Below are 144,179 nucleotides of genomic sequence, written 5' to 3'. Positions count from 1 at the left end.
GCTTGGTGGTTCCAATGTAGTAATTTCAGTTTTTTCCTGCAGATGAGGGTGTTCCACTGGTCCCTCCCTGCACAGTAGCCCCAATTTGCCCAGGTTTATATGGTGATTCAATACTTAGCATTTCAGTTCCTTCTGAAAATGTGGATACGAAACCACATGGGGAAATCGTGCTCTCAGATGGGTAGGAAATATTCCACACTCCTGTTTGAACAACAGGTGTATCCCCAGGTGGGCAGGGTGCTGTGCTCATCCTCAGGTAGATGAGGTGGGAACGATGCAGCGGGCTGGAGAAAAGCTATTGACAACTTCTTTGCTGAACACATCCCTGTAATTCTGTTTCTATGGCAACCTTCATGTGAAATGTGTTGGTAGGAAAACATTAGTTTCTATAGAAACAACTTTCCTGTAAGTGAAAGTTTACTTTGTAACACATGATGCCTAATATTAGTTTTTTTTAAGTTAAACCACCCACATGTGTGTTGAAATCAATAAACAGATCATTGTACTCAAGCCTGCAGAGCTGGAATTGTACAGAACTTTCATGTCTTCCACCAAAACCATCTGCTTGGCTTTGACCAAAACCAGGTGGACTTCTGAGTAGCAATTAAGACAATAGAAATGTTAAATTACACATGGCACAATGGACTCCGAAACAGCAGTATCTGCAACTCTGTTTGAGACCTTTAATTCTATAGGAAAATGGACCATTTTGTTCTTTGCGGGTTTCAATTTTTATATTAAAAAATAGTGCACAGATGATCTTGGTTACTGGGCAGTTCCAGTGGGACTTACCCTGATGGCCATTGGGACTTTAAAACTGAGGGAAGAATTTGGACTTTTTTTTTTTTTAATTCCTTTCAAGGATTGCTGTTCTGAAAGGAAAGCCTGAATCTGGTCCTCAGTGTTCTGCTCTGTTGTATGACGCACTGATATTGCTCCCAGCCCTAATACGGTTAACAAGAATTGACCAGTGTGCGACTTAAAGCACGTCAGGAATATTGCTGGGCTCTTTGGCTCTGCTTTGGAAATCTCCCAGATGCTTTTTGGTTTGTTACACCCACAAAGTCACTCTTGTTGGGTAAGCTGAGCTTCTCAAAGCTCTGCTGGTGAGGTGACAGCTTCTGGGTATGGAGAAGGCCATTGTTGTCTTGGAAGCACACTCTGAGTAATGAGTTGACTTCTTTGCTATGCAGTTTATTGTGTTATAAAGTGCCGACAGCAAAGCATGGTGGTAGAATTTTAAATGTCACCAAGGTAACGATCATCAGTCACCTCGTTGCAGTTTCACATATAGATTTCTCCTCTTGGAAATATGAGACTTGTTCAAAAATTATGCAGGCTTTACGATTACTTCTGAGCTTCAGAAAATTCCTCCATTATTCTCCACTGTGTACATTAGGCTGATACGTCTGAGTTACGCTGCCATGAAACTGCTGCTGGGGATTTAATGTAAAGGATTTCCTGTCTTTTGTACTCTTAATTTCTAGCTGTTTTTGCATGCTGTATTACATCTGCAGATAGTGAAACTGTATTAATGGGTTAGCAATAATAAAAGAACAATTTCCTATCATTTCTATGCTTACAGAGCTGTTAGTGAATCACTGCTTTGCAAACCATCCCCACACCTCCTCCTGTGAAATAAGTACTGTTGAATATTGTCATCACTTTTACAGTTGAGTACACCAGGTTTGAAAGAAGATGAGATGCCTGTACTGTAAAACAGCTGCAGGTACAGGAGGCTGTTACAAGTGCATGTATGCCTTGCTCAGTGTGTCTGAGGACTTAAAGAAGGTCTTCAATCCTAAAAGATTCAGAGATCTCTGGTGTGGAAAACTTTCTTCCACTCCAAAAGAGTGGTCAGGTGCTGGTGCAGGCTGCCAGGGAGGTGGTGGAGTCACTGTCCATGGAGGTGTTCAGAAAACATTTGGATGTGACACTAAGGGATGTGATTTAGTGGGCAATATTGGTGGCAGACAGATGGTTGGACTGGATGATCTTAGAAGACTTTCCCAACCTTTAGGATTCTGTGAAACCCCATCTCCTTTTATCTCCATAAACTAGCTGAAGTATGGAAAAGCTTTTTAATAATATTTAATTCTACTTTCATTTCCTGGTAAGTGATTTAGAAAACAGTCCTGGTTCAGACATTACTCACAAAACTTTTGTTTGAGGTTTGTCAACTTATTTCTAGCCTAGAAGCTTTCCATCTGGGAATGTGCTTTTAGGCCATATATTGCTTGGCTGGAGGGGTGAATTGTTCCTGAAAGAGGGATGACTGAACCAGCAACACATATTACTTTAGAGCAACTGCAGAGAGCTCACAAAGATTCAGCTTCCACAAGAACTTGATTTAATTGCTCTTTGGAGGGTTGTCCTGCTTAGGCACTCACATTTTCTTGGATTGATTTTTTACAATTTTGGTTGTTTTGTTGGCATGGGTTATGTTCTGGGGTACCTGTACCAGTGTGGTACTGCACATTTGTGAATTAAAAAATAATAATTAAACTGCTTGTTGTGTATGTGCAGATGTAAAATGAGGTGTGAAGGAAGCTCTCAGAGATCAGGTGGTATTGGAATCATAGGATCATTAAGGTTGGAAAAGACCTTTAGGATCACCAAGTCTGATTGCCAGCCCATTACCACCATGCCCACTGACCATTGCCCTAATTGCCATGTCTACATGATTTCTTGAAATCATTTCAGAAACAGCCTGTTCCTTGAGGAAGCCCTTCTCCAGGAGCTTTGTACCTCTTCACCCCGTTCTGCTACGTGTCTTTGTAAACCAAGCTGCAGATTGTTTATTATTTATCAGTTATTTTTAATTGAAGGAAACAAATGATATCAGGATGATTGTTCTCAGGTCCCTTTCCACCAGGTGACTTACACGTTCTATGAAGTTTTGGCTTTTCACATTTAGAAACCAATAAAATATTAAAGTTTATGTACTTCTACCAGCCTGATATTTTAATGTAAATGCTGCAATTGCAAAGCTTGCTGCTGCTTTTGGGTTTTCAGCTACTCCCCGTTCTATGCCAGCTGAGCTTAGTGCCACTGGCTTACACTATCAGTTCAGCTTATAGTGAGGCCCCTGGCTTTCAGAGGCAGGGGAGGCAGCAGCCCACATGGCTCTTTCCTGCAGCACAGTGGACAGTCTTCCTCCAGAGGATTTGAAGTCAAGAGGATTAGATGATTAGATTAGATTGGCCTTCTGTTTTCTGAAGGAGTATGAATCCTGGAATAGAATTGTGAACACACAAGCTGTTGTTTCTGGACTCCTATAATAGCCTTGTTCATAGTGCTGCAAGAGTTTTCCTTCAAGCACATTTGTGTGGGGCAACTGTGGCATCAAGTGATTGGCGGGATCCATCTGCCCATCCTCTGTGTGGGGCCTGGGGGACTAGATAAAAACAAGATCTGCTCATGTGGCGCATGGAAAATATAGTCTTCCTGCTGGTTCTGGTGTATTCCCAGCCCATGAGTTTAATTTAACTCCTCTATCCCTTCTCTAGCAGGACTGACCTAGGACCTACCTGCTCTGCAAAGCACAGTGTCTATGAAGAGCTGAGGAAGCTCTATAGCAGCTGGATGGGAAAGGCACTTGCTTAGTTCTCCAGAGTAAGAGAAAGGACTTCCTCTGCTTGCTCTACGAACACCACTGATCAAAGCTTCACACCACATTAGTGCTTCCTTCCACAGGAGATGTCTAGGGAGATGCAGCTGTGCTGAGGTGGAGGTGGGGAGGTACAAGGGCTCAAGGGGTGGCTTTGCAGTTAATTGTCATGGTCAGCATATGGAGGCATCAGGCCAGACCAGCAAACTGCTGCCAGGCTTCTAAAGAAGAGATGGTGAAATGAGGAAATGACTATCGGGATGAGAAGACTTACTAATCTATTGCTTTAACTCATGGATTTCTGGTTCAGCTTTCCAGATGTCCTTTCTAGAAGGTGGCTTTTACTCATGCAAAACATTTAATATCCTTGTACTGGAAAATCTGTGTTAGTTACTCCTCTGTGACACATCCTGGAGGTGAGGGCTCACACAGGCAATGATCTTGGAGCTAATTTGGTCTAATGGATGATTGCAAGGGATTTTAGGAGCGACTATTTCCAGTATTTTGTGCTATTGTTTGTTGAAAACTTGGTAAGTTCTATGCAAAGCACTAAAGATCTGAGAGTAAATTCTGGTATCGACCCATTATTATCCTTACAGAAAGGAAAGAACAAGAAGTCATCCTTTTCTGCACTAGTAACTTAAGGACAATGTTCTAATTTGGGTACCATAAATTATGCCCATGAATAAGCATGTCCTGCTTCTTCAGAGGTGCTGAACACTTCTGTTGACTTCAGTGGAAACTGGAATAAGCCCAGTGCATGCTTTGCATGAATCATGTTACATAACAGAAAATGATGGTAATTTATGTTCAGCACGATGATGAAAAGTTCTTGAACTCCTTTTCAGTTTGAAAGATGGGAGAACTGGAGAGTTGCACTGAGTCTTATAAATCAGCTGCTCTTGAAACCTTCACTGCTCTTCTCACGTGCAGCTCCACAGTGCCCAGGTGCTCCTTCCCACCTACCTCAGCATGGGCCACTTGCAGAGGATGTTGCTGCCTTGTGTGATGTGATACCAGCACAGGGAACACCTGGGACCCCCAGGAAGCTGTGGGTGAAGAACCTGCACCTTCTTGGCATGAGAGATGTTTTCCATTGCCATCTGGATACACCTTGTGCTGCTGGGAAGGTGTGTGCAGGTGGCTTTGCTTAGTGACCTTACTTAGTGCTTGCACCTGCAAAGCACAGATGTGAGCAGGTACAGGACAAGAATACAGGCTGTCACAATGTCATCTGCCCTTTATTGTACAGATCAGGGATGTTCTCTGTAGGCATTTCCTGTGTGATATCTCCTGTTCAGTCCTGTGCCTTTCATTAGGAACAGTGGCCAATGTGTGCAACAGCCGAACCTTCCCTCAGCCCGCTCCAAGCACGGCTCTGCTTTCAGCAAGGGTGAGGAGAACTCCAAGTCTGAATTAGAAACAGAAATAAAAATGAAGTGAGGAAAGCAATCAGAACACCTAAAACGTGGCACTATTTTTAGTCACGAGTAGAAAGAAATGTATCGAGTGTTGTTTGATCATAATCTAAACAGCCTAAAGAGCCCTTTGAATCTGTAAGTGACATGCAATAGGGGTATTTTTAGCTGATGTTGCTCAGATCCTGAGGGAGGATTTTGGTATGTTTCAGCTTATGACATTTCTCGCATAATAAGCTCTGGTTTTCCGCAGTAGTTTAATTTTCTGTGAGCCATTCCTGTACACAAATAACTTTTGTGTTCCTCAGTGGCAGCTTCCTTTATTCCGGGTGCTTTTTCAAGGTAAAAACTTGACCAGAGGGCAGGAACGCAGCCTCCCCATTCACAGCGTTTGTCTCACATGGACGTGGCTGCTTATCAGTTTTTGTTGTGGATTTCTCTTCTCTGAGATAATGTGGCAAAGAGGCTTTTGCTGCACTTTTGACTGTGAAGCGTTGTTCGTTTTTGCCGTACTGTAACAGAACTGCATTCAGAGGAGATTCCCTCTCCCTAATTTTTGCCAAAGAAAATCTTATTAGCACCTGAACTAAGTCACTGTTGCTGTATGGGGTGGAAGGGCTGGCAGGAGGCCATGGCTAATTTTTGAAGGTTTTACAGAAAATGGGAAATATTTCCCTTCTTCAGGGGCCAATATTCCAGATGCTTCTGCATTCATGACCCAGATGGCCAAAGGTGGAAGCACAGAAGGCCCATGTGCTGCAGAGATTTGCCATCTGAGGCGATATGGTGGGAGCAGCTGTGAGGACCGAGCATGTTTAACGGAGGTAAAAAGAAAAGGCAGGGACTGAGGAAGAGGTGATGGAGTGGAGGCAGCGCTGAGGGACAAAGGTGTGGGTCACTCTCCTCAGACCCCTCTGCTCCAGCGATGCTCCCAGCTGTGCAGCACAGTGCTGCTGTGTGCTGACCACTGCACAGCTGGGCTGCGGCAGCTCTGTGTGAGGGTGGCACTGAGCTCTGCACTCCTGGGTCTGTGCGGGCAGTGAGCGGGGCTGCAGCTTGGGCAGCTCTGACTGCTCTATTTCTCATTTAGACACACAGCTCAGAGTTGTGCCAGTGAAACAAATCTTTCTGGGTGACTGAAAGATAAATCTACAAATACAAGGAGTGAATGTGATCTCAGTGCTGCTGTGTTCCAGTGTGTGACACCAAATGACGTGCTGCAGGAAGCAGAATGGGAATCTTGTATTTGACTGATAATTAAATTCAATCAAGTATTTTAAGTCCAGCAAGCAATACTCACCATGTTGTGATCCTCCGTTGTTAATGACCAGTCCCAGCAGCAGTCTGCTGAGGTGGCACACGTTGAAGCATGGCACGTTTCACCATTCTCAGCAGTTTCTGTGTAAAATTGGAGTATGTACAGAACTGGAGATTGGTTTAATCACAGAGATGGCTGCAGTCCGGCTCCGGGCTGTTGTTTAGCACAGCACTGACTTCAGCCTGGATTTTCTTTACCTGCACACTGCTGTCCATTTGACAATTTATATAGTTGTCATAGGAACTATTTTCTAAGCTGTGTTCTGACTTGTTCCATGAGGCACTTTATTGTATTATAAAGTGTTGACAGCAAAGCACTGCAATAGACTTTTAAATGTCACCAAGGTAACTACTGGCATTCAATTACAGCTTCAGATAAAGACGAATCCTTTCTGCAAACGTGACAGTGACAGCCAAAAAACGTGCTGAGAATGAAGGTAATTTATGATACAACAAAGATCTCTCTTGTTACTTTGCAAGGTTAATTGTGCCCACTCTGATTTTAGTAACACAAATGTGTCATGGTTTATTGCTCTATTGTTGAAGAATAGCCAATGTCTTTCAAGACATTTGATCACTGGTGCTCTGTATGTTGTACTATTCTGATCCATGGATGAGCCTGTCATTTTCTGCACAACAGACCCAGGACATCTCAGACAGTATCACTGATGTAACTGCCCTAACCAGCATCTCTCTGCTTTACACAAACACCCCAGAGGTCAGAGCAGACATCGGACCTATATGCACAACTCTTAAGATCTCACCTTATCTTTCTCTTTATTTGAATTTTCACATTAAACATGAAAAGAACAGAGCACAACAATGTCATCTGAGGAAAGCAATTATATTTTAAGGTGAAGTGCTTTATGAACAGCATCCTGATTGCTTAGCAGAGCTAAAAATAGATGACTGTTTGAATAGCTTATCAGTATGTGGAGAGTAATGCATTTTTACTATTGCCTAATAATTCCTTACCTAATATTGTCCTAGCATTGGAATTTAATGGAGGGGAAGCAGGTGGCTTCTTCAAGAAAAAGTGCCTGCAATAAAGTGGGTAAAAGGAATGTATTTCTGCCCAAAACAGACTGTATGTTTTTCCTCCCTGAAATGATTAAAATAAAAGCCAAGAACCCTTATACAAAAGGGCAATATGGACAGGACTTTCCTTTAGTGCGCTTAGTTCTGTCCACTCTTACTTGGATTTCAGCCCTTCAAGGAACACTGCCCCGCAGGGATGGCCTTGCTCAGAGGTCTTCAGATCATTGTATTCTTTCCATGGGGGAAAAATAGCTAAAAATCTTTTGCTGCTGCTTCTTTTTAGGAGGTAATTGGGGATGGATGGCAGGGAGCTTCCAGCTTTCAGAATTTCCTTCACTGGGAGTGTGCCATTGGAAGAATCCTTTTGGGAGGGCAGTGCCACTGTACATCTAATGTGACGTGCTGGTACAAAGTGCAGGGACTGTGCAAACAACTGATGTAACAATACACAGCAGTTAATGCTCTTCTGCCGTTTTGTTAGGGGAAACGAACTTTATGTTGTCATGAATATGTTTTAGTGCCACAGCTCACATGTACCTGAACAAACTGCTGTAACTGGCAAACACTTGGTTAGCTCACATGGGCATTAGATCCTATGAGCTCCGTCTTAAGAAGGGCAGCTGCCTTTTTTCTTTTATCTTATTTTTCCCTTTGTAAGAGGACCGTGAGCTGCTTGCTCTTCTGGTAACAGTATGAGGTCATTGCTCGATTACGGTAAATTAGTGATTATGAGTTTTCATTTGGTCCATAGATGAGACTGATTGCACTGCATCTCAGAATGAATTCTCAGATACAACTCTATTACCCTTATTTGAAATGTTTTGTTCCAGGCAGTGTTTAGCTTTAAGGGAAACAGTATCACTGAAGGAGCGTTAAAGTGGGACTGAGCCGAGTTACAGCTTGGTAGGCTACACATCCTTGCAAAGCTGAAAGCTTTTGCATTGCTTAAATGCCTTTTTTAGTTTTAATACATTTAAAAATTTAATAATATTGTGAAATATTTCTACTGAGACAGAATGGCAGTAGCTTTATTTCTGATCTTTCTCTCTTCTGCCACTGAATAAATTCTCCTGAGGTTCTAACAGTTCCTGAAACTTAATTCAGCAGCTCTTCATGGTCCTTGCTGTTAGACATGCAGCTGGCTCTGAAATGGTTGGCTCTGGGGCAACCCAACCGGGGGCACATGATTTATTATTTAATATTTTTTCAGTGCTGAGATGATTGAGCAGCTGATTGAGTCTCAGTCAGTCATGGCAAGTCCTTGGATGTGCACCTTGGCTGTGACACTTAGATACTGCCCCACTGAGAAGCTCATTCCTGGTTTGTGCTTTTCTGCTGAAGCACATGGGGTGGAGTCCACAGTCTGTCCTGTTTGTGCCTGTGCTGAGATAGGGCAAGTTGTGAGTCTGTAAAAGAGGCCCTCCTTTATGCTCTTGTGTTGTGTACTCCTGTATGTCCCTGGCGCGCAGGAAACCCTCTGGTCTAAGAGTTCAACTTGCTTCTAAATGACTTATTTTAAATTCTAAGAAATTGCAAGTGGGCTGAAGTGAGTGCACACGCCAGGCTGATGTGAGGGGCACATCTGAAATACTGGGCTGTGTAATTTTCTCAAGGCTGCACACAGGGCTAATGACAGGCATTAGGAAGGAGTTTGTGCCTCAGGAACTGGTGAGTAGTACAGCCCTGGCAGGAACAGAATAACACGCCAGCCTCAGTGTGCTCTTTGCTCTGTGTGCCTAGTGATGGCTTTCTTGTGTGCTTGCCAGCCATCCTGCTAAGCAAGGCAGTGAGTGGGAGATGTGCGTGGTTTTGGTGCTGCAGGATGCCAGCCTGCTGCTGCTCCGCAGTGCAGGGAGGGCCTGGGCTGAAGCCACTGTGATAAAACAGGTGCTTTAGGGGAGATGCAGAGAGAGGAAAAGTGTATTTTTCTAAAGGTCGGGTAGACTTATGGAACTCTTACAGGCAGAGGAAATTATAGCTTTGGTCTCTGCAGTGGGCTTTGCAAGGGGATGAAAAGAACAAAGGCGTTACAGTGCACTCCAAAGAAAAGTCTCTTAAACACTGCTATTAGAAGCTATTAGGAGGATTTCTTCGGGTATAAATGAAAGGCAGCACTTTGGTGTGGAATGTTCCTTACTTTTAACATGTGAAATGGCTCAGTTATTATATGGGCTTGCTTGGCAGCTCCTGGAATTGCCTATTAACTCCTACAGTAACTGAAGCTGCCTACAGGTTAGATAACAAAGTTTGAATCTGTGAGTCCAGCAGAACTTGTATTTATGCAGGTGGATGATAATGAGAAAGCTGATCAGATTGCATGTTGATTAGGTGCTGGTACAGAGTTAACATCAGTGGTCAGATTTACAGTGTAAAGTTGCTGGCTTTGCAGGAAAAATGCTCCTATGGTTGTGTGCACATGTGTGTAGACCTCAGATACTGCTCTGCTGTCATTATTATACCTCCCGTTGCATTACAAGTGTTCTTGAGTGGGTTGTCTTCCTTCCATTGAGAACAGCAAGAAAGCACAGACAAGCTGAAAATATTACGGTCATCTAATAACTCTTATTAAGAATGTGGTAATTATACAGGATTTTCATTACAGAAAAAAATTATTATGGGTGGTGATCACAAAGCTCAACTAATTACATTTTACTGGAAGGGTAGAAATGAGTCTGACATGCAGCTGGGGAGGAAATTGTCTATCAGTCTTCTGTTGTAATGACTGCTCAGTGTAGTGTACAGTGGAAGGGTTTCATTGTCTTCTAGTGAGGGAAGCAAGTGTATTTTCTATTTTATAACAATTGTTAAGTTTGGAGCACCCAGAATTAAATGCTTCCAAAGGAGCGCAGGGCCTTGTTACAGCACTGAAATATTATCTTACAGCACTGAAACTGTATCTTAAAGTCTGACTTTGTCTGAGCCTTTTTGCAATGTGCAGTGAGAACTTTGTCCCTGCAGCTCTCATTGTTCCAAGTTTGATTTGGAGGTCTGTAAGTATTCAGGGGATCGTTTGAAGTACTTAGAATGTGAACAGCACTCTAGATGCCTTCAACCATCCAACTTATTTCCTTTATCACAGCTGTCAATTTCCCTGTCTCCTTCAGGGGCAATAAAGGCAGGCGTTCACTAACAATTTGTCTGGGCCAAGTGCCAGCAAGCAGTTCTAGGAACTGTGACAACAAAGTGTTGAGGCTCCTCAAGGGGAGAAAGATCTCCTGAGAATGGACAAGCTGTGTCAAGCTTTAAAAGGTGAAGAAATCTAATTGAATGCTGAGAGATCCATTATTGATGAGAACCACACCTGAGCATCAGGGCAGAGTGCTGCTGGTTGGAGCACCTGCTGCAGCATTTCCAAGGCAGAATGTCAGAGCTCTGCCTCCATTTGAAAGACACTCAGATCCTGCTTGTACGCAGCGATGTGCTGACACAGTTTGCCCTTTAACGTTCCCTTTCACTCAGATGCATTTTTCTCCAAATGTTTCTGATCATGATGTTACACAAAAATGGGCAGCTCTCATGGGATGAAAAACGGCCAATTTACTTTTTAAGAATCTTGAGGCTCACTCAAGGTTTTAGAACTAAAATAATGAAAATAGAAAGAAATCCATAAGCAAAATAAGTGGGGAGAAGGTGCTTGCTGTTAGAGGTATTTGTGCCACACTGTGTTTGTTAAAAAAAGTAAAGCATTTTCCATATTTGGACCTTATATCTGTGGTCCATGGAGTTCCAATAAAACCTGGTGCTGGTGGGTGCGAGTCTGCTTGTGAAGTGGCAGTTGTGTGTAGTTTCCTAGTAGAATAAATAGGGGGTGGGCAAGAGCAACAGGAATAATTGCAAATAGTACAGAACACCTGGGAACAGTCTTGGATACTACAAACTGGAAACAAAAGCCTTTCAATGAAGTGTCATTTGTATGCTCAGGTGAAAGGTGCTGTTGCCTTACCTAAAAGTAGCACTTACTGCACATGTAAAACTCTCTCCCTTTGTCCTTGGCTTGCAGGGGCTTTCTCGGGTGTCCATCTATGTTTGGTGTATGCTGTCTGCCCTATGAGGATCCTTTCTCTTTTGGGAAGAGTGCTGGTGGCTTGGGCTGATCTGAACACATGAATGAACCAGCAGGAGGCCTCTGTAGTTAGCAGTGCTGCAGCTGCTGGGATACTAACAGAGGGCTATGAAGATGTCACTGAAACAGGAATCCACAGTGCTAACACTGGTTTTTAGGAGCTTACAATCCTTTTTGTTCCTGAGCTTGTTTAGGGTGGGAGGTGAGATCTGTGTAGCTCTCTGCTTCTGAAACTTTAGTGGGTAAGGGAAGGAAATCCTACATTTTAATAAGGAAATGTTTCTTGCCCTTGACTTCAGGTGAAGGTTAATTGAGCCCAAATGTATACTTAAAAAAGCACAGGTCTGATGTAGTATTATTCTGATAAGCTCCTTGTGGCTAATATTTTATATCTAGGTACACTGTGCAGTATTTGAAGAGGTGATGAATAGTAGTGCAAACCCAGTGCTGCTGGAAAGCTAAGTAAATATTAAGATTATGCTTCCACGAGCATCTTCTGGCAGGAGTATTATTTCTGATTTAAGGAACCACCCCTTCCTTCTCCTACTTAAACACTTATTATATTTGGAACAAGCCTGTTTTACTACACACTGCACAAACATTTAAGAAGATACAGCTTCTTCCCTGAGCTGTTATCTTCTAATAAATAGTGTAGGTAAGTTTAGAGGAAAACATTATACATTAAATAGAACTTCTAGTCAATCCACGATCACCAGGGTAGACAGCTGTGGCACCAACAGTAACTGTTTTAATATCCCAGAAACTCACATCAAATACGGAAGACAAGGAAAGAAAGAAATCTGAATCCTCCTAAAACTCAAAGGTGTGGGGGTAGTTTAAGGTACTGGAGTAAATCATTACAGGTAATTCCCATTAAGGTTCTGCCCATTGTCAGTATTTTTCCCTCTGTGTTAAGAAGGTCACCTACCATGAAGGCTTGAAAGTCCTGTTCATTTTATGTGTAGGCTGGGGTTCAATGCAAAGTGCTCCATGAGAACAATCCCTAGTGCTGTATTTATACAGGAGTGCATGATGAGCTCCTTCTGCAGCATAGGCGATCAGTGGAGACAAGGGGATGAGAAAAGCAGTGGTGGGATTAAGGCTGGGCCGTCTGCTTTGGTTCAGCTTCTTTGTAGTGATCTTTTTGTATCCTTTTTATGCTGGAGGATCACACAGTGTAATAAAGCTCTGATCACGAGTCTGACAGCAGAGTAGCGCAATCCTTCCATATATTTATTTTCACTCAACATAAAGAAACTTCCCTTTTATGGTGCTTTAACTACATAGCTTTGTTCATTTCTCACTTTTAAGGGAAAGACGTTTCTGTCAAACATATTTCTCTTGTTCTGTTACAAAACAGAAAATCAGCCCAGGAGCTAAAGGGACTTTCTTGGTTAGGATTCCAAAACTTCTGTTTGGAAGTGTCCCAAGAATCTGGAACCTTCTCCAGGTTCCCCTTAGCAGCAGATGAGGCAAAGCATCTTCACATTTTCCAGTTGTTCAGCTGTGCTTCTCTGACAGGCCAGTAAAGCATTTCTTTCTTACATTTGTTTCTGTGCCAGCCCTCTACCCGTGAGTCGCATGTCATCTGGAAAAACACTAAACTCGAAGTGTTCTGGGTCCTTGGCAGGATCTCGGGTTGGACTCAGTTAAAGGGACAGACAAGTTAAATCTCTTCTTCCTTTACCCACATTGGCTCACCGGTCACCTTAATTTCAATCGGAGCAGATGTGCATGCACACACCTTTACCCAATGCTCAGCAGCTGCATTTGGCTGATGTGTCTTAGGGATTTTATAGCAGGAGGATTGTTGCAGGTGGCTGCAGTGCTGCCTGGTTCTGGGAAGTCATGTCCTACTCGGTGATGGCTCCTGGGCACACAGGGCATGGGGAGCCAGGCCTCCCTGAGATCTCTGCTTTGGGAGCAGCCTGCGAAGCTTTTTCTTCCTACTGACCTTCCCTGCTGAAAGATCCCCTTTTTCTCTGCCATCTTTCCCAAGAAGATCATGTGCCTTTTAAATAGAAAAGGTCTTGTTCCACTGGATGTGGAGAAATAGACACAGGTTTTTCTGAAGATTATTGTGCTTTAGTGTGTATCTGTTTATATTATGAACTTGGTATTCTCTTGTGTTAAAATTCTGTAGATTCTTTCTATTCCCTTGCTCTTGGAAGGAAGAAGGAAATGTGATGTTTGACAGACAGTGTGTGACACATCGTTTTTCTGTTCCATGTAACATATTGGATCTTTGTACACACCTCCCCTCCAGAGTGAGGTTAACCGAATTCTTATCCTATTGTGTTCTGTTTTCTACCCTCTGAGAAAAGTGCACCTGAATGTTCCAAGAAAATTGTGACTGAGATGAGTCACATTTAATTAAAAGTGGTGAAGGGATCTATGCTTATACAGTTATCTGTCCGTTTTATTGGGTACTTAAAATTGAAGTCCTCAGAGAATTGCAAGAGACTTGATTTAGGTTTTTCCTTCACAGCTTTGTAACGATTGTGACTTGGGACTTCTTGTGGCTTTTTTTTTCTTTTAATTAAGGAATGAAAATATATAGTGCCATGAAACATCTGGCATAGCCTGTCTCTGTTGCAAAGTAATATGGTCTGGTATCTTGTGTGTCTTGTCAGTCATAAATAACTGTCTCTGTAGTGTTCAGCTCTGTGAGTTTATTTGCCAAATATCACCATGTATTTGAACAGAAACTTGAATAAGATTCTTGCATTGATCTCCATAGCACTTCTTGCCTTTATTCACTGCGAGTTTGAATTGCAATGGACAGCAGCTTCAGCTGTTTCGTGTTATCCTTTCCAACAACTTGCATTCTAGGAGCAAGTTACTTGTTTTATAGGCAGTCATTTACTATTTGTTATTTTTCTCCAGAGTAGTTAATCTGTGTTGTTAAATATGAATGTCTTACATAGGACTTCCTGATGCATCTTTCCTTTGTTTCGTGCAAAGTGTCTCCATAGTACATTGTGCTTAGAAGTAGGAACAATGATATTAATTACTAACGCTTCAAATTTAGGCTTGACACTATAGAAGTAAGACTTGGAGATAATGTGAACGCGGTTAGTTCTTGATTATTTATTTTGCCTTCTTATGTTGTTAAGTAGTAGGTAGTTTTAGCAAGAGCACTGCATTCTCCCTCAGCATGTCACAATAACTGGGGATGGCTGAGTTCTTATCACTTGTTCCTCTTGCCATCAGTGTCTGCTTTCCTCCCTCTGTCTGAAGAGTTGCTCTGATGAAACAGTAGAAATACTCTGCAGTGTTCTCTGTGGCCAGGCACAAAGTGCTGGAACAAATAATGGTTGTGAATAAACCACAAGAGAAGCTGGGTGAGCACTGCTTCCTTGTTAGTCCATTTACAGAAAATGGAACATCTGGCAGAAAGACTCACAAATGAACAGAGGATTCATCAGGCAGACACCTGCAGACCGGTCAGTCAGGTTCTGCCTTCAGTCTCGTATGGATTTTCCTATGAAACTCCCTTTTTAAAAAAATAAAAAAAAAAAGAAAAAGAAAATCAATATTTTATTCACTTCCAAAAAATAGCCAAACATCTTGTGCCACACATATTCAATTGTTCCTCATTTAACTGGCAGCTAAAAGAAAGCAAATGCATTTTGTACAGTGTGAAGCTGAAACAAAATCCAAACCCACAAACAACCCATTTGAACATCCTGAGCCACCCTTCAGTGCTGTCAGAATGCAGCGAAATGGAGCTTTCATCAGTTTCTGTGGTTGTGTTCGTGGCAATGAGGGAAGTGTGCTCAGTAGCTGAACAGAAAATCATTTTATTTAATGAGATTAACACCAGCTCTACAGTTGTGCATTTAAAATAGATTCTGGCCAGGCAAATGTAGCTTCTGTGACACATTCCTGTCGCGTTTCCTGCACTAACAGACCTGCTATATGCTCAGTGCTCATTGCTGCTTTGTTTGTTGGCATCCTTGGCAGGCAGTTTGCCTGCTGCAGCCAGAGGAGTTTGTGTGGGAGAAGGCTTAACTGAGCAGGGAAATATCAAACTCAATGTGCGTGTGAGCTTCAGTAGCTACAAGGGAGCTGGATTGACAGAGGTAGTTAAAGCAGGATGTATGATGTAAAACACTTCCAGTTTAACGTGGCATGTTGGGTGGAGAAGGGGCTGCTTTGTTTTTGTCTGAATTGGTAACTTTTTTATTTAGGCTCCCACACTTTCAAGCTCACATCAGCAATTCAGTACAACATCAGTGCCAGAAAGGGCTGCTTTTCCCTCCTACAGGGATCCATTTTTACAGGTACAGAGGTGGGGCTGTACAGATGCTCTCAACCCTTTGAGCTTGGAGGGACTTCAGGGGTTTGGGATCTGATCTGTATAATGAGGTATGTAGGGTGAAGGAGGTCAGGCCTGGGTCTGCCTCTAACAGGCACTGCTGTTTGCCAGGCTTTGGGATGATGACCACGATTAAGGCTCAGTGATGTCTTTGCTTGTTTGATCATCCTCACAGCTGCAGTCCTCTCTGCAGTTCTTGCAGTGATGTCGCATGAATATAGGAAGAGAAGTGAGCCCACTGAGTTAAAATAATAAAAATAGAGAAAGGAAAGAATCCAAGGCAAACACTTACTACAAACTTAAATAGATGGAACAAAGGCAACCAGAGCAGTACAACAGCTGCTCAAATAGATTTCTTTCAGTAAAAAAGAATAAATCCAAGGGATTTTGTTTGGGAGTGGGGGAATCTGAATGCTCTCAGTTACCAGATCAGGTTTGCAGGCAGAGTTGAGTGGCTGGCTCATCTCTCAGCTTTGCTGTGCTGAGCTGCTCTGTGCTGTGTCCTGTCACGGGATGAAGGTGGCAATGGCAGAGGTTTCTAATCAGTGTCACTCCTGCAGGGATTGCAAGCAGAGACTGTGTCACCACAGCAGAGGAAATGCATTGGTTCCTGGAAAGCTCAAACCATCAGTGCTTAGTGTTTAGTCTGTGTTAATTCAGAACTGTGGGAAGAGATGGTCTTGACATTACTCTTCTTTCTAGAGAGATCTACTGAGCCAAGGAATCCAGTTTCTGTGTGCTGGAGGGCACTGGAGTAATGCTCTGATTTCCCAGTATGTCTGTGTCCTACCCAAGGTTCAGCTGCAGTAATTGCAGTGCCCCACACCATAAGATTGCTTTCGGATTTCAAGTGGCAGCAGACTGCGTTTTCTTCTCCCCTCCTGACACACACAGGCAGGCACTGATGTCTCCTGTCCATGTTGGCACTGAGCTGGGGAAGGGAGGGACCGTCTCCTTGTGGCAGTGTTCAAGTTGGCTTAATTCTCATCAGTGTGCTGTTTTTCTAAATGTTTTGCCACATCTTCATGTAGCAGAGCCAGCAGGATCGTAAATGAGCGTCTGGGAGCAGTGCTTGCAGTGCAGCAAAAGTTTGAGATGGTTTTATTTTCTTAATGTGATTAAAAACTGCTGCAAGAAATCTGATTCTGTATGCACAGCACTTCAGCTAGAAAATGTGTGACCAGAAGATACAGGTAACAGAAATGAAAAAATACTTACACTCATGCGTACTTAAGCTGGGTTGGTGTGAGCAAGTAGAGTAGAGGCACCAAAATGAGTACAAGATAGGGGAGGTTGGAGAGTGGGGGGCCCTAAGGAGGAAGCCCTGTGCAGCTCAGTACTTAGGGCCAGAGGTGATGAGAGGTGGTGGTACAGCCACGTTGCTGCTGGTAGTGAGTGTTATCAGAGCAGCAGTTGAGAGCTGTCCTTCCTTCCTGGATGGGTGGAAATCTCACCTGCCAACAATCAGCGTCCTTTAAATGTTCTGAGATTACACAACTCCCTTATTTCATCTGGGAAATGAGTGAAGGATAAAGTAGGTTTTTCCAATGCTACCCAAGTGGAATGACTGAACACTTAAAAGAATAAAACAAGTGTTCAACCTGCTTTGTCTGTTAGCGTGGATCTCAGACCTCTGAGAAGATGAAATCCTTGTGAGAAATCCTGCTGTCTTGGAAAGAGTTATTGAAGTTCCAAGGGTTTGGGTGGGGAGTTTGTGTGACAGTTAAGGGAAATCTTTTGGTGCAGGGAGATATTATTCATCTGTAAGACCTGCATGAAGTGAGTGGCAGGACTGTGAACATATTTGTCCAGGAGCTGTGACAATGACAATGGTGATGTTTGGCTGATTAGAATAATATTGCAAAACCGGAAAGATGCTCAGCTAGAAACTCAGTCAAATGGAAGGAGAGCTGCAGAGTCTCATGGAAATCTCATCTTAATGTTGGAGCAACTGCTGCTTAGGCTGAAAGTAATTGAGAATTGGGGGTGGAGGAAGCTCTGCAGATGGCTGCTGGGATTCGTGCACTGAGAATCCTGGAAGAAGATGCGAAAAACAGAAGTGTTTGGCATCAGCGAGTAGGCAAATGATGCAGGCTTTGTGCCAGGCAACTTTTTAATAGGAGCCGCTATAGATCTGGGATTGCAGGAACGAGCAGAATTAAGAGGCCTGAATTATGAGCATAAAAGCAAAATAAACCCCATAATGTAAATTGTGAATTTCTTCTAATAAGTAACTGGCTCCAGTGGATGGACATAAATGCAGGACTTGGCCTGCTGAGGAGTGTCAGGGCAGCAGAAAAAGATGTTTTGCCTACAAGTTAAATCCTGGTTTTGTTTGGCTTTAAGGCTGCCCTCGGCTGAGATGTGGCAGTGCAGCTGGCAGCCCCAGGCCTGGTGCTCCTACCGTACCAGCAGTAACTTCTAGAACTGACTGGTGAGGAACACGGAATTCTCTGCCTTTCACCAAAAGTAAACGGGATTGGTGGTTTGTTGAAATCTTTTCTAACCCGTGTCTCTGCTTTTCCATCCCAATGTTATACAGGGGCCTTTCATCTCCAGTGCTGCCTGTGAAGGGTTTTCATTGCTAATTAAAGGATGGAAAGGAAAAGAACACACTGTGGAGGGGGAAAACTTGTTCTGAAATATCTCCTCTCTCTTTCCTAGCAGGAGAATTTGGTGAGGTTTGGTTGCTGAAATATGCCAGCTAAACTGAATCAGATGAATTATTAATGCTTTGCAGACTGCTTCTCTCAATTGGCTGCAGTGAGGCAGCTTCTATGGGGCGTATGTAGCTCCAGTTCTCCACGTTAAAAATAGACCTCAGCCCTCAGAGGAATGGGAAGCTTAACAGACTATTTTTCTCAGCACAGTTTTAGTTCCATTATGTGTTCTTTTGTCAGAGCGCGCAGGGTGGATTGTTATTTTCGACGTAGTGGGTGATCTGACTGAAAACCACTTCTCTGTTTCCTTTCTATATGTCACAAGCTGCGTCAAATTTGGAGTAGAATATTTCCTTTACTGCATCCTCAATTAGGAAAAAATAAATAGAATCCGTGTGGCCATTATGCAGCCTCATCTGTCAGCTCTAGCACTCCCACTGAGCAACGTTTTCTGGTGGGAGAATTTGCCCTTCCTTAAAAACTAAAGGTCAAAAAGGCTGAAAATCGGTCTGTACTTTTATTAACCTCCCCTACTGCTGATCTGCTGTTAATTTCATTATTTGACCACACCAGCTTTACCCCAATGCACCTTCTGCTGAAGACTGCTCTCAGCAAACGTCCTGCTGCCTCGCTGCCTGGCACCACGTTTTGTTTGCAGTGCTTCTCCAGAGCTCCTGGATTGCTGCAAGCCTATTAATTATATCATCAGAGTCCAATGTAACAGTGCCCTTCTGTGCTGAGTGTTTATAAGCGTTCAAAAGACTTAAATACAGCTTTTCACTTGGGCTCTTTCCTGCATAGGTTAAGCAGTGCTTAGTGCTTATACTGCCTTTCTTTTAACTAAATTAGCTGAGGTGATGTGTATGAATTTCTGGCCTCACATCTCCCAGCTAAGGAGAGCAAGGAGAGCATGGTCTGTTGTACACTGTGTCACTTGTCCACAGATTTTATTTCATGAAGACATTCTTTACCATTCTTATTTGGTATATACAATATATTCTCCTTAAGTGGATACTTCAGACTTTCCCTTTCAACCCTATTGCTTGATGTGAAGCAAGATCTAAGCTTTCGAAGTGAGCTCAAGGGGTTTACAAAGCAAGAATCTCTGGTAAAGTTGTTGATTGCAGGATCCATATCCACATGGGAAAGGTGCTGCTGAGGTCAGTCACAGTGGAGTTGTGTCATGTTAACTGCAGAGGGCAAGTTCATACCATGCTGCTTTGAGAAGGCCTTGGTGAAACCTCTTATTTCTTGTTGAAGGATCAGCAGAAAACGTGCCTAGTTGTCTATTAGTCACCAGCGAGTAACCTGTAATTTGTTACTTTTGTCCCTGGAATGCTGTGGAGTTGCTTCAGCTCTCAAATACTGTTGTTTTTAGCAAGAAGTTTTGTTCTTTTATCAGCCTTTTCCCCAGCCAAGTTTTACCCTTTGCCCAGCTCCTGACATACTGAGGAGACAATGATCAGAAGAGAGGGAGGATCAAGGCAGGGTTCTGCAGCCCTGACACACTGCCAGGCATAGACTGCAGACGGGTCAGTGCTGAGCCATGCCCCAAGGAGCCAGAGTTCTGATTTAAAGAGGACCTCATGGCTGTGCACGTCTTTTAGAAGAACTTGCATGTTAACCCTATGTCTGAGCAGAGCATTTCAGCGCCATTCTAATGCACAGCATATTCTGCTCATACATTTTATGTCTCTTTGTATAAATGTATCATGTTTCCCCTCAGAGATGGTCTCACTTCAGACAAGAATTGAATTATTTCACATTATATATCTTGGAAAAGCTCTCTGCAGCCTTTGGGATGAAAATCTCTGAGTACATATAAAGAAGGCTTTGCTGTCTCTTTACATCCTTTCAACCCCGGTGACATCAGCAGGCTGTACAGGTGAGGCAGAGGTTACTGATAATCCTCTATGCAACTTGCAACTGCTTGAATGATGAGGGATCTGAATTTTTCATGTGTACTCATCTTCATTTCTTACATACATGTGCAATGACTTTTCATGCAATTAGTAAGAAAATCTTGGAAGAAAATAGAGCGAAACTTTGCATTACTGTGGACTTTCTGTGAGGGGTTTTTGTCTTTGACCGTCTGATGCCATTAATTATCCTTAATGGTGGAGGAAAAGGCACTGTGTTATATTTTGTAGTTTAGCCCAACAACAGTGGGATTAAAACAGCTGCAGGGATAAATAATAAGAATGTGATCAGATTCATTGCCAGCCTTATCTGCATCTTCCTTTATCTCAGTGTATTATCTGGTGTGGATGAGACACGGGTCTCTGAAGAGAGAGCAATTAATCTTATTAGATATCTTTATAATCTCAGTTAGGATGAGGGCATTAGTGGTAAGCAAAATGTTCTTGAAGGTAGAAGATAAATGTGCTCAGTAGGCCTGGATAGAACCCTAATGGGGTCAGACATGCTGTCTCTCTGTTTCAGTGCTGCCATCTGTAACATGGAGGTTGATTCTTGCCTCCAAAATAAGCCACAGGAACAGAGGACCTGGATGACCAAGAGGTGTTTCTGCGTTTATGAAAGCAAATGGGGTGGAGAAGGGCTCAATGGCACCGCTTCCCTCCCCCAGCTGAGTAATTTCAAAGAATTTTAAGATTTTTTTGTGGGATATGTTGCACAAAGGGGTTTTGAGGGTAGTACTGACTATTTTGGTGCCTGTGGAGCTGTATGTGCACATCAGAAATGGAGATGAAGGGGCTGTGGGGAGCACTAGGGCATGAGGTGTTGGGAGGTTGGAAGGCAGAGGTATTTGTATTGCTGGCAATGTCTGGTATTTGGGAGCAATAACTGACACTGAGTTGGAAGGGCCTGGAGTGCAGAGTCTGCTTCCTTTCAGGGAGCCCTGATGGCTGTGAATGGATGCAGCTATTTTGGTTGCTGGGGGAGTGCAGTTTGAAGGCACCTCACTGCTGTCACCACCAAAGTGTAAAAGCTTAAAAAGAAAAAAAACAATAGTAGTAATGTGACTGCTGTGAGAAATGTCTTTTTGTGTAAAACCTTCAGTTAGCAGAGGGTTCAGATGATGGTATTCACTGAAGGGATTGAGATAAAGATCCCCTGGATCATAGAGAAATCTGAGCAGAGCGGTTCTGTTCGTGCCAGGCAGCTGCACACATCACACAGAGTCCCCTGCTGTTTCTTGCTTGACAGATTTTCTCACCTGAGTGGTTTGAACTGTTCTGTGCATTCCTCCCACATAAGTGGGGCAGCCCCTCCTCTCTGTCCTTTCTGATACTTGAAAGAGGGGAAAGCAAAAATGGTTGGTGTATTTTCTCTAGACAGGGTTGGAAGGACTCACACAGGGCTCCAAGCTGTGCAATTAATGGAGGGGAAAAAGAAGGTCCCTCTTTGGCCAGAGCAGAAGCAGAGGAACTGAACTCCTCCCCTGGGTGTCACAAAGCTCATCCTGCCAGCTTGGGGAAAGTCAAGTCACTGTGTGCGCTTCTGATCATGGCTCTTCTATGTGCATATATATACGCTGATTAATACGTAGTTATATATTATAAATATATGCATATGTATTAATTGAAATGCATTCATTTATTATACATAGACATATATACACATCGTATATGTATATTTGAGGAGCAGGTGCATGGTAAGAAGCTGGAGCAGAATCCTCCTGCCCATGTGTGTGTTATCCTGCTGGCAGAAGATGTTCTATTTATGGACTTTTCTTATGGCTGCTATGGCAACAAGCCTGCAGCACTGGTCCCTCTTGTGGGGTGGTGCAGAAGGCGACGTGCCCCAGAGCTGCACCTCCACGTCCCTGGGGCCATAGGGGACAGCAGGGTCAGCTCTGCAGCCCGGTGCTTCAGGCAGGGCTCCTGTACAGGGACTGGCACGAGCTGCGTTTGAGTGGGGTTGCTTGAAATTTACTCTTAAGAAATAAGAACAGTAACTGTGAGCATTTCTGAGATCCTCCCTGCTGCCAGCTGTGCAGAAAGCACCTGAGGGCACTGGGTGAACTGGTCTCCATAGGGAGCAGATGCTGAGCAGAGACAGCTCTGGCACTCAGTGTGTCTGTCTGAGGGGTCTTGCTAGCATCTGCATGGGCACAAGGAGGGCAATGAGTGGCAGGTGTGAAGGGAAAGAGCCGAACCAGAAACCTTTGCACTGATCTCCTACTGCTGTTCTGAATGCAAAGAAACAAAACCCCTCTGTTGAGAAATCACTGCACCTGCTGCAGGATTAAGGGGTGGACCTTGGTTCTGCTTTTCCTTTGGATGGATTCTCATTTTAATGCTTTGGTTTTGGTCATGCACTTCATCTCTCTTTCCAAAGACCACCACATCACCCCCGGTCAGACAGACACCTCTGGCAGTTCTGGTTTTATATGCTGAGTATCTGCAAAGCTGGACAGTGCTGTTTGCACATACAAGAACTCTGAGAGAGGGAGGATTTCCCTGTCCTGTGCTCAGAGTGGTGAGGGAAGAGGATGGCAGTGTCCCTCCCCAAGAAACGAGTGTAGTCTGGGACATTTCTAGGGTGGGAATTTCCCCTTGAAGTCCTTTGCTGTGTTCATCGCAGGGATTTCTAATTGTCCTCTACATGGCTGGTAGCCGTTCATGCCAAAGAATTAAAACTTTTCAGTACTTCTTCATGCCTAATGAATGCTGTGCCCATTCTTCCTTTTCACTGCTATCTCAAGACTTGTGCAAATGTTGAATTTAGTGGTAAAGAAAAAATTAAAAACTGGATACCAGTTCTGTCTGAATTCACTGACATATGAGCTTCCCTACGCTTTTCTTTCCAAAAGCAGAAAAACTGCCTGCTCCTCCCTTTCCTCCTCCTCTCCTTGACTTGGCTGCTTTCCCTTTCCCTATTTTGGGATGATGATGGGCCTGAGTCAGAGTAAAGTTTCTAAGATTTGGAGGAAAACAACTCTCAATTGTTCGGGTCTGCTGTTGATCACTGCTGGCTAAATTGGGTTAGGGAATAGCCGGGTCAGTGTGTGGAGTGCGTATATTGTAGAAGAGCTGTCAGCGTTCAGATGTACATCAGATTTTGCTTCACGTCCAAGGTTGAATCAGAGTTTAAATTCAATAGCATCAAAATCTCATAAATCATCTTGCCCAATTTCAGGATAAGCCAGCCTGGAATCTTTTAGTGCCACCTGTCCTAATAAGATCTCTCTGTCTGTACCGATTCTGAAGATAAGTGCTGTGTGGTTCTTGGATTGCTATTGCCAACTGCAGCGTGGTTGTTTGTAGTGAAGATTGTACACAGAAATCTCGTGAGATATTCAACAAGTTTTGAAGATTTTTGCTTTGGTTCTTTGCCAGAAGTGAAAACAGGCTGTGAGGTTTCTGTCTAACATGGGCTGCTGCATGGGAGAGCCCTTGGCTCCCAGAGACCTTGTGGTTTGACTGGCAGATGTGCATGGCTGGAAGAGAGCTGCAAAGATCCTTCATAGGAGTCAGCAAAAATGCATTCAGTGCTAACAGACTGTTCCTCTCACTCGTCCTCTGAAGGAGCAGTTGAAGCCCTTTTGTTCTGCCTTTGGAGGTCCCTTGAACAGCTGAGGTGAGAGTTGCCCAACTTTCTGTGGTGCTAAGCTGATATGAGCCTCCCACTCCCACTGAACTGCTCAGCTGTGCGTGGACTTAAGCTCCTGGCAGTTCTCCCTGATGTCTGCCTTCCTCACATGTGGCTGCTGGGGAAGTTACCCTTATCTCCATACAGATGGATGCTGACAGTAATGGTTGGTGACTACTGTTCTGCTGAGCAGAAGTAGTAGAGCTTTCTAGAGGGAGATGCCTCTCGTGCAGATCTAATTCTATAGCTGTTAAATCCTTTTTTTTTTTTTTTTTTTAAAGATTGTGATGTTTTCAAGTAATAACACAAACTTCAACAAACAGATGTAATCTATTCAATATTTCCCCTGTATGGAATTTTAAAGAGCAGCTCTAGGTGTGATAATGAAACCTCTAGAGACTCATTTTAAAGAAATAATATTCACTTCATAAATATTGGCTGGAGGTGCAGACTTCAGGGCGCTTTGTATGCGATAGAGGACTACAAATATGTTGATAGAAATTCTGTGGCTCGGAGCAGTGTTGGGTCCCTGAGAGTTCAGCAGTTTTCATGAGCATCCTTTCACTGCTGGTGTTTGGCCCTGACCTGCTTCTCTTCCTATTTTACCCAATTTCAAAGTTCCATTAGTCAAACACTGATAAAATGCTGAGCTATCTTCCATCAGGTAATGGCTTTTTGCTATCTCCCCACGAATGCTTCTGACTCTCTCAGCTATTTACATTAAGTCTGGGTTTCAGTGGAAGAACTTCAGGGACAAAATCAGGGCAGTAATTACATATTGCCATTATTTATATAAAATCCATTTGAAAACATGAAAAAACCTACAAAACTTATGTATTTTACTGTGAATTGTGCTTGGACATTGACAAAACCTTTTCCGAAGGCACAGATACCTTCTAACAGCCTCTGCCTGAGCCAGTGAGGAGGAGCCTTGCTGAGCACTGTTCTTCATGTGCCCTATGCACAGTTATCAGCACGAGGAGTTAAAGGTTTTAATGATGTTTTACATTTTGCTGGTCTTGTTGCAGCTGCACGTCTTCGTTTCCTGTCAAATGGCATTAGTAATTTTCTTCTATTCATATCGGTGACTTGTCCTTATGAAAAACAATGCGTCCTTTTGGAATAACTCTCTAATTCCAGTGGTTGAAGGCTTTTCTCTTTCAGTACGTGCTGACACGTGTCACTGCTGTCACAGACTGCGTGAGATTTAATACTGGAGTTCACTTTGTTGGTGATGTTGTTGTCTAAAAGCAAACAAAGGGAAATCCAGGCCTGTGTCTCTGCAGGCTGCTCTACAGCAAGTGACAAAGTGACTTGAAATTTGGTGAATGATGGGTTTTCTCATTTAGTTTGGTTTGATCATAAATTGTGTCAGCATTTCTGTACAATTATTTCAGCATAGCCAGGATCTCACAGTTGCTGGGCTTGGTTATGAGCAAAGGTTGAATCAAAGTCTTCATCAAATGCTACAGCTGAAATGTGCCATTCGGGAAAATAAATACATCTGTTATGTCTGTGTATGAAATCCAGCCTGGCCCTTCCTATGGGAGCACCGCACTGGGATGGATGAGCACTTGCTGTTGTGCGCAGGGTCAGTCTTAATGTGGTAAAATTCCAGTGTGAGCTAATTCTGTCTGATTAATATTCTTCTGTGTCTTCTCACAGAAAAAGAAGTTATCCTTTCTGTTCTAGCATTTAAACTTTAACAGCAATGCTATTTTAGAACCTGGGCTTTGAATAGCATGCTTTGAAATATTTCAGAACAATGTCAGCAGGCTTCACCCATCTCCTAGTGCGGAAATTACCAGACCTGGGCTTAGAGAGATTCCTTCATTTAAAGGAAGAAAGTTGGGCAGGTGTAATTATCCAACAAAGCAGATGTTGTAGGTTCGCTTTGTATGAGAGGATTTTGAACAGCACCCAGAGGTTCTGGGTGTCCCTGGCACTAATTAACTAACACTAACTGCAGCTCAGGTGATGCCCAGCAGCAGGGGCTGGAATGTGCCTGCCATGGAGAGCCTTGGCTCTTGAAGGTTTGGAGCATGGTGACTTTATTCTGGACTGGGAAGATTCACCACTCAAACTGTGCTTGGATTTAGACACTGACATACAGCAGAAACGTTTGTGCTGATGTTCTCAGCTTTTCTTTTGCTCAGAACTGAAGGGAACCAAACAATTCTCTGTTTTCTGGCTAGTTTTCAGGAAAGACACTCCTAGGCCCTCTAGAGAGGTCACTTACTTCAAGCACGTTTTGTTTGCAGTACTTGCAGTATTGCATGGCTAAGAAGCTGTTCTTTTCTTTTCCAAATAGCTGCTGCCTCTCTGTTCCAGAACTTAATAATATCTCAAGCAGAGAAATAATTAAAAACCAAACAAACCTGACATTTGCGTATCAATTAAACACCATAAAGAAATGGGCAGCCTGTGTGGGAGCTCTGTGCGTTGCAGCTGTAGCCCATGCTCCCAGCCGTGCTTGTAACAGCACTGCTGTCCTCCTGAGTCCCTTTGGTGGTGCTGGGGATTACACCAGCAAAGACCACAGGCTGGAGCTGCTGGGTGACAATGCAGTCTCAGCTTGTCCCCATCTGGGACAAAGACACCAGAACTGGGTTTACGTCACCCAGGTATTTCTTTGAATCTGGCTTTTTTTTCTGTGACAGTGAGCTTTTGCAAAATTAGCTTCAGAGCTGCTGTTTTACCATCTCATGGAATGATGTATTGGAATCCTGGAAAGATCTTTCAGTGTTTTCAAAGTATTTTTTGAATTGCAAATATGGAGTACAATGTTACCAATTGATAGGAGTGTAAGCAGCAATACATAAGTGCAAGCTGTGGAAAACTGGCCTTGTCAATTTGTTCTGCAGTTTGTACTTGAGCTGTAACCCCTTAAAATTCACCCCTTTCATTTTGCAGAAGCAATTTGGTTTGGCCTTTTCTGCTTGTCTGGGAAGGGTATTAAAGCAAATATCACTGCACAGCTGTGAATGCTGCATACGTTCCCCTCATGCAGTGGGAGCAGGCTTTCGGTTCAGATGTCATCCACAGCTTGTGGCAGTGAGAGGTTATCCCTGCAGTGAGAAACAGGTGAAAGGAAAAGATTATTTTCTCCTTCTGTTGGAAGTAAGGGACATAGTGTGCACACATCCTTAGCCTTAAAACAAACAAACAAAAAACCCCAACAAGTAAACAGCTTTTCTGAAAGCCAAAGAAGTTCTTAATTCCATTCTATCAAACAGGAGATGTGATGTTCTTCATTTAAGAACCAAATTAGTGGATGGTCTTTCTGGGGCATGTCTGAATTGCTCACTTAGAACAACCCCTTCAAGCTGAGCAGAAGAAAATACCCCACTGTCAAAGGGTAAAGGTGGGTCCAGCAGAAAAAAATTGAGCAACTCAAAGATTCATTGTCAGATGGAAGAAAAAGGGGAGAAAACTGATTTGACCTCCCCAGTAGTGGCTTTCTAATGGTGGTTAGCTGTGCTGACCTTTATAAATACATTAAAATTAATCCATGTTTTACTGTGGTTCCGACTTCAAACAGCTGTCGTAGGCATGACTGTTTCTGCCAACCAACGCTGTGAATGGCAGCGGGGGTTGTGGAAGGCATCACAGAAATTAGTCTGAAGCAGATCTTAGCTATGGGAAATAGCTTGTGTACTTAGTGAACATTTGTTATTTTTTAATGCAGACTGTGTGAAATACAGAGAAAACTTCAGTGCCTGATACATTGCAATGCAGATGCCTTGCTGAGAAGTCTGACAAGTAAGATGAGAAAAACATTTAGAGATGTGCCTACACTCTTTATAGGCAGGGCCAGGCTGTAGGTAAGGTGGGTCAAATAAGGCTCGTGCTCCACTGCAGAGGTTTGTAAGATGAAATGCCTGTCAGAGGCTGGCAGTGAAATGGTCGTGGATGGGTATGAAGCGCTCATAAATCCTGCAAAGTGGTCTGGGCAAGCTGATGGAAAAGTTTCTAAATGATGAATTAAAATGTTCCCCATTTTGGAAATTGTTTTTCACAGCTGAATCTGGTGGCTCGTTGTGTGCTGGCACATACAGGGCAGAGTTTTGGGGAGATTTTGAAGCCTGTAGATTGGAATGAAAAAAGAATCTCCATTTTTCTGCTTTTGAGATATGTTGTAGATGGGAATTTATCTTGGCACCGTCCCTTCCCCATCACTGCTCCTCCGTCCTTCTGGTCTTGTATTAGATGTGGAGGCTGGTGGTCCTGCATGCAGTGGGGGGTTGGAGCTTGATGATCCTTGGGGTCCTTTCCGACCCAAACCACTCCATGATTCTGTGGTTCTGTCACAACAGCCCGAAGGAAGCGTGGAGAGAACAAACCACGTTCTGGTGCTACAGTAACAAAGCGAGACACAACAATAAATAATCACAGTCAGGATGTATCAAGGCTCTGGCAGACCGGAGTTTAGCATTGCTTGTCTAGGGCTATCTTGTATCTTGTGAATGATAACAAAGTGTGTAATGGATGGGAAGGCTCAGACCCTCTTTTGAACAAAACACAGATACCAGTCAAGTATGTGTCCTATGGTTTGTTGGTTTTGTTGTTTTGTTTTGTTTGTTTTTTAAATTCCAGAATGTAATGAAATAGGAGCAGGAACATGTAATGTGAAAGGCTGTGAAAGATCCCAGGGAGGTGCAAAGCACAGCCCACCATCAGGAATGTGTTTCTGTTGAGAGCAGAGGTTTAAAACCACAGTCACGTTCTGAAAGTTATGAGCCCAGATTGAGTATAAAAAATAATGAAAGCTTGGATGGAGTGGAGCATGGAGGTGTAAGTGGAGAGATTTGTATGAAGCATGAGAATTAAACCCAAATTATTCATGAAGTTTTAACTTTATTGGGTTTCCAAAGGGCACAGAAGCTGTTTGAGGAAACAGAAGTCTGATCATTAACAACCAAATCCTCTTTGTTAGTACTCATGTACGTGTGCAAAAAATGAGAGGCAGGCAAATAAAAGAAAATGTATCAGACCAATGCTCTTATAATGCATTTATCGAAGTCCCATCTCTGCAAACTCCATCTTTCAAGTGAAATATGGTTCTGTGGCTGCACAGTTGATCAGTATTCATCAGATAGCAGGAGAATGGTAGCTCGTGTACAGCAGAGTGCACTCAGACTCCTGAGATCATCTCAGGCAATTGCTGGACTGAGCTAAGACTTCCAGTTCCTATTTGCATTGGCATTTCTGTTTTGTGGTGCCATTGGATACCCAGGATAGAATCGCAGTCTCAAGATCTCCTTTGTGTTGAGTTGGAGGCGTGGTCGTGGACTGCAGAACGGAATGGTCTCTGGCTCCTGATGCACAATTATGTTGTGAAGTGACCTGATGCACTGCAGGAGTTGATGGAAACATCGCTCCATCTTCCCTGGCTGAAGGCACACTGTCTTTCTGGGGGGCTGAGCTGTGGGGGGCTTCTGGTACCGTGCTGAAACAGACTCTTGCTTTCCCTTTTTCCTTGATATTAAATTGCACTACATTTTAAAAAACAATTTTTGTGCAGGAGCACATGAAAGGAAAAGAGCTGAAGCAGTACAGAGAATTCCGGTAAGAGCAGCATTCGTTCCCACTCAGAATTACAATGAGGAAAGATCTATACAAATAATGAGGTACAGCAAAGAAAAATCCCATGTCTCCTCCCACCAAAACCTTCAATTACAGGCAAGGCATCCTACAGTTCTCTCTGTACCCCGAGGCATTAGCACTGCTGAGGGAAGGGATGCGGTATGGGTGGGATGGAGAACAACTCTTTTCACCCCAAGCATGTGTGTATGTGCTCCCCACAAGCTGTGGCAGCCAATAACTCAGCTTAACTTACAATAACTCACAGAGCCTCAGCTCCTGTGAAAAGTGGTGCACAGTCCTTCAGAGCCACTTGGGATCAAGTCCTTCAGCCCGGCATTGATACAGATGTAGAGTACTCTCTGTTAATGCAGTTGAAACCCTGAGGTCCTGGCAGCCCAAGAACTGGGGAGCGTGGCTTGGTGACAGCGCAGTAATGCAGGCAGTGCTCTGGGGCTCGTGGAGGCCAGGCTGCAACTCAGATAGGATGGATCAGAAAAATGCCAGCCAATAAAGCAAATCTGGTTAATTGCCAGAGTACAGACTGTAACTTGGTGTAATCTAATGCTCTCCAGGGGCTGGGCCTGAGTAGCACGAGAACTGATGACTCATGCCTTCAACTCAAACTCTGAATGAACCTAAGCATGAAATTTAAATATGAGTTTTTTTCCCCTCTACTTTAATTATTTCCACATTTCTCTGTATATTCTGATTCCTACCTGGTCTGAAAGTACAAATTCTCTTCACACAGCAGAAGCAGTGTTCCCAGTCCAGCTGGATTCACGTCCATGACCTGATTAGAAAATCTTAATTCCTCTCCATGTGTGTAGGACCTGACGTCCGTTTTCCCTATGTGACTCCATTACCATAAGATTTTCATCTCAGCATTTTGACCTCTAAAAGGATTAGGCTGTTGATGTACAAAAACTAAAACAAAAACAAAACATGTTTATTTATGTGCACGGTGCATAGCATGGCAGTGGGAATGCAGGTGGTGGGAGTTCAATGAGTGCAGACCCGTAGGGCACAGCTCACTGTGCACTGCAGCACTGAGAGATGCCTGCACAGCCCTGTGGGTGATGGCTGTTTGAAATCCAGGCTGTTCAGACATGCCTGTATCTCAGTGGATCTGAAATGAGAACGCCGGGCACTGAGGAACTTTTTGGAAGTATTTGAGATCGATGGCAGGAGGATACTGTATTGTGCACAGAAATAGATCTGTCCAATAACAGAGTGAGATCTTTCATAATGGGTACCAGAAATGTAACTGACATCGTGAAATTGATTTATGAAAGCAATAAAACATCACATTAGAGGTATTTTATCACTTCAAATCATGAATACAATGTATCAGTGCCAACATAGGATGGATTTATCATAATATTTCTTGCAGTGTTGTGTTGGAAAGTAGGTTCTGACGTACCATAAAAAGTTTTAGACAACATGAGGTTGCAGTGGGTTTTCTAAATCCCCTGAAAAATCTTTGGTAAGGACATGAAATATTTAAACTTTGCCTACAACATGTTTAATCCAGGCGCTTTTCTTTACACTTGGGAGCCTAGTGAAGGTCTTATTGATTGTGCTTGTTGCTTTGGGTCATAGAATCACAAGGTTGGAAAGGAGCTACAAGGTCCAAAGTCCAGCCATCCCCCCATCACCATTACTACCATAAGCCACTAAACCATATCATGTAGCTGCTCATCCAGACGCCTCTTGAACAGTGTCAGGGATGGTGACTCCTGTGTAGCCACTGCAGTGCCTGACCACTCTCTGAGAGAAGTTTTTCCTTATGTCTAAGGGTCTAATTAGGCATCGCGCATTTCAAGACACGTGCTGTACGCTGCTGTTGTTTTTGCTTTGTAAAGCATTGATGAGAGTGAGACAATTGTCTTGTGATGATTTCAAGACCTAAATTTATTGGTTTCTATTTCAATGGGGTTTTCAAGCCTGCTTGAGATTGACAGTTTAAGTATTTGGTGATACTGTATTTAAACTGGGTGAAGGCAGCTATTAGGAGCATGGAGATTATTATACTTGGCCTTATTAGAAGATCAGGGTTTGCCCATCATGTTTAATAATGTAGTGCTGCAAAAGTCTTCAGTCTTGTCTCAAGAGTTACTCAGGCAATAGTTCTCCTGATTTGATTGACTCTGTTTCCTTTATGAGTTTTGATTAAGGAACTTGGGGATTAACTGCAGTGATTGCAAATGTGGAAGTAATGCAGAAGTGCTCCCTGCTTTTCTGGCCTATTCCCTCTCACACCTTAATAGAGTGTGTATGTATTAATACAGCAGCTGTGATCTATCTTCTGTAATTATTTGGAATGGAGTTTGCTGTGAGAGGAAACCACCCGTGCTATTACTGAGTGCAGTGTGATCTTCAGAGACTGATCAGTCTAAAAGCAAAGTTTGACTGCCTGCCTATTTCTTTCTCTTGACTTCTTCCTTTCCTTTGCCAGCACTGCTCAAAAACTTAATGTCTCAAATTCCTCTTTGCTGTGTCCTGGATAAAGTTTTGGCAGTTCGGAAGCAGTACCAGTCAGTATGGAGAGCTCACAGCCCTGTGCACCCTTCACTCTGTCCTTTCCTTTGGAGCATGCTGCAGGCACACAGCCCCGTCCATCACTGGGTTCTCCTTTCTCCACATCTCCCCTTCCATCCCAGAGTTACTTTGTCCACAGTGGTTTTCCATACACTGCACAATTTTTGCTTGCACTCCTCTGCTCTGCAGTAAGACAAGAAACTTCTCTGCAGTTCCTGTCAAGCAGGGCTGCTTCTTTCCACTGAAATGCCTTCCTGCTTTTGATTACAGATTTCGTCTAAAAACCTTTTATTACCTGTTTCATTTCCTTTACTATTTTTTTTCCTTCCTCTCACCCTCCATTGCTACTATTATGCTGACTTCACAGATTGATTATTGAACTGTGAAGACCATTTTTGGCTGCTTTATGACAGACATTCCTTGGTGTGCCTATAGAAATGCAACTTCCAAACAAGCTTTGTAATCTTTGTGAGGCTTTATCATATACAGTGTATCTAGATTTACGTTAAGACCATGAACCTCAAAACGAACAGGAGACAGAAAGTGAAGGAAGAAAGAATAGAAATGCAGGGTTGAGCAGAAGAAAGTGGAAGTTTATAAAAAGAGCAGAACTTTTTCCCTGTGACCACATTTGTTACTACTCCCACTGCTTTGCTCAAGTTAATAAAATCTTGGAGAACTTTCAGTTCTGCACAACTCCTGATTTTTAATGAAAACCTATGAGAGAGATTAGATATCTCTGCTTGTAATCTCTTTCATAAAATGAATAGTTTTCTAAAGATCAGAAACTGCTTCTGCATAAAAATGCCCATGAAGGGAGATCTTAAAGAATCCTCCATGATGTTTACCCTTATTTTTATTGGATGTGAAATTGCTCAGTCCAATACAATCTGGACATGTTTATACTGGAAAACAGATTTCCAAAGCATCTGCCTTTACTTTCTGACTGCTGCTGACTTGCCGGGGGTGACTCACTGCCACGTCCCCTCCAGGAAAGTAGTGTGACCTCAGTGTGTGCAGCAGTCCATGCTGGGCTGTGTCACAGCCAGGGCTGCTCTGTCTGTGAGCATCTGGAGCACCACAGTCTCCCCATCGCTTGAGGCTGCAGAACAACAGGGCAGTGCTGGCTGTTCAGCAAGTCCTTGCGCATGTGCACGTGTTGGAGCTACCTGTAGGGCTGCTTTGGCTCAGCTGCTGGGCAGGAAGTTTCTATACAGGTGCCAAAAAGCAGCAGAAAGCTGCTTCTACAGCAGCTTGGGGTTAGAAACGTGTCCCGTGCAGCATTTCCAGCCTCCCTGTTTCAGTTCTGTTACTTCCGGCAGCTCCGATGCACCAAAGATGGCTGCAGTGGGAAGGTGGCTGTTTCTTGACAGTTTCCAAATACACGTTCCCTCTTTTGTGAAATCCCACTGTGGCTGTAGGCTTAAAAATATACATTGAGTCAACCAGCTCCTGCAGTGTCTCCATGGAGTACTGCTTGGGATGGGCATTGCAGCCTTGCTCTTCAGAGGGGCTTTTTTGGCCCATGAGGGTGAGATGTCAAGGTCTCACCTGGAGATAGAAGGTGATAGGATGTCCAGAGGATCCACCTCCGCTTGCTGCCGTTGTCCGTGCCCAACGTACACAGAAGGCTGGAGGTAGATTCCTGTGTTTTTTGGAGCTAAAAGGATTTCTGTCATTAACCCCATTGTCTTTTGTGAAGAAGGACTCTTAGCTGTAGTAGTAACCACAAATCATGTCACAGGCTCCAGCAGCACGATGTATCCTGATCAGCACGATGACTCCTGGAACATGGCATTACCCACAGTGAGGACAGCGGGCTGCAATCATACATTGCACCGCAGCCTGATGCTGGTGCTCACGGGTGGCCAACAAGTGTAATTGGAAGCACTTGGCACCCTCCTAAATAAAATATTAAAGCTTACAGCTGAGAGGCAGAAGCATGTAAGTGATGTATGAAAATGCTGATTGCCAATTTCCATGTTCCAGGTGTGATTCATGGGGATGCTGCCTAGGAAGCATTTATATCCAACCGTAACAAACAGAAACAGAATGACACAGTTTATTAAGCCAGAGGCAAATGTAAATGATGAAAGGCTGCTGTGTAAAACCACATTAAACATGTCCTGTTACATGATGTAAACCACATTTTGTAGCTGCGTAAACATAATGCTCCTTTCATCCCTCTAATTCCCTGGTGATTTAAATTTCTATATTTTATGAGATAGAAAAATAATAAAATCAGAATTGCAGTTGTGCCAATGCTGTTATCAGCATGAAACTAAGAGAGGGAGTCGTGTCACGTCACTGGGAAGGGAGGTAGATTTCTAAATATTTGTCTTCAGAAAGGGAGAATCAATCATTCTGCAGCCCAGGCTGGGTGAGGAAAATTCATCACGACTAACAGCTGGTGGATGGCCGGCCCACAGCCCTCGGGGTGACACACAGATGTGAACAGGGAGGGTAAAACTCCATCAGCAGAGGGTTGGGATATTGGATGGTTGAAAATAAAACCCTTGTGAGTACAGCATGGAGTTCTGCATTTAGGTGGTATCATTGCTTACAAGGAGCCTGTTACCAACAACTGGTTCAGACAGTAAGAACCATCATGCAGATCTTTTCCAAGAGATGTGCATGAGAGATGCCTCTGAACCGCTACAGATGCATTTTGTTTCAACAACGGGAAGCAATGAGCACCTTCTGTGGCCACAGCTGTTATTTTCCTGAGGGGTCTGGTTAGTCCAGTGGAGTTTTGTTTTAGATCAGTGCTTAAGTGCTTCTTTCTTAGTGCTCTTGCTCTTGAAATCCCATGGAGCTGTTGCCTTGGTGTGCTCCAGGTGACTGTCCCGTGGTGCACACCTGCAATACTGAATGCAGAGCATCGTTCTGTGTGGGCTGCTGCAGAGTCCTGCCTGGTGCTTGATGCCACAAACTCAGAAACACGAGAATGCTCAGTGCTGCTGTCATGCAGCTGCTGTGTTCCTGCTCTGCATGAGTGGAATGGCTTCGTTTGTGCCAGAGAGAGGGGCTGCTTAACTTTCCCTTCTGCATTCCTCCCTTCCTGTAGATGGTGGCTGTTTTGTCACGGGAAGGAACTGTCTTGGACCATTACCTCCTTATTTGGCACTGTGTGTGCACCTTGGAATTGCACTTATCACGGGGCGCAGAGATGAGAAAATCCTTACAGAGTGAAGGAAGTAGTTTTTCTTTCTGACTTGCTGTTTAAAATGGAGTTGGGAAAGAAACTGATTTCCATCCTCAGAAGATATTTTCATTGTGGCAGAAATGCAGCTGAGCTGTGCTTTAAGGTGGGGTTTCGAACTTCATGTGATGCAGATCTCGAAACTTCAGTGGCTGCCTGTCTGCAGCAAGGCAACTGCCAGGGCGCTGGGTGCTGCTGCAGGCTGATGTAGGGAGAAAAGGTCTGCAAGTGAGGGCTGCAGGCAGCAAACATTTCCCTCTTCTTGATTGCTCTGGAAAGTCCCCACATGTTCTACATTTTTTGAAATGAAATGTCTCTACAATTTGACACATGACTTTGTGGAGCAATCAGCATTTTCTGAGGCTTTTTTCCAGTTAGGCCAAAGATAATCACATTTTGTTGTCAAGCCAAGGAGGAGTGAGACTCGTTTTGAAGGGAAATATATGAGTTGTGCGGTGACAAGCATTCCCATTTGTTCTGCAGTATTTATTGTGCTCTTGTTTCCTGGTTCTTGTTAGTGTGTGTTCAGCGGGAGCTGGGAGCCCATTGCAGTGACAAACTGCTGATTCCCCAATGCAGGCAGTGCACAGCAGCATGAAATGGACATAATTCATAAAACCAATTAAAAATATTTCCCGTACTGTATTTCTTACATAGATTTAAAGCACAGCCTTTTCACCTTTCTGGCATTCTATTTTGCACAAATTTAATTATAATTTGCCATTCCAAAATGTGGGGCAAAGCAGCACTGTCTGGGATGTGGCAGGAGGGGCCCAGAGGCATCAGAGCTCACTGCCCCAACCCCGACCTCACCTCAGCCAATGATTCCTCTGAAGAAGAAAGATTATGTTCCACTCAGGAGTGATGGCCCCGTGTAACTGTCAGCATAGTTCTGCTTGTACAAAGTTTGGTAGGAAATGCCCAGTGTGCAAAAAATATGAGCTGTATTTGCCACTGCTTGAGGAATTCAGCAGCGTTTCCCTCTTAGTCTGCACCAGAAGTAGCTTGCAATGTGATGGTAATTGGTTTTCATCTGACTGCAGCAAAACCATGAATCAACTGCAACCCGTTTTTAATAATGAGGAAGTAAAACATAGTCAGAAATACATTCACAGTGCTGCAGCTTTCAGTGACTGTGTGCAGTAAATGGTGCCCACGGCCCCTCTGTGGGCTCAGCTTCTCTCCAGCCTTTTTTTTCCAGTTCAAGCATTAAAAAGAAATTTAGCATTTAGAGCAGCTGAGTTGGCATGAGATGGAGCAGAATGCAGGAATTGATTCTACTCCTCTCTGTGCCCCAGTGCAGCACTGTCTGTGACACAGTGCTGGAGGGCAGCCTCCCTTCCCTGCTCCCACAGTGGGCAGCACGGGCAGTGTGGGCTGTATGGGCAGTATGGGCTGTATGGGCAGTGTGGGCAGTGTGGGCTGTATGGGCTGTATGGGCAGTGTGGGCTGTATGGGCTGTATGGGCAGTACAAGCAGCCAGGCTTTGTTAAGCTGTGATGTTCCTCAGAACCACTCCTGGAAATGGTGCAGTAACCTCCAGCACTGATTGTGGGAATTTTCCCTCCCTTGACTAAAGGAAGAGATTGTGTAGTATTAACAGATGGGTAAGTTACTATGGTGATGCAGGCTATATAAATAGAAAAAAATATATGTATAGTGCCTTTCAGATGCGATCTGACAAGAAGATTGTGACCCGTTTCCATGGGACTTTATGGAGGAATGGAGTGTGTTCGTATTAATACTTTGTGAAAGTTTGATGTGACACCAAAGACCTTGTTTTGTTTCAGACAAGCGCTGCAGGAACTTTGTGTGCTAGATCCACGCCTACAGAATCCCAAATTCCTCCCGTGTTTGCCGCAGTCCTCGCACGCTCTCCCCTCTAACTGGGAGGGCCGTGGCTGTAGTATTAACAGTTTCCTCATCCTGTTTGTCCTTTGTCCATAGGTGCAGGGTTTGACTCAGGTCAGATCAGCTTAATAGGGCTCTCCAATCCGTGGTCTTCTTCCTCAGTTCTAACAAAGCTCCCCAACAGATAATGTAATTTCATTCACTCAGACTCTGCTACACAGCCTTCCTCCATGCGGGATGTGAAGCTGTCTGACTGCACGCAGAGGGATGGGCAGGGCAGGGCAGGCAGTGGGTGTCCCTGAGGCAGAGGCTTCTGCAGAAGAGGCCATGCCAAAGCCATGTGGAGAGCGGCCCTGGGCTGCAGCTGGGTTAGTGGCTGCAGCACTGCAGGCTCTCAGGTTAACTGAACAGGTAAAAAAACCACGATGAGAATAGAAGGGGGTGTGGGGAAAATGTAAAAATATACAACCTTGAATTTTTTGTTCAGAAATTGTTTCCTTGTCTGGGTGCTCAGGCTTCAGGACAGACAGAGATAATGTTCAGCCAACCCTCAGTATTGTATGGCTTTTCTCCTCTCGTATCTCTGCCTACGGGCTAAGGCAGCTTGGCCAGCTGGACTCTGAAACATCCCTTATCTTTATCTGTGGAATGCCAAAGTGAACTGCAGGAAGGATTTAGGCAGCACTGGTGGTGATGTGATGATTACTTAGATTAATTTTAAAGCCTTTTTGGCTTTCAGAATTTTGCTCATGACTCATGTCTTCACAAGATATGATTAGAGAGGTTTATTGCAGCGATGGTGTGTGAGCAGCCTTGGAGAGCCTCTTGTGTTGATTTAAAGGCAATCTCAAATGAGAAGGTGAAAAATGAAACCCCAAATGAGACATCAGGACCTGACTTTTCTACCAGCTGGTATTTGTTTGTCTGCATCTGCCATTGCTCTGAAAAAGCTGCTGCCAGCAGGAGCTGTGCTGCTTCCCTGTGCTGAATGCAGGGGAGTCTGCTCCCTGCCTTGGTTCTATGGCACTGAGAAGGTAGAAAACTTGATTTTTGTCTATAAAACAAAAAGTTATGACTCAAAGAGCAAAGTAGGAGCTGAGTAAGGCTGTTCTGATGCCAGAGCAAGATTGAATGTGGGCTGTGAAAGCCGTGAATGACTGCCATGTGTTCACAGCATGCAGACATTGTGACACACCGTGCCGGCTCTCTTGGTTTCCAGTGCTCCCCATACACAACCATGGGTTGATTTACCAGAGACGACAGTGACTGAGAGGGAGCACTTGGGATCCCAAAGCCGCTAAGCTCCATCTCAATCAAAGTCCATCACAGCACCTATGGGTGCATGTTTATCTTTGGGTATAGTCCACATCTCAGTTCCCCTCTTGGATTTTTTTGCCTTCTCAGCACTGTTCCTGCAGTGCTGTGCAACCAACTTTTCTGTGTGCTTCAACCCCAGCACTGCTGTGAGCCCTTCTGCTCTGCAGTGCAGTTGGTGGCACAGGGCTGCCTGCTGAGGGCCCTAAGCAGAGCCAGCTTTTCACATCTCACTTCCTGATGGTGTCTGGCTGTGGCAGATGCACAATTTGCACCCAGTTTCATGCAAGAATCCTGAGTGCCAGATGGGCTCCTGGCAGCCCCGTGCTGAACCTCAGCAGGCTGTTCAGTGAACTCAAGACAGGATTTTAGTACAGGGCAGAAGATGGCACCTGGCATTCAGCTCTATTTTTCAGTGGTACAAAAAGGTGTGTATTTAATGCTTTGTGTGGCTGCTGTGATCACACACATGGTCTGGTCAGCAGTCCATGTTCCGGCTGCCTTGGCCATACCAATGGACTGCTGTACTGCTGTACTGGCACTTGTTGGGCATGTGAAACAGAAGCAATTTTGCATATCCTAAATTTAGTGTACGCATCCATGTATCTATTCTGTGTGCACAATTTGGGCATGTTTTCATTTGCATTTTAACTGAAGCGGGTTTAGAAAAGCTGGTTTAGATCAATTTGAGTTGAGCAGGACCTCTAGTGGGCCACAGTCAGAACACCAGCACTTCTGTACCCTTAAGCCATCCTTGAGAGCTTGCTCAGAAGGGAAATATCTCAATATTTCCAGTTACAAAGTTACAGTAGTTGATAACATTTTTCCCTGTCACATGGAGGTTTATACATCGTGTATGATCCTACCAGCCTGAATTTGTAAACCAGCTCAATCCCTCTGCTTTACCCAGTGTGTAGCTTTTTTCAGTCCATAATATCATGTTTCCACAGTAGTTTTTTCCCATATATTCTATGAAATGTATTTACTTGATGTTAGACAAATGACATACCATACATCCACCCTGTAGCTGATCTACGCCCAGTGCATGTGGAGAGGCCCAGAGCAGTGCAGTGCTGGAGCTGCACCAGGCACAATAAATACCCAGTGCTGGGACTGCTGTGCTGCTTTTGTGGTCCCACTCCTGCCCGGACCCCAGAGGCATAAACCCGCAGTGCTGCTGCACTCTCACACCATGGGGGAATCTTCCCTCCTTACTGTAAATGCAGGAGCACCCAGGAGAGAAGGGAGCTGAGAGCAGCCACATCCTGGAGCTCTTATTTCACATTTCCATTTTTACCAATCTTTTTCTCACTTTTCTCTATTTGTTCTCTTGAAAACAGAAAACAAGCTCATAGGGTCTGGGTTTCTGCTTGTGGAAATCGATACACAAGTTCATACACATTTACTTTCCTGGAGGCGATTCAAGCAAAGGCAGAGTAACACCAGTGTTGGAGTTCATCAAGAATTTACTCCACTAAAATGAAAACTTACCTTCAGGTTTTAGTTCCAAATTGGAGCAAAGCAATTTATGTTATCACCATCGATTTTGATGCTTGTTGTGTTCTTCTGTTATCTTCCCCAATCAAAGGAACCAAGAAGCAGGCAGAGAGCTGGGAACAGGCTGGGAGTCTGGGAAGCACCACTCCATCTGAGCATAGAGGCAACAGACCTTAAAGAAAATGCTAATGAAGCTTGAAATCATATCTGCATTGCAAATAACATCATTTGTTCTGCCTTCATACAAAATTAATTTGAATTGTTTGCTGTTCTGTTCTGGTTTTACAGGTGAACGGTGCTGCCTGTTCAGGTGCCTCAGACCCCCAAGATCTCATTGAGAACCAAGCAGGGTAAGTGGAAAACATGCTGCATTGGGCAGATCTTCCCTTTGATGTCCTGGTTGGTGTTCTTTTGTCAGCTGTTCTCACATAGTAGGTGATGGGATCCCCTGTCAAGGCTGCCTGGTGGTTTCCCCAGTGTAGCAAGAGCTCTTGAAGAATGTGGTGTCAGCAACAGGCAGCCAGGACTAAGGCTAGAAACCCAGGATCAAATCTGGACCTGGTTCTTTCGCTTTCAGAACATGCTTAAGATGTTGTTCTCTGGGCTTACAGTGTTTGTGCATCTGTTTGGGTGCAGCATTTCTATGGCAGTGGTGAAATGTGCAGCTCAGGTCCTTTATGCAGCAGCCAGCTGTGCTGCAGACTGCCCATACAGCTGTAAGGGCTCAGGCAGAAGAGAACAAACTCAAGACTCCTCGCGTTAGTGATGTTAGAAGAGCTGTTGAATCAAGGGGGGATGGTTGCATTACCCTACAGTGCAGCTCTTTTGATTCATTTTCAGAGTAAGATCATTAGGCCTCTTTCCTAAATATGGTATTTTGACGAGGAATTGTCTGTTTATTCTTGTGCATTTGTAACATCTGTAGTCCACCTTTTCAATGCTGTTTTATCCTCTCAATCTCAGATATTTTTGTCCACTTGTAGCAGCAATAGCATATCCTTAGGTGGTGACTTTCCTAAACACGTGCACCTGTCCCAGCCGGCAGTTCCCATACTTTGTGAGGACATTTTTGGATGAGTGTTCAGTAGTTCAGCTTCATCCATGTACAGAAACAGAGCTTTTTTTGGTGTTCTGCAGACAGAGGCTTCAGAACTGTCACATCTACAAACTATTTAACTTTCAAAGGCTCATTAAATCCTTGGCTCCTTCTGCAGGCTGCGCAAGTGCCTCGTGCAAAATTCTGGAAGGGAGCTGGGAGGAGGAACAGGATAAAAGCTGTGTGCCCTTCCTGCCATCACACCCCACACAGCACTGCTGTCTGCCACACACTGCCACTCCTCTGAAGCAGCACCCAGGGTGTGCTGCAGTGTGTAGCAGCACAGGTCATTAAGCCCGTAACAAAGCTCAACTCGCAACAGGGCTGGCAATGCTTCATAAGTTTGTTTGCACCAGAGCAGACTGAAAGGAGGCTGATACTTGAATGCATTTCTGTGCTTCACGTGGGAAAAGCAATGAGAAATAGATGGCATCTGATTTAAACCACAATTTTCACCATCCAAATCTATTTTTTATTCCTGCTGCACAGTTTTAGCAAGAAAAGTGAGTGAAAAATTGCTGTCATAAAAGAGTCATCTGCTTCCCATTACACTGACATTTAAGGATTGCACACGCTGAAATGTTCCTGTGTGCCAGAGAGAGTGGCAGAGAAAACAGAAGGTTGAAATTCACAACACATGGGGGATTTAGTAATTTGGCTGCCCTGGAGGTGGGTGAGGAGCCGGGCACGGGGAGCCATGCAGCCTCCTGCACCTCAACCCTCCCACCTCCCGGCTGCTGTGTGCTGAGGGATTCCATTGAGGGCACAAAGGAGAAGCCTTACTCCAAGCAGCCTTTGCCCCCTGCCTCCTCCAGATGCAAAAAAGGCAACGTTGGTGTTTTCAGCCAGAAGTCAGAGGGTTGGGAGCTCTGAAGGCGGGGATTCACGGCTCTGATGGTTCCCTTCTGGTCTTTACTCCAATGCAATTGTTGACGTTCTTTGAACTGGGAAAGTTCTTTTCCCTCTGTGCAGGTTTCAGCCAGCTGATATCTTTTGGTTTCTTGCAATTTGAGCAGTGTGTTTTTTGTGAGTGAGGTCTCTAAGAATCCCGTGTGTCTCAGCAGCGAGCAGCAGGCAGCAGCTCAGTGCTCCTGGTGCAGCTGGACTGTGTCACTGTGTCTCTTTGGATGCAGCAGCACTGGCATGGAGCACAGAGGGGGTCTCACCTTGCTGAGCCTTTGGATGGCCCCACAAAGCCATGGGAAGGACTGAGAATGGTGTAGTTCTGACAGTACCTCACACCTGTGCTGGTGTTTGAGCCATACAGTGTGGCTTCAGGCCGGAGGGTCCTGAGTGCAGTGGAGTGGCTTCTATTCAGATCATCTTCTCAAAGTTTCAGTTGTTAAAATATTTTAAATCTATTTCAAAAAGTAAAAAAAAAAAAAAAAAAAAAAAAGAAAAGAAAAAAAGAAAAAAGAAAAAGAAAAAGTTAATATAGTCAGAACACTGCATTGTGGAAGAACAAAGACAAAGACGAGGCTCGTTCTCCAGCTACATCTTCTGTATCACATATATTCTATTTACAAGTCCAAAAACAGTCGTTGGTTTTCCCCTATCCGTAGGGCTCCATGCTCAGCCCTCTCCTCATGTTTGCAGCTGTTTGCTCAGTCCCATGTTAGCACTGCTGCCAGCAGGGAACCTGTGCTGAGCTCGGAGCTCCTGCTGCTGAGAGCAGAGATGTCCCTGCTCACTTACTGTGACACCACTCCTCTTCCCAAACATTAAAGCTCAGTTTGAAAGTAAACTGTATGTTTTATCTTAACAGGGAAACTGTAAAAAGAGACGCCAGTGGGTTTTACAGGATTCAGCTTGCACTGTTTTTCATGATCCTTTGAAACCCATAGCATTTTTTCTAGCTGTGTGTCCAAACCTGGACTCTGCATTTAGCAGTGACCCATCCTGCAGCTGCAGAAGGAATGTGTTTATTGCTCTGCAGCAAAGAACAAAACAGCTGAATGCCCATATTTGAATAAAAGCATTCTGCTTCTCTTAGAAATAGAGCTGTGCTTTGCATTGCCAGCTCCCAGCTCCTTCCAGAGCTGGAAATCCCAACATTGGAGCACACCGCAGTAAGGAAGGGAATTGCCTTCAGCTCTGCAGAATGAGCCCTTCAACTTATCTAGCCAGGTGGGGAAAATCAAAGAGGAAAAATCACACAGCAAAGTGTGTTAACAAAAAAAACCCAACCAATAACAAAACCCAATGTATTTTTAGTTAGGGGTGAATGCAGGTAACACGGGGTGTGTAAGGTAGTGCTTAAACTGCATGATATCAAAGGTCCTAATTCTAAGCTTGGGAGCAACGTTACTAAATTAATGTAGTGTAAAGCTAATGTGGGATGGGAGGTGTAGGTTTAGGTTATTTTGTGCTAGAAGAGGTATTTGGTGAAGGAAGTGCTACATCCACCACTTGGGAGACCACGTGCTTAGGAACCCCATCAGTCTGCAGCTCTCTCTGAAGCTGATGGCACTTTTTAAAGAAGACTGAATTAATTCAGAAATACAAAGAGAATGGAAGTGGCTACAAATAGTCCCGCCTATGCATTTAGCACCACCTCCAGCATTTGGGTGTTTATTCTTCTCTCCCCCACCCCCCTGGCAACTCGAGCTGCTGAAGTTTTATTAATAGTGAAAATGCTTCACAATTCCAATCTGCTGCTTTTTTTTTTTTCCCAGGCACAATCATTTCCCAGGTGCAGTGTATGGGTTTCTGCTCATTTCCCCACCAGTTTCACAATTTCTGTCCTCTGAATGTTGGCATTTTGATATTAAATGTTATTACAAGCCCTTGTTTTTATGGGTTTTTAGAAAGCCTCCAAATGTTTGCTGCACTGATGTTTGTTGCATTCATATCTACAGCTTCCGAGCTGCCTACCACAAACTGCATGCTTGCAAATGGTAATTAGATGCTCTATTTTATGAGCATCATGAATTCAAATGAATGTGCTTACAGCAGGCCCTGAGTCACAGAGCAGCCCGGGGATGCTGATAGCGGTGATCAATCACAGCTGGGCTACAAGCCAGCAGCAGCTCCAGGCCCAAGTTCCCTGCACAGCTCCTGGCTCTGCAGAGCCCCCGGGATTTTGATCTGGGGTTGCTATTCCTGTGCAGAATGCAAAGAAATTGCTGCTTACACACTCATCTGGGGCCCTTTGTGTTCTTATGTTCCCAAGTAAAACACTGTCCAAATATGGAGGTTTTAAAAACAGATTTAACCAGGAAAGGGATCTTCTGTTTTCCCTTTGTTTTCCTTAATCTGCCTCACAAACCAGAAGTTTGAGATCACAGTCCTTAGGAAGATGCGCTCGCTGCTGACGTCTCAAATGCTGTTCTTCCCCAGTCGGTTCTTTCATCAAACTTTAGTTCTAAATGCTTTTCCCCTTTAATTCTAGTAGGACATCTCATGCAGGTACGTTTTAATCTTTAGCATTAATTAACTTGGGAAAGTGTAAAGTAGCAGAAGCGTAGATGGCAATAGGAAAGAAAGTAATAAAAACTGATTGATGACTAAAGCCGAGGAAACAGAACTGCAGCCTCCTTGCAGATGTGGCTATTAATGAGATTTCCTCCATTTCTGCCTGAGTGGGGGTCATTTCTCACCCCCCCACTGAGCACTGTGAGAGTTTCCTGTCTCTGTGCCTGGTCCCAGTTAGGGTTGCAGACAATACTGGTAAATACAGCATGATATTGTTAGATATCCCTGTAGCACACAGACATCCTGATGCCTGTGAGTGCCTTCTGCACAGGGAGCAGAGAGGGCTAAGCGGCAGATTCCTTCTGCTAATGACTTGTGATCCTGCAGCAAACCCAATTTGTATCCACAATGAGACCTTGTAGCGTTAGTGGCAGTGTTAATATCAGTGTAATTAATAATACTATTTATACCATCTAGAGACAGTCACTAATTACACGGGGTACCTCACTAGGCAACAGCATGAGCTTGTTTTCACTCATGTAACCCATTCAGGGATGTGCTGAGAAACACTGCTGAGGGTGGGTGGGAGAACTGTGTGGGGAAGCACCCGGATCCATCACTGCAGTTCCATGGGGTGGCACAGCCTGGGGCCGGGCTGCCCATAATTAAAACTAAATATGGCTTCACTGCTAAATAAAACTCTACTGCCCTCTAAAAAGGCATCTGGCTTTCAGAAGTAACACAGTGCAAAATCACTGTCTGTGTGCAAAGCAGTTTGTTTTGTGCTGCAGTTTTCCTGGAGCTGGATCCCTCTGTTACCCCACATGCACAGCTCTTCCATCCTTCACAGGAACCACCGGTGCTGCAGCACAGAACAAACTACTGACGAGATGGGGAGCAAACCAAGTTCACCCATTCCCAGCAGAAAGGTTTCTCTCGGTCAGTTGGGTTTCACAGGGGTGAAAAGTGTGTGTGAGCCATTCTGTGCTTTCTGTCTCACTAATGTGGTGCTATTTAAAGGATCTCCCATGTTTTAACCTCTTACGCTTCTTCTCCCTCACTCTCTTTCTCATCAGACTCTTTCCATCCTGATCACTGGTAACTGGTGGGACGATGAAGTGAGGCATACTGTGCAAATAGAGCCCTGATCCATTGTGAGGAGCAGAGTCTTTTCAAACTATTTGAAGGATTCGGGGGCCTTGCTAGTTCTGCCTTAACTCAGATTTCTGACACACTCTGAGGCATAAAGATGTCTTTGTCAAAATTCATCACTTCTTCCCTTTATTCAAAGGAGAAATAAGTCTGACTCAGATGTTGATGAGTTGTATGGGAAGGTCAAGATTGATAGCAGTTGTAAGGAAGAATGAAACCACTTTTAAAGCTCATCCCTTCCTGGTGATAAAGAATATGATCTCAATTATTTCTCTCTTCTATGGACCTGTTTTAAGTGAAGATTTTTCTTGCATGTAGTTTTACATTGGCAATAGAAGCAGTTCTTTTGGGTAAGCTTTGATCCATAGACTCTGACAGCCCAGCAGTCGAGGCTGTGTTTCTCCATCCACAGCCTTGTGATTTACACAGCACAAAGGGCTGTACATGTGTAGCACACGACAAGAATGACATCCCACACCCGTGTGCTGTATAAAAATTACGTTGTGGTGAGAAGACAGCAGGGTTCCCAATGAGGAGTTGGAGCACCACCAGGACGGCTGCTGAGCAGGCTTAACTCAGAGCTGGCTTTATTAAGATTGTTTAAACTGCTTCAGTGATTTGCACTCTTCACATTTCAGCCAGTGAAAACCAGACCTCTCAGATGTTCCTCCCCCCAGGCAGCCATGGTGCGCCTTGGTTTTCAGCAACCAACCATGTATATTAAAACAGGTTTGGGCTTAGGCAGCCTGGTAGAGGCTGGGTCACCTGAAACTTCTCTGCAGCAGCTCAATTCAGAGTACTGTGGAGATGTCTGTTAGTGCTGGATCAGTGCTTGGAGCTCTGTGGATAATGGCTCTGTACAAAGGCAGTGTGATGGATGAATGTCCCATCATGCCCCTTCTGGTACTAAATGTTCTCTGGTACTTTTACTGAGCTAATCAAATGTTATGGTAACGTCACTGCTCTCTGACTTGGCAGCTCCAGGAGGGAGGGGGCTGTGGGACCAGTTGTCCTTAAACAGGGAGTTTGACTTGTGAGTAGAATACAGGGAATACAATACCCAGATAGTCAACAAGTAGGAACGGCACGTGGACACTGAACCTTTGGGATGGTGTGGAGCAGTTCTCAGCAGGACAGCACGGTCTGCTTCTGCTTCAGTGGCTCTGCTCAGGGGACGTTTGTTTTGATCTGAAGGTTTTGCTCTTAAAGGAGAACAGACTGCTCTTTTGTGGCTGCGGAGACACAGTGGTGGTGCAGGCAGTAGCAGAACACCAGGCTCATGCTGCTCTGTCTGGAGATAGAGGAACAATATCAGGGAATGTGAATGTCCAGCTGATACGCAGAAAACAAAAGACATATTTGAGCTCCAGTCTACTGATTGAATTAGTAGAACAGCATAGCTCACACTTTCCTTCCCTCTTTAATACTGACTATTTCCTACGTGTACCTGGGATCAACCTTCACCTCCCCATGCTGCCACCAGCTCCAAGCCCTGGGATGCACCTTCTGCTGGCTGCCTGGCACTGCCCATGCTCTGCTCCTGCAGCCCCACCTCAATGAGGGGGTTTGCCCTGCAGCTGGAAAGTTAGGCAGGATCCTTTGCTAAGGCTTCCTACAGTGAGAGGAGACACGTTGTTTTTTAAAGGAGGAGAATTTGCAGAGAAAAGCTGCACATCACTCGTATCTCTGGTTCCCAGCCCTGCAAGGCCGCCTCTGACCTGCACATTTGGTTTGAGCCACATCAGTCTGCTGCCATATTCATGGGATCCAGGAGGGATGCAGATGCCTAAAATAAATTGATGGCTTTCACTGTGAGGCCCTGTGAGGCTGTAGGGTTTGTCAGTGCAGCACAAGCAGCTGCGTGCAGAGCTGTAATGGTGGGCACGGCATTACAGCCAACAACTGGTGAGCTCCCGCTCTGTGGTGAGCCCACCCTCTGTGGCTGAGCATTCATCTTCGAACCGAATGACGTGGCCTTTCAGCAGAAGCCCCCGGATTCCGGTGAGCACAGCCCTGTGAATAACAGCCCTGTCAATAACAGCCCTCCGAGTAACAGCGCGGGGTTTGCTGACGCTCTCACACGATGGAAAGAAAAAAAAGAAGCTTCAGGCTTCCACATGCGCTAATTTTTCGTGTAGGAGTCCTGGAACAATGAGCCTTTAACGTGCATACGTAAATAATTAGCGCCGTTACAAGTCGGCTGGTTCCTTATTAATTGGCTGCACGTGCATGAACGGAGCCGGGCGGTGCCGTCGGGGCGGGGATGTGAGCGGAGCGCTCCGGGTCGGCTTGGGAAGGAGGAGGGACCCCCCTGGCGGCTGTGCGGGAGAACGGCTCCCGTCGGCGCGGCGTGCTGCCCCGTGCTGCCCCGTGCTGCCCCGTGCTGCCCCGTGCTGCCCTTTTACCGGCACACGATAATTAGGGTTCGGTGTCTCCCGCTATCATCCCACAATAAACCGCCCGGACGGCCGGGTTTGCTTGGGACAGAGGGCACGTTCGGGCCCGACGGATTTAGGCCATGTGAGTGATAAATAAAAGTCACAATCCAACCGATCCACCAGAAGCATTTGCTTCAAACAGCTGAGTTAAGGCTGCTTTGCTTTTGTGCTTTGTAAATGGTTTTTAGTGTTAATTTTGAAATCCTGGATGCAGGTGGCTTGTTCTGTCTTCTCCCCGAGGAACCACCTTTGGGGTCAGTGTTTGGGCTGTTCTGCAATCAGTACCTTCTACCCTGGCAAAGAAAACCAACCTAACCAATACAGCTTACAGGGTGGCTTGTTTTGTTTCCAGTTGGTGTGAAACTGCTTTTGAATAAAAGCCAAAATTTAATTTGAAAATGACAAATGCAGCAGTTTAAAATGATCAGTTAAAAGCTGCCCACCAGCCCTGCAGAGCCCTCAGAAGGAAACGTGCAGCCACGCATGTTTCATAGTCAAACTGGATGCGCTCAGGACAGGGGGAAGCTGTCAGAGCACAGAACCAATTGCTTCTCATCAGTGTGCAGCCAACGTGTCTGAGCCAGCAGCGCTCAGCTCTCACACCCATTGCTGTGCATAAGCTGAAGAAATCAAACTTCTTTGCTGCTTCAGTGCTGCAATGGGTTTTCAGTCCTCTGTGTGAATACTGCTCCATGTGGAGCTCATTGCCTTATTTCAATGTCCAGTTTGCTGGATAGTAACTGCTTGGCTCCCTTTGCAACAGCAGAGGAAAAGGGGTGTATAGGAAAAGTGCTTGTGTAGACCAAATTTTCAGAAGCTTATATTAATTTTTTATTTCAATGTAAGTTTTTATCTCAATTTACTTTTAAAATTTGGTTATTTTTAAAAAGAAACACACAAATATGTTAAATAATCTGATTTTTATTTAAATCTGTTTTATCTGCTGCAGGGAGGCTAAAATGACAGGAAATGGTCTGATGGAGGGATTTCGATGGAACCCACAAGAAAACAGTAAAGATTTGGAATTCAGGGCCAACAGCCAAAAGGAAATGGAGGGAAATGCAGCTCTGGACAAAGGCACCCTGAAATCTGAACTGTTTTTAACACAAATAGAAAGGATTTAGATTTCAGATTGAACCCTGGTGCTATTTTTATGTTATAAAGAAAGTAAAATTGGAAGAGTTTCTTTCCTGTAATGAAACCCCAAATACAAACAGTTCCTTTTTGATTTCTAAGGCAGATTTCTCTGTTGAGGAGGACTTCTGTTTTTATAACTCACGGTACCTCTCATTATGATATTAATAAGTGATGTCCACAGTGCAGTACATTCAGCCTAACGGTTTGATCAGCGCAGTAGAACCTTGCCCTTTGCATTCCTATTCTGTGGCACTAAGCCCTGCTGTGTGCCCTGTGATGAGCAGAGCTGCATTTCCCTCTCCCAGAAGACGTGGGAGTGGAACAGAGATGAAACTGCTTTGTGATTTAGAGCAAGCGCAGGAAAATTCCCAGCATCAGCTCTTGTACCAGATGAGATTATCAGTTGAGGACACGCTCTGTGTGCTCCAGCACCAACCAGCGTGACTGTGGTCAGCCAGGATCTACATGTCCCCATGGCACGATGCCTTCAAGCTCCTTTGAGCTGTGCTTGATTGCCAGGAACTGCTTCTGTATACACAAAGAGAAAACAAACGCTTCTGCCTGGCAGCTCACCAGCTGGGCAGTGCAGAATCTGCACCCCGGGAGATACAAGCATATATTTTATGAATGAAAATTGGAGCAGGCAACCTAGAACTCAGCATTCATAAATTTCAAATGCCTTGGGCTGAAAATAAAGTTAAAGAGCGGGGCCTGGGAGTTTTAAGGAATATCAGCAGGTCTGAAGGATGCAGCAGTGTCTGGGTTACACAGAGAGGAGTAAGGTTATGTCTGGGAAGAGACTTGGGGATTGACAGCCATGGAAGTGATCTGTCTGTGACCTGAAAAGGAAAATCACCACCCAGCCCTTTACCCTGTGGTTCATTCTCCCCATTACAGACAGGGCTGTGGTTCTGGATAAGCGTAAGAAAATGTAACATGTTATTGGCTTTGTCCACACTGGACCAATTCCTCTCATAAAATGATGAACCCTACAGGCTTCCTAGTGGGAAAGACCTCTCTTATGAATGAACGAGTGTGGTCTTCTGAAAGGTGGTAATGACTGGAGTGACTGTTCAGAAGTGGATGTTAAAGCTCATGTCTGAATTGGCTTCCAGCAGCACCCCAAAATCTGTGTTAAAAGCAATAACTCGGATTCTGCTCTGTACTGTGATCATTTTCAGGTATCATCCTGAAAATTTTCTAAAATTTTCTTCTTTTCTTCTATTCTTCAAGATCAAGTTTTTACCTTGATCTCCAGTGGATACGACTGACTTGATTTACTATCAAAACAAGCAACAAAGGAATTCACTTTAGGAAGGAAATCAGTACTATAAAAAATGAGTGAAAAGCCTGCAATTCTGAAGACCACAAGTTTTGGAGAACAAATGACGATGGAAGTTAATGTTGGCCTTTGGATGAAACCAACAGCCAGCTCTACTGAACCAAGCAGAGCATTCCTAACCTGACATGCTGACAGGGACACCCCTGCCTATTCCAAAAGAGAGTTTGGATGAAGCCAGATTTATCGCGTGTTCCCAACAGGGGCTGGGCTGACTCTAAAGGAAGCTATGCAGGCCAAAAGTAAACAAGATACACATGAAGTCGTTTGTGCCATCAGGAAATCTTCCAGGGGTTATGTGCAGAGGAGAAAGAAAGCCAGCAGAAATAAATGGCTTAAGCTGTCTTTCCCCTCTCCTCCTTATGCTCTGTCTCTGTATTTTCAGAGGATGTAAATGAAGGTCTCCTCCCCAGAATTCTTACCCTTATATGCACTTTCTTTACCTCTGCTCCCCCATGAAAGTAACTCTGTGTGCTGCTCCCTCCCGGCACAGCAGCTCCCTTTGTGGCAGCTGCTGGGGATGCTCAGTGGCACAGTGCTGCTCCTGCGGCTGCTGGCATTCATGCTTGGATATGGACCCCTGCAAGAGCAGGCCTGGGCTGGACAGCCGCGCTTTTCCCAGGAGCATGTGTGAATGATTTGAATTATGTAATTCTGTAAAGAAAATGTAGCCTTTTCCAGCTGCATTTACTGTGAGCAGACACGCAGCCACAGTAATTGCAAATATCGGGACAAGAAACTTTTGCATTTACATTCTGGCAAACTGGAGCCAACATTTTAATCTGCTAAGAGAGCCCAGGAGAGCTGTGCTGGTGGCACACATTGTTCACTGCTCCATGTCTGACCAGAGTCTGACTTGAACTTTGTAATTTGCTGGAGTGGAGTCACTAAATTACACACTGCTATGAGATATACAATCCCACATGAGACACAGAGCAGCTCCTTAATACGACAGCCTTCAAACAGGCATGAGCTCAAATACCACTGCAGAGAACAAAGCTTCCCAGTGTTAGATACAGCATTAGAAGTTCTACCTCGTGAAATGTTATGGACTTTATTGTCAAAGGAAATCCATATTTGTGCCCATAATAATAGTGTGCCTGGAACTCCCTGCCAAAGAAAAAGTCTGTGCAGCAACGTATAGACAAGCAACAGCGCACACAAAAAGGAAAGTTGTTGAGTGTCTGCTTTACAAATGCAGCCCTGGGGTTTCAGAAGTGCAAGATATACATATGCAGAATGGAGACAGTTATAGGCTGCTTGGCAGTGCAGACCGGCGTGTAAAATATGGGTCTCAGAAGGTTCCTTTATGGCCTGAACCGAAGATTTTGCAGCAGCCTTAATGTTCTGTTTGCTGTATTTTGGAAATCAGAACTCTGCAGTTTCAGAGATGTGTGTTGCCTTCTAACCTGCATTAACATTTGAATTTTCTGTGAATCTTCCATCATCAGAATGACAGCAGTCCGGCTCATCCAGTGTGGTGCTATTGGTAGTGATGGGGGGTTGCAGTGCTGTGGGTTGCAGTGGCTGTGAATTACCCGTGTCAGTTGCAGCAACGACTGCTTGTGCCAAAGCAAGGCACAGATAGAAAACTATTGGCACAGAAAATTGGCAAGAGATGATCAATGATTGTACATGCACATTCACCACAGTCACGCTGGCTTTAATAGCTGTAGCATGTGCTCAGCCAAGGAAGAGGTTTTCATTAGATAGATGCAGATAGATATAAATAGACATATCTGTATCTATCTAGGAATAGACAGATATGTGCATGTGTGTATAAAACACACAAAAATCACAGCTACTTGGTCTTGTCCTTTTGCCATAATGTCTGACAGAGATTTGTCCCAGTAGTAATTACACTATATTCTTTATGTGTACCAAGTTATTTACTCATTTTTATTTTAGGCATCAGGAAGGAACAAAGGCAAAAATCTGAAGCAAATCAGATCCAGATTTCAGCCTGAGAAGTGCAAAATATACGGCCAGGTCACTCCAACAGCTCCAGTGCAATCACTGCTCTCATCTGTTTGTAAATGTCCTTTGACTTGCTCTTGATCTTGGCAGCAAGCTCACAGTTTAAGCTTTGGCTCTCCATCCAAGTAGGAATATTTAGGCCAATACGGACGCTTGAATCTCTCAGTCCTCAAAGGAACTGATAAAATTATGGACAAGTTCCATTAAACAATACTGTCTTTGTGCTTATTTACTTAGAATGAGGCTGTGCATGAGGCTCTTTATCTCCAAGGGGAGTGAGAAATGTGCAGCAGGGAGCAGAGGCGCAGAGCTGGACGTGGTGTCACCACCCACCTCTCCCCAGGCCCAGACTTAGAGTTTTACCCACTTTGGCCAGCAGCAATGGAGCCTCTCCCATGGAGGGAGTGTGACTCAGAGGGGTGTCTGAATCATCAGGGCTTCCCCTGGGCGAGGCCCCTTGTGCGAACTGCCTGTCCACATGTCTGGGCGTGGGGATGGGGAGGGAGATGTGCAGTACAGGGACAGCCCTGTTAGGGACCCTACAGCTGCAGAACAGCCACAGGTGGGAAGCAGCATGGAGGTGAGGTATGGCATTGGCAAATATTGCTCCTATGACATTTTGGTGTTTGCATCCAGGGCCTGTTTTCACTTCAATGGTGCTACAACCCATGGCTGCTTCCCTGCTAAGTTAACAACGATGTGAGGACATAAATGAGGGACTGCTGCAGACGACATTGGCCTTCTGGCATTTTCGACTCTTTTCCACCCACCCTTGAAAATCATCTCAGGCCCCAAATGGATTTGTGAGCTGAACCACATGCTTGGAATGAAGTGCTAATTAAATGCTTCTACTTGATGTAGACAACATTTCTTTGAAAGGATGGTAATGTGCTGCAGATGCCATGTATTCCCATAGGGATGGAGGAAGCAAGCAGTGCTGGTAGGTCGCCCTGCTCGAGGAAAGTGGGATGTATCATGGGCGGCTCATGGCTGGCAAGGCTGCATGCTGACACTGTACTCATCTGGACCTAAGACCCTCACGTGGTCCCTCACTGTGAACATGGTGGCACAGATGCCCCATGTACTTCCATACTTTGACACCTGGGCAGTAAGTGGTGGGGCCCTAGAGTTTGAGAGGCACTCAGTGCCCAAAGTCAGGCAGGTTACAGCCGGTGGATGGTTCAGAAATAGAGATGAATCTTGCTGGGTGGAGGCCTGGCCATGCTTTTTGGGACGGCAAGTAGTTCCTGGCTTGGGCTGTCCTAGTGCAGGACACAGCTCCATAGCAAAGAAACAGAAAGGATTTTGGTCTAGCACAAGAATTGATGTCCATTCTGGCAAGAGGAGGAAGGCTGACGATCCAGTTCCAGAGCAACTGGAAGGCTCTGCTGAAATTATTGCCGTTGAAATCATGATTCATCTTTATATTTCAGGGTCAGCAGGCACCAAGAACAGAAGAGCCAGATCACCCAGGCCATATGTTTGAGTCCATTTCTAAGTCCAGACTTGCAGACGAGCAGCTTGCTGCAGGCTTGAGGCCAGCTCTTGCTCTGTCTTGGGGAATATTTTGAGCAAAATGGGTGTCTTTGTAGAGACCCAGGCTCTCCTCAGCATAATCTGGGTGCATTAGACAAAAGTGGCACTGTGCATGTTGTGTGAATCCTGAGCCTGGATCAAACCATTCTCTGCACACACTGGATGCAAATTACCAGCAGCCAACAGCCAGCCAAGTGGGCAGAGACTGTACATCATGGGGCTCATCTCCTGCACACAGCGTTTTTCTCTAGAGGACTAGACATCTGGACTGTCCTTTTTGCGAAGTCAAACCCTTGGGTATCTGAGGAGCTTTGAGCAGTGCTCGCGCCTTCCTGACCTGTGCTGTCAGGGATGGGCAGGAGAGAGGCTGCCCTGCAGGACAGGGTGTGCTTGGGGCATGTTGGCTGCAATGGTCTGAATGCAGGCCCTGCACAAAGCAAGTAGGATGGAAAAAATAAACTAGAAAATGCAATTGTCATGGAATGGTGGTTACTTCCAGGGCTGGAAAAAAATCTCAATGTGCCAGGGTAAGGATGAGAGGAAAAGAACCTGATTAGGCAGAGAGTCCAGATGGGAGGGGGAGGGCTGTGGGCCAAGATTGCCAGCTTTAATTGGTTTGTGCTAATGAGTGTTGTTAGTGATCTGCCTTGTGATACATTGATTTGCTCTTTGAGATGGATGGTCCCACCCCAGTGATGGAGCTCAAGTGACAGAGGTGTGTTGGTGCAGGTGACATAACATTCATGTTGGATGTCCAGACCCCAAATGGCATTTACCATAGTGCCAATGTTTTGAGGCCTTAGTGGTGATGTATTAGATCTTGCATTCATGCTGAATGAATGTTTGTAAGTAGACTGGAGAAGCAGCAGAGCACTGCAGTGTTAATAGGTGGGAGGGGGAGGTCCTGTTCTTTCTGTTTTGATTATGACACATTTTGCTTTGAACTGCAGCCAGTGTGAGCTGCTTCTGCCTGCTCACAGCAAATGTCTGCTTCTCACCATGCTCTCCCCTGGCCCTTCAGCTCTCCTCAGCAGAAGTGGGTGCCCATAGAACCAGAGTCTAAAGCAGAGAAATCTTTTTTCAGAGTTACAGGCCATTGAGCAGTGTTAACTTTGTCTTTAGCTGGGGCTGATAACAGTGATGGCTGGATAAGGTGGAGATAGCTTTAAAGCTGTTATCACTAGAAAAATGCAGTGTAAAGTATCTGAAAGCTGCTCTTGTAAACATCCATAGGTTACTTCCGTGTTTCTGTCAAGGGGGTTCTGCAGAGCTGTCAGTGCTTGTTGGGGTGGGTGCTCTTGGGAGAAAAACAGAGGTAGAATCCAAGATGATGGAGAAAAAAAGAAAAAGGAGAGAGGGGTGAGGGCGGCTGGCTCAGCAGAGAGACCTCTTCAGTGAGATGTTACACTCTGAGAGCAAGAATTCCATTGCCTGTTGCTATTTACCGTGACTACATATGGCTCAAAAGTACTTCGGCGTTTGAATAGTTATAGGTTCAGAAATGAGTCATGAACCAGAGCTGATATTTTATCCATGGCTGTTAGCGAATGGTTTTCTAATGCAAGGATCTTTATTCCACCCTTCCCACTTTACTGGTATTCCTGTTCTCAGATTCTTTTGCTGTAGAAGACCAGTGCTTCTGGGGCTGCCCATTATAATATCTATCCATGTATTTTTCTTAAAGCCACGCTGCCGGGCAGTATTGCAGAGATGTTCCAAGTTCCAACTCCCCAGAGAGAGATAATTAAGGCAGGGAGATACCTTCTGGCTCTGCCTCTATAGGAAACTGTGAGAACACATTGTGCTGCTGGTGGTGAGAAGCTCTGAGTCAAACCTCATTCGGTGCATTGTTGGCCAGGAGGTGACACATGGTTTGTGTGATGGGCACGGCAAGCACTGCGAGCACGGGCACAAACTGGGCAAAAACAACAAACCTGGTCAAGTTGCGTGTGGAAATGGATGTTTCTCAGTGTAATTCTCCCAGTATTTCTGGGTAGTGCAAGTTAGAATCGTCTGAGATGTGCACAATAAATGGACTCATTCACATACAATTTATTTTGATACAAAATGTTTTCTCCTGCCCCAAACACAGCCAGCCAACCCAGCAGCCTGTCTGCCCCTGAAGGAGATTGTGGTGATACAGAGAAGAGAAAAAGAGGTACTTCTCCTGCAAAGAACAGTTCAGATTGAGAGCAGGCAGCTCCTTGTCCCAGGAACGTGTTGCTGATGTGAGCTATGGACCTCAGGCAGCGGCTGGTCTGGAAGGCGCACGCTGAGGGTTGTTGCTGCTGGAGGGGGAACTGAGTCATCACATCATCAATTCTCCGCCAGCTCCACACAAAACATCTCTTATCATCGCACACTCTCTTTCTTCAGCACTCTTTCTTAAATTAAGGGACCTTCGAGCTCTGCAGCGCACTTGGTTCCAGCTGCTGTGGCAGGCTGGGCACTGCAGCCCTCCACGCACCGCCAGGGACAAACCGGGCCGTGAGTTCCTTGCCTTGTGCTTTCGCTCTTAGCACTGAGCTGCACACGTACCCTTCAGCTGTAAGAAAACTAAGCTTTCCCATCTGAGCCCTTTGGTCGTGTCTGAATCCCTCCTTTCCGTGCTGTAGAAAAGCGCTGTTCATCCCGATGGGTTGGGATGGCCGCACGAGGGCTGCGGGGCGGTCCAGGCAGTCCGGGTTTGCTCCAATACTCTGCTGAGATGTGCCAACAACGAGTGGCTGCTGGGAGAGCTGGAACTGCTGCTTTCTTCTGTCCACATCTGCATCTGATTTTCAATCAAGACTCAGCTGGTGAAAAGCCAACTAATCTACAGCGCTGGGGCTTTTAGTTTTGTTTTCAGGGGGCTGCTGGGAGCCAAGTTCAGTACCACAGAACTAGTTTCTAATAGAGCTTTTTTCCCCCTTGAATTACAAGTACTTTGGGGCACTTAAATGGATCCTGTGGGAAAATTGTTACCGGCCGTTATTTCCCTGCAGTGATGCCTCTGTGTGACTGCCACAAAGGACATGGCCATGTGTGTGTGTGTGTTTAATCGGAGGCTTTAACAGAACTCAAAAAGGACCCATCTGTGATTCAACCATCTGCATCTTGGGGGGAATTATGGCGCTAAAAAGATGAGAAACTCCTGGAGTTTTCGGGCAATATTTTCAGTGTATGACAGCTGGACTTGTGATGGCTGCGTCTGCTGGGACCCTTCTGCTGCTGCTCACCATCCTTGGTGTATGGAGGCTCGCTGTATGTGTGGCACCTGTGGTAGAACTGCCAGCTGACCATGCAGCTCCTGCTGCTGAAATGTGCTGAACTGGCAGCCCTCTGCAAGCACAGCTTCCTCCTAACCCGGGGAAATGGCTGGGGCACGGCTGGGCGAGGAAGGCAGCAAGCTGCACCTATTCACTAAGAACAGCCCCAAGGGGTACAGGCAACCAGTGTTAGGCCATGAGAGCCCTGTGAGCCTTCTCTGCACTCCTCAGTGCTGGCAGGGAGCTCATCCAGCCCGAGCAGCCCCATGTCTGCACACACTGCCATCCCTCTGCCTTCCCCAAGGCACGCTGCTATGTTTGCTGTGCATCTCACCTGGCACCAATGGGAGATGAGCAGCAGTAGATTAGTGTTGAAGTTTCTTTCCCTCCTCCATGTTTGGTCTTCTGAAAATGGGCTTTTTTTTTTTTTTTTTTTTTTTTTTTTTTTAAATTCTGGGAAGAAGGAAAAGTGCTGAACTTCTGTTTACCTCATTTTGATTGAACAGAGCCCTGTGTGTTAACCCTCCTCCACACAATGAAACTCTGTACAAGTGAAAATTGGCTGAGAGGGTCCTTATTCAGCATCATTCATCACCACGGCATGGCCCCATGCAAATATGGCAGATTTACATCAGTAAAACTGAGGAACAAAAACAAAAGGCCCACAATGTGAAGGAAGGGCTGATGTTATTTATGAAGTGCCAGGAATGTGCTGAGGATGAGATGAAGATCCAGCAGCCTGGCCCTTGGTGTGGTGGCAGGGTGACACACAACTCAGAGCCCCCAGTGGGCATCAGCTCCCCCCACCTCTGGCTGAATGTTTATGGAGACCAACTGGTGCTGGCACAGTGAGGCTGTGGTGCTGCATTTCAGCTGTGGGGACACTGACAGTAGTGACCTCCATTGGTGCAGATGTTTCTGAGTGCAGCACGAAAGCTCCTGGCCGTCACTGGTGGAAATGCGCAGCCCATGGTGATGATCATGCCCCACTCATTCACAAATTCTCAACTTCTTCATAGCAATGGCAGTGCTTGCTCAACAGCCCACTGCCCGGCCGTCAACGTGCCTCAGCCCTCTCCCCGCACCCTGGTGGTTTTTGTTAGAGGGGGAATTGCATCTCTTGGCACCATCTGAGAGGAGAGTTCTGGTTTCCGAGGCATTGCTTTTTGGTGAGTGTCTCCAGCTGCAGCACACCCCTGCAGTCAGGGCACTGACTCATCCTTTTCACCATCACTATCAGTCTGTTTTCATAAACAAAATTAAGTGCACTGTGTTTATTCATTAGGGAGATTTAGAGTCAGATGTCTCTCAGCAACCAAGGAAAATGCTTCATGGGATGAATCTCCTCTCCTTCCCCCCCCCCCTTTTCTCTTTCTACAGCAGAACAAAGCTGCTGTGGGATGCTGCCCCGATGCTATTGGCAGCTCTGTGCACACTGAGTGCTCTGCTAGGGCCCATCAGAGCCACTGCTCCAGACATGGGCACTCAGATGCACAGAGATGAGCAAGAAGAAATGGCTGTAAGCTGCTCCATGTGGGCACAGCACAGCTGAGGGCTCACAGCTCATCAGGCAGAGCAGAGCCACCCTCAGCCCATGAGTGACAAATGTAAGGTTATCTGGGTCTGCAGCTGTGGGATGAAACCTCTGTGCTGTTGTACAGGGTAAGTGCAAAGGAAAGCAGGAACCAAGAGATGATGTGAGGTGTGTGGAAGCAGAATTCAATTAAACTAATTAATAAATATGCCCCTGTAATTCATACAGGTTTTAACTCCAGCACTGATTGAGCACCTGGGGAAAGGACCCGGTCAGCCCTGGGAGCACAGGTGGAGGCAATTCAGCTTTAAGACCAGAAGGGCTGGAGCCTGGTTGCACCTGTCTTAGACCTTATTTAATGGCTGACTGCAGTGGGGAAGGGTCTTTGGCTAGAGATTCTTCCCTTGTGGAACCTTTCCTTGTGAGCTGAGATCTTTGAGACAGGTGAGCACCTTTACTCTTCCTTATGTATCTAAGCTGATCCTTTTGTTGTTACACTCCTGTATTGCCCTTCCACTGCATTAATCTTTCTGATTGTAACAAAGCTGAAGGAAATGAACTGGATCAGCATGAGCAGGTCTGTATAGGGACACATCCTGTTCACATCAGCCTGCTCATGCAGGTTTACTCCTTCATGTGTGTTGCTTGTTACCATACTTGTCAGAGTCCTGCTTTGATAGAGTACTGCTGCTCCCTTGGAAATTTGGGTTATGTTATAGAATCTAAATCAGGGACTGCAAAGCATCCTCTGTTCTGAGCTCATGCTTCCATTCAGATTGCCTTAATCCTGCAAAACAGAATCTGGTAGAAGAAGAAACCCCCAAAGCAGCAGAGAGCAGCAGCAGGTATAACATAAGCATGCTGGGAGAGGACCCTCAGCCCTTAAAGAGTGAGATCTGGGGTTGAACACTGACAAGGCCACATTATCACAGACTGGAAAACAGACCTTGAATATCTGCTCCTAACAACTTCCCCATGCTGTCTTTATTAGCGTGCAAATTTTGTACCAATTGAAGAGGAAATAAATGTGGAATTTGCTGCCTTTGCAGCAAATGTAGGAGGAGGTATTTTGGCCAGTCCTGAAATCCCACTTTCTACCACATACCACAAGTGAATACCTCTCACTTTTACTTTAGAGGGAGCTGTAAATCAGAAACAAAGGGCAGCAGAATAACAGGGTTGTGTTTCTCCTTCTCTGCACCAGACACCCGGTGCCAACAGCAACAGTGTCAATGTGAATGGTGGTTTCTGTGCCAGACCATTGTAGGGGCAGCTGCTCACCTTTCAGGTGCCTGGAGCCAGCCCACATTTGCCAGCCCTCAGTCTTCCTCTGGGACTGTTCCTCAGTACAGGATGGCTGCAGCCTACTGTAACTTTGTGAATCTGTGTGTTTGCACCCAGATTGCTGACAGAACACTGGGCTGCATTGGCAGGGGACTGGCAATGGGCAGGGAGGGATCGTCCCCTTTAGCTCTGCCCTCACTTGGTCCCATCTGGAGCACTGCATCCAGGCGTAGGCTCCAGCACAGAGAGGTGTGAGGCTGCTGGAGTGGGGCTGGATGAGGGTCTGGGGATGCTTGGAGGGCTGGAGCTCCCATGCTATGGAGGCAGGATGAGAAAGCCGGGGAGGTTCAGCCTCCAGCGAGACCTCATTGCGGCCTTCTAATGATTAAGAGGAGGGGTCTGACATTTTACAGGGGTTGATAGTGACAGGACAGCAGAGTGGCCATTGTCTGAGTCTGTCCTTCCCATGCTGATGTTCAGCAGTGCTCGGCTGAGGCTGCTGGCTGCTCCCAGTGTGGTTTACCCATCTGTGAAACGGGGCTGCACGGGAGCATGCAGTGCTGGGAAAGCCGGGATGTCACCCACTGCAGCTCTTAATCCCTATTTTATAATAGGAGAGGCATCACCCACTCTCATTACCGGCTGCACAGAACACAGCTGCAGAGCTCAGTCCTGGGAAGCTCTGTTTTCTTAGCAGGGAACCGAGCGGTGCGGGGCTGCCCGAGTTGCGTGGAGGACAGAAGAACACGGCTTTCCACGTAAGACACAGGGCACAGCCGTGACACCCTGCTGCTCTGGGCATTGCGGGAGCTGGGGAAGGAGCCGGGAGCCGCGGCTGGGCCACAGGAGCGGAGCGGAGCGTTGTCGGGGCCGCCCTGCAGGTGGCAGCGGGGCTCCGCTCTGCGCACACCGCTGTGCCGGCCCGAGCTCTGCTCGCTCGGAAGGAATAAGAAGCGCCTGAAGAGCGAATTTGGTACGGGATACGAGCAGAGCCGTTGTGAGACACGGTGTTAACGACCCCCTTCCTGTAAGGAAGAGTAGAAAATGAAAGGTATGTGGGCAGGGCTCAGTCGTGTCTATTTCTCCCATTTATTTCTTATCCTACTTTTTAAAAGTAAGTGAAGCCAAAGTGCTTTCTTGCAATGCCATGTATAGGTGGCCAGTGAGGATCCTGATTTATAGAACTGATTTAGAATTGGGAAACTGAAAAACAACAGGAAATGCACTTTGCTGCTAATGCCAGTCTGAGCTGCACAGCGGCCACTGCAACTCGGAAAGGAAAATGTGTCTCTGTGTCCCTTCTCTTCCATCCAGCAAATCCAGACATGAAAGCCAAGAAATTAAACAAGCTGCCAGCCTCAGATTTCAGCGTTTCTTCATGCTGACCCCATCACCCTCCTGGGGAGGTCTTCGTGGCCACGCAGCTTCCAGCGATGTTACAAAGAGTGACTATGATAAATTTACTAAGGTGGACAGAAACCCTTTGGACCCTTCACCTCAGCAGCTTCCATCCCCACCAGGTACCTGGGAAAAGGTCACAGTGGGGAGCTCAGTATCACCGAGTGCCAAAATGCCAAAGGGATCCCCTTGCTTTTGCCCTGCTTTTAGCTTTTCTCAAGAAGCCGACATGCTCTGACACTGAGCTTGGGCCTCTGAGTCTGCTTCATTCAGAAGCTCTGGGAGTTGTGGCCATCAGGCTGCAGTGCACAAACAGGTCGGTGTCTGTGCGTCTTTGAAGCAGGCAGGCACTGCTGTGTGCTGCCTGGCTGAGCAGGGATGGGGCAGGACAGGTGGTGGATGGGCTTCTGAGCAGCCGCCTGAAGGGGACAGTGGAGGTGCTTTTAGAAAAGGATCTGGCACGAAGCTGAAGGGCAGCTTCTAAAATTGAGTAAATTACATCTGTATTAAGGAAAAAAAAGAACTTGTAAATCACGTGTTTACACAATTGAGCACGCGAACAAGCGAGTCCTCATACAAGACCCAGATGTTCATTAGAAATGTGAGCAGGTCTTTTGCTGCTACCACAGCAGCCTGTGCTGAAGGGGCATAAAGGAGTGAGTGAAGTCTACAGAATCCAGGAAATTTCCTGTTAAGGCTAAAAATCGGGGGTACTATTGCAGTCCTTTCATTTGGACCCAAGATATAAATTAAAGCCAGAGTATCAGTTCAGGTGCTCAGGTCCTCAGCACTTAGCTGTGGAATTTCCAGGTTAAGTTACTTAAATTTTCCTGTTGCTGAACAAAGCTAAAATCCTGTGTGCTGTATATTTGCTCATCATAAAATGTTCTCCCACAGTCAGTAACAGCTTCTTTGCTGGCGAAGCCTTTCTGCTTTATGAGCTTCCCAGCCTTTGAATGGGGCACTGCGAGTTAAGAACTTCCACATGGCTCTTTCTCTGCGGCTTCTGTGAATAAGCAAGGCAGAGTGCTTGCTCCATGTCCAACAAATGCATCAAATATGGTCTGAAATCTGTTTTTAAATGCAAAGGATAATATTGATTTTGTGAAGGTAAATGTCTTTAATTGTATGCTGTATAAACCCGACTCTTACTGAGACATAATGGGCTCTGGGCATCCTTCCAGTAGTACGAAATGCATCTTTGATTGTCTCCAGTAGAAAAACACAGAATGAAGATTTGGATGAAGAAAAACTAAAGAGAGCACATCCCTGTCTCCAAAAGCCATGTAGTGCCAGGGAAGGACATTTACTCATTGTTATGAATGAATGCTGTAACAAGAGGGGAGCCCTGCAGAGTGGCTGTTGGTGGGTAATCAGGTGGGGTGGCAGTGAGGGGTGGGGAATGGCATGAGGGAAAGTGGACAATAACAGCAAATTAAGATGTTTGCTGAGGTATCACTGTACAAATCAAACTCATCTACAGAAATAGAATGAGATCTCAATTCTAAGGGAGGCCAGGCATTGCATTTCCAAGGAAGCTCTGTGTGCTCTGAGAGCCTTACACACATTGCTGTATTCTGGGGAGGACGGGGACACATGTGGGGCACTCACCCCCTTGGTATCTGTTTGTCGATGGAGAGAAAGGTGTTTAAGAATTCACCAAACACTCATGCAGCAGATGATATCCTCTCATTTATTGCTAAACTACCACAGTACAGGCAATATATAAAAATATTTTACAGACAATAGCAAAAAAAATTACATTGGAGGTTAACCATGTTGTTGTAGGAATGTAAATGATATGAACTCTTTTTCAGTTCTTAAAGTTAGAATTTTGAGCAGTTTGATTAAAAAGACATCTGCTAGAATGATCTGAGAGATGATTGCTTACTTGCATGTATTTCTGCTAACAGGGCTTTTCCTGGACACAGGGAGTGTCAGCAAGGAGACCTGGGCATCCTGAGCCAGGGGAACACATTGTCATCTTGCACTCACACACAGGTCCCAGCCAGGCCACAGCAGTTACCCCTGTGTGCATCCCCAGCTCTCACCACGCTGCTGTGTACTGGGGCTGGAGCTCTGCTACAACGGCAGCACTTCAGTCCTTGCAGCTGTGGAGGATGGGGGAACAGCTGGGGATGGCACGGAACATTATTCATTTGGTGACTCAGCCATTCTAGAACTTTCTGCCCCATCTGGCTATTTTAAAAGAGTTATTGGAAAGAAACATGAACTTTTTCCCCAGGTGACCACTTGTTTGATCTATCAGAATGTCAGCATCTTCACTTCCAATTTGCACTGTGATGTTGGTTTGGTCCCAATTTATTTATTTCTGTACACCAGGAACAAGGAAAATGGCGAAACAAATCTTAAACAGCCCAGAGGGGTGAGATACTGACTGGTTGTTAAAGAGATTCTTACTGGCTGTCACCTGCTGCTCTGATAAAAGTAGCAGACGTGAAGGACAGATGCCAGCATCCAGAAAGGTGGGTTACGCATTCTGAACTGAGATGAACAAGGGATGACAACTCCCCGTGTGTCACAGCGGGCGCCGTGTGATGCGCCACTTGCACACGTATGAAATCAGTGTGATGTAAACAATGAGGAAAACAGTCAGTTTCTGGGAAATCTGCAGTTCATGTACGTAACCAGGAGAACTGCAGGTAAACGGGAACATCAGGTGATTTCACGGGGCGTAAACTTTATGAGGATGAGAATCAACTCAAGATCTGAAAATAAGATGAGAGCCATTTTCTTGAATCCCATCTGGCAGATAATTGTTCCCTATTAAAAACCAATTTGGAAAGAAACATGGGGACAAAAAGATTGAAATATTTAGAAACATGCCTTGGAAGTGTTTAAAGCTGTCTTTGAAGTCTTTGGAAAATGGATCCAATACGACTTTTGGGGGCAATAACAATTCCACAACAATTGCATAGAAAATCAAGAAACAAAGATCCATCCTTTATAAATACCATCCTTACTCCAAAAGGCGTTGCATATTTGGCCAGACCAAAAGCACAGATGCTTTGTTTGGTAAAGATACGGTTTACAAAATACACTTTAAAAACATGCTAGCTAATTTGAGAACTGTTTTAGATACGTTATCAAGCAGCAGCATTTTATACAATAGAGAATAACATAGTGCTGTTGTTGGAAATATCCTACATTCAGAAAATGCCGTATCCCTACAGGAAGAATGGAAGTGATACATATTTACATGGATACAAATAAAGCAAGTGCAAAACCCATGGCTCTTCTACATTCTTTCTCCCAATAAAAACACGTACATTAGACACCTTCATCCCATCGCAGCTCAGATCTTCCACTTTGCTTATTCTCATGGAGAAAAACAAAAACGGGACTTTGTACTTCAATGCATCTTCACGAGCAATTCCTCTCCTGGCAAACTGTGCTTCCAACACTCACAACTGACACAGAAACATCTCCCTGGTATCTGTCCACTCCCATTCCGCTCTCAGACTGTTTACACATCATGAACGATGGTTTTATTTTACGCATTCATATATTTGATGCAGACGTTTATAGAAGCTCATCCTGTACTTGCAGCCAAAGCTCGGATGGAAAAAATGAAGGAAAAAAATGCACACACGCACAGAAAAAAAGAAAGAGATGAACTTTGAGTTCCAATGAGCCCCACGTACTTCGCATGGTATAACTTTGATGGAAAATGCATTAGAGTTGTTCACCCTGCACACAAGGAGGCCTTTGGTACAATGGCAGGAAGGCACTGTGGTGAAACATTCAGATAACTGAGGAAAGACAGAATTTCCTCATGTGCAAATATGGCTATCTTCCAGATAAAGTGAGAACAAATTGCTCACGGAATGGCATTAACTCTTCTGAGGTTAATCTAATGCTTGTACAGAAAGGGAGCGAGGTGTGTTATGCCACAAAGATTAATACTGGAGGAACACTGCTCAGCGAGAACAGGAAATAATTTAGTACTGCATATTCTGAAGTTCTTCAGCCTTGCTATATAGCTGTAACATAGCTGTTTTCTTTTGAAAAGAGGCAACGACGTGTGATGCTATGTCTGAGGATGCTCCTCTCCGGAAATAAATATGAAGTGGTTAAAAGCTGTTCTATGCAACTAACAGTTGATGTAAAAGCAGGTGAGAGTAGCACAGCCTGACCTGGCGTAGCTGTAAATAAAACCACTACAATGTAGTCTGTATTATGTACACCATACGAACCCTCGCTCCAGCAGCTGGCTCCGTGTGGCAGCAGGTCTGTGTGGCTGCAGCCAGCTGTAGGACTGGTGTGTGTGTTCAGAGAGAAGCACAGATGTGTATACATATATATATAACCATCTACACTTACGTGGTTATAGTATATAGATAGACGTGTATGTGCCCCTACAATAACACACATCCAGATTAGTATCTATGCCTTTAAAAATGAGGAGGAAATACAGCTAGTGCAAGCATGAGTAAAGCACTTGTAGCATATATTAAACGTACATATAAAATACACCCTCCTGCTCTCCAAAGCAAACTGCCCAAAAGAACACCCCAGAGCAGCACACAACCGACCCCCCGGTTCATGCTCAGGTAAGGGCACATCCTGCTCAGGAACCCTGCAGGGTTTGATTCTTAATTTGAGATCCAGCAGAAGAAAGCTTTCTGTCGGTAACCTGGGGACCCTGGTTTGCTGTCAATGGCTTTGTGCTTTTATTTTTTCATTTCTCCTACCTTACCCTCACAGGTCGGATCAGGGAAAACTAGATGGCCGCTTCTGGTACTTCCAAGCCAAGAGACCCATCTGGGCTCTTCTTTTGCTCGGCTGCAGTAAAGAATTTCTGTCAGGCAACTGTTGGCATTAGAAAGTTTTCAAATGAAAAATCCATAAAATGCATTAAAAATACACAACGGATGGCAGACTCCAGCAATACGGCACTAAGTAGCTCATCTGAGGCGTGTGAACCAGCTGTGCAGTGTAAGTGCTGTTTAACAGCCAGTCACTGAACTATGCAGAAGGCACTGCAGCCTCAGTTCTATTCCTGCAGCCCGTGGGATTGGTGCAAGCATCTTTCTTGCAGCACGGGGGAGCAAACCAGGCAGCTGCTCTGCTGGTCTTCAATATTCACACAACCCAGTGGCTGCTGTGAGCACGTGGGCACTGCTGAACTCTGCTGGGAAGCAGCTGAGAACAGGGCAGGTCTGCTGTGTTTTCTACAAAGAGCTCAGGCTCAGAGCCCTAACAGTACAGCTTTCCTCATTCACAAAACCATTGCTGCCCACAGTGCAGCAGCCTCTTACTGCAGAGATCAGCCACTCCAGGTGTGCTTTCATCCCACTGGGGTAACAGGGATGCACTGAGACATTACAAACTTGCTCGCTGTACGGCTGCAGGCTGCAGGCAGCTCTTACCATGATAAGCATTTGTCAGTACATTACAGTCAGACACACAAAGCAAAACATAACACGCTAACTCACATGGAATTTTAACCTTTCCCGAAGCTGCTGGTAGCTTTGCAGTGCTAAAGAGACAAAGGATCTATAAGTAAGCATATACATTTTCTGGAACGTACAGCTTCTGTGATATGCAATTATTCTCCTGTGCAGCTCGTGTGGTTAAACATTACAGCTGCTACATGAGACAAGGTACCAGTCAACAGCGGGTTCTATGTGAGAAGAAACAGCAGCAATTCATTAGAGAGAAAATATGTAAGATGCGCTGACACACTGCCTAAATGAGGGTGGGTCATCAAATCTTGGTGTTTACTGGGACTCCTTTGCATTCATCTCTGTTTACAGGGGTTCCATTTACCTTGAGATAGGTGTAACAGCTGCTGAACTGCTCTTTTCACTGGCCCTCTGTGAGCATCCTTCTCCATCAAATCCCTGTCCATTCTGACAAGAAAACATGGAGAAAACTCCCACATTCGGTTGAAGTCTACAGCTCGAAATACTGATACAGCTTCTGCTTCCGGAATGGACACAGGCAGAGTAAACTTCAGCTGCCTCGGTTTCCTACAACAAAACTTTTCAGAAGGGCTTTGCAACCTGGAAGGCAAGTCATTGTTAGTGAGCTGCACAGTGCTGCTGCCCTTTCACACAATATATTACTCTTTCTTCCCTCGCTTCCCACCCCACCCAAATAGAGACTAACATATAACCTCCCTTGCTCTGTGTGGCGTTCAGGAGTGCCATCTTACTTCTCCCTTACTACTGAGATAGATGCATCGATACGTAGCTAGATTTTTGCAGCAGGCTTGAAGTGTTTCCTCAGACAGATGCTCAGTTACATGAGAACAATGCGATCTTTGGACGAAAGGAAGGGTGCCCTTTTCGATGTTTACAGAGAGAGGTGGTGAGTTGCTTAGTCAAGGCTGTCAGCTTGATGCCAATACATTGTTCCTTGCATTGAACTGGTGCCTTGAGATGAACAGTTAAGGAAGCAGGAGGTTGCAGGGGCACTGGAAGGATCTAAGAGGTCAGTTATGGAAGGATTTGGTTGAAGTTGTCTCACAAATCTTCTTCTATGTCTGGTTTCTGGCAGGGAGTCCAGAAAATTCCTTCCTGATAATTTCATTAACTGTGAAATAAAAGCAAGAGGAAGAAACATTAAGAGCACTTCCAAAGTCACAAGCAGTAAAAGCAGAGTCCTCGCGCAGTCTGCCGTCAATTCAGAACATCATCTATCTGCTATTACTGCCACTTTTTGATTAAAACTAGAAAACAGTGTTGGCCAAATAATCCACACCAAGCACTTCTGGTAAGCAAGAGGGAAGGAGAGGAGAGAGGGGGCTGTGTTGGCTCGACATGCTTCAAGTGCCATGAAAACAACGGACAACCTGTTCCATGTCCCTGGCACACACTGTATCCCCTACATAACACAGCTCTTTCCCTCTTTCACAGTCAGCTCCTCCACCTGGGCAAACTGAAATCAAGCTGTGAGTACCTGAACATTTTATCACTTTTCACTAGGATGAAATGAGAACATCCTAAATAGAGAAAGGCCTGACTTGGAGGAAATAAAGCAGGTCGTGCTGACAAGACAGAGGCTGCAATTCACCTGTTGACATTTTTGTGTTTCTTTTCTTTTGAAAAACCTGACTGGTGCCTCTATTCAGTTCACGTTTTGTTATAGTTTGTTTGCAGGCTGCAGCAGAAGCAAATTTCAATGCACTGCTCTAACAGTCTGAGAGGCTGGGACAGGCTTGGCAGTAAGGCTCAACAAAAGACACTGAATCACTTCATTCTCTGTCCAGAACAACCTGAACGATAGTGCACGTTACCCACAACAGCCATCCCATCCTGCACATATGGAGGAGGGTTCCTCCATTTGGAAACCTCTTATTTTCCCTGACAAATTTGTCAAAAAAAAAAAAAAAAAAAAAAAAAGCCGAATTTTCTAAGGCTTCGGACTCCAAATCTATATATTTTTTTCCCACTGTTATTTCAAAGCTAAGGCACAGACTAATTCAAAGCACAGCAACCCCTCACCCAAGCCTGGCTGACAGGTCTGCAGCTGTAAGACTTCACAATTCTCTGAATAAACAAGAAATGTTTACAAAAAATGGTAATTTATCACGGTTACAATATCGTGCCCATCCTCTTACTATCTCTGGGAGAGCTCGTGCAATAGTTTTTAAGAGGTGTGACTATTAGTTTGAAACCTCTCTATAGGCAATGGATCTTATCCCAGAAAAAAAGAAATTACTGCTTAATGTGAGGCTCCATGTTGCTGCTGTACAGATATCTGCTGCGGTTCCTGTACTCCTCACGGACTACGAGCTGCCCTGGTCTCTGCTGCAAGCTGTGACACAAGGAAGGCACTTCCCACCCTCCGTGCTCAAAAATCCCCCTGTGAACAGCCTGGATTTCAGCTCTTCTTTCTCATTCCATCCAGGAAATGCCTGATTTCAACTAGATGGGCGCCTGCTGCAAAGCACAGTGCCAAGAACAGGTTGCTGCCAGCCTGCCCCCTCCTGCTGCACAGCTTTCTACTCCAGCCCGTGGCTGCGCATCACAGCAGTGCTCGGTGCGCTGCAGTGCAAACAAGCAACCAGAGGGAGGTGAGGTTGTTCTACTTTCAGGCCGAGCCCTCCTGCAGCTCGCTCAGAAGAGCTTCCTGTTTGCTCTACCCAGGAAATGAGAGGAGCAGGTCTTCAATGGAAATTTTTCAGCGTCTCGGCTAAAAATAGCAGTGAGGTAAAAGAAGTGGGCACCCATCTCACAGGGTCATTTCCTTTCTAAAAAAGAGTGGGCTGAGACTGCAGGGTGATCTATTTATTGACATGCCAGCGTACCAAAAATGCTGTGCGAGTTTCCCTTCTTCTAATACAGCCATGACTAATGGAAACGTCAGAGGCAACAGTCACTTTGGTCTAAGAAGGGTTAAGTATTAGATGAAGGAGCAGGCAATTAAAAGGGGCTTGCTAAGCCTTCTGTGGGGTCCCTTTTTGGTTCTGCTTCTCAGCCTGAGCATGGGGTGAAGTGAAAGCAGCAGCAGCAAACCACGAGCCCACTGAGTGTGGTCCAGCTCACAGACCCAGCTGGGACAGTGCAGTGATGGCTGACCCAGCCTGCAGGCTTCACTTTCCCTCCTGCGTGCTGCACTGGAGGTTAGCAGCAGGTTTTGTGGGCTGAGGTTATAGAGGGGCAGCAATCTCAAAAGAGCTCCAGTTGCAGTGGCCTGGTTGCAGCTGGGCAACACTGGAGCTCCAAGAGGAGGCTGTGTAAATCCAGCAATCCAGTCCTGATTTACAACCAGAGCCCCTATCTGATGACTGTGTGCATGCCTGGAGAAATGGATCCCAGTCTGCTTGGAGTCAATACCACACAGTCTGGTGGCATCACTCATCTTCAGAGTTTGGGAGCATATGGATCCAGACTAAGGTGTAATTCACTGAAATGCAAATCACTAGCAGGGCAAACAGAATGAGCAAACTGTGTTGTATCTACACTTCAGAGGAAGCTGAGATCCTGCACTGAGATCCCATAGATCTCTTTTCAGTAGCATGGTTAAAATGTCTCTCAAGAATAAAAATCACAAAATGGCTGGGATTGGAAGGGACCTTAAAGCCCACCCATCCAGTTCCAACCTCTTGCCACAGGCTGGCAGCCACTGACCAGATCAGGCTGCTTAGGGCCCCATCCAGCCTGGCCTTGAATGCCTCCAGGGATGGGGCACCCACAGCTTCTCTGGGCAGCCTGTGCCACGGCCTCACTACCCTCTGAGTAAATAATTTCCTCTTTACACATAACCTATGCCTTCTCCCTTATAGTTAAAAACCATTCCCCCTTGTCCTAGGCACTCAGCTTTGATGGGTTAGAGTCAGTCTCTCAGGCTCCAGTCCTCAGGGATGTTTAAGACTCTAATTTGCATCCTCTCAGATAGAAATCTGGAGCATATTCACTTGTGGGATGATAGTGGGTTCTATTAAATACCGAGCTTCAGCTAGTAGTCCAGAGACAGAAATCAGTCTCCAATTTTAGCTGGCAACAAATCAGGCTCCTTGTAATTGATTATAGATGCACACACACTCATATGCATGCGTGCACACACACGCATCCACACACACATTGGAATAACAGCTTTACTGTGTCATTCCACATATGTGTCTGGAATAACACCAATGGAGTCAACACTGTCGCTGCACTGTATCTGTGGCAGTCTGGGGTTTTAGGATCCTACAGCAGTGAGGGTCCCATTAGGGGCAAAGCTGAACTCCACGGGTTCCACCCTGCACCGCACTGCTGGGCAGCGATCCCAGCTATTCCACATTTACTCTGCTAATACAGCCAGGAAGCGCTTTACATGCGTGCAGCACAAGACACGTGGAGAGGGCCTGATGGCAATTCAGGGACTGGAGAGGAAAGCTGAACCCTGAGCTTTTAGTGTGCCATGAAGACATGAGCAGGCAAACCATGTCCTCGCTGCCACCTGGGAGCAGCAGGATGCTTCAGCCCCGCATGCACAGCCCCGTCTCTCCTTCCCTGCCCACCAAGGCTCAGCTAATTCAGGACAGCTCTGTGGTACGCACGTGGGGAAGATAGAGAATGAGGAAAAAAAATTAAATGAAGTGAGATTTTAAACTCTCTAAGCCAAACAAAAAGGGGCATGACTTCTTAGTTGAAAAAATACATAAATAAATAAAGGGTAAGAGAAACACACAGCTGGAGAAAAGGCAGAAAAATTCCAATTACCTTTCTTTTTGATTGCTTGGATCAAAGATCAGTCATTCTTTTTCATATAATGTTTTGTATCCAGCTAAGGTGTGTATCTATCAGCTCTGAAAAAGATTTGCAAAACCATTTTTGAGAAAAAAAGTAACCTTGGACCTACGTTGCAAGGCCAAATGCCAGCGTTCAGCTACTCTTTCATTTTGTGTTTTAACTTATTAAAAAGACATTTCACCATATACAATACATAAGGCAGAACTTAACCGCTGACCTTTCAGTTTGCTCAGATCCAGCACAAGGTTTTACCTTTTCCCCCCTCTTTTCTCAACTGATATTATCTAAAAATAAGTATGCAAAAAAAAATAAAAATAAAAAAAAATACAGACCTGCACTGGTCACACAATACAGCAGAGCAGTGCTGGCAGTTTGGCCTGAGGCCTCAGGAGTGCAGCTCCTAAGCCAGGTCAGACAGCAGTCACTGCCTTTGGCAAAGCTCACTGATGGGATCATCCCCGTGGCCCAAATAGAACGTGACACATTTATGCCAGACCAAAAGTCAGTCCCTTCTTTTACATAACAGATCTAAGCACAGATCTTAACAGATCTGTGTAAATTCGACATTGCTTCGATTGTAAAGAGCAGGAAATATGCCAGTCTTTCCTTCAAACACAAATCAAGTGATTTTTTTCTCATCAAATGGCAATATTAAAAATTCTGATGCTTTTTTCTGTCTTGTCTTTTCAGATTTCCTTCAAATTTATCATGAAAGCATTTGGCACTTCCTGCAAAACCATACGGAAACTAAAAAAAATCCAATAATAAGAAGGAAAAAATACATCTTAAGAAGTGAGCTGGTATTGAGAACGGGTCTGAGATGTGTCTTTGCTGCTGGATTTCAGGTGACTATATATAGAAGAGAAATATTTTAGTTGGCTCCCTCAGACTGTGCAGCCACGTATCAAGCACTGGAACCTACCACGCAGTACACAGCCTATTTTATACTCTGCATCCTGGAAAATCAGGCTCTGCACATGCAAGCAGAGCAACTAATTGACTGGTAAATACAAACGTAGGTGTACTGGGCATAAGGAGCCCAGATCCTAAAACTGGGGAAAAATAGGAGGGCTGGGGGGTGTCTTATAAATCACTAGCAATGAAAGGATTTTTCTGGAAAACTGGGCTGTGTTACTGCCATGGGGCGCTCAGTTGTGAGCTTTAACTTTCATTACACATCTGCCATTCTGAAGGCTTTTATTCCTTATTAAAATAACGTCAGCTGAAGCATCCTGGAACTTTTTTGTCCTCTTTGTAATCTATGAAATCTGTGTAAACTATAAACTGCTTTAGCACCAGCCAACTCAACAGCAATTGTGCCACCTCCATTACTTAAGAAGACTGAAGAAGTTGGAAGAAGTTACTGATACCAAGACAAGAGAGCTCCAAATCCATTTGAGTCCTACAATGGACGCAGGCTGCAACAGTTTCAATAGTCTCAAAACCCCTCAGCATCTTGCCATGAATTTAACATCATAAAATAAATATCTGATGGAAAACACAATCTAAATAAAATACATAATTTTATCTGATGCCTGTCCCAACTGAAATCAACAGCTAAACTTTGTGATTTGCAGGATCTAGTCTGCACTCATAACATTTGAATATCCTTCCCTTATACTTCAGTGTGGTTCCAGAGTGAGATGCTGTAGCAGAAATGCTGAGTCACAGCCTGAAGCAGTGATGGAGCACCCGGGGGGAAGGCAGGGCCAGGTATAAGCAATGTACCTGAGTGATGGAAGGGCTGGAGCCAGGATCCACCCCTTGCCAGGCCTCATTTAAGGGCTGGCAGCCCAGATGAGGGTATCTCATTGGAGATCCTTGCATGCTGGAGGCCTTCCAAAGGTAAGCAGTTTTTCTTCCTTTGTTTCTGTGTCCACAGCTGCTGCATTTGGGCTTGTTCTCATTTGCTGCAGCCCAGGGCTGTGCCACTCTGCTATTTCTGCTGTGCTTTTCACATTACAGCCTTACAGATGCAATAAGATCAGTATCTGTGATACCCAAAAACTCTAACAGGAAGTTGGGTGCGTCTGCAGAAAAAGAGCATTGAGCATTTCTGCCAAAAATAACTACCCAGTGTCCTAAATGCACATCAAAAGCATCAAGAAGGAAATACTCAGTGCACAGATCTGCCTGTCACACCATCCCTGAGATCTTATGAGTTTTCTGAGTGCTTCCACTGTACAGTTTGCTTCCAGAAAATATCAAAAGCTTTTTGCTGTGCTGCGTCTGTGTTAAAACTGAGGAGAAAGCAAGGCCTAGTGGCTTTGGAAGACTGTGATGGTCACACTTAAAACTCAAATATCCCACACCTAGCTAACAGAAAACAGCTTGAAGTGATGATGACCTGCACAGAATGAGCATACACTGAGTGCATGGACATAGTGGAGAGCATTAAAGGAAAGCTTTCCCTTTAGGTAGCTTGAATCCCAGCCTACCAAAGGCATGAGGTTCTGAGCTGTCTAACGTCCTAATAGGCACCAGTGTAAGACGCCAACATAACATCTATAAACCCATAATCATCAATCAAGATTGGAATACTCAGTATCTCTAAAAAATTAATTCCGAGTACTTGAAAGGATCATAGAACCATAGAATGGTTTGGGTTGGAAGGGACCTTTGAGATCATCTAGTTCCACCTCCCTGCTGTAGGCACGGACGTCTCCCTCTAGACCAGGTTGCTCACAGCTTGAGCTGTAGGGTGCCTGTCCTGTTCTGCCATGCTTCACTTCATCTTGTTACACAAATGGTTACAATCTTGTAAATCAGTAATAAATTGCATCTGAACCTGTAAGTGATTAGTAAGAAATCACTACACTTCCACAGCCAAAGGACTTTCACACAATTAATCAGTAAGGAGAGAAGTGGGTGTTAACGCGTTGTTGAATTCCCTGCTAGACCAGTTTATGGAGACCCCATAACAAAGGAGCTGAAACCAGGAGTGCAAAAAGTATATGTCTACACATGACACACTGTCCTGGAGGAGCAGGTGCCAAACATTGCGTTATGGTGAGCTGGAGGAAGGGACTGTAAGGCTGATCAGGTGCCCCCATGCCAATCTATTAGAAACCTGAGCTGAGCTTTCCAGGCACTGTCTCCAGGGAACGAATTATGTGATACTTGCAGGACATACGCACACATGCCCTTGTTCTGTGTTGTGAACTGGAGCAGCGAGAGAAAGGACTGATTGTGCTCCTGAGTGTGATTTCCTGTTTGCTTGATGGATTTCAGTACTTAAATATTTTTATTTTTTTTATCCAAAGATAGTAAAACCCTGTCTGCATTATGGAAGAAGAATCTGTACCAGCTGGCTGCGAGAGAAGGATACCTTCAGGTATTAAGTATGTCAAAAGGATGATAGATGCTCTGTTTAGTTACTAGGTAAACCCTTTGTCTGCTCAGTCACTACATAAGGCACCACAAGGCCTGACAGCTTTGTGCAGCTCTTCTGTGTCAATGGCCACTTTGGGTAGCGTACCTTGAAAGTGGAAAACTAGATCAGCCTGGGTGTGATGAGGAACTCCAGGCCACTGTGGGTTTAGTTTGTAGTAGCTTTCCATAACAAAGTCTTTTTTTAACTGACTTTTTTCTGCTCACATATATTTAGATATGACTTTCATTCTGCAGTACTCCAATGCCAGAGAGTTTTGGCTGAGATTGTACGGGAAGGACACGTGTTTGAGTCATGCAGTTGGCTCTTTCTAGTTGATAGTAAGTTACTGAGAAAAGATGAAGTTTGTGTTTAGTTTTAGTGAATGTGCAACGAGACCGAGCAAAATATTCCAAGCAGAAGACTCACATCATAAATAAAACACTGATATCAGAAGGAGATGGAGTTCATTTTGTTAAACAAGGTTAGTTGGCTAAATAAATACAGAAATACTGTGCTGATGGACTGAGCCTTAAGAAATACCAGGCAGAGGTCTCTGCTTTCTCACTCCTACCTCCTGAGCTCACCCTGTGGCTGCTGCAAAGCTCTGGGCTGGGCTGAGCTCACCTCTACTTCTGTCCATGCACGCCTGACCTCGTTCATTTGCTACATAACTGCTGAGGAAAGCAATGCCGCTTGGTACTAGCACACATTCCTTCTAGATTAAAAGCAGCAAAACCAAAGGAGGTTGGTGATGAATTTTTCCTACACACCTCACGGTCTGAACACTAATGAAATCAATAACAGATACCGCAGTGCCTCTAAATAGTAACTGCTGGCAGGAAAAGCAAGTGATAGCTCTGCTCATTCACATCACTCTGCAGTTTCATCATTCCCCTACATTTAACCTATTTACTGATGTGAGTCATTCAGTGAAATGTTTAAAAAAAAACAAAAAAGAATGGACGGGAGAAAGCTGTATCTTTTTCAACAGGAAGTAAATTGGGGGGGGGAGGAGGGTAGGAACTGAAGAACAGTTACAGCCTGGTCAGGATTAGCTGAAAGTAACAGGAATAGGCAGTGCTGCCGCTTTTAATATTTCTGTCACAAAGGAACTACCAGAACAAATATTTAATTGAAGGGAAACAAGCCATTTAACAAACATTTAATTGAGGGGAAACAAACCGTGTTCCCCTTCCCTTCAGGCAGTTTTGTAGGGGATGAACAGTCAATAATGTAATCTATTTTTCTCCCTTGAGCACTAGTGCTTATGTCTATTAATCCAGAGAACTATTTACTGGCTCAGATTCTCTGGCATCTTATCTTGTGGTGTGTCTTAACTTTGCAGGGCTTGTGGATTCTTACAGAATCTGCTCCTCTTCAGCAAACCAGGTTTCCCTGTGAACAAGTCTGAATGTTGAAGCTGGTTCTAAGGAGAAAATAGCAGAGAGCCACTGACCCAAGGTAGCAGGAGAAATGCCTGCATGGCCTATGAACAATTTTGAGATGCACTAAGTAACTGAAAGGAGTGCAGAGGAGTCTATGGAGCAGATACTACAACTGATTTTGCATCTCACCTCAAGAAGGCCAGGAGCCTCTGATGGGAAATAGCCTGAATGCATCAGAAAAATGTGTATGCATCATCCATAGACTTACAGCTTTCAATCTGAGTCAGCAGCACGAACCATAAAATCTTTGTTTTCAGAATGAGAAGAGAAAAAGGAGGAGCAGAGAACAGAGGGGTTATAATTTACCAGAGGTGGAACTGAGCTCCTCCACATTCAATGGCTGTTGAAGTGATTATCTTTAGTTGAAGTTCAGCCAGGTCTATTCCTATCCTCATCCCAATAATCTACATTTGTCCAGAAATAAGCCCTCAGTTATTTGCAGACCCCCATCCCAATTCTAGATCAAGATGTAGCAACAACCACCCAAAGAGACTGCCCTAGGGAATCCTTCCCAAGATCTAATGAACCATCCCAAATTTTCCTACTGTGAGGTCTCTGGGCTGTTCGCATCCCAACTCAGGCAGGATGCAATATGCTCTGTGCAATGCAGCATCTCAGGGGCATGCTGTAAGTACCTAGCAAGACTGTCCTAATCCTTCCCAAGTTCTCATCAGCTGTATGACAGCATTCTACTCTATACATGATTGTACACAGCCAGCTCACGAGCTCTGCATCTGTAGCTCATATTGAACCTATTAGCTTGTATTTAGCCATCCATTGCTACACTTCCTGGGTGAATTCCAAGCCAACAAGGAAGGCTTTGGAACCACGCTATGATAAAACACCCTCTTGCCTAAAATAAAGATAAAACTTTCTTATGTGTGATGTGATCTCATCTGACTACAGAACACATTCAAAGCAATTGGCAGGCTGTTCCTTCAGCTAGGAACACAGACTGAACGGGAACACTGTTTGTCTTGCAGTTGGGGAACTAGCCACAGACAGCTGGAAGACACAGCAGTAGCAAATTTGAAGGCCAAGATCACTGCAAGTCTTTCTGAGTGGTCTCAGAAGGAGAGTGACTGCCAACGTGAATGAAATGCCCCAGCTAATACACACACAGCATAAAGAAACCGTATGAAGCCGCTGGTATCTTCTGCAAGGCCAGATTCAGTAAGGTATTTTGGTTACTTACTCTCAATTAAATCACTGTGGATGAGACATCTGCCCAATTTAAAAAAATAATGCACAAAGACAGAAGCAGACATTGCCTCTCAGTACAACTGCAAAACCTCAGTGAGCCTGCTCTAAGGGGGACAGTCTGTGTCCGGGCCAGCGCCTTGAGGTCCTGGGGGCAGCTTCCTTATTATCCTTATGGGAATTCCATCATAACCACACCAGAGAAGAGTGGGTCAGTCAGGACCTGCACAAACAGTCATCTACAGCAAATAATATGGCAGAGAAACTGCAAATAATGCGGCAGAGAAAACATCTCAGTTGCAGCCACCTGCATCTTGATTCCAACATCAACTGCTATTTCTGAAAGTATGGCAATGCCTACACTGCGCCTTAAAGGGCAGGAGACAGCACTGGGGCTCCAAGGAAAGAACTTTTAACAGGGTTTGGATTTTACAATGATTAAGGGAGGTTAACAGATAGATAGATAGGGCTTTATTTCTTAAACCATTTGACAGCTGAATCCTAAGTCTCCAGTTCTTGTCTGCACAACTCTAATTCCATACTCAGTAAGTAAGTCAGACAAAATCATCCACAACTGAACAGCCAGACAGACAGAAACACACTCAGTGCAGCCTGTGCTGAGCAATGAGGGAAACAATAATAGGCGATTATTGACCCCGGTGAGCTTCAAAAGAACGCATAAGCTCTACAAAAGTGCATTTGTTGCAGAAGGGGCATTTAGAAGAGCCAGGGAAGGGCTTGGTGGAGGGTTTACAGCAGGAAGGGAGAATTGGGGGGGATGGAGGGGCGGGGATCCTGCACACAGCTCCTTGGCCACTCACACCCACAGGGTCTGCGAGGGGCTACAGAACTCAGCACAGTCCTGCAAACCAACGTGAGAAATACTGGGAGCAAAGAAAAAGACCAAAGTCCGTGGGGAAAAGGAGCGGACAACACTCTCTTTAGAGAATCCCAGAGTCCTGCAGATGATAAAGTGTATCACAGCTGAAGATAAACAAAGTTGCAAAGTGCACAAATATACAGTGTGGGCTGCTTGGAAGGTCACTAAACCAGACGAGAAGGGACTACTTTAATTTCCCCTTTTACCTGGAAACAAAAATAAACCAAGAAAACAAAACAACCACGCTGTCTTTTTTAAAGGGTTGGAAAAAGCCCGTCTGAGAGGGGGGGCCGGGAATGCCTTGCTGAAGGGCTGCTCTTCTCCACCCCCAGCAGCAACACCTCGTGTGTCTGTTACAGGCTGCTGGATGCATGCACAGTGTGGGAGAGGCGGGATGAGGAGTGAGAGGACGCGAAGTTTGCTGTGCTGTCCAGAAGACGAAAACACTAGTGCTGTTTATAGAGGGAAACCCAATTCGTCAGCCCAAATGAATTCCTGTGCTAATCCATGCAGGCTTCATGTTTTCCACCAGCCCTAGCCACTGTAAAGACTATCTTTAGGAGGCACAGTGTGTTTGGAAAGGAGCAGCTGGAAAGAGGGGACGCTTATGCCATCTTGGAAGGCTTTCTGGTATGGAAAAAGAGGAATGCTCTCCTGGGTCTCCCCACAAAATTAAAGCATCTTCATCCAGAGCAAAACGGTGCCAAGCACAACAAACAAAAGCGGCTTTCCCCAATTCTCCTGGGCAGCCTTGCTGCAGGATTCACAATGGTTTCCATAGAACTTGTTTTGCTATCAAAACAAATTCCATCCATCCAGGCATGATGGTTCACACTGCTTTCTGAAGACGAGAAAGTTAATTTTCTCACTTCTTTGTCTGCCAAAGCATTTCTAACTGTGTGCCACAGCCAGGGACTCCCTGGATCACTGTGCATCTGCCTGCTGGCTGAAGGCAGTGTGGGTCCTGAACAGACACATCCTCCAGAGGTTCTGGTGAGCACACACCGAGCAGAGCGACCTCTGCAGTAAGGCAGGAGCAGACACAGCCCTTGGTTAACCGTTCCCATTCCTCACTCCAGAGCCACCCGAGTGCAGCCAGCGTGGCTGTGTGTGGCAGTGGGAGGCTCCTGCCGGAGCCCAGCCATTGGCTGAACACATCTCTCACTGCATGGGAGGAAATGAATGTCTTCTTATATTGACCACAACATGACGAAACACTTGTAAATATTACAGTCTAAATGGGATTAATGGCTACCTGGTTTGCACTGCAGAGAGGATGCTGCCTATAGAGAATGCTGAATGCAGAAAGGGTTTCTTCCAACCTAGTGCACAGCCACTCGCACTCAGTGGTGGTTTTGGAAGAGCAGAGATGCTTTTCTGCATGACAGAATTGGTTAGAGGAGCACTAAAAGCTACTCCTCCAAGCCAGCCCTCCTCACAGGCAGCTCCCTTGGCTTGTCTGCTGGCTGATAGGCCCTTGGTACTCATTACAAGGAAGAAGACAGCACCCCACTCAAAGCCAATGCATATGTGTAAAGAAGAAACCAGACAAGGAAAAAATAATGTAAGTTTAAAGAAAAAAGACACACAAGACATCATGTAGTTAAAAACTATAAATCTCAGAAGTCTTCTCTGACTTGCCCTGCTCCTCACTTGATTCAAGCCATGCCAGTTTGCTCCGTGGACCTGCTCAGTGCCCACGTTTTCAGACAATTTCCAGCCTTTAGCAAACAACAGTCTGTACAAATACACAGTTACTCCATATCCAAGGACTTGAACTGAACGACACACCTAAGCCAACAGGACAGCTTCCTCGGGCAGTGTCTGCTACCTACAGAAATGCCAAACCTTATTCTGGGGTGATGGGGCAGACCTGTGACTCGTGTGTCTGAAGCTGTGCACCCACTCTGTACACACAACATCTGAGGGCAGGAACTGCTCAGCACCAGAATCTCCACAGTCACCTTCAGAGCCTGCTATAGCAATGGGAAACCCCAGGGGGCTGTGAGCATCCCCCAGGCAGTGGGAGGTATCTGACTGGACAGGAGAGCAGCGCTGGGTGCATCACTCCGCCTCCTCCAGCCATGGGGCTACTGAGCCTCCTGGAGCTGGGCTCTTACAACATCCCCAGTGCTGCATTGCTCATAATGACAGCCACTGAACCCGGGGGGGGGGGGGGAGGTAACTGTCACAATACTTTCACCATTGACTCCCCTTCTTTTGAAGTGGCTCCCCCCTCATTTAGTCATTCTCACTCTTTCCTAAGAAACTTAGAAACCACCTAAATAAATCAGCACTGATTGAGACACTGCAAATGTCATAAGAGTCATTCATGTGTCTCACTATTTGTCCTACGTTTGACTTGATTCATTCACGAATGATGAAGTCACTCATCATTAAGAAACTGCACCAAACCACACCGCCATTTGGGAATCTTTGACTAGGCTCCCCTGGCACAGATAATCAGAGGGAATGATTGCAAGTTCACACTCCTCCAATTTAGTGCTTTTGCCCTGCTCCAAATTATCCTCTGCATGTTAACAACAAAGGCTCAGCATCCTTGCACATAGGAAGAGCAAGTCAACATGAAAGCACTGGAGAAGGATGAAGCCATACAGTGTCACCTGGTTGTCCCTGCACAGCTACAAAGTACCCCTGCCATGAGGTGCACCCTGGTGCACGCCAGGTCTGCTGAGTACCTGCCCTGCCATGAGCCAAAACATGCCCAGATGGATGCTGTGCCCTGCCCTTCCCTGCCACACCTGCCAGTTATCCACGTGGGAAAATTCTCCCTCAGATGCAAACCTATCACTTGAGTGTCCATGGGCAGAAGGCAGTAATAGTCTTCCTACTGAATCTAGTTCAATGGCAATTTCATCGTAAATAAATAGTGTTTGTTCAGCTGAGGGCAGATTTTAGTCCATTTTGGAGTACAAACAGTTTCCAAATTAAAAACCCACAAAAAGACATGGCTTGATTAAAATGGGAACTGTGTGGATTAAGAGAACCTGCAGGGAGATGGAGAGTATTAGGCCAGTTTCTCACTTAGTGAATTAGTGCTGCTCCGCTGAGTCATATGGGCATCACCCCCGAAGTCCTTTGATCCTCAGTGCTTTTGCTCTAAGTTGTAGTAGCTGAAGATTTAACTCCTTTATATCTAACATAATCCACTGCTTAACTCTAACTCAGGTCCAAGTTTTCAAAGTCAATGTTATCAGACCATTAGTCATATGAATACAGAGAGGTCAGAGTTTTAATTGCCAGACTGTAGTATTTGCAGTAGACGTGCACCTACACTGAAGAACGGGACAGTTTCCAAAGCTGGGAATACTTGGATTTAGGTTTTTGCACAGACCCCTTTAGAAAGAGGCTCCATCTGTGAAATTCACAGCTGGATATACGCCCAGATTTCTGTGCTTGCAAAATTGAAGCATGGGGACTTAGAGAGATGATTCAGACACAACTGCATTGTTTACACATTCTAGGTTGGCTTTTACCTTTCTCTGGCTTCTTCTTGGCAAACACAGAAAAAGTTACATTACAAAATGAGGGACTGTGACAGTTAGCAGCTGGTTGAGAGCTCACATTAGAAGCAAGTACGCTGGGAAGGGAACTTTACGGTCCTCGAGCATTTGCTTTCTTTCCCCTATCTCTGACGTCCCTGCTGGCGTGACTACAGATATGCTGCTTGTTTTTCAAATCACAGAAGTAGTACTGACCTATTAGGTCATTTAGTGCCTCTCATAGCCAATGCATGATTGTCTTGTGCATTTGTCCAGTCTGCTTTTACAACTCCTCTAAAAGCAGACTCCATCCAAGCTACAGCGTAGAAGTCTCTTGGAACTGGTGAGTAACCAGCAATATCAAGTGACCCAGTACTGTAAGGCCACACCAGCTTCTGCTGGGCAGAAAAGTGGCTCTTGCTGCTCAGAGTTTGTGTAAGAACATCGCCTTTGACAGGAAATTCAGATGGTTTGTCCCTTTTATTTTAAATTGCTAAAGATTTATAAATAATGATATTTTAAGAAATAAAGTATGAAAAGCAAGTGGAAGAAAAAATGAATTTTAAATCATTCACCAACAAGGCTTCATTCTTGTGAGGCACAAAAAGCAAAGTGGGCCGCAGGTGCCCCAGCAATTGCTGTGCTGCCTGCCAGCAACTGCCCTCAGCTGCAACAGTGCTGCTGGTGTGAAACGTGCTGTTTCTTCTATAGCAGAAGGCTTTGTAACTGCTTTACAGTTTGCACCACAAGCAGGCTGTGTATCTTTAAGACTTTTGCCAGGCATCTTATTTCACAACAGTTAAAGTCAATGTGCAGATGTTGTCCCAACTTTCCAATGCAATGGGGCTCTACAGCTGCCTGCAAGATTTCGGAAGTACAGTTTGCAAACTGCTGGAGCTGCCTGTTCCCTGACCCACACAGCAGGACGGGAATCCTCCCACTATACCAGGCTTTCAGGGGAGAAAACATCTCTACCCTTTCCTCACTTCTGTGCATTCTTAACACTAACAGCATTTGTAACAAGTGAAACTTTGAAGAGCATCAACACCAGACACAGGTGCTGAAGGCTCGTGAGTCATGCACCTAACAACCATGAGATCGCTTTAAAACCAGGCAGTCAAACCCTGCCGCATCCTTTTTGCCCATCTGGATTCTGGAAGACCAAGACACGGTCCTAGTTTTCATGTTTTGTTGCTTTTCTTGGATTAAACTTGAAAAGATCACTGAGAGAAAAACATCTCATTCTGATGCAGCTGCCTGCACAGGGACTTTAAATCACTATCAGTATTCCAAGACTCACAATGAAATTGCAAAGAATTAGCAAAACCTTCGAGCTGCCACGTGGACGCAATGCAGATTGCTGGTTATACTGACACTCAATTGCAAAGTATTGATCTTAAAGGGCAGATAACAGGATACACCGCGAGGACAAGAGCACACCCAGCTGCTGGTGTAGCTCTCAGGGGGAAGAGTTCCCCCCTACAACACATCTTTCTAATAAATGAATCCAGCATGTTGCATCACCTTTGCAGGAAGTAATGGCACTGGGAGTCATTTTGAGGTGGTAAGCATACAAAGCTGAGCTCATACAATTATTACCCATGTGAGAATCTACTCTATGATATGGACCTCAGCTACCTCTACAAGTTCAACCAGCTGGGAGGCACCGGTGCTGCTGGTGAAACCCTCCCTGTGCAGCCATGGCTGTGCTGGTACCGAACACTTCCATGACACAGCTGGTGGTGCTTCCCTGCCTTGGTAGCAGATGTACTGATTGCAGCGGTTTTGCACCGACAGAGCTGTGTCTGTACAAGGGCTCTCACCATAATAGATGTGTTAGCAAAAGAAAAAAATCAGCCACCTCGACCAGCACAGTTACGTGTTAAGCTGCCTAAACGAGCCTTGTAAAGGCTTCCAGAAAGTACTGCTCCAGCTCAGTGCAAAATGGTAACTCCAGGAGTTAACCCCCATTCCTGCTTTGCACAGTTCTGTCAGAAGCCATTTCCTACCTTCACATTTCTCATTTTCAACAGCCTCCATTTCAAAAAAGCATTGTCCAAACAGTTATGAGTTGGACTGAACTGAAAGACTCTGTGCAGAACACTCAGTGTCACCCCTAGATGACAGGGAGACTCCGACTCTCTTTTCTCACACCCTGCACTTGATTTACAACAGCTTTGCTCTTTCTCATCTCTGCCAGTCCTCCTGTTGGTACCTGTGAGCAGTTGGTCACACCTACGCTGTACCTTCACTGTCTCATTGCTATCCCTGTGCCTGCACACAGGATGTGGCTGGGGGTCCTGGCAGCCTGGGATCCCTCAGGCCACGTGCCGTTTTAGCAGTGACATTCTGCATCACCTTGGGTAAATCACTCAGCAGCTCCATGCTCCACTCCATCCATCTGTAAGAGCAGGGGAGAAGCCCTGCCTGCTGCTTTCTGCAGTGGAATTATTTCAGCTTGTTACTGTTCCTCTGCACTGAGCGAATAGTGTCACTGGACTGAAAAATGTTATTGTTGTTATCCTTTTAAACTGAAAGTGGATAGAGCCTATTTTGGCAGATGTCTTCCAACAGATGGGTGTCTATGGTCTTCTTTATAAGAGCTGTCTGCTGTCTGTGATTCAGACCGTCTAAGGAATGCCATGAGCGTGGAGTAAATGGACAGCAAGTCTGGGAAAGGACTTTATTGTGGTTTAGAAGCTTTCAATTCCTAAATGCATGAACAAGTTCTTTTTTTCAAGTGACTCTGCCAGCATTTCAAAACTATCACTGAGAACTGCTTGATGCCTTCCGAAAACTGAGGGCTTTCTGCTGATAACTGTCCACTGGTTAAACCTTCATACAGCAGCACATCGTGTGGACCAGGCTTTATTGTCCTGGTGCATCAGTTCCTGGTGGGACTCTGCCCATCGAGGCACTAAGAGAGTGTCCACGCACCCATCCTGCACTGTCAGTTCTTGGCAGCCGTGCCCCTGGTCTCCTAATGGAGTCTGCATGTTCTTTTGAACAGGAAACGCTTTGTAACACAACTTGCCTGTGGGCACTTACTGCACCAATTACAGATTACTGAGCTCAAGAACAAAGAGGTGCCAGTGGAACTATGGTTTTAATCACTTGATTCATTTTCTTCCTTCCTCCACTGCTGATTTGAGATGTATGGGTTTTTCTTTTTCTCACTTTGTTTCCTTTTGCATGTTTTTAGGCAGCAGGACAGCCAAGAAAGGCTACTGGGAGAAGGGCAGTCTTGAAAAGGAGCTGAACTTTCAAACAGTGACACAACACAGGAGACCTGCTTCCCGATACAACCACCTTTCTACTTCCATCTTTTCGTTCTTTTTTCATATCACACCCAGCAAAGCAGGTCTCTGGCATGTGACTGCAAGACTTCAGTCCTAATGTGACACAAATAACAGCAGCAATCCAAAATGAAGCACGCAGTGAGTGGCATAAGGTCCCGGCAGAGAACAGAAAATCTGGAATAAAGTCAGAGCATCAGGGACGAGTCTGATGAACACACAGCTTTGCTGGTGTGCTTGAGCAAAATGCTTCAGAGAACAAACGTGCTTCACGTTTGGTAAAACCCTGTCCAGGCAGAAATGACCACACCTATGAAAAGCAGTTCTAATTAAAAACAGAGCATGGCTTTTTGTGATGCAAATTGCTGCCCTCATTGAGCCGCAGCTCATTTGTAACATGCAAATTCACTCCTGTCTAAAATAAAGGGAAACAGGGACATTTCCCCTCCCTGCCCTGGATCACTCTTTTTCTCTGCATTTGTCAAGTGCAGACACACGATGAAGACAACTATAAATCAAACTAAAGCACCCTCCAACAGCCCCCACCTTCTGCAAGGAGAGAGAAAAGCTGCTCAGAAAGAAGTCCTCCTGTCCGTGGAGGAGAGGAAAGAATTGCATTTGATTTCAGGCTGTGGTGGGGATGAGCACATTGCTCACAACAAAGGGGGTGAGGGTGAATTACAGGCATGCCATCGCACACAGTGCTGATCAGTTGTCTGAGAAGTTTCTTCTGCATCTGCAATTTTCTCTGGAATACTTGATTTCACAGTAAAACACCTCTGCCAATCATCAGTCTGATTGCACTGCACAAGCATCTGCCTTGCTTCTCCCCATTAAAGATTACTGGTGCACCAAAAATCACTTAAAGATGCTGTATCGCGCAGACAGTTCTGAGTGTCAGATGTGGTTAGATAGTTGCCATCTGAATAATGACAACCACTTTTCTTTGTAAAGTAAAAAGCACAGTGTGACAGCTAAAGGCAAAACGACTAAATCTGGTGCAGGCAGGTTGATAAAACAACAGCTACACGTCCATTTATTTGTATGTGGAAAGACCTAACACCATATCCACACCGAACCTCTACAAGATGCTTTCAGATCATGTGGCGTCTGAATGCTTTGACCCCAATACATTCACACTCCTCCTGCTCTTCTCACACCATCCCGGTACCTCTGTGTGACAGATGGGAGCTGTGGCAGGCAGCTGAGCAGCTTCCCAGGGCTGTGCAGGAAACCTCTGGTTCTGCAGCAGGAGCACAGCCAGTGCCCCAGGCCACAGCCACTCCTGCTCTCCATTTTGCCCTGTGCAAGTCAACACTGATGCTTTTGGGATGGAGTTGCAAATAATCAGTTGGTTTTTTTTTTTGTTGTTGTTTTTGTTTTTTAACAACTTCTACTGCAGCGGTTGGTTTTAGTGACAAGCTTTACAAAATTGAGGCCTTGGCTGAAACTCAACCTTCCTATGGTCTTCACCTGCATTTGAAACAAATTACCCAATGTGAGAACTGATGGAGCAGGGCCTGTCTGAAGGCACATAAGAAGCTCATGGCAGAGCTCAGAATAGAAGCAAAGTTCAGAACATTAAGGCTTTGTGTTAACCATGAAGGCAGAGGACAAGAGGTGGTAAGAAGAGGTCAGAGATGCAGGAGGGTTGAAAGCTGGACTGTCAGCAGAAATAGGGAGAAAGAAGAACAAAGAGGAGGGAGGAGGAAGATGGGGGAAGGGAAGGGAAGAGAAGGGAAGTGAAAGACACCAGAACAGTCTCTGCCTAACATATGAACATCAGTGATCGGGCAGTGCACTCATGCCAAGCCAGGCTGGGGAACCATCACCTCAGTATCTGTCTGTAGAAGATCACAACAAGACCTAACGGCTCACTTTATCACAGAAGAGTTTTCTGGATAAAAGGGATTTGAGGGCAAAGCCTCCATAATCCTCTGGGTTTGGTTTCTTTTAATACTATGAAGCACAAAAATAAACTTTCTAGTTAGGAAAAATATGGCTTTTGTTAAGTTCTGAGTCACTTTTCCCCAGCAGCAAACAAAGTGGCTTTTCAATTCAAGTCTTGAACATTTCAGAATCAAAAGTTTTGCAAAGTCCAAAAGTAAATCACAGTTTTCCAAGTCACACTTCTAACTGATGTAAACTCACTGAAGTCAGTAAGGAGCTGGATGTGACCAATGTCACCTTGCTTGATTTGTGCAGCAGAATTGATAAATTAATCTCTAACACTCAGGCAGAAGCCTGGAATTTCATTTCTAACTTGCTGCTTTTCTGCCTAATGGTTCCTCTTAGCACAGAGGTCAAGCACATCCCTTGTAAACTATGCTGTATTTACATGTTTCTGGTCTAATTCAAAATCCATTGAAACTCATGTTGTGGTCTGTTTTGGGAGCTCATTTAAGTGAATTTGGGCTTGACTAAAGTTTGCTGGCTTTAACTTCATCTTTCCTCCTTTCTCTTTCCTTTACAAGGTTTGTGCCAAGTATTTCTACACAGAACCCCTCAGCTAGTCATATTAAAAGTACCTTGCAACATGGCATTCATTTTTATCACCAGAAAGATTATCTTGCTTTGCTATCATGCCCCATTCTCTGAACGGGAAGTGGATTTTCTTAGCTGTTTTCATGCAGGTCTAGCAAATTTCCTAAATTAAATTCACTGTTACAGCCCAATCTGACACTTCTCTTCAGACAAGGAGATGACTGGTAAAAACTCTCTGTATTTTACTGTCATGGCACCAAAATGCTATCAATGACATTTCAAACAGAGACCAATGGAGTAAACAGCACACATTCTACCTTGTCCACAAAAGCAGCCGAACTGTGTATGTCACAACCACAGAGCACTCAGTACCTCAACCTGGGAAAAGAATTCTTTCATGGGCACCATTTTACAACTCCAGTGGGTTTCTGAAGGAGAAATCTCAAATCATGCATGCAATTACTAGATTGTAAGGATAAGACCAGTGAATACATGCAAAAATCAGGTCTTTACTTTGTAAGAACACACTATATTAGCAGCAATACACCAAGCAACCTCACTCTGCTCCAGTAAAACCAATGTGAGTAGTGCTAGTGGCCTTCATGACTGTAACAACCAGCAGCTAGTATTAACTTTGCATTGATTTCCTCTTGAAAGGAACAGTCCTACTATTTTATTAAAAGAACCAACCAACCAGTTTGCCAGTATCTGCCTACCTAAGAATAAGCAGGATATGTTCAAAGAAAGCTTTACTCCAGCTTATTTTCATTCCTAAAGGCTAAATCTGCAAAGCTCACAACAAAGAAACAGCGTTGTTTTACTTATCAATGTCCTACTGTTCATCTAGAACATCTGCAATAGTTTTGCCTGCAGCACAACCCCATTCATTACAGGCCTTGATAGACTGTTCAATGGGGGTTTTTGGTACAAAATGTACAGAAGCATTTTACAGAGTGGACTTTGCCCTGATATGAATAATAAAAAAAATAATTTAAAAGTGCGTTTTGTCTCGATTTCTCCATTTTCCAAAGTAATGCTTGGCAAATGGAAACAAAATGGCAACAGCTTGAAACCTGACAGCTCACTCCATGTCACAAAGCAAGACAGAGGGTTTCTGCTGAGCACTGCTTTTTGCATGGTAGCTGTAGTGCATTACCATCTACCAAAATGCAACCGATTAAAGACAAAAAATATACTTATATGAGCAAACAGTAAATACACACACTCATCAGGAGGAGGCCACATCATTGCTGTGCCAAGGAACAGGTGGGATTTACAAGCCTCCCCTTCCTCCAACCATCAGACCCATATAAGAAAAGAGTGGTGCTTACCGTCATCCAGGTATGCTTGGTCCAGATTCTGTTCCTGCTTAATAGTGACTCCAGCTGGTAATACTTCTTTCTGGTCGCTGACTGGTGGTCCATTTTTTGCTGCCCGTTGGCCTGAAGCTGTCTGCTGCTGGATCACAGTAGGATATGAACTCGGACTTAATCTTTGTGCTTGACTGACTTGGGGCTGGCTTGGTCTTGCAACACTGGATGTAAAATTTTCACAGCACATGATGTGCTGAAATTCTTGGTGACTTCCACACCTCAGCTGCTGGTTGGTTGGAGAGTAGTGAATCACTGGAGAAGACTGCTGGTTGCCTGGAGAGTGGTGGAGCACTGCTGAAGTTTGGCCTGGGGAACCAGCATGCACTAGCACTGACCTATGGGCATCTGAAATAGCAACAGGTGTAGCCATCAAACTGGATTGCTGGTAGCCCAGCTGGCTTGGGCTCAGGCTCTTGCTTCTTTGGTAAACTACTGCAGCTGGGTTCTGCTGATGGTATCGAGAATCAGGAGAAGAAAGGCCCGAGCGCAACTGCTGGCAGGGCGCCATAGTGGCCACAAGACAGGAAGGGGATTCGGTGACCATTGTGTGCTGTGAATAGTACGGCTGTGTTACTGTTCCCAGGCCACTGTGTACTGTATTGCAGATTAAGGTTGGATCATAGTCATCAATGGGCTCTGTTTTGATTGATGGTACTACAATAAAGCATGCAAAAGATGTTATTTGTAACAAGCTGATGAGAAACAGAGAGCTTTTCCTTGAAGTAAAAAGAGATTTAAACAATTCACAAGACCTGCATGTGCAGGCTCATATCACACAGGCATTAAACTTAACAAAACATACATATGCAATTGTAGGAGGCTCTCACTTGAAAGCACTTTGTACTAAGATGTTCCATAAAGTCTTTAATCAATTATTTAACCATAAATTTCTGAAAATTGAAAAATACAATATTTTAACTCTTATAATGATTCATTTAAGAGGCATTCTGGAACATAAGCAAAATAAGAAACAGCCACAGACAGGTGTTTCATGTCATATTTGTATCTGAAAAGAAGAGTGAATGAACAGGCATTCTGTGACAGGTACAGCACTTCATTTTTCTGCCTAACATTTAGCCCGTGACCAAAGGCAATGCTGAACTACTTCACAGCTGGCTTCCAGGTCCTTTGCTACAAGTAACATTCTCAGTACAGAAATATCATACAATGGAAACTATATGATGGTCAAGTAACAGAGTAACCTGTTTGGGAAGTACAAGATTTTCTACACCGAAGTGGTCTGCTTCAGAGGTTATGCTTAAATTGTACTTTTCAGTATTATTTAATAGGAGAACAATTTAACAACTGTTAAGTTGGAGCAGATTAAAATAAAACCAGGATGAATGTCTGCTTAGAAACCAGTCAAATTAAGACATCATTTTGAAGCTTGAAAAAAAAATCTGGTACTGTTATTTCATGCTTTCTGGTTTCCACAAGCACAATACTCTGATTTTCTCACAATGTTTTTCTCCCAGCCAAAGCTAAGAAATTCTGGGAATCTCATTAGTAATCCTGTTGTGTTTTCTGTGAGATTGCTCACCAATTCCCAAGAGTCAAAACATCACAAAAGCACTTGTATTTTTCTCAACAAGTTCCATTCTGAAGAGTATATATTACTCTTCTTCCTCCATACCAAGCCCTTGTTAATTTTCCCAGATCCAGTGTTTTCTTACTGTTGTACACGTCAGCAATGCTCACTGTTATCACAGGGTCAAATCATGTCACAAACTGAGTCTGCTCCCACTGAAGCTGTTGGCAAACTCCCATCAAGTGAAGAGGCAGAATCAGTCCAGGGCCTATATAACTGTCCCCTTAAGTCTATGGGAAACTCTAACTCTGAAATCACATGCATCCTTTAAACCAAACAGATGTTGAGCACTTATTTGCAATTAGCTGAATCAAATTAGCAAAATTTAGATCCTCATATAATGGGGAAACAACACAGTGGAAAATAAAATCTTGCTTATGAGAACTAGGCAACAACTTGCTCTGTCCTTGAGAATTACCTGGGTGATAGGTAAAATGCTGGGGTTGGCTTCTTTTTCTTTTACCATTGATGACATAGAAATTCACCTTCACAGGTGTGCGAATGTGCTTGTTCCGGTACTCCGGTATTTCTACAAAGAGCATGCTCTGAAACAGTGAAGGGTGACGGCACAGAGTTAGTAACAGGCCAAGAACAGACTGCTGCGTGCATCTCCCCCACTACGTGCCCAGGGATAAAGGAAGAGAAGCCTTCCAGTTCATCTCTATAAAGAAGAGTATGTGAGGAAGAAAGAAAAAAGAACAGATGGTGAAAAACAGGAATATTTTTGGTATTAGGAAATTGGTTTGTACGTGCTGTATCCTCTCCAGTACTTGATGTTGTCCTCAATTTGCAGAGAGAGATCTCAGATCCAAAGAAAAGACACAGAATAGGTGCTTGATAAACAAATAAGTACTGTAGATTTCCCTCTCTGTGTTAGAATAAACTGGGTTATTCTATAGGTTTCTTACTTACAGCCAGACCTTGATTCCATGGAAATTAACAGTGAGTGCCTCATTCTCTTCCGCAAGGGCAGGCATGGCCCATGGCAATGCAAGTGCCTAAATGTGCTGAGCTACTACAGTACAGTCCCAGTAGCAAAGTGAACAATGAGACTCATTCCCTTGAAAGACCAACGTTAATTTTAAATACTGTAGTGCAAATCCTGTCCTGCACAGTACAGTGCACCCAAGACTTCCACATAGGCAAAAGGAAGTCAGGACAGCCAGCATCCTGCAGAGCACTCTTTCAAAACTGGGCTGATACAATAGAGTCTTCTGCGAGAACACAAAATCTAGCAGTTATTCAATTTGCTGTGGGTTACTGCTAAATGAATAGTTTCTTTTTGCAGCACATCTACTACTGAAGCATTTGACATTTGTTCCTCAGAGCAGTCAGATAGCAGCTCTTTCTGTTGAGACACTCTTTGGAAACTACCCCCTGAATACAAGCTGCTGTCTGAGAAGCTCAAGGAGAGGACATCCAGTGTTTTTTATCCTTATCCACTGTTGCTTCCATTTCCCAGATCTGCTGCCCATCTAGAAGAACATCACAGTATTAACCTAACTGTACCTTTTTAAAATCATAAGGCTTAGAAAGAGAGAAGCAGCAAATTAAGAGCAAAGCTTTCAAAATTGACTTAATTTCAACCAAAAGGAACAGCTTTTAATTTAAATACATCATCGAACACTTCTGTCGCCAGGAAAAGACTTACATATTAAAATTAAATGTTTATATAGAAATTAAGCAAACTGAGGAATGAAATATTCCACACAGGTGCAACACCTGCTTTTTAGCAGCCTTGATTTCAGACAGCTTGACTGAGGGAGGGCACCATTAGGTCACATACCTCGTTAATGGTCACACTGGGTCAGGGGTGCAGCAAACTCTCTGCTGCTTTAAGCTAAGACCACACAGTTCCCCACCAGTGCAATAGAGACAGTGGGGGTGAGGAGGTAAAGGAAAGCCCAAGTAAAAATTCAGCTCTGGTGCACAGAGACCATAGCATGCAACTAGACACAGTGCTCCAGGTGTGGCCTCACCAGGGCAGAGTAGAGGGGAAGGATCATCTCTCTCACCCTGCTGGCCACACTCTGTGCAATGCACCCCAGGTACCATTGGCCTTTCTCACCACAAGATCACACTGCTGGCTCATGGTCAGCCTGGTGTCCAGGGCCTTCTCTGAAGAGCTCCTTATATAAGAGCTTCTTACTATATATACTTACTTCTTGCATGTGCAATATAAAACTTCAGCATGTGATAATAAGAAATACATCTCCTCTGACATAGGAACAAGTCCAGTACCCTCAAAAAAAAGAGCCTCTTATCTTTCTGAAAGTTTCATTTTAAAATGAGTAGTATTATGCTCTGAAATACTGCAGTCATGGGGCTGGCATCTGCATTAGAGAGGGAGGAATTGCAGGGTTCCCCTCCTGCGTGCCCAGGCCTGGTAGCACAGCATAAAGTCTCATAAAAACACTTCTTCTCAGAGGACTTGTTATTTTTCCTGATTCTTGGAAATGCTGCAAAAGCTGCTTTTGTCCTGTGTTATTTAAGTACTTCTGCTTCTGGCAAAAAGGGAAATGAAAGAGTATTTTTAAATGCATTTTGCATTTCTTCTCTTGCTTTCTCTTTGTTCTCCCCTCCTCAGACACTGAGCTAACAGATGTGCCCAGCTCTCAGGGTATCATCTCCTCAGGAAGGGCTCACGCTGCTGCTCTGCATCGCAGCTGCCCCACTGGTTCAGCCCCTGGGTCCCACTGTGCCCTGTGAGCCCGACAGGACCGTGACTCCTCTGCCATCCCTTACCCAGGAAACCTCAGCTACACTCTGGCCCCTGAACACTCACAAGGAGGAGGAGGGTTTCCCTGGGTGCCCAGAATGTGCCCCTTCCTCCCTTTGATCTTCACACACACACACACACACACACACACACATCACCATTGCAACGCAATGTCCAAACACCTCCCTCCAGCACCTGCCACAGCATTTTGTTGCAAGGAGGAAACACAAAATGTGTTTGGCTTCTCTTTTCAGCATTTCAAGTCTCCCCCCAGCAGGTTGGTTGTCTTCTCCACACTATCATGTGGATTAGCAATGGGTGGCAGGGAGGAGACAGTCAGAGTAAGCAGTGTAATTGGAGCAGCAAGCTCTCTCTGGCTGCTGTTAGCCCTGCTATCCCAGAGGACTGCTGTGCAGTGCAGAATGGAAAGTATTCCACTAGTTAATAACAAGCACTTGCTTTGGCCACTGGTCTGGGCTGATGCAGGTTAAATCTAAACCCCTATTAATGCAGCTAATGCTTTACAATGGCTGCAATGGTAAATACATTTGGGGAAGCGGGAGGCTGTGGGATTAATACTGCAGATACCAAATACATCGTCTGATGACAAGGCATAAATACTTAATGGGGGGATTTCCCTTTGAGGTAACTCTTGTGAAAAGAAACCATCATAGTAGGTGCTAAGGAACCTTACCACATATGCCAAAACAACTCCAAATGAATTTATGGCCCTCTGAGGAAGAGGTGGTAAAAGAAAACAGAAAGATACGAAACAGGATGTGACATAAAAGTCCTAATAGAGACATGCATCAGGAATAGTCTCAGCAATGAAATATGAAGATGTCTTGACTGCCTGCTTTCCCTCCAGGCAGTGTTTTCATCTCTGTTTCTATACTGTTAAATTCAAACAGTCTGTGCAGATGCAACTGCACTAACTCTGCATAGAAGGTAGATATCAAAAGGATTTGTCAGTCCAAAATGCAAAAAATAAAAGAGAAATAATTGTGAAAGTCATCTGCCATACTCACGAGGCCTGTGAAGCATATGTAACCGCAGTCACAGTTGACTTGATTTAGTAACCCAGCCACTGAAACTGCGCTAAAAGCTAATGAAGCCAACCATAAAAATCAAATGATGTTTAGGCTGAGTCCAAAGTCTGGGGACAATGAGACAAAGCCCAACCTAACAAGAAATAATGGTATCTAGTGTTATCATTCTAACAATGATGGATGCTTCTGTTTGCATATAATAATGCTCACAGCTTCTGAACAGGATCCTAACAAATCTGTCAGCAGTGTCAATTCCTGCTCTTTAGGCTCCAAAGCCCTGTTGAATATAAGCACTCTACAGCTCACTTGCTGACCTCCATGCTTAAATTCCAATGATATGGCTCCATCTGTCTCACGTGTCACTTCCATAGCTGTGAACGCATGAACTTTACTTCAATTTAATCAATATTCCATTTCCTTTTAACCCCTGCAGACAGGCAGATTACAACGAGCTTTTGGCAGAAGGAAACACTACAGTGCAACAGTGCAATAATTGCACTAGTGCAAAACTGCAATAGTGTGATGGCATCATTTCTGCTGAAGCATTTTCAAAAAGGCAAAGTGCAGAGCAGAGCTGTGTTGGCAGTGACACACACCATGCAGAGCACTGCAGGACGTCCTGGTACGAATATGGCCCACATGAAAGCTCAGTGTCAGCTCCACGTGTGTGGTGCATCTCAAATTCCACCTCCCCAATGGGGAATTCAATCCGCATCTCTGAATGGAGTGGTGGTTCCACTCAAGATGATAAAATACTTTTGGATGTAGACCCTGAGGTCTTACCAGCCACGGCTGCCTCATGCAATATTTTTACTGTTGTGGTTCCCTGCTCATTTAATGGTTTGTCTTAGTTGGCAAGTCTTTAACACCACAGGTCAGTGAAATGCTCAGGAAATAGAGATTTTTGTGCTGCTTCAGGGTTATGAGACGTAGCGTTAAACCCCAATGAGAGATCTGATTGTGTCAGCACTCTTTGGAGGAATGAATGAGTTGCTGGAAGAAAGTAATTCTACCCTATCTAGCTCAAGCCGTGATCATACCAAAAATCTTGCTTCAAACTTTGGGGAAAATCAAAACGTCAGTCTGCATTAGGAACACTTGGGGTGATTCTCTGCAGCCCCTTCTAAGGCTTTTTTTAACTAGCCAATTAAAGGTTTTCTGAACCAGTTACAGCATTTACACATTATTCATGATCCTTTACTCATGACTTTGGGGTCAGTAACTTGCAGAGAAACAAACTTACTGCTTTATTTGAACAAGTATGACTGATGGACTGAGAGGCTCAGGAAATTTTCTTTGCAGCTCTCTCCAGCTGCAGACTAAGCGCACTATTGTGCCGATTCTGTACGGGATCCTGCGCCTGCATGTGATTTTATGCCTGAAAATGTACATTGCTTTTCAGTCAAGCATTACACAAATTACTTAATGAACAACCTGTTACCTTTTTTCCCAGGCAGCAAACCATGCAGAAATCCAGCCTGGTACCTAGTGGGGCAGCTGCCCCCACCACGCGTTTCTGCAGCGTTCCCTTTGGGCTTGCAGTGAATTGTTCCAGCTCAACGTGCTTCTGGGAAACTCTTCCAAGAACAGCCAACAATTGCCTCTGTCAAGTTTTATCAGTACACAACAGGCAACTCTGGAAACAGGCAAGGCTTCTTAAGCCACCTCAAGAGCAAAGCGAATAACAAGGGCTTTCCAGCAAAACAGATACTTTTGGGATGTGGAAAACATGGACAAATCTCCTGCTCTTTTTGAGGACTAATTCTGCTTTTAGCAGGGAACTTACTCTGGTTCATGTTTGCTGAGCACCCAGACCTAAGCACTTGTGGCCTCCTTTTACTTCAGAACAGTTTTTAAACTTCAGAGCAAACAGCATGAATGAAATTACAGCTTGCAAAAGAAGAGCTACTGACTTTTTCACTGAGTTTGATTTCTTTTTCTTTCTGAAGCAGGGCTGCCCACTGCAGTTAACCAGGCTCTGTTTATAGAGAGCTGAGGCCAGTGCCTTCATTTCACTGAGGACGTGAGTTTGAGTCACCAAGGCCAAAGCTACAAGTCAAGGTCTGGGAGGTAAAAGGCCAACGGATTAGTCATTCGCCATCCAGCCCAGCCCCACATCTGACATTTTGCACAGTGAGAACGAGTCTAGAGGAGATTTCTCCCCAGCTATTGTTGAGGAATTCAATTCACACTAAAAAGAACCACACAGTAGTTGAGCAGTGAAAGCAGCAGAGGCAGCCTGTCATACCAGAGCTCTCCCAAATAACCCCTTATGCCAACTCATCAAAATAGATTAGTTGTTTTCTTAAAATTATGTGTGTTTGTATGTGTGCCTGTGTGTGTGTGTGTGTATAAATTATTAAACAAAAGCTCCTCTCAAAATAAAACCACTGGGAACCTCCATGTAATAAAATGAGTCACACCAGGATGCGATGACTAAGTGGGAGAATAGGGAATTCCACTCCCTGTGCCAGCTTTTTAAATGATCAATTTTCTGTCAACAGGTGATGGGAGCTCGTCTCCCTGCCATTTGTTTATTCCCAGAATTATTGCTTTTTAATTTTCTCTTCAAACAATTAAGATTCACAGCTGAATAACAAGGACCAGGCACACTGCCACTGGGCGCCCCCGTAGCAAACAGCGAGCCAGGGAATCCAGGCCAGTAGGGGCTGCCTGTGTTAATAAGGATTTACCAGCTGTAAAATTCCAAAATCTTGTGTCATACGGGGAAACCTTCCAAAACACTGGATTCCACCCTGTCTCGCTGAGCCTCTGACAGCTATGGCAACTCCATTTCTGCAGCCACACACTCCTTTGCATTTTTGTCTGTGTGATCCTTAGATTTTTTCCTGTTTTGCAGTGTTTTTCTGAGATCCCCAGCTTCATGTCTAACAGCTGTCCTGAGGGATTACAAGCACACCTGCCCCAGCAGCACATTTGGCCACACAGTAAACCTGTGCACAGAAAGATTTGCTGGGCTTTCAGCAGCTACGACCGCAAGAAACAGCAGCACATGTCCTATTTACCCCGAAACTCTCCAATCTGATAAACAAAAAAGGGCAAACTCAAATCTGCCTGATTAACACTTGTTACTCTGCAGTAACACTCATAAATGATGGTATCTGCTGGATGCCTTTCTCTTTTGCTCAGAAAGAACAAACAGAACAGAAACTCAAAGAAAACAATCCTCCCCCAACCCTCCCTAGTTCTCTTTTTGCAGCAACAGCTACCAAGCAAGTCCTGTGCTCCGCTGTGCAGCCACGTCAATACAGTGCACTGCAAGGCATAATAATGAGAGGAGATTAATCTGTAAGGTGATCACTTTCAGCTAACATCAAAATCAGATGGGTCTCCTGACACAGAGACAACAATGTAAACCCCTGGGTCATCCCATCCAGCGCTCCGCAGGTTTGCAGCTGGATATGTGAATGCAGCTTTTGATGCTAAAGTCTAGCCACAAATTGAGCAGAGCAGAAAAAGTGCTAGCAGTGCTTGCATGCTTTCTACACTATCAGGAAAAAGAGCAAGATAACAAATTTGTTTCATATACTCTTTGCAGAACTTCACATACTGTGAACAAATGGAATCATTTCAAATTCCAGTATCACTCTTAGTTTTGCCAACTCCACAGATATCCCCAGAGATTTGTACTTTCTCCCTTAGCCTTTTCCATAACAAAATAAAGAGTCATTTGTTGGTTTGTTTTCACCAGATGCTGAAATTTTGCCTCAGGTTAAGATACCTTACAAACCTACACTGTGATGGACAGTGAGCAGTGTGTGTGACTGAGTTGTGACCCAGGTTCTGCTCCTCTCAGTTCTCTTCTGCTTAAACCTATTTCAGTTCACTGCTTTAGAAATCCAGAGAGAGAGCGGAGCTTTCAGCTTGCATGAGAGCCTTAAGGTTGTCTGCTGAACTGAGATACAAAACATCTCTGTTCAATGCATATGGGGAAAAAATTGAAAGTTTCAAAATGTTTTGTGTTTCTCTTTCATCTTTGATTTGCTGAATAAGTTGCATCAATAATTTTGCATCATTCAGTTCAAAGAGAAAACTGTTGAAAGTCGTTTGCTACTTTTGGAATTCTCCAGGACATTTTTTGATCATTACCAAAACCGTCAGACAGATGACTGCCATCCAGTCCCTTGTCTGGGGTAAGGGGAGGCATTTCAGGCTGTCACAACAGAAAAGGGGAATGTTGCTCTAGACGATCTTAGAATTTCCTTTCACATCTCCCACAGAAGATGCCAGTCTTCAGCCCCAGCTCCTCACTGTTACCAATACACAAGCCAACTTCTGCTCACACTTAGTGTCATAATGCCCTCCCACCACAGCTTCCTACAGCAAACTGCACTGTCCAGCAGACTGTCTCACGTTTCAAGTTGTCTGAGTGACTGTGAGCAGATAAACATCAACTCACATAATCACAAAAAGTATCGGCTGCAAAAAGCATTTCCTGCATAGGAGAGCACTTGCAATGGTGTCAGCCAGTGCGTGCCTTGGGATTCACAGATGTGAGGCAACACTGACTCTGAACTCAGCCTCCATAGGGGCTGCAGCTCAAACAACACATCGCCCCTTGTTCAGGCTGCCCTATTCCTCCCTTTGGGGCCTGGCAGCATACAGCTGAGAGGTCACTATGCCAAAACCACTTCTTGAAGTCTCCCCATCAGCAAAGGATTTGCCCCATCTCACTGGACTCTTTGGCAGCTTTTCATAAACAAGTCCTCTGCTCTCTTGCTACAGCTGCAGACCAGAAGGGTGGAATTGTACCAAGCTATACATTCTTAGCTTATTTTTATTCAATTGTCCATTCGAACCAAAGATGTATGTAACAAATAATCACTCTTCCTATCAAGAAGTTGTGAATATAAAACCTTTCTAGGGAGCTGTGATTTCCTTTTAACTTTTGCAGGGAGTGGTGCAGGAAGATTGATAGCATCATTGGGCCCAATGTATTGTGCTTTATAAACAAGAACTTTTCTAGCAAGTAGAAATCTAAGAATCTGCTCCCTTGTGGTACAACAGCAATACTGAAAACTGAGTTTGAAAGCAAAATCCCTACAGATCCTGCCTGGTTGCTTTTAAACTCGAAAGCAGTCTGTTTCAAAGAAATGAAATTATTTTTTCAGAATTAAAACAAAGTACATGTCTACAGTAAGAGATGTACAGAAGTGCTGGAAAGAGGTACGGATAGAGGTACACAGTGCAAGTGGGACGGATACCATTAGAACAGCTAAAGTTGTTGTTCTAGTGATAGTCAAGTCATTGCAAGGGATGTAAATGTAAGATGCTGAGATAAAGCAGGAACCTGTCTGCTTCCCAATACACAACCCATTGCAGTTAGTACAGCTGGATGTGCAATGAGAGCCTGACTCCCACGGCCACCTCCCATGGACAGCAACACACAAACGTGCATGTGAGAAGCACAAAGTGCCCGGCCTTAGGACAGGCACACGCTGGAGGCCAGATGCTCACCTGAAGCTGCACATGAAGGCGTGTGCTACTTTCGTGCATGGGCATGGTGGTGACGCAATGAACTGTGAACCGTGTTCTAAATGCTTTAGTAAAGCTGTCAGATGTGCCAGAGGGGTAAAGGATGGAGCTAGAGGAGGTACAGGATAAAAAAGAGAGAGGAAAGAAGAAAGACTGACAGGACTTTCCACTCCTGCTGTTCTGAGTGCTAGCACAGGCTCTGTGGTTCGTAGCTGGGGAACAGAGCTCAGCGCCTCCCTTCACACACAGCATTACAGGCACTGCACAGAAGAAAGATTCAACTCACTGCTGTCACTAATTCCCAGGGCAGACTGGTGTGCACACTGAGCACAGCAGTCCTGTTCCTGCCCTGCAGTGAGCTCTCCTGAAAGCAGCAGATGCTCAAGATGTTCAAGTATGCTCAGATTCACCTGCTCCAGATAACAGCATCCTAAGAAACCACTGCCATAAAAATATTACTGAGACAGACACGAGGGAAAAACAAAACTAAACAACAACAACAAAAACCCTAGAACTCTATTGCTCGAATCTGGAGGCTGTTAAGATTTATTTTTGTTGAATGGACTCTGAATGTCCACGCTTCAGAGACCTGACAGCTGCATCAGTTCAGAGGGCGCAGAGAGCACCACCTCCTCTCCCTGCACTGTGTTGCTGGACTGGAAGATTTACGGTGGATCTCCTCCAAAGATGAACGCTTTCTGTTTGGGTTGTTCCTCCACCACCCACATTGTCCTAGCGATGATTCATGATGTCCGTGCGGCCACCATTAGAGTTTGGCACGGGAAAGCCAGTCCATTTGCACTTTTCTTCTGGAGAAACACGGAACTTCTCTATCACTCATAGCAGAGCAGCAGTAACCAGTATACAAATGGGAGTAAACAATGCAACCAACAGCATCTGACTTGCAAATTATGACATGATAATTAAAACAAATACAAGGGGGGATTCCCAAACTGCTACGTGTTGTTGTTTTTTTTAACTGCACTGTAAGATGTGGGCCATACCCAAACACTAACACCCCTGACCTTTAGCACACTCAAAGCCCTTGATAGCCACAGGGTTACTTTCCCAGCTCTCTCTTCCAGATCAAAATCAAAAAAATACACACTTCACAAATTTCTATCTGGGTAATCCCATCCCATAACTTCCCCTGACTTATTTTTATTCTCATAGATAGGCTCAGTTAGGTTTGTCTGAGCTCAGATCTTGAACCCAGCTCTGCTTCTGCATGTGCTGCACTGACTTCTTCTAATGCATGAACTTCCCTGCCCGACAGCAGCCAGAGATTACAATCGTTCATCAGAAAGACACAACCTTAAAATGAACTTACAACTACAATGCTTGCATGTCGGTAAACCTTAGCATTAAGAACATTAATCGTATTTAGGCATCAGCAGTTCAATCGCAAGCACTTCATCCCCTCCATCACACACAAAGCACTGAGCTCCAGCCTCTTCAGTTTGTTTCCTGCTGCCATTTCCTGTGGCAAGCCTAGAATGAGTCTTTCACAGACTTCCTGGTGGTGAGTTAATTGCACTAGTTTGTAGTTAGGATGCAAAAAGGCGGCTAATTTCATAATGAAATCCCAATGTAATTTTGGGAGTATTCTTTATTTTCCAGGTATTTCTAGGGGGAAAATGGCATCTATTGTGCTCTGTAACAGAGATGTAAAAACTATTCATTATTGTTCTCAGAAGCATTCTGTATTTTGGTCGCAGGTACAAACAGTTCCACATTTCTCTGTGTCACAATAATGAGTGAACAATTGCCCACAAAATCCAGAGGAAATTGAAGAAAGCATTAAGTATCCATCTGAAATGCAAAACCTATCTGAGCTGTGAGCCCCAAGAGCAGGCTACTCAGCCCTGTAAGACTTCAACACCAGCACCTGGCACAATACAGACACCTCCACACCCCAGGCCCCAGGTAGACCCAGGTGGTGGAACATCTATGAAACCCTGAACAGGACAGCACCTCACTGCACAGAAGTGCTTGCACAAAACCTTTTGGGAAAAGAAAAAGGAATCTTGCTACTCTAATCTTAAATCCAGGCAAACCAAAGACATCAGCAGGGTACAGCATACCATGCCAAAACCCAATAGATACTTGTCCACACTGCTGTTCTCACCCTTGCAGTTACTGGTAGAGCTAAAACTAGTAGCAAAGGTGGGAAATCAAATAGCGCTTGCTGGCACAGAGAAGACTTGTGGCTGTTAAAATGAAACTCCGAGAAAACTGTGTTTCCCCCGAGAGCTGCTGCATGTTCCTGCCTTCACAAAGGTACCATTCTTTCAGAGGCTCCCCGGGGCAGCATCATGAGCTGGGAGAGGACGCGACAGGCAGGTCATGCGAGCAGCGAGCAATCCACCCACCTTCATGTTTATTGTGGTTTAGTTTGCTGCTGAGCAGCTTATCAGAGCTCTGTGCACAGTGCTGTGCAGACAGAAGCTGCAGCAAGCAAGCTCTCTGGGGTGAGTGCAGTATCCACCTCCTTCTTCCACCCAGTAACGTTTCTAATTGAGACACTCAGTTGCAGAACCGGCCTTTTATGCTGTGTCCATGCAGCCTAACACAATGACAACTAGGCATGGCGCAGTAATAGTAATTTGAATAGTCTACAGTTCATAAAGGGAGAAGCTGAAAGTCACAGGTGAGTAAGTTCCCAACTTTCAGCCTGGCTGGGACACTCATTAATCTGTACAAGCCCTGCAGAAAGGCTTTATTCTCCATCTACTGTGTTCGGCTGAAGTCACATCAGCCCCTGCACAATTTGCACATCCAGCTCATTTTCTAAACCTTCCTCATCTTAATGTATATCTATTAAAGAAAGAAACCTTCACACTAAAAGCACTTCGGGGTGTATCTGAAAGAGTTACTGCTGAATTATAAAGCAGTGAACAGATACACAAAAAACTACCAAGCTTGTAGCAGAGCACAGAGTCCCCCGGACACACTACAAACCAGCAAACTGTGTACACACTTCTCATCCAGACAAAAGGTTTGAAATTAGGCTTCCCAGCCTCCAAACATCCCCTCTGCCAATCATTCCTCCAAAATCCAGCAGCCTGAGGTTGGCTGCAGAGGTAGCGGGGGAGCAGAGCAGGATATGGAACACCAGCATGCAAATCTCTGCTCCAGACTGAGCGCTGCTGCTGGGATCAGTCATGGCTCTCCGCTACCAGGAGGTAAAAAAAGAATTAAAAAAAAAGGAGCAGTTTCCCCAGTAGTGAAGAAAAGCTTTAGATTTAGTGCGGAAAATGTTGTTGTTCTTTTTACTTTCTAACATCTATTCCAGACAGAGCCTTCCCTACTCTCATACGGAAATAGGGGCTGGGCACTTCAGCTGTTTCCTCGAAATGGCATTAAGAGCTACCTCCTTCTTAGTGTATCATCTCCTTGAGTTACTGCACAGCATTCTTGGGACAGGTACCATCGCGGGCTGCCAAGCATGTTCCCATGCACCTTCATGATTCGCTGACATCGACGGAACAGTGGCAGCATGGAGGGAAGGAATTAATTCATGGGCTCAAAAGGAAACCAAGAGCGCCAAGAAAACTGCACTGACTGCACAGGCTCATCAGAGCCTTCACAGTTCAGAGGCCTTCTGACTTCCTTACTGAGAAACAGCATGCCTTGCAGGTGCTATGAGAAGAAATTGGGTCCCCTAAAATGCCTTTTTCCCCTCAGTTTTACCTGTGGATGCCCATATATATCAGTGCTAGGCTTGATTCTTATTTTTTGCCAAAAGCATTTCCCAATAAATCACACACATGCAACTTGCCTGGGAAATGAAATTTCTCAAACCCCTTCTTGTAAGTCACTTGAAAAAGTGCTTATGCCTTCTCTGCCATAGTTCACTGACAGGCAATGTAGGAACAGTGTGTTTTCTTAACAGCAGAGACTGCAAAGTTGACATGAAACAAACTGCTGCTTTTTAGTACTGCTAATTCCTTTGTCAGTCTGAAACCAACAAGAGTAAAGGATGGCAGAGTCTGGCCTTTCATACTGCTAAGTGCTTTTCTGTTCCCTGCCCATTGTTAACTCCTTACAGAGCACATTATTCAAAATACAAAGATCAAGCCTAAGGAAGGGTAAATTGTTTCAAGTCCAGACCATCTACAAACGAACAAATGTCACTTTGTAAAACAGCCTTAGAAAATCCAATAAAATGCAAACACTGCTTAGTGAGGTGAGATGAAATGCCTGCCAATGCATGATAGAAAAGAAACAACTCCCACTCCCAGAAAACAGGTAACTAACTACAGCTGAATGCTGGGTTTCTGCTGCCCACCTGAACTATTAGACCACACTGAGAATGCTTTCTGGGGCAAGGTATTCTTTGAGTCAGAAATGAAGTGATGCTCATTATGGCACACCATTAGGAAAACATAATAGCATGAACTTGGCAAAAGCAGTAGAGGTGATGCTAGGCAATTAAATAACTCCCAGTAACCACTCATTATTGTTATTATTTATGTTCATCCAACACCAGCCAGGGCTTGGGAGCATCTTGTACTGGCTCTGTGTAAGTCAAGCAAATAAAGAGCCAAGCCCTTCGTGGCTGCCCAAGAGCTAGCAATATTACATGAAACCTCTGGCAAAACATGATCTAAAACTTGTAGGTCTGCTGAAAACAAAATAATAATAGTATTTAAGTTCTCTCTTTGAATTGAATTTGATTTGTTTTGTTCCAGCCTGAACAAAACAGGCTTTTGAGGGTTCTTGTCCCAAGGATGAACTTGGGCCCTGCTGCACAAACCTGTGTGCAGAATGCAGCACCAGCCCGCTCAGCAGGGCAGGAGCACGGGTGTGCACAGGCTGAGATGGCTGCAGAACTTAACCCAGTGTCTCAGCACTGTTTCCCTTTACAATGGGGAAATAAACGCTTTTGTTTATGCTTAAAAGGATTCTGAGAAGTGATGCAGAAACTATTAATGTGGAAACAATCAACGTAAAAATATCTGAAAAAATATAGAAGATGAAGTGATGCACTCTTGTATCTCACTATGTGTATAAAAATATTTTGCTTTGATACTAAAATGCACACCATGCACATTTTTCCCCCATAGACATCTAAGGGCAGAAAACCCAACCTCTGACTGCAGCTCACTGCAATAAGAAATGCTCATTTCAATTATTATTTCTACAGTACTGCTCACTAAAGCACATAATGGTCATTTCATTTCTTTGATAATTGGTCCTTTTTCCACTGATCCCCAGTGTCTGCATTCTTGTGAGCCTTCCCCACGACGTGGCTTTGATTTACTTTCCAACAGTGCCTGCAAGGCCAACGATGCAGATGTTTGCTCCCAGGACTAATTTCACTCACATGGTTAACTCAAGTCAAGAGATTTGGTTTTACTTAGCGCAACCTGAAGGGGATCACTCACTAGAGAAGGGCTGAGTACTCCTGAGCACAAACCATAGGACAATACCACAAGACACAACAGTACTGCAGATTTGCCTTATCTCATTAGGGAAGTGAGGAAAAAACTGCCTTACCTGAAGTTTTCTCTGTGAACACAACCTTAGACTCTGCTGTGAAATTCTGTCCTGTCAGGATCATCTGTTGCCCTCCATAGACGAGGCAGCTGTCAATATCTTGTCTTTCAACCATCGGAAGTTCATGAGCAGACCTTTGGGCTGTGGACAAAACACAGACATGAATGAAATCAACTCTGTTTTACCAGCACTTTCCAAATCTGCCCAGAACTATCCACAGATTGATCTTGTCATCGTTACCATCTGCATGACTGCCAAAGCAGCTTCTCCAGGGTGCTAAATTTAGGTTTGAGAGGGAAAAATAAACTTACTCAAGGCATTTTATTTGGAAACATTCAGGAGCTGGCGGCAGCGTTCAGCTGTGCTGGCCTTACTCCTTGTCCTTGAAAAAGGACAGCTTGGATGAATGAGCTGGAACTTGCCCATGTCTGTTTCCAAATAAATGGCCAAATTTTCAAGTGCAGGCACTACAGCTCTGGAGCCCAAAAATTCCACCTGCAGAGAGGATTCCACTGAATAACACCAAATTCCTTCAGAAAAAAAATAAAAATAAACCTTTTCTACAAATGCCCATTGCCTCCCACAGACCAGGCCCAATGTCAGAGCTGGTTCCGCACTGTCTCCATGGGCACACACAGAGCCCACACACGGCCGGGGGTCAACCATGAAGCCGGGGGCACAGCAGCTCCGGCTTTTTTGTGCTACTCTCTATTCCCACTCAGAAAACCTAGAAAGCTCCACCTCTCCACCTGAGTTCCCCTCCTCCTGTTAAAATGGCCACATGCAGGGTCAGGAAAGCTTCCGAGGGTCCTGCTCACCTTCCTGGTGAGCTCACCTTAATACTCTGCTCACATGTAGCAGGAGCCGAAGAAAGTGAAGATGTGAGAATCATTCCCTGCAATGCAGACAGCTGGAAATCATCACGAGCTTCACTGTGAGCAGACCAGGTGGGCAGCAGTTTGGGGCTGGTGAACTGTGAGTTCGTGACCTGCACTCAAACTCCTCCAGATTCATCCACCCCAACTGGAAAGGCCTCCAGAGGATGCCGCTCATCTATTTAGCAGCTGCCTTGGCTGGATTTTAACTTTCTGTAACAAAAGTTCTGTTCCCAAGAGGCCCTGAGCACTTGTGTCTTGCCTTCACTGAACACCAGTTGCTGCTGGGACAAAATAAGGGCATGTTATCTATCCTACATGTTCGGTGCTGGGCTTCTACTCTTACATGGGCAGAGCTGTGGTGCAGGCACCCTGTTCATCCTCTTACTGCTCTGCAAACCTGCAAGAGCCGAAAACCTGACAGCTCTTGGCTGCAGAAAGAGCTGCCCAAATTCTCCCACTGCATCTAAACAGAGTTGGCATATTTGGAGGGAAAACACAAGCATTAAACCATGTCAACAGCCATAGGTGGGAGGGCAAGTTTTCTAATAAAGACAAGCTCAGCGGAAGCCCTTCTGCAATCCAACAACTTTTGTGCTTGTCAGCAATACAAATAAGTCAATACCCGTAAGTTTCTTACGCCGTTCAAAAGGCATTTTAAAAAATCTATTTAAAACAACCTTATGACTCATTGTTCCCTTCAAATATATTACAACAGCTGGGCTAAGATGCTGCCAATTAAGAATATATATTCAGATTACTTTCACAGAAGCTGCTAATTTCTTTCACATGGCTGCATGATTAATTCCAAGCCCTAAATCTTCACACTTTTGATGAGTTCATAATTGGATTTATCACAAAGGTTTGGAACCTCAAAGACTTACGAATTAATAGCAGTAACCAAGATCGTGTCTACAACACTCAAGAGAAAATGTATTTACACTGTGCCCTGAACACTGTTTATTCCTATTCAATCCATACTGTTCACTTCCTGAGCATTCCAAATCTTCAAAATTGCAGATTAATCTACATCTCCTACTGACTGCAGTGAGTCAACAGAGAGCTCTGTAACCTGTCATCCCACCGACCAGTGGTTTGCAAGGCTTTTTCGGGCTGAAGGACAAATTTTAGCCTGGAAATTACCATCTGAGTCATCTTAATTACATCTGGATCCAGGCAAGTTGGAAATGGCTGCTGAAGACCAAGACTCGGTCCAACTTCCATCCAGCACAATGTTTGTGTACACTGTGACGACCTACCAGGGAGCTGGGGAGGGCAGCAGGTACACTGAGGAACCCTCAGCCAAGCAGGGCAGCTGAGCAACACGGCCTGCAAGTCTGCAGCGTGCAGAGGAGTTCTGGGATTTCCTCATGCAGCCCCACACTGGCCAGCAGCAGGTTGGGGCAAAGCTCTGTGCAGGCACAGCTACAGCAGGCAGAGGCTATGGGCATCTCCAGAAGAGCTTTTAACCAGACCCAGAATTAGTAACTTATAGGTGCCCAAAACCCACACCTACTTTAAACGTGCAGCAGAATCACGTCATTTAGAAATCTCCCAGTTGAGTTTCACAGTGTAGATATCATGCCAAAGGGAAAGGTGGAAGAATTCATCTACCTACTGAACACCAGGCTTCCTCTTGTGTGTTTTGCCAGCACTGTTCTCCTCCCACTGGGTGGTTTGCAAACCATTTTCTAAAAAAGCAGTTTTCATTTTCCAAGATTTTACTTTTCACCCAGGCCTGCAAGAACATCTCACCCCATTCCCCGTTTTCACTAGAAGGGAGGCTCAAGGTTCAGCATGGAACTGCCTCAACAGGATTACTTTATTTTCCTCTGCAAGAAATATTAATTGCCAATAAATCCCCTTCCTCTATGGCTCATGATGGGTGGACTGTATGCAATAATTTCACACTATTCCCTCTCTTCCCCCAGGGGTTGACACTTCATAAAGTGACCTACAGCTACTGGAGTTTATGAGCTTTGAATAAACAAAACACTGTTGATTTAACCAGTTGGGGTGTTTACTTTCAATAGCAACAGTTACTGACATAAGGCAGCAAAGCAAATGCTATAGAAATACTCTCACTTGGCCTGGAGCAGTGTGCCAACCTATTAATAGGGGGCATTATTTTTCTATTTTATTTGACTGTCTGCAAATCAAGATGTCATGGATGCATGGTGCCAAGAAACACAATGCAAACAGTGACACAAAAGAGAAAGGCAGCAGCTGTCCCAGCCACTGCATCACCCCTGGGCAGCCTCAGCTGGGAGGAATGCAGCCCCTGTGCCTCCTGCCCAGCCCACAGTGCCTGGGGGTCCACATGCTGCTGTCCTGCCACACAACCTGTCCCTGTAGTCCCCCTTCCTGCGTCAGCTGGTGGAAGAAGAGTAAAGACTACCTCAGCCTCTAGGCTGGTGGGCTGCATGCTGTACATGGAATGTACGAGCTGACCATAAGCAGAGCACCAAGGCAGGGTTCTTCTTGCTTCCTCACCTCCCACAGCACCTGCAATTGGTCCTTCTTTGGCAGAGAGGCTTTTAGGTTTTTAGGAAGGGGATATTTTGAGACAATGACTACCTGGAAACATCTATTGTGGCTCCAAATTCCCCCTGGGATAGTGTTACTCATACGTGCCCCTTAGGAAATCTCAGCTTTGCCTGAGAGCCCCTCTATCCCTTTATCAGTGTGGCTCCTCCATGTATCCCCTGCACCAGCAGCTCAAGTGCTGCCCGAGCATCATGCTTCCTTCCACCGGTTTGGAGGGTTTCCAGGTGCTGCCTTGTCTTGCCCAAATGCTGACTCGTTTTATGAGAAGTCTTAACTGAAGCTAAATGTATCTTAACAGCCTCCAGAGAGGAACTGTCTAGGCAATCTCTCTTCTTCATGAGCAATGAGAGTGAGGGCTGGATCAGGAAACGTAGGCAGAATGAAAACACCAATGTGATCTGCCTCTGGGGAGTAACAGGCTTGTGAACTCCACACAGAGCACAACTGCTTGCAGGGCAGACACTCCATAGCCTTTCCATCATTGTAGTTACTCAATGCCTTATTCCACAGAGTGGCTGAAGGCTTCCATGCAAATTTCTGTCTAGTACAGGCCAAAGAATAACTGCTCTGTGCTATCTTGCTGACACTTGCCTCAACTCTGGATCCAGAGCTTAAACTGCCCTGATGTCCTTATACCTGATCCTATTGTTGAGCACAGTTCAGAAGGGATCTTATCCTGGATGATCAAAAGCAGGACTGAGGACCACCCATGACTCACTGAGGACAAAGCTGGCATTACCTCTAATTACCTGTAACTGTCACCACAAGCCACATAAACTAAAATCGAGATACTGAAAGGACTCCAGACCTGCACCTCCAGCACAGCAGATGCCCCAGGCCAAATGTCCAGGTCTCTCTTTGGGACCTCCTGCTCCCACCTCACCCCAGCCTGCAGGAAGCCCTCACTCCATGACTCACCAACCCCAACACGACTTTTCAGACCCCCAAAGGCTCTTGGCTCAAGCCACCAGTTCCTGCTGGGTTGGAGAAGGGAGAGCTGCCTGTCTGATGCTAAAAAAAACCCTCCTAAACCCTAGAAGCAACACCAGCGCCTTAGCAGCAGTGTAATTTGTTGTGGGATTAATTCTTCCAGCTCAGCGCAAATCTTAATGAGCCAAAGTAAATATCTCTTTCCTCTTGTCACACTGTGTTTACTTATTGCAAACTGCCTGCCTGTAGGAGGATTGATAGGAGCAGCACTCCTGTGCCCTCTGCTTATCCAATGCACTAATGTCCTAAGAGACTTTGATCCCATTCATCACACACCAGAGCACCCTGAGCTCTCTGGGTGGGCAAAGAGGTGAAGGCTGGGAGCTGCACTGTGGGAGCTGATTTGCCTCCTGGTAAGAGCATGGAGTGGCAGAAGGCTTAAGTGAGAACCACATAAATAAAGCAGATTTCCAACCACTGTGTTGCAAAGCCTTGAAATGTGTCAGATTCCAACTTGTTACCAGCAAGACTTAATTGCAGTTTGATCAGAGCCACCCAAGAAAAAGGTGCCAAGAATAGAGGACTTTTCCTCCTTCTCTGCACATAATTTATTTCATGATGCCCATATGAAGGAGTACAAGCACCGATGGCAGCAGTGTCAGATAAGTACGATACTTTCTATGAACTGCAGCCAGCTCAACAAACCAGCATGTGATTAATGACAGGAAAACCATGGCCTCGGTTCACTTCTCTGTCGATCATCTCTGCGGGTATGCACAGCATTTCCCTTTAATCCCTTGTGGAGGAGATCTGCTAAGCTTAAATTATGCTCAGAAATTATGCACAGAAATGCATAGTATGCTGGGTTGGTTACTTTCAGCAGCAGCAGTACTGCAAAGGCATAAAGTAAACTGGAGTTCAGCCCTGCAGCAAGGCCTGCAGCCTGCAGAAAGGGTGGGCATTCTCCTTCTAAATCAGATTTTCCAGATTAAAATCTTCTGGTTGCATACTGCAGTTAGCAAAACATGTCAGAACAGTAAAATTTTGTGCTTTAGGAGAGACAAATTTCACGTTAGGAAAAGCAGCAGTTTTTTGTGTGAGCTGCACTACATACAACTGCATGGCCATCTTGAAGTGAATGGAGGGAATTCCCTGAATTCAACTGGAACCCATGCTGCTCTCTTAATTATCACAGTTCTGGTTAAAATTGCCGACAAGTATCTCTCAGGTGCAAAGAGACCAATTGCTTCTATGTTTTTATCTCAATAAAGCAGGGCTCCTTCTTGCCTGCCATTGTGTTCCAGCCAGCACAACTCACAGCCGAGGAAAAGTGCTCCCTGCTTTGCCAGGACAGCATTCTTTTAAATGACTCGCTCTTTCCTCCGGAGTTATTAATGTGTCAAATATCATAGGCTCAGATTGTCTAATATGGGAAAATCTACTAGAAGGAGAGAAAAATAAAGGAAACTTCCAGGGAAATTGATTGAAGGGAAATAAAATATTTGACCCGATTCAGTGGAACAAAATACTGTCAATAATAGAAACTATTCTAAATTCCTTAGATGGACACACTGTTCTTTAGTAATAAGTTTTGTTTGTTTTGTTTTTACCACCGTGGAACATCTATTATAAGAACAAGGTTTTAGAATTTTTCTCTCTCTCGTGCCAAGTGTCATCATTTGCATTTTAAGGGATTCATGAGCACAGCTCAGTTTCATCAAACACAGATTATATGAAACAAGAACTGTGAGACGCTTTGGGCAGCTCTGACCATGACCCACTAGAATTAAATCTGTGACAGTGTGAATCGGACTTCTACCCTTACATTCACATCTCAGACATTTGCATTAAGCAGTTTTCCAGCAGCAGGAAGGAAACCAGGCAGTCTCTCACAGGTGCTTTTGTAGGTGCTCTGAAATGCCTTCAGTGCTGCTCCTTCTCCACCCCACGGATATCTCAGCCAAGGAGGAGAGCTACAACTCCACTGATCAACCACTCACCAAGAAACAAGCTTCAGCACAACAAAGGAAACAAATGGAACTGATATTATAGATATTGTTGGACTGGTTTGAAAATAACAACCAGGTCTGCAAACACCAAAATTCTCCAGGGGCAACTCACTGTGTGCCTTGTTGTTGTTATGGCTGCACACGAAGGGCCAAGTTAACTGCAGGACTCCTCATGGCTGAGATTTCACTCCCTTGTGTGACAACAGCTGCGTTTGCAGCTCTGTGATAGCTGCTCTGATCTCAGACGTGCTGTGGTGATGATGACAATACTGTATTTTGGCAGCAAAGGACTGTAACTGAGAAGCGCTTTGTTCCAATTATATTCTCAATACTTCAAGAGATTAGGACTCATGCTTAGGCTCAAACTTAAGGTCAGCGTGGAGCAACGATCAGAAGAGATTTTTCTCACCCTTCCAGTGCCATACCTCCAAGACAGCAGCTTTACTAATAGCCTGTTACAATTATCAGAGGGCTTTCAGATGCCTTTGCCTCCTCAGAGGCTTCAGAACAAATCAACAGGCAAAAGGATAAGACCTCTGCGAGCTGCTCAATGTGCAGGCATGTCTGGATCCGAGGTTCATTTCGAGGCATAACTGATCATTTAACAATATAGCACCTCCGTGTTCCTCCCACACAGCTGCCTGGGGAGGAACTTGCTCCGGATGGTTCTTTGAACCTGTGAAATCCCCTCCTAAAACCTGTCAAGTGCTGAATGTGACACAGATGAGGCAGAACCAAATCGCCCCCTAGAAAAGCAGATACTTCACAGTTCTTGCTTCATTGCAGCTAATGATCTGCTGACACTGGTGGGAGTTTTTGGCCAGGATTGGCTTCTGCTGAGGAGAGCACTCAGATGTTCTGTTGGTAGCAACAGCTCTCTCCAGAGAACCCCACTGCTGGGGAAACAGCAGTTATCTATCCTAAAGCTGCTACTTACTGAGGCTTTCCCGGTGAGACATCATTAACAGCTACCAGAAAGAAATAAACTTCCAGGAGAGGCCGTGGGGAGAAGGGCTCCCATGTGGCCATATGAAAAAAAACAAAAAGCAAACAGTGGTGAAAAAGAGAATCCCAGCAGCATGGAAAGGAGGAAACTGGGATGCGAGGAGGAGCCAGTGGGCTCCTACTCCTACTATACCACAGCTTGTCAGGTTATCTGTTCTTATCTGAGCAATGCGACATGAGCAGGCTGTGAGAAACTTCAGCTGCCATCTCTGGTGTGATTTAGCCCACGATAGTAGTGCTGGCTGAAACAACTCATGGTTTTAACCATCTTCCCAGAACTAGGCTGCCATCAGGAAGCGCTACTTAAATGCAAAAAGCCTGTAAATATGTAACACACACTCTAAATGGAAGAAGCTTATTTCTCCAGATCACTTCATACTCTATTTCCACGAGTTCAGGAAAACACATTTCTCATACATACTGTCTTGTCTGCCTAACTAACATTTCTTACATTCCATTTAATTATAATAGATCTATTATTTAATTATAAAAAGCCTATAAATAGGTCACTTGACTAATATCTTCACTCTTGGCTTTTTTATGCCTCTAAGACTCATCTAAGTAAGCGCATCTCAGAATGAATGCCTCGACATCGTAAACAAGCTGGTGCAAATAGTCATTGCACAGGCAAATTAGGTGTGCACATATAGTTCAGAAAATGTGATCTTACTCTGTAAACCATGACTAGATTTCTGCTTGAATGCTCATCAATGATGGACATAAATATAGTGCGTATTTGCAGAAGGGTCTTAGAACTGCCCAGCTCACTCTTAGTGAAAGTGGTGTTTGTTTTTCTGGTAGGAGAACTGGAATAACTGGGGTGTGACTGGTGAGCTCACACATAGCCCAGGGACCATCCATCTGGACCTGTGCTGTTTGTCTGCACAGCTGACAAATGTGTTATACCCACAGTTTCTCCACCTGAGCACATCCCCATAACAGGCAAAAATAGGCTATTTTCACTTGGAAAAGAAACCAAGGAAGAAACCAGGTGATCCTTCACTGCAATTCCTTTCCTGCCCACAGAATGAGCAGTTTACTGAGTGTTTCCTCTAGCAAATGGGCCTTTGTTTCCGCAGGGACACACCTGGGGCCACTATCATTTCAGGCACTTGGTCACATAGAGAATCCTGTTTCCCCTGGAGACACCTGGTAGTGACTTTCACTGCTCTCCACTCCCTTCACAGCGCCCAGAAACTTCTCTTTAATGGTAAAACACTCTGATAGTTGGTATTCTCTCATACAAATTGCCAGGAGAATGTACGTATCCATCATTGTCTCCTTAGCCTTGCTTTTTAAAATTCATTTCCACTGGTTTGTTTTTATCAGTGATTCACTAGTTACAGTTTGCCATGATTTTCCACCCAAAGTTGTCTCCTCTCCTGTTATAAGCAGCTGTTATTTAAGTAAGTCTGCACCTCAATAAATAAATAAGATGCACATGAGAAACTCTTCAATGATTTTAACATGATTTATGGCAAGACAGGTTCTGCTAAAGGGGTGAGTCATTCAGCAAAGGGAGAGGAAAACTGTTCATTTTGTATTTGTGAAATCCCCAAACCGCAAAAAAGACACCATTTACCAACAAAAAGCATCACAGGATGCATGTAAACCAGCAGAGTGGGTGGAGCCCTTCCAGAAATGACTGTGACCCTGGGGGCACCTCGCTGGAGGCCTCTCTTTCTCAGGATCCAGAACGTTAAAACAAGTGGGAGGTGCAGGTTTTCAGCTTACACACTTACAGAATATGCCCCTAGAAATCAAAACTGTGAGTTTTCTTCTGTCCCTCAGGGGAATACCAGAATAGCCTGGGCTTTCCCTGCTTCAACTGCAGCCTACCGAGCTGCACACCTCAGCAGCGCTATCACCTAGAAAAGACAACCAGGATGGACACAAGCCTCTAAACCCAATCTGCTCTCCACTTCATTTGTGCTCCCATCACAGAGCTGGAATCCAACTCAGGTCCAGATTCCAAGCCTCCAACCACCAGCTTGCACATCACAAGCTTGTTACACCTTCATTCTAAAGACCACTCCTCAGAGCACACATCCACCTGCACGAACAGCACGATGCATCTCAACCCTGTCTGCACATCCATGCTGGCTCCAGGCAGATCTCAGGGGGTACTTACAGCACTCAATGGGGTTTGATGCTGCCTGCAGAGAGATGATGCGGCCGCTGGACTCAGGGATGTGCACGCGGAAGACAAGCCGGACGCGGGTGTTCTTCCTGCCGATGTCTGTCTCACCCTTACGCAGCTCGATGTCCGCATTCCTCAGCTTCAAAATCCCCGCACAGTCAATGCTGCCAAACACACAGGCTGTTCAGATCAGGCACAACCCAGTAAAAAGGAAAACTCTTCTGCTCCTGTTCAGCACAGCCCTGCACAAAGGGAGGCTGACAAGAGCAGGAGGGGGCAGTGAGGGGACAAGGATTGCTGTACCCAGTGCTGCTGCTCAACATTGTGTGTTTATGTGCAGGCTGACTTCTAATGAGTCCTGTGTAGCATAGCAAACTAGCTGGCTTACAGCAGAGCCCAGGCAAGAGGAAGTGCCAATTCATAGTTACAGGACCTAAGCTCTTCAGCTCAGAGAGTACAGTGACTGACGGTATTAACAGCACTGCCAACATCTTTTTGCATCCATTTGAAAGATACCACACGTTCCATGTGAATGAAAATCAGATTTGGGGAGGATAAATCCAGCTCAGCTTCCTACCCCCGCACCACTGCTTATGTGCAGGGCTTTATTATTCTAGGGTTACTTGTTAGGGAGAGACAGTCATGTTCCATTAGCACTTGGCTGCTCAAATTTAAAATGCGAGCTTTTATTTACTTCTTTGGGTGCAGAGGGAAGGAGAGGCCTGGAGGAAAGGGAGAAATTAGATATATATTCTATTTAAAAAAAAGAGAAGATATATAAAGAAAGAATGTGGATTTTGCGATGACGCAGGGGGGCTTAAAAAGAAAGCCTCTGCCAAGTTCGTCAGTATCCTCTGAAGGATGGAGATACAGCTTTTCCCTCTGCAGAGCAATCACTCTCATGCAGTCTGGCACACATCCAAGCCCAAAGTTTCAGACTGGTGCCCACTTCATCCCTCTGCCTCCATAAAACTGCAAGGAATAATACAGAAAAGATGTGCCTGTACTTGCTTTTCTGGTAACCTATTACAACAGAGTGCAATTTCATGGCCAGAGCACTTGGCTGAGTTCAGGAGAGATGTTTTCTATTCCATTAACTATTGTAAAATGAAATGTATGCTTTTTCTCTGCTGCCTACTGCTCCTTGTTCACATCCCCATGGCATAAGGACTTGAGATCTGAGTCTCATTTTCCTCAGTCCACACCAAACCATTCTGACTTTGGGTACAACAGACCATCACCATACGGTTATTGCAGCAGCAATGGGGCAAACAGCAAAAACACGTGCGTGCTTAGCTGATGAATGGTAACTCTGTGAGCAGCTTTCTCCCAGGTACTTGTAACTGTCTGCTCAAATGTTAGTAATAAGGGCCTTACATTCGTGTATCATCCAAAGGCTTTGGAAAGGGGAGTCTTTCCAGGACAGACATCTTTATCCATTTAAGTTCCTGCTTTCCATGGGAGGAAGAAAATAACATCCACAACTTTGCTAATAAAAAGAAATATGCTTACGTTGCTTTCATGTTGTTTTTGGGTTCCAGCGGGATCTCTAAAACTTTGGTGTTGCCAATAATTTTTTCATAGCTGGTGGTGGTGACAGTTTTTCCTGTAATGCGATGGACTTGATAGAAAGCATGAGGTTTGAGTATCCGTTCGTCTGCTGTCCCAATGAAGATCTGAAGACCCAAAGGTTTGTTCTCCATGTAACCGTGAAGCTGGCAAGACATTAAGAGTCTGTTATCACACACATTTCCTCATTTCAGAAAACAAAGCAGAGGTACTGAGATGCTCGTGGATATGGAGATTGGAAAGTAAGCTTCTCCAAAAGTAATGCCTCGTATTTATTTCCACAGAAACTACAACAGATACAAAGAGCACAATAACACTACTTGATAGAGTAAATTCTCAGCTACAAAACACTGCATTTTCCAACTCAGTCATCATAATTAACCATGCATTTTTGCCAGCAATGAACAGGAGCCTACAAGTTGCACCCAGAAAACTCTGCACGGCCATCAGGAGTGTGGCTTGTCTGTCATGTCCCTGTCACTGCTGCTGAAATGCACCACCCACTGCCTCACTGTGCTCACATACACTGTTTGCTCACAGCACCGTATTTTCTGCCCACCAGCTTCTTCCACCAGGGAGAAGATGTTCCCTTTTAACACCTACATCTCCACCCTACAAAGCTCTCGGTCTGCAAAATTCTTAAACAGTCTTAAAAGAATATATGTTCTTGTTCTTCCACACTCACTGATGTGGGGCTGAGTCCCTGCTCACTGAAATTCATCCTTCCCCCAGCTGCTGGTTCACCTTCAGCCACTCCTTTTGCCTTCCACTAAATACTGTACAGTTAGAGATGGTCTTTTTGTTTTGTGACACAGTGAAGACTTGGCTGAGTTCGAGGCAAGGCCCTCTACAGTTCAAAGACACAAACAGACCCTTCCATAATAAATAACATGCTCCTAAACAGTATTTGCTGCAAGAGAAGCGAGAAAGCCAGAATTTCTTCGTAGACCAGAAGACAAAGAAATTTCTTCTTGTTCATTAACATTTAAAATTACAAATCAAATCATCCTAAATTTCTCACATAACCAAAAATGAAAACCAGACATTTATCTACCACATAGCTGGTGATGTAGCTGAAAGGGAACGTTGTAGTCTGAGAAGCACTAAATTTGTTTTCAATTATTCTGTCCACATACAAAAGCTCGATGAAGTTGTGCAAAGCAAACAGTCCGAGAAGATCACAAAAAAAGGAAGATTAAGCTAACAGTAATCATGGCCAAACCTTTCTCTTTTCTTTTTTTTTCTTCCTCTTCTCAGCAGTCAGCAGGAGGTATCTTTGCATAGAAGGATTAATCCCCCCCGGAAAGGGACCACATGCAGCATCAATGTGATCCTGGCAGCCTTCCTTCAGTATGGCAAATGTAAAGCGACACTCACTCTGCTAAGCTACCATTACTCATCTAGCACATATTTGCAAGGCACACAAAGATGATGTCCGTGCCCCAGAGACCTTACAACCCAAAGCTCCACTGAAGCCAACAGACTTAAGCACAGGTCATGCACAGAAGAACCTCAGAACCCAGCCCAGACACAACTCAGACAGCTACAATAACTCACTCACACAAGCACTCTGCTAAGTTATTAGGAGGGAATTTAGGATCCGAGGCTCTGTGCCAACGTGCCAGTTGGCAGCAAGGCAGAGGAGAAGCAGAGCTGGGCTCCAAGTACAAGGGTTGTTGGTACTGGAGTAGCGATACTGCCTAGAATGTGCTAAATATGATGGCAGCCATGAGGAGGTTCAGAAAGAGGCAGAGTGAGGCAAAAAGAAGACTAAAGGCAACAGAGGTCTGGATGACAGGTCTATTGGGAACAGACCTGAGTGTGCGAATCATCCCCCTGCTTACCCATAAGGAAGCCCACTAAGCCCAGGTCCTCCAGGAGCAATACTGAAATGCAGCTGAAGCATGGTACTGTCAAAATCCAGGATTTCCTGGCCTTCAGCAAAAAGCCATTGTATGAAAAAAAAGCCATTTTGTCTTTACAAGGGGAGAGGGAGAAGAGAGGAGTTTTTTAAGTACTGAGCACAGTATCATGTCTGACAGCACAATTCTTTGTGGACCCAGCTGGGATGATGAGAGGATGCCTTGGGCTGGAGAATGGCTACAGCAACAGCAACTATGAACCCCAGAGCTATCACTGGGTGACTGGAACAGAGGAAAACAGGTAATAAATACAAAAGAAAATTCACCTCAAGTGAGCACAGTCAGTAGCAGCTGCAGCAGAACTGGCTCCATACACAGGTTTTAACACTGATCACCTTGAAAACTGATTGTAAGTGGTTTTGCTCATGTATAGACCACGTTTCCAAGATAAAACTATTCCTGGTCTTCTAATAACACACATATACGTAGGAGTAGCCCTGTCTAAATGCATACACGCTTAAAAAAGGAGTCAGCTGTCTGTTCATAGGGCAAAGTTTGTGTCACCTGAGGGATGAGAGCAGTAAAACACATCATAAAAGACCTTGTCCTCTATAGGATCAGATTTAAAATAAACTGTTTCATCAACAGAAGAAAGTAAACTAATTATTTGGTAACTTATGGCCCCGCAGCACTGCTTTGGGATGACATAAATGTAAATCAAAATAGCATTTTATGAATCAAGTACAATGAAAAAAAGATAAATAAAAGATTAAGCATCCTGATTTTAAAATGCACGTCCTTATCTTGAGTTAACTGCTTATATTTTACATTTTAAAGGATTATACAGGTGATCATTTAGCACAAGCATTTCCATCTGCCACTCATACACCAAGAATAAACCAGGATGACTTAGGAACAAAACTGAGGATGGACAGCTCACAGAACTGCTGCGGGCAGGTTAAAGTCAGAGTTTCACATCCAGCTTTGCCACTAACTTACTGCATTGCTTCAGTCATGCTGTATAACCTCTCTCCATCTGCAGCAGGCAGTGGGGAGGCTAAGCCTTCTTCACAGGGACAGGAAGGAACTGATATTTTGTGCTGCCATTGTCACACACAGAAATGCATTGTGAACTAGAACCAAAGAAGACATTAAGGTTTTGTTTCAGGCACACCTTTCCTCAAAACTGAGCTGGGTGAGACTGTCAGTCTGTACTGACACTCGCCTCCTCTATGCTAGGCACCTACCTCACTATTTATCAGAAAGCTGACCTTTCCTTTGAAGGCACAAAGAGGGGCCAAAAGGGGACTCAAAGAACCTTACGGAGAAATTCTGAATAGTAATTATGAAGTTCATTTTTCCTCTCTTAGCAACAAGCTCCTCTAACACCTCAGGACTTTCAGCAGTTTCTTCTGCTCATCCCTCAAAGGGCAGAGCACAGCTGGCACTGCAGAGCTGCAGCTGCCCAGGGGCAGGGCGCAATGCTTCACTGCTGAGGTGGAGTGGGAGCACACCAGGGATGAGGGCAGAGGACCAGCCCCGCACCAAGGTGCTGCCTTACTGCCTTTGAGTTCCAGGAGAGTGGGAACTGAGAAAGATTTATGAATAGAGAACTCTGGAAGGAAACATGTTTGTGTATTATAAGGTGAGCTATTCACAATAAAACTCCCCCAAACTGTATACAGATCGAGCTGGAAAAAAACCAACTCCTTTGAGTCACATTTGCCACAAGGGGAAAGAGAAGCCAGACATGATGTGTACCTTTCCATACTCTATTTTGGGATTTTAAGATCCTATTTCTTTCAGTTGAAAGATTTTTCTTAAACTTTACTTTTGCATAACTCTTGTAATATTAACATGGCCAGACATGGGCTGGTCTGTGACCCAAGGAAATGCAAAGCACTTCGGCAGATAAACAAATAACATCATTCAGAAAACAAGGAGACTTTTCTTGTTCACTTTTGCTGTTACGATTGGATTTCTAAACAAAATGGAAATTTGTGGTATGATTAAAATCATCGGCTCACCTCTGCATAAACAAAATTCGTTCATTCTGCACCGCATCCATAGATCAATAGCAGTCAAATTTGGGAGAAGGGGGAGATAATTGCCCTTTTCAGAATGGCACATGCAACTCTACATGCAAAACACAAGCAGATGTGCCATCAGCAGCTGTGCATGGGCAGCCCAGTCACCCACTCAAACCCAGTTCCTGAGGTAGCACTGGCAGCTGCAGCCACTGAGGCCACACATTGGGCACATGAGAGAAGGCATTATTTTTCCTGAATTACTTCAAAACTCATATCTTATAAACCACGGAGGCAGACCTGAATACACAACAATCAAAGAGCAAGTTTGAAGTTCAAGCCTAAATCAGTCCCTAACTCACAGTGTGCAGATGAATCAAACCCTGCAGCTGCACAGTCTGCATAACCTGCGGTGATTTAAAAGCACAGGTTCACCTCTGCAGCACTGTGTAAATAGCAAATCTCTTTGAAAAGCAAAGCCTGCAACACTGCTCGATTACGCTATTTGGGAGCATGGAGTGACACACTGACAGCAGCAGAAAGGTGAATTCCATTAAGGTTCTGTAGGTGGTCAGCCACAGGTACAACATGTGCATACAAAGAGGGAATTCAGAGAAACCTTTGGAACTCAGATTTTTGAATACGGCACGTATTGACTTGAATTTAAATATCACTGCAGTTTATATAAATTGTATTATTGTCAGGAAGTAGGAAGAGCAGATATTCTTAAATGGGGAATCCAGAGCAGCAAGGAGCAGTGACATGCCAGGCCCTACAGGCAGTAAGCACGGTGAGAACTCATCCCTGCCACACTGTGCCTTGCTGCAGGGGCTGCCAGCCTCTCTGCAATTTGCACTATCAGCTCTCACCAGCTACAAGATCTTGGTTTCTGCTACTATTGAAAGTTTCAGCATTTGCTTTTTTAATTCTTCACGACTTCAAGTTGCACATCTACAAACCAAATGCCTGGTCTGAAACAAACAGTGATGGGCTTTACCAGACAGCAGCAGGAGCACCTGCAAGTCTTAAGGCACCTCAGGAGAGCCCTGCGTGATGCAGGCTGCGTGATACAGACACTGATGGCCTGTGAGAGTAGAAGAGAATAATTTGTTTCCCACTCATCCGAACAGAGCTTTGCTTGTCGAGAATTGAGGCCTTTCCCCCCTAGGGAATATAAATCTACACATCTTTAAAGATGATTTTGCACATCTTCCTGTCTAGACAACACAAGCTACTGCCAGAAGGAGAGTATAAAACTGGGAAATAAGGATATTGAACCTAGTGAATTAATTTGTTCAAAATAAAGCAGCTCTTCTGCTTGTTTCAGCTCACCGTAACACAAGGCTCAGTCTATTAACTGCTGCATACTACTTGCTGTCTCCTGGTGGAAGTCATTTCAGCTTCCCTCTGAAAGGGGTGTGCATGTGTGTGGCCATGGTGATTCAGAGGGGCCACCATCAGGCGTTGGTGGAAAGTGGGAAAACAGAATTCAACCAGCAGCACTTAATTAGAAGCAAATAGAAAGCCGCGTGAGAAATCGCTTCCTCCTACTGCTTCCCTTTTCCTGCTGTACAGGAGAAGATAAGAAAGCACTCTCAGGATCGCCCCTCGGCGCACACGGGGCAGCCTGCAGGCTCGGTGCCGGCTGCCGGAGGAAGGAGCCTCACTCCCCCAACTCCCACCTTCCTCCTGAAGCAGCCAGAGGCTCCAGAGCTGAACCTGTGCCCCGACGGCTCTGACACCACCAATGATTTTCCCGTTTGCACTTCATCTGCCTGCAGGCTGCCTTCCACGCCAGCAAGCATCTGAGGACAAGGTGCAGCAGAGCAGAGGAAGATGTGCTTGTCTGAACAGACCCTGCGTGCCACAGCTCTTCTGCAGTGCCTGGTCAGTTCGTTTTGTGGTTGAAGGAACTTTGTGTTTTGGATTTGATGGTTAATTCCCATCATTAAAACTCTCTGGCTGCAACACTTACAAGGATTTTTTAGGGGAGCTTTTATTCACCAATATTCTGACGAGGATGGAGAAGTGTATTGTCTCAGGGAGAGAACCATACCAATAGCTGTCAGTAATTAATAAAAGGCCTCCTCCAGACACCGCACCATGTAGTGGCTTGCATGTCTGCTTTCATTAGAGCTGACATTGAGCAATAAAGTTGAAACTTGTCACATTTCTGTTCAATTTATGTACTGGGGACATAGCAAAAGAACAGAAATCATAAGGAAATTTCCAAGAACCGAATCTCATTTGTGCTGTTCTCACCATAAATCCACCCTTGTGTTTGATGGTATATTCATTTTGAAGAGAATTTCCCAGGTTGATCTAAACCCAAGGTCTGCATTCTCAGAACTGCACATCAATCCCTGCAATAGCACATGTTACTGCAGCAAATGGATGTAAGAACCAACAGCTCGATGCTGTACAATCGCAACAGTTGTGCAAACAAGCTCAGTAATCCTGCAGGTAAATTAGGCATGAAACACACAGACAATTTGTCACACACGGTGATCTGGGGGCAGAATCTCCAAGTGACAACAGCAGCCAGGAGCCTGTGTGAGGCTTCCCTTTGCCAGAAGAAGGAAGTAAAGGCAACGAGAGAACACAGAAGCATGGCACAGCATGAGCCAGCTTTGCTGCACATGCCCAGCACAGCCTGCAGAGGCCAAATGCTACGGAAGTGCAAGCAGCAGCACCAGCTTTGTCCCAGACCTCTGACTTCCCCTTCCCTGAGCAGGGGGACAGGCAGAAAAGGCCAAACTCAACTACCTCCATGTGCCCCCAGCACAGAATCCATCCAGCCCCACTTGTGGGAGGGTAAATTACGATAGCAAGCTGTGATTTAGCTTTGAGTTTCCATCAAAGGTTCTGGTTTCACTAATAAGCAAAACAATTAGTTGACTGTTGGAAGTCACACACATTTACAAGCCAGAGCCCCACGGGAAGCCTAGGCTAGAAAACAAAGTCTTCTTTGACTTGGAAACCACAAGAAAACACACACGGCAAAATTCAAATATAAAAGGAAAGTGAACATACATTTGTTATTGTAAAGCAGCTCCTGTGTGTTCCATTAACAGCTCCACAATTACCTCTTCTTTTTAATAAATAAATAAATAAAGAGGCAGTGAAAGTCACCACAGTTTTAAAAGTGACCACCCAGGGGAAGGAGGGCTGTGCTGCTGTGCCATGCCATGCCATGCCAGCAGTGCTGCTCTGCAGGCCTGGGTAGCACCACAGCCCTGCACAAAGCTCAGCGCTCGGTAATGCCTTTCACTGTGTTGTTACAATCAAACACACACCAAAGATGTAATTGCAGCAGTGGGATGGAAGCTCATATCAGGGTTAGCCCTCCCCTCAGCTTCTGAAACAAGGCTGACATGAACATCCCTGCAGCTGAGGGCCCTGTGCCTGGTTTGCCCAGAATCTCAATAAAATAATACACCTCAGCTTCTCTATAGACTGTGGCAGATGCACAATGGAAACTGATGCCTTTTGTCACTACTCTGAGTTGCTTTAGGTGAATGCAGCAGTAAAGCACACATCTATCTGACCACCTACAAGAACCCTGCATATTTCAGAATGCAGCTATTTCTAATGAAGCAAGTACAGATCCAAGTACCCAGAGTGTGTGGATAATCACTTGCATTAATCAACTGCTCATCTTCCTTTAAAGCTTTTCATTTCCCTTTCTCTCGCCCTGAAGGAAGGACAAAGGCTCTACTTAGAGCTCCCCAAAACATCACACAATTACATGTAACTTCAGTTTAATCATGAAAAAAAGTCTGCCTTCATGCAAAGCAACAGGACAAAAACAGAACTGCTGAGCTTTCTACATTTTTATGGCTTTTAAGGGACCAGAGACTCTTCTTGTCCATGGGGAGAAGCTCATTCACATCCAGCCTTTCCTTATCAAATAGGTCATTTTGTTTTCCATCACTGTCTTTGCTGAAGAACTGAAAATCTGTCCCCCTGAAGCACAAAGGTTCTTACTGCCACATTTTCCCACATGCAAAGGAGAAACACACTTATTTCTAAGCCCTGAGCAGTCAGGTACAAAGAAGCAGCTGTCCCCAAACTTCAGTCAAAGAGATGGAAAGAAGGAAAACAATCACATCTCCTCTGCTGTTTCAGCAACTGGATGGGTCCACAAGAAGCTACGTGCGTGCAAACTTCTGCTTTGTCCCTGCTACTCCGGATTTCCTTGCTGTTCTCAGCAATACGACATCCAAGGGACACTCAGACTAGCATAATGTTGGCATTTAATCTACATCTCAAAAAGGCTTAAGTTTCACTTTAGTTGACAGCAAGCTGTAGCTTCCTTCATAGAGTGATTCAGAACTGAACTGGGAGACTTCTCCACGTGTCTAGGTGGTCTCTGAAGTTAGAGAACATTATATGAGATTAATGCTTCCTCCTTTCCTTCCCTGGGTAAACAACGCAAATGGCCTCTTCTGCTCAGCCCATCTAAATTGTCATTTTGATTGATCAGACTCTTCTCCCACCAAAGTTGGAGCATACAACTGGTGAAGAGCACGAGCTCTCAGAGCTAGACATGAAGAGGAGGAAGCAGCATCAGAAAGATAAACCACAAGATAAGGCCTGGAGGATATGAGACCTGCTGCTTTGTATCTTCAGAGCGCCCAGAAGAAGAAACTTGCATGCAAAATTAGTTTTCAAAAAAAAATAAATATTGCACACCAAGGCCAAGTTACAAAAACTAGCCTGCATTGCTTCCTCCAGAAGGCTCAGCTGTGTAATGAGCCGCACAAAGGGTTAATTTAACAGGAAATTAGGAAAAATATGTATTTTGGAAAAAGTATTCAAAACAAAGGAATAGCAGTTTGACAAAAGTGGTTGTAAAATGCAATAACACAAATGGGATATTCACTCTTTCTATGAACACCACCACCCTGGTGGGGCTCCACACTCAGGGCACATGTGGCTTCTCAGTGCTGAGGTCCAAAACTTTAAGACGGTGCTGGACTCAAGAAGGTTGGAGTGGAGGGGTCTGTGTGCTCAAAAAAAACCACCCCAACCAACCCGAGAGCGGTTGGTGTGCTCAGTAACGACATTTCAAAAGCACCCAGGCCCCAACACAAGGTCTGAAGGCCGCAGAAGAGCAGCCCTGCCATCCCCAGGCAAACACCACATTTCCGCTCCGGGGCTGAAAGCAGACACAGCCTGCTGAAAAGTAATTCAATTTCCTTGCTATCAGATGCCTGAAACTCATGCACACTTTCCACAGTGCTAGAAATCTCTTCTGCTTCATTTTGTCTGTGATATTGGAATCCGACAGGAACACCAAAGTTAAAATGCTCTGAGGGGGAAGAAGGAAAAAAGCCTTGAAGCCAAATAACTTATGACATGAAAGCTTTGGATTTTACTAGTCTTCATGACTTTCAGATGTCATAAACTGTACAGGTGCAACTATCTCACTGCTCTGTACCCATATGAACTCTGTTACATTCAAGTGAACAGAGACCCAACAAATACTTCCAGGTTTATAATAAACCTTCATAAAGAAACTGTCCATATTTCCCCCATATGGAGGCACAGCTGTGCGGAGGCACATCTGCTTGGGAGACTTTAACGGGGATCTTTGATTTCACAGTTTAAGATCCCGAAGTTTGATGGCAAATTATGATAGAACTAGGAATATCAGTTCCTATCTCCAACAGAAAATATAAATCCCTCTTTGACTGATATTGATTACAGGAAGGAAACAAAACACTTCTATTTACCCACGTGACAATAAACTCATTGGCTGCAATAAACATCCAGAGGTCAGGAACATCTTGGGAAGGTAAATGATACTGTTTGTAAGCAACTGAGAAATGAGCGAGTGCTGACTGCATATACAGTTCACGCATCCACAGAGCTGCCAACACACCATGGTGGGTTAAGAGCTTATCAGGTTTATAAATTAAAAAGAATCTCACCTATTAAGTTATGGCAAATGTGACTGCTATTTATTATCATGCTGTACCCTTAAGCATCCAGTTTACATACACAAGTCCAGCTCAACCAAAGTAAACACATTCATTGATTTAACAATTTATGGCTTGATTTTAAAAGGGGTTGAGCCTGCAGGGTAATATTTAACATATGTTTGAAGTCAAGCACAGATCAGCTCAGTGAAATTACTAGTATTGATCACATGCTTAGAACTGAGCAAAAGCCTCTGCATTTGCCTGGCCTGGGCTTCCTGTAGCAAATCACGAGTGTGATGGAACAGCTGTAAGGATGCACCCCAACTTTGATTATTGAAAGCTATAGCTGTGGCTGAGCCAGGCAGGTGCCATGCAACTACCAGCAGTATCACACCAATACCCTGCAATGCTGACCAAAAGCCTGGCTTTCCTTCCTGAGCGATACTGCCTGAAATGAGCAGGAAATGAGTGAAAAGCCTGATGTGGCCCCAAATGGCTACAGTCCAGCTGCTCAGCCATTTCTTCACCACAGACTTTGAACATTGAATAAGCCCTTCCATGGATCAGCTCATCAGCTGAGGGTCAAATTTGGTTACCCTCATCTCTCTCAGCCTGGATTTGGTTTGCTGATTTCAGCAGCATGAATTCCCTTCTCACAAGCATGGGTAGGACCAGAACCAGAGTTATACAGCACTACAAGCAAAATCTCAGAGGTAGAAAGTGTTGTACCTACAGAAATCAGCCCAATTCAGGAGGGAGCTCCTGCTTAAACTCATTCATCCTTTCTCTGTAGAGTTACAAAGCTGGTCAACACATCCTCTCTATAGCCACAGCTTTAAAAAAGGCCAAATGTTTTCTTCAATTCATCCCCATTGCTATGTAATTCTGATGCCCTCCTATCTCCTTATCACACCACAGTTACAGCTAGTACCATTTCCTATTGGTGTCAAATATCCAGGACAAAAAGAAAACAGCAAGTTACCGCAGATGAGCAAAACTATCAGTAAGTTACACATAAAACAGGTGCTAGCCTGAAACAAGTGTAACGAGTGCTTGAATCACACACAGGCGAGGTTCTCTGACCTGCATTTCATGGGAACTTGTTCTGCAGGAACCCAGGGCAACAAGGCTCAGAAATGCTCATCCACTGCAGCTAGGAGGACACGGTACTGTAGATCTAACACATTCTGCTATTGATTTCAAATCTCAGCTTGGTCAGTCACTGAGCTTGAAACCCAGGCATGATATCTTTACATCTTGAGCATCACAGAACACCCTAACCAACAGAGAGCCTGTTTTCAAGGTAAAATGGGCTCAGTTGGGATTTAAGGCATCTAGACATCTTATGACAGAGATGGATCACAGAAATTCAATGTTTAGCCCAGAAAAAGTAGCAAATACTTTTCTTCAATTCCTGAGTTTTCATAAACCAATCCAAACCAACTTCCCAAACTTCCAGAAACACCACCATCCAACTTCAGACACTTCATGAAGATCCACAATCACAGCCAGAGCCACAAACTCCCCGTTTTCAGATCAGTCCCCTACACAGCTTTCCACCATAAGCTAGTCCATCTTTCCCCCACGCATTTCCTCTCCAGTCCCTTACCTGGACCACAGGATGGCCTCCAGTCGGAGCTTTCACAGCCCCTCGGCTCCCCTCGGTCTCGTAGTGTGCACGGTGGTGGGGCTTGGGCTGCACCTCGATGCGGAGCTCGTAGGAGCCGGACTGGCTGGAGAGCGGCCACTCAAGGGGCGGCAGTGACTGGACAGGCAAGCTGGGCACAGAGAGACAGGCGAGATGAAACTTCTAGCACTTCACTTCTCAAAGTTCTGATACATTTGCCCATGAAAAACCCCTGGTGCAAACTAATGTGCAGAACCAATGAATTAATTCAACAATGTTTCTTCCAAACCCATATCTTCCATCCCTCACAGTCATAATGAATTGGTCTCCCATTAACCTTTGCTGTCCCTAAGCACGTAGCTCTGCTATGCAGCAGGATCTACCCAGGGAAACACTCCCTAGGGATCGCCACACACGGGATAGGGCATCGCACTGTCAGAGAACCCACAGCCACAAGAAGCATTACATACCTGCAGATAGGTATTGCTGGCATCAGTTGCTTTGTCCAGGATGGAGGAACCAACAAAATGGATTCTGGTGCTGAGTTCCTCCTGTCCTCCTGCTCGCAGGGCCCATGGAAGTCAACAGTCTGAAAGACGTGGCACGGAATGCTGTTTTTGTGGGAAGGCATTGATGAAGGGTCAGGGCTGGTTTTCCAAATTTTGGTGGGAACACCACAGGAAGGATCTGTAGGAAGGCTGCTCATAGCATCCATGGAAAGAGGAGCACTGGACAACTGCGTGTAAGTGACCGTAGAGCTGTCTTCTCTCAGGGGGATGCGCGGAGAGGATTGTGGAGAGGGGGTCCTTGACTGTCGTGGAGAGGTGGAAGGCTGCTGAGTGCAAGAGTACCTCCGTTTTGCACCTGGCGATGAAGACCTTGAGTTGGGACGTGGTGATGGTGAATGTTGTCCCAAGCAGGTTTCCTCCGTGATGCTTGTTCGTGGTGACATTATTGGAGAGGTTCTAGGAGAATAATGAGTATGGATGTTTTGAAACTGCGGACAAAGGTCATCACTAGGACCATTATTTGGTGAAACACATGGTGATGTGCAAGGAGATAAATTTGTCTCTGAAATGAAACTTGCAGAAGAGCCGCTACTAGCTGGGCTCAGACACAGTGGTTCTCTGTAGCCCTCAAAGCCAGGGACAGGCAGGGTAACCCTTGGGCTAGTGGTAGCTGAGTTTGACTGATGTTCTACCAAAAGAACATCTGTGTCTCTGCTGCGGAAGGGACCCCCTGAATTAATCAGTTCAGGATATGAAGTAATTTCAATCCTAGGACTCGGAGCAGAGGCCCCTGCGGCGCTGGCAGGGTGTGTAGGTGCTGTCCCTATGCTATCTGGCTGTCCATATCTGCCCATGGGATCTGCAGAAAGGCTAGGAAATGGCAGGGGGCATGGCTTGAGGCCACAGTCCAAGACATCATGAGCGTATGCAACTCCAGAGGGTGGGCTGTTGGTTTTATGTGGAGTCGGTTCTTCTGGAAAAAGAAGGGTCTCTTTAGGACTATAAATATTATTACAGAAGCTGAGCAATCACGGATTAAAAATATGCATATTTATATACTGCTTGTGATCAGATATTAGGTAAATATTTGTTTAATTATTTTTAACTGCAATTAATACTTGTGAAAGTTACTGGATTAACAGCCAGAGAAGCTCAAGAGCAGATGAGGCATGGACAGAAGCATTGCCAACACCTCCATGCTGCCCCGTGGACTCCCACAACCCGAGCCCTGAGCTAGAGGGGTCACCTGGAGGGGTACACAACACATCAGCCTCCCTGCTGGCCTTCCTATCCATTTGGACAACCACACCCATTAGCACTAATTGGGGTACTGCAATTCTGATCAACTTTTATCAGCTGTGAGCTGGAGTGAAACCATCACATCATGAAACCGCTTCCAAATGAGCCTACATAAAACCAAAACGTTGAGGAACAGCTTTCGATAGAGAGAAAAATATTTCTTACACATCAAATCCCAGCCAAAGTAAAAGGCTTCATGAAACCAATGCTGAGTTCAGGTTCTCAAAATAAGAAGCCAGTTGTTTGGCTCCGTATCACCTCAGTGAGTTTCAGTGACAAGTTTTGCACAAGAAAGCACCGGGTGATCAGAAATCAGAACGTGTGCCACATAAGGAGTGCTTCACTGAATTATCCAAGTAACCACTCCAACATCTTCTCCGCCTCCCACCCAACACGATGGAGCAATTCCCATGAGCAGCACATTGCACACAGAGCCAGGTCAGAGACAACTGCACTTTGTGCAAAAGCAGATAAGCCCAAATTGATGCTTCTACACACAGCGACTGTGATTTAATTTCAGGGGTTTTCTGTTAGCTTTCACTATTGAATTCTTCTGAACATGAAAGCAAAACCCTCCACAGATGGGTTTGTAATGTAAAAAAAAAGTTAAAGCCAACTCTACTTTTTGATGATAAGCCCCGTTTTCCCCTCCAAAGTGAATGTGTTTCCCAAGTATGGGACTCGTCAGTGCTGGAGAAACAACCTGGAGGAAACCATTTAAAGAGCAATTTACCAGGAACTGCTGAGCATAGTGCTAATTGAAAAACACCAACTAGAGCCACACACAGCATCTACATGGGATAGAACCAGAGAGAGATGACTGGGGAGTCCAGTTGGCAGAGCTCTTAAGGTTCCCTCTGGCACTTAGTCTTGGCCCATCGCCCCTTGGGGAGCAGAGAAGAAGCAATGAGTAACTGAACTTGGAGCCACATATTTCTCAGCACCATTATCTCACTCGTGGGAATTCACGTGTCACTCACATCACCCAAATTCTGTTGCATCATACCCATATTGGTGCGGCTCACCCCTCCTTAGGGCTCAGTAGAGCAGCACACCTCTTGGCAGTCACACAAAACATCACTCCCACTGCTTTCAGAAGAATCATTTGGATTTAAATTAAGGCAGTAAAGCAAAATTAGCACCAAACAGAGCAAGGCTGGAGATGGGATCCACACCACCATCACAGCTTCAGCCAAGGAACAGGGCTGGCCTGGCTCCCCACACAGTGCACCCCCAGCAGCAGCTGCCCCACGTATCTGCTCCTTATCTGTGCCACAGCTGCTGGGCAGCACAACACTGCAGCTCCTCACAACTCATGCCAAGCACTGAATCTGGTGTGTTGAGATTGGCACACCACCCTCCCCCCCTTTATGTTCATTAAAAATCAGCATTCAGATGACTTTAGTTTTGCTTTTCACTTAAATACTGCGTCTAAACGAGCACTTTCACCCTTCACATTCACCATCCCAAGGAGGATCCATGCTCTAGATGATAATAACCCCATTTATGCACACCACAAGCTGCAACATGAACCATGCCTCCACACGGCATTCCTCACAGCACTGCAGCACTTCACGGCCACGCAAAGCCAGATTGCTCACACTGCACAGCAGGCACCGTGTGCCAAGCAGACAACACCCACAGCCTTCCTCAGAGCAAAAACATTGCTCTGCTGCCCCACCACCAAGTTATCGATACAGCACTGGGCTGGGATTGAGCTGCAGACAGCAGAAAGGCTGCACGGGGCTGAGGCTCAGCACCAGGGCTCCAGTCCCCACAGGATGAGGGTTTTCTGGGACTGCTCCAGGCCCTGCGTGCCTTCAGAGCTGCAGTGAAGTCACTGTCCCAGGCACTGCTGCCCACGCCTGTGATGCTACAGTGCAACACTGACTTCACCAGGAGTGAGGGGGGGGGAGCTGGGCAAAGCAGCAAGCACTGCATTCCAGAAATAGAATTCTGCTGCTGAAATCAGTAGAAGTTTTTGTTTGTGCCTCAGCAGGAGCAGGGCTGGCTGCTCAACTCACTGCCAAGGCACTGAGCAGCCTGAGCTGTGGGACCCACATGTTCCCCTCTGCCTTCCCAGCACCAGCATGAACGTGCAGCAGCCCAGGGCAGGGCACTGTCTCCAGGCACACGGCCCCAGGGAGGCAGCAGCGCCTGTGCAGCTCCACAAGGTGGGGATTAAAAGCTGCCCCCAGGAGCAGAGGGCAGCAAACCACCACCCAGAGGTGACAGACAGCAACCCCACTGCCCCCCAGCAGGAGGTGAGGGGCCATTGCATCCCCTCCAAGAGGACTTAGGACCAAGAGACCTAACAGCATTGTTTTGCAAGATCAGAAGTAGCTTTAAAACCATCACGTGGAAACTCTGGATGTGCAGCTTTGTACCCCAAGTTCTGCCATCTCCAAGGATTCATCCACCCCTGCAACCCAGCATACAGACCAAGCTCCTCCTGCACAGCTTTTTGACCACGGGTGGGAAGACGTCACAGGGAGCGACCCAGCTCCTGTGGGACCTCTGTGCCACACATGTAATTACAGTGCTTCCCCACCTCCCATCCCCTGGGCATTTCTCAGCCTTTGCTTCTGCTGCTGAATCACCCACTGATTCACCAACAAAACGCCGTTTAAAGGGAGTTTAAAGAAAGCTTCACATCCAAGCAACACAAGCCGTCACACCCCCTGTGGTACCCTACAGCTCAGTGAGTCCCAGCCCTGCTTGGGATGCTCCAAACCCCACAGCACTGCATCCACACTGACAATCCAGAGCTCCTGCTCTGCCCCGCAGTCTTTAAGCACTGTTCAAAGGACGATCTTTCCTCCTCTCACAATAGGAAAAGAAAGCAGGGCTCTGCTTGCTCCCATGCAATAAATAAACAGCACACCAGACGCCACAGACACACGACTGCTACCAGCAGCTCAACTACTCAGCACCTGGCCCCTCCTCCCCGCCTCCCCCCCACAGTCTCCCCAGGTGCTCTCATCAGATGCAATTAACAAGGAGAGTTAAAACACAGGTGGAATAGATCAGCAGACCGAAGTTCCAAAGGATTTCACCTTTTCACAGTGGTAGGACCTGCTGGCCCGAGGTGTGCATGCAGGGTGGCAATAGCCCATCCTCTGCCACGTTTTTTTTAACACAAGGCAGCAGCCTCAAAGCCATTCTGTCATGCCATCCAAGTACGACCCTCCCAATTAGCGTGAAACCAAGGATTAACAGACCCTCAGAGTAACTGCATTCCACTCATCACCTAAGAAAAGCTGTGGACAGCAGCTGTGTGTGGGATGGGGGAGCTCAGGGGAGAAGCACAGCTTTGTCCTCATCCATTTGCAGCAGTGCATCTCCTGTGATTTAAATGGAGTTACTTATTCGTACAAGAGTCCAAAAGTTCTTAAGCTGCATATTGTCATTTCGAAGGGACACTGCCAAGACTGTGGCATTTTCCAAAAGCTGAGCATCCTGCAGTTCAGCTGACTGCTTGGAAGCTCAAAGTGAAAGTTGGTTTCCTGAGCGAAATCTGGTATTCTCTGCTACACGTGCACATTTGTTTCCTTGCTGTGGGGCTGCTGCATGACATCGTGTCCTGCCTTACCGAGCCAGGTGCAGCACCGAGCTGCAAGTGCTTCTTCTGCTTCTGACAGCTTCGAACTGAGGAGAAAAGGAGCGAGGCAGACACCTACCCAGGGTCTGACACCTCCCAGATGTGGCAGTGTCCCTGGGTCTGTCTATGCACTAACAAGCATTCCGAAGAACAGTAACGTTTACAAACATTCCCTACTTCCCCTCCATTTATGATACACACACAGCCGCTTCCTCATAGATCCTTATTGCAACATGTAACAGCACTGCTGAGCTACAGGGCTGGGTCCTGTGAGGAAAGCACCCAGCTGCTGCTCTCACCTGCTGCCATGGAGCCTCATTGTAAGGTGGGTTTTGTTCAAATTTTAAATCTCAAAACTCCACTCAGAGGATCATCCCACAGTAACCTCAGGTCAGCAAACGACACGCCAGTTTAGCTCTCATCCCATGCATCACCCCATCCATGGCTCAACAAATCTAACTCATTCTATGACAGGAGAGAAAGCATCTTCCTCGCCCAAGTGAAACTACGAGCCCCCAGCAGCCGGGAGAGCGGCCCCACAGCTCCAGCAGCACATCTGTCCCCATCCCCATCCCTCCTGCCTGGGGAGCACAGCAGATGTCTAAACCATGTCTGGCAAGGACAGGAAAAGGCACACGGAAAATGGCACAGGGTACAAGGCTCCTGCTTATGGAAACAGCTGGCTTAATGAGGAATATCTAATATTAATAATATTGACCGTAGGGTTTTTACTGACTCTTTTTCCCCTGTTGCTTTTATAGCGGTCCCTGTTCCTGTTGTCTCAGGCACACATCAGCACTCCTGAACGCCAGCGGCTTTCAGTAAGAATATTTCTGGCATTCCCATGACAACAAGTTGTGGTACAGATCCTGCTTTGAAAACATCAGCTTAAGCGGATACAATCAAATCACAGCTTTGGTAACACCCACCAGCAGTGCTTTCTTCCCCCGACCCACCCCCAGAGCCTCACGGTTCCCGTTGTTTCTTTAAAAAAAGGCTCTGAGCCTGTTTGCAGAGATTTGTTATTGCAGGAGCTGCGAGGGGGGTGGAGCTGCCCGGATTCGGAGGAAATCGGGGCCGCTCAGACGGGCCCTGAATGCGGGAAGGAGGCTGCAGCGCTGCCATCGGATGCTCCTGTGGCTTTGGGTGCGTTTTGAATCCTCCACAGAAAGGACTTGTTTTCCCAACTGCAGTTCAGACGGGGCCAGAATCTCACATGAACAACGAGCATCATTTACCACCAGCATGTGGACAAAAAGCCCTTCCCCAAAATTTGAACATTTTCTGTTCTCGTGTAAACACGCTTTAATCTTTTGTACATGAAAGGTCACGGATGTACACTGGATTGCTTACAGACTTTGCCTGGTGCTTTTCAAAGCGAGAAAGAATGCTCTCCAGATTACAATGCTGGTATATATGGTTGTGATCTTTCTTTTTTTATGCTAATGATTTCCATCTTTGGAACAAACAAAATTACTACTAATTATGGTTTGCAGCCATTCAGATGGGGAGAAAGCAGGGCTCAAGAAGGAAGTGACTTCTACTACAAGCACACGCTGCTCTGCATTCATGCGGTTGAGAAGATTAAAACTTTCTACCCCCCACCTACGCACTATTATGTGCTGCAGAACTTCCCCCTTCGTGCCCCACAGCAGGACGCTGCACTGAAGAAAGAAGTCATGAAAAAAAAAACAAAAAACAAACAAAAAAACCCAATATCTGAAGCTTTCACAGAGAAAGTTTGATCTACAATGAACCTCGAAACAACATCCAGCTTTGTACACCTGCTGCCATCACCCACCCTTGCCCAGCTGCCCTGCTGGCAGTGTGTGTGTGTGAACAGGTGAGTGATGGACTCTTCACTTCACCAAGGACACCCCAGCTCAGACCTACTGGTCTCCTTCCACAAACGCCCTCACAAAACACCTCCTCAGCTCTGCAGAACTACAACCAACGTATCTTAGAAACGACCTCCTGGCCATCCATCCCCTGGGCCCTGCCTCATTTGGCTTTGTCTGCTTCCCACAAACCTGCATTTCATGGGATAGGAAACACTACTTTTTAGTGCCATTGACAGTTACAATTATCATTTAGGAAGTCAGGGAACACATCAGTGCTGGTAGCACCACAGACTTGCATCAGCTCAGGGAAGTAGAACAGGCTGACTTTTCTTGTTTTTAGGCTGAAGTGTTTGAACCCGAAGCAGGAGCTGCCTGCCCCCCCAGGCCGCTCGCTCCGTAAAGTCGTGCTCTGCCTTGCACCAGCTCCCAGCACACCCGCTAGCACGACGACGACGCTCACAAGGAGACCAACGGAGCCGAGCGCTTGTGCTTCGTCTCTCACCGCTGGGCTCAATGTCCCACGTGCACCACTTTTGTAACTCATAAGAAATTCATCCCCCGGCCGCTCGCGGACGCTCGGTCAACCTGCCGGGCTCGGGGCAGCCACCGCCCGCAGGTGCCAACTGCGGCACCGCGACGCCCCTCGAGTCCCGTGCCGCGACCCAGGCTCCTGCCCAAGGCCGACCCCGCGGGGGGACGGCAGCGCCTCGGGGACTCCCGAGCGGCCGCAGGCAGCGCCCGGCCCCGGCAGCGGGGCCCCGTCGGGGCGAGGCTGCTCCTCACCAACCTTCGATCGGCTTCAGGTAGTCGTAGTCGAAGAGAATAGAGAAATCAAACTCCTCCTGCGGGCTGCCGTCCCGGGCCGGGCCGGGGCCGGGGCAGTGCCCGGGGGTCCCGTCCTGCGGGTCGGGCTCCGCAGTTTGCGCAGCGGCGCTCATCGCGGCCACCCCCGGCGGGCAGCGGCGGGGCGGGAGGCTCGTCCGGAGCTGGCCTGCTGCTACAGGAGCACGAAGGGCGATGGGAACCGGAGCTATCCTTCCAAGTGCAAGTGGAGAGGAGTCAGGGGGAAAAAAAAACGGGGAGAGAAAATAGGCAGAAAACAAACAAACAAAAATAATAAGGTCTTCCAGGGATCGCTGAGGCCGGATCCGCTGCCCCGACGGCGGTCGCACGCGAGGGGGATCGGGAGTCGAACGGTAGCAGCTTCCTGCTCCCGAGCAGCCACCTGCAGCCCGGAGCCGCCCCCGGGGAGGAGGAGCCCTGCCCTGCCCGGCCCGTACCGGCCCCAGCCCCGGGGAAAGGGTGGCTGCTGCGAGAGGATGCTGGAGGAGCGGGGGAAGTGAAACGGGAAAGGGAAGCGCAGGGTTGTGGGGGTTTTCGATGGGCTCGGACAGTGCTGGCAGTAGCGGTGGTGTGGGGCACCTCGGGAAGTCCCACTGAACTCCCACGGGGTGAACCGCCCTCTGCACTGTTGCTCTACACTGAGCACTGCCTCGTGTTCCGCTCACAGCCTCCCCCACTCCAGCCATCAGTTCACGCTGGTGGAGCCTGCAGCAGCTCCAGGAGCCCAGGTGCTGCCCTTGCCTTCTCCAGGTGCTTTGTGTCCCATGCCATGTGCTCCCTCATCTCTCTGCAAGGCACCAGCAGGCACATCTCCTGCTCTCACAGGTCAACCTCTCTTAACTGGGACACCCATAGCAACACGAAGCTCACCCTGCACAAGGCCTCTGTTCTTTCCCTGCCCTGCTCACAAATAGTATTTCACCAACCAGTTACCCCTACATTCCCCACTGACCACACTGCCAGCACTGCCAGCCATCCTGCTGCCCCTTGGCCGCCTCCACCACATTGCCTCATTCATCTGCACTTTCTGCACCCACATGCTGGCTCTGCCTGCCTGCAGCCCACTGCCCTCCAACAGCTGCTGCCACCAGTGGTGACTTCACCTGGAGATCCTAAATTTGTGTGATTGCAGCACCTGTGGTCAGAGGACTTTCTTCCCTTGCTTACCTGGCTGTATGGTCCCCTTCAGTGGTGTGCACATTGCTGTCATTGGGTCTGTAGGTTTGAGAAATGCTCTCAGTCTGGGCAGAGTAGAAGGGCAAAGGCAGACGGACTGAGATCATTAGAAAAGTGTATTAATATTTACTTCAACCTGTTTGTATTTGCTAAGCCTGTTAGCAGGACAACATCAACTGCATTACAAATCTGACCCCAAGCTGCTGGCTAAGCTCACCAAAAGCCTTTTACATGGTGCACATCAGCCAGGATCTCAGCACAGAGTCGTAGAATGCATCAATAGCATGTAGGCTTGTAACCTGTCCCCTTTATCAGTAATATGTCAGCCAAGGAATGACCTCCTCACCACACTGTTTTTCTCCATCCTCTGGTTCAGAGCACCAGAACTGGGCTTTTCCTGCTATTTAAAACCAGTTCCTCCACTGAGCTGCAGGGCTCAGCAAACCTCGTGCCAGCAGCTCCGGGATGCGTTAGGGGCACCTATTGGTGAGTGCAAACACTGCACGAGGCTCCCTGTTGCAAGGGCACAGCTGTGGGAAATCAGGCCTTAGTGACATTAATTCTTTACTTGAATGTGGTGAGGGACAGGGGAAGCAACCTTCCAGAGGGGCAGGTGATCCCACAGACCTGCTGTGCTGCAGTTTATACTGGGACCTCTACAGGAGGGGACAGTTAGCTGGAAATAGCAAGGAACCCTACTGGTATATTCCGTCTACACGTGTGCCACTGGAGCGTGATTTAGAGAGAAGCCATTATTCCCTATTCACAGCCAGCAGACTAGTGAGGGATGTCACTGCAATCAGTGCCGTATTTTAACTCAGCAGAGACTAAAAGAGAGTTGGTTTTTGTTTTTCTCATGAATGTATAATGTACCCAGTGATACAACTGCGTTCTCGCATCACACTGTCTGAACCTCCCGCACAGCAGCCAGGATCAGCAAGGAGTGGGGTTTCTGCACGGTCAGCGTGCAGCTGTATTCACACACACGTGTGTGTGTGTGTGTGTGTGTGTGTGTAAGCAGTGTGCAAAGCCCAGGGCTGTGTGCATCTCCTGCGCCGTGTGCGGCTCCTCCCGCCCGCGTGGCTCCCTGCCTGCAGCGGGGACTGCCGGCGCTCTGCTGAAAAGGATCCAGTGTCTCTCTGCGGTTGAGCTGGAGACCACAGTTAAAGTCTACCTCATCTGCTGCAGCAATTCCTAACGCTACACGAGGCACTCGCGCTCTGGAGTTCCTTACTGTCTGCTTCGGCCAGGAATGGGCTGCGCTGCCGCCGGGTGCAGCCAGGGAAGCCTGCACAGCCGGTGATTAGCGGTCACGGCTACTGGGACCCAGAGCTGGGCCCCCCCAGAGCTGCAGCTGGGGCTGAGCTCCTGCCCTCAGGAACGTGCGTAGGGAGCGGCCCCGCAGGGAGCGTGGGCTGCTGAGTCTGAGGGCTCCACTCGTTCCCCAGTGTTTAAATTTGAAGAACAAAATATATTAAATTGGCGTATTTATTTATCTGTTCTGAAATGATGCTTACCATTTGCTGGAGCGTTAACCTTTTATCATTGGCTGTTCTATGTGAAATTTGTTAGAAAAACCAAATATACTTGCTGATCTTGGCTTAGCTCTAAAGGGAGCTGTCAGCCTTCCAGCTCACAACACATGGAGCACGAGTGGATAACATCATTTATATTAGCCACAAAAGGAAAAGACACAAACGATAACATTGGCCTTTCAAATTAAGATATGGATGACTGGCAGAGAGCATGGGGAAATGACCCCATCTTCTGCTCAGTCTCGATCCTTTATCCTATGTTGCCTGGCTCGTCTGCAACCCATTAAGAATGTACAGTTTCGAAGTTATCCTCAGCTACTCCTAGAATTAGTAATACTCCACAAATGGAAAATGTACCTTTTGCTTTCCAAGAGGACCATGTCATGCGAAATAGCTTCACTGCTAATTCATCGAATCGTAAATTCTGACACTGGCGAGGAATTGGGGTGACAAGACAGCAGTGAGGGAAGTGTTGGAGAAATGCGGGGATTAGCTCAGTTTGTAGGAGTCGGCTCTTCTGCCCAGCAGACAACATGACAGATGTCAGGGAGCTGCAGCCACCGGGCACATCGCCGCGTGGCTTCCCCTGTGTGCACAGGGCACGTGAGGACATCGGTCATATGGGAGTAACAGCTCCCACAGGCTTCCAGTGTGCAGGGGTGTGAGTTGCAGTGCTGCACCCCACAGGCTGTGCTGGAACCTACCAACGTACCGTTAGAAGAGAAGTGTTCTAAATCCACAAAGTGCAGATCTGGCCTAAATGGAAATGCACAAAACCAGCCATCAGTGGGTGCAAGCAGCTGCAGTGTGCAGCTTGAGTGACAGCTGCAGCTTCTGGAGAGCTCTGAGGACTGAGTTTAACTTAAACCCCAAACATGTTCTTAAGCCAACAGTTAGAAAAGGGTGTTTGAGCTGCTACAGCTACAAGACTTACAGATACTACCCAGTGAGCCATTAATAATTTACAGTGAAGAAAAGGCAGGAAAACTACAATGCTGAAGCAAACTGTGGGCTCTTCCGCTCAATATGTGCACTCAGAAAAGGCATCCAGCCACTCCAAATCAGAGGAAAAACCCAAACAATGTGACAAATGCTTCCTAATGCTTGTTATCCATTAAGACTGGAGAGAAAGGCTAGAATGCAGCATGAAGGGACTGGAAATACTACTTGCTTTCCCTAACTCTGTTTTTTCCACATGAGAAACACTTCCTCCCCATAAAGCTCCTCCATCTTTGCTCCCTTCAGTGCTCTCACAAGCAGTGCAGCCCCCAGCCCCCCACCTCCTGGGCTCCTGATGCCCACAGCAGAGCTCTGGGACACAGCAGCAGCTCCTGGTTTTCTATAATGCTGCTCTCATGAGCCAGAAAGGTGTTTCAAGGAGTTAAGCAAAATCTGTCCTTGGCAGCAGTAACAAAAATTGCAGCCACGTATACTTGCAGCAGCCTCCGCACAGAGCATAACTGGAAATACACTGTGTTGCCATTTCAGGGAACTGGAGAATGGAAGCACTCCTTTTCCACATAGTTGGATGAGAGTTTGCCCTTGGCAGCACTTTGCCTTAATAAACTTCAGAAGTATGTGACTGCTGCACTACCTGGGTACTTGGGGACGAGGAATCCAAAAACAGAGCTAAGAATACATTTAGTGTAATACAAACTACGATTTAAAAAGTGCTTAACGTAATTCTCAATGCTTAAATCTGCTGCAGATCCAGTAAACTGCTTCCGAGTTCCAGTTTCTCCTTACAGTGTCCCACTGTGTTCCCTGCACCGTAGAGCGGGTGGTTGGATGATGTTCTGAGTTGAAAGAAGATGCAGACACCCTTCTCAGAGTGTGCTGACTGCTGATGGTCGGGAGGACCACACGACACGTAACCAGGTCTGTACGACTGCAGCACACTCCTATTAAACAGCGCTAAAGAACAAGAGCCGGAGAAGGGTATATTCAAAATGCTGCACTTCAGCAGCTGAAACCCAGAGAAAATACAAATCCGTGCTGTCTTAAAAACCAAAGAGTCCTGACGGTCCATGTGGCAAACATCAGAAATTTAGCAGGCAACCAGGACTTGCACGTGGACTTTATCCAAGCGCTTTCAAATGAGCTCAGACTGCAGTGGATGAGCTGCTCAGCCTGAAGTGCAGGGAGCGCTGGGAGAGAAAAAGGAACGGGAGGCGGCGGAAGGGGGGAAATATTCCGGCACTTCTGTAAGGGACGCACTTGCACAGACAACCATTCAATTTTGGGGTCAGGTTGAGTCAGAGATATTACCCCCCAATTTCAGGCTCAAAGCGGTTTGGCAAGAAAGGACGATGGAAAAATTGCTCATATCTCCACGTTCCCATTAAGTTCTGAAGTCTGCTGTGCAAACCAAAGGAATGCGCGTATCATAGTTTAAAAAAATAGATTAAGCCAGTAGTGGAAAAGAAGCTCTGGGATATTATTATCCTTGGCCGCTTCCAAAAAATGAATGATGAAACATTTCAGTTAGAATATCTATTGGAATGTTATAAAAGAGTGCTCCAATTATGTCAGTGTCCCATCTGTGAATGTGATTTCTGCCCCGTAAGAGAGACTCGGAGGTGATTCACTGGCTGTGAGCTGCTGTAACCGTCTCGCCACGCGTGTTGGCACACGGGAAGGGGCTGCCTGGAGAGGCAGAGCAGGAGGAATGTGGGAAAACGGGATGGCAGAGGGACTCGGTCACCTGATGCAAACGTCTGCTGTGTCCCCGTCCTGCTGACATTTGCAGAAGCTCAGGGGAGCACAGCCAGAGAAGCACCATCCTTTTGCAAACAGCCACGTACAGCCTTCGTTCCCTACTCCGAGCCAGCTCTCATTGTAAAATGGGGCTAGAGCCCAGAAATATTAACACTTTCTTACACACCCTACATTAATGAAACTCCTGCACTGTTTTGTGGATGCAGGAATCCTCCCGGACCCAGAGCTTGATCCTGAAAGTGCCACGTGCTATTTATTCCCAGCATTTTTAAGCCGCTGTATCTTAATGGACGGGTTGTGAGCAGAACTGACACAACAGAGAGCTGCTGTCACACTCCACTCCCATTGCCGCCGTGCCACTGACAGAAGCAGGAATTTTGCCTAAGGGAGAAATAGGTGCCCGTGCCCAGGAGTGCAACCCAGAGCACCTCGGGGCTGTGCCGTGTGCTTGGGCGCTCAGATATTGGATCTGGAAAAAAACTCAGTGCTTTTTGTTTCAGTCTGTGACTGTAGGGCATTGCGGAGTGGAACTGCTGGGGAAAGCGGCTGCACAGTAATGGGAGAAAGAGCAGGAGCTGCTGCCAGAGCACTGCCTTGTGCTGAGGTACACGGCTTCCCTATGGCAGGTGAAAGCATGACCTTACTTAGGAGAAAAAGTCTCCCGTCTTTCACCTTCCTCCTCTCTCTGCAGCAAAATAAGTTCTCCGGGTTGTTGTGAGAGTGACTAAGAGCAGCTGAGGTGCTCAGGATAGAGGGAGTTGTGGCCGGAGAAAACCGAGGACCCAGGAGACAAAGCGATGGCCTGATCCTAAGGCGGTGCAAAGCCCGTCAGCGCCTTTCCATTGGCTCTACCGAGTTCTCGGATGATCCCTTTCGGGTGCGTGTATTAATGAGTGTATTTTGGCAGGTGTCTGGGAAGCTTCCTAAGGCAGGAAAAAAAGGAAATCGCTTCTACTACGAGTCCTACCAGCACAGCCCCGTGGCAGCGGCCGCGTCCCTCCCGCGCATCCCCGACCCCGCACGGGGCGCAGCGGGCACAGACGGCGGCGGAGCGGGACAGAATCGAAAATGGAACGAGTCGGCGGAAAAGCGCTTCCATCCTCCACCTCCTGCCCCCTAGCGCGGCTTCGCTACCAAAATAGCGACTCACCTGCGCTCCCCTCCCCGCCCGGCCCTCGGGGCGCGGTGCCGAGCGGGCAGGGGGCTGCAGGGCCGGGGGAGCAGCCGGCGCCTCGCGTTGGGATCGCCGGCTCCGTACGGGAGCCGGGCTGCGGGCGGCGGGGGCTTTTCCCAGCGCGGAGCGTCCTGCGCCCGGCTCCGCTGCCGGGAGCTCCGAGCACGGCTGTGCCCGCACACTCGCTCCCCGACGGCCGCAGCCCCCGCGCGGCCCCGCGCTCCTCTCCGCGTCCCCACGTTCGGCCGCTCCCGTCACCGCGCCCACACCCTGTGCCCGCAGCCGCACTCGCCGCTGCAGGCGAAGCCGGAGCGTGTCGCGCTGCCCCCCGGCCTCCGACCCTCCAGGAGATGGGGGGATCTCGGCGGAAGCGGCTCGGGAACCGAGCGGACCCCGGCGCCGGCGCTGACAGCGGCGCAGACTCCTCCTCTCGCCGCGCTTAACTCTTCCTTCCACCGGCACCGAGACGCCGCGGCGAGGGCGGAGAAGCGGAGCGCGTCCCCCCGTGAATCTCCGGAGCCCTCGAGCCGACTCGCCCCGAGCGGGGGCCGCTCCCGGGGAGCTCCGAGCCCGCGTCCCCCCGCATCCCCCGACCGCAGCGCTGCCCGGAGCCGCCCGTCCGAGCGCAGCGCCGCCTCCGCCCGACGGCGGACCCGGGGAAGCCGCCTGCGGAGCCCTGAGATCCAGCCCCGGGCAGGGGGCGGAAGGGTTAAGCGGCCCGGAGGTTTGACAGCGAGCCTCCTCGGGTGATGGCTTGGAAGAGGAGAGCCTCCCTGGCTGAGGTTTAAAGGAGGCTTTTCCAGACAGCTTTGTATCGCCTTCAAACCGAACCCAAACCCCGGCCGGTCCCCGAGGGACCCTCCTGCCACGACCCCGCTCCCTGCCCGCTCGTCCGCGCTGCCCGAGGCAGAACGAAGCGCCGGGGCCGCGGGGTGAGCGGCGCAGTGCTGGGAAGGGGAAAGGCACAGGGACGTACACACAGCTCACAGACACAGCGAGACCCTACCTTGATCCATAGACCTCATGATGTGGTGGTAATGAAGCAGCCTGCAGGTAGTTTCTCTCTGCATTGGGAACTTAAATTAAAAAAAAAAAAAAAAAAAAAAAAAAAACAGTATTAAAAAAAAAAAAAGAAAAAAGTCTTCTTTAAACCATGATCGACCAGTGCTGCCCAGACACAGGGAACCCCTCCTGCTCTGTAAGCGTTTGGAGGTGCTAAGAGGGATCCGAACTGGGCTGAGCTTGTTCCTGAAGTGAAGTCAGTTCTCTGCTCTGAGATGAGGGTTACTAGAGAGGGAAAGGCCACTTCCTTCCCCGCTCCGAGT

General features: G+C 45.7%; 1 protein-coding gene and 2 long non-coding RNA genes across 3 annotated transcripts; 2 read left to right on the top strand and 1 right to left on the bottom strand.

The window, feature by feature from the left end:
* Positions 1-47,716: 47,716 nt before the first annotated feature.
* Positions 47,717-54,814, top strand: LOC116654296. Its single transcript, XR_004309436.1, has 3 exons — positions 47,717-48,153; positions 49,021-49,082; positions 50,442-54,814. It is a non-coding gene; the product is annotated as an uncharacterized LOC116654296 (long non-coding RNA).
* A 3,879-nt stretch (positions 54,815-58,693) lies between these two features.
* LOC107323218 lies at positions 58,694-63,548 on the top strand. The gene is made up of 4 exons (XR_001559174.1): positions 58,694-59,286; positions 60,821-61,177; positions 61,441-61,646; positions 63,438-63,548. It is a non-coding gene; the product is annotated as an uncharacterized LOC107323218 (long non-coding RNA).
* NFATC2 (nuclear factor of activated T cells 2) lies at positions 63,199-137,267 on the bottom strand. Its single transcript, XM_032448571.1, has 10 exons — positions 136,196-137,267; positions 128,629-129,640; positions 128,141-128,309; positions 116,659-116,861; positions 115,138-115,310; positions 105,641-105,781; positions 92,292-92,349; positions 91,293-91,417; positions 89,245-89,940; positions 63,199-68,085 (listed from the first exon to the last, which is right to left on the bottom strand). Exons 1-10 carry the CDS (start codon positions 136,935-136,937, stop codon positions 68,030-68,032), a joined length of 3,375 nt encoding a protein of 1,124 aa, XP_032304462.1. The 5' UTR covers positions 136,938-137,267; the 3' UTR covers positions 63,199-68,029.
* Between the last annotated feature and the right edge of the window lie 6,912 nt (positions 137,268-144,179).

The sequence above is a fragment of the Coturnix japonica genome, chromosome 20 (genome assembly GCF_001577835.2).
Source record: "Coturnix japonica isolate 7356 chromosome 20, Coturnix japonica 2.1, whole genome shotgun sequence".
NCBI lineage: Eukaryota > Metazoa > Chordata > Aves > Galliformes > Phasianidae > Coturnix > Coturnix japonica.
This window is presented reverse-complemented; position numbering and strand designations above follow the sequence as displayed.

Bases quoted from the DNA above. Each gene is read 5' to 3' on its own strand.
- NFATC2 (XM_032448571.1), bottom strand. From the start codon at position 136,937: ATGGCTGGAGTGGGGGAGGCTGTGAGCGGAACACGAGGCAGTGCTCAG. The intron at 128,310-128,628 runs GTATGTAATGCT...CTCTGTGCCCAG, and splicing joins CCAGCAATACCTATCTGCAG to CTTGCCTGTCCAGTCACTGC. The intron at 92,350-105,640 runs GTAAGGCAGTTT...ATGTTCTTCTAG, and splicing joins GTTCACAGAGAAAACTTCAG to ATGGGCAGCAGATCTGGGAA.